The sequence below is a fragment of the Heterodontus francisci genome, chromosome 9, assembly GCF_036365525.1.
Source record: "Heterodontus francisci isolate sHetFra1 chromosome 9, sHetFra1.hap1, whole genome shotgun sequence".
Classification (NCBI taxonomy): Eukaryota; Metazoa; Chordata; class Chondrichthyes; order Heterodontiformes; family Heterodontidae; genus Heterodontus; species Heterodontus francisci.
This window is the reverse complement of record NC_090379.1, coordinates 101,486,498-101,608,393: the sequence shown is the minus strand read 5'-3', so window position 1 is coordinate 101,608,393 and position 121,896 is coordinate 101,486,498. Positions and strand designations below refer to the sequence as shown.

General features: G+C 45.6%; 1 protein-coding gene across 4 annotated transcripts; it reads left to right on the top strand.

The window, feature by feature from the left end:
* The first annotated feature begins 9,197 nt into the window (after positions 1–9,197).
* On the top strand, positions 9,198–100,996 carry exd2 (exonuclease 3'-5' domain containing 2). 4 transcript variants are annotated; one of them, XM_068039598.1, is made up of 10 exons: positions 9,198–9,231; positions 17,844–18,344; positions 22,468–22,724; positions 44,023–44,149; positions 55,218–55,546; positions 77,117–77,223; positions 79,906–80,041; positions 86,113–86,469; positions 90,701–90,928; positions 100,464–100,996. In XM_068039598.1, exons 2-9 carry the CDS (start codon positions 18,000–18,002, stop codon positions 90,915–90,917), a joined length of 1,875 nt encoding a protein of 624 aa, XP_067895699.1. In that variant the 5' UTR covers positions 9,198–9,231; positions 17,844–17,999; the 3' UTR covers positions 90,918–90,928; positions 100,464–100,996. The 4 variants fall into 4 exon arrangements, with proteins under 4 accessions (XP_067895699.1, XP_067895701.1, XP_067895702.1 ...); XM_068039599.1 differs by lacking the exon at positions 9,198–9,231 and adding an exon at positions 17,144–17,164; XM_068039600.1 differs by lacking the exon at positions 100,464–100,996 and having other exon boundaries at positions 90,701–91,291.
* Positions 100,997–121,896: the final 20,900 nt, after the last annotated feature.

The window sequence follows — 121,896 nt, the reverse complement described above, 5'->3', positions numbered from 1 at the left end:
GCGCATGATGCCGGCGGCCAGGCGACGAGGAGCGGGATCAGGGGCCTGATCCGCATTGGGCGCATCGGCCCCGGGGCCATCGGCAAGTGAAAAATTCCGGCCCAGAGCTCCAAGCCAAGGGGTGTGTAATACCCTTAGGGTGGCGGTGAAAAACAGTGAAGGAGGTGCACCCATTGACTGGACCTTTTTCATTAAGCCAGTCCTTTTTGAATGCTCTGGATTTGAAGCTGTGGACATCTTCTGTCTGCAGGATGTCCCCAGCAGCAGCTTCATTGACATCACTTTTAAGAACTTGGTGGGATGCAAGAAATTCCTGAAGGTCTTCAAGGAGGGAGGAAACCAGGCTCTGCTGTCAATCCTCAGGGTGGAGCCACTGTTTACGCTGCCATTGCAACAGAAGCAGGTTAAGGCCATCCATCTCTACAACCCCCATATTCCTGTTGTGGATGTGCTCACTTTCCTCGCCAGGTACGTCCAGATGACCGGGGACAGCACCGAGGACAAGGACCCGTTCGGGATTTGGACTAGAAAAAAGTAGGTCAAGGTGACCTTGATGGTGGATGCCAGCAGAGCCATCCTTCACCCTCCCTCCAGTTTCTCCATTGGGGGAAGTTGGGGCTACTTGGTCTAAGTAGGGCAGCCCAGAGTTTGTCGCATCTGCAAGAAATCTGGCCATGTGGCAGTCAACTGCAGCACAGTTGTCTGCAAGCAGGAAGGCACCAGACAAAGCACTGCAAGCAGAGTAAGTGCTGAAACTTGTGTGGTGGGGCACTCCACCTCTACAAGACCTGCCCACAATGCTGCCTCAGTTACACACAGGTGGTGAAAACCAAGGAGAGGCACAAGGAAGGAGTGGCGAAAATGGCAGCTGCAAAGGAGACTGGCACTCCTTTCCCCACCAAGACTTCCAGTGAGGAAAACCTGACAAAGAAGGACAAGGAGAAGATTAAAGAGTGTGCTGCAGCAAGCTGCCAAACACCTACCCTCTGCCTGGAGCCCCCTCCTCAGCAGACAGAATCAATGGAAGAAGAGCCAGCAGAGGGGCAACCAGGAGAGTGGCAAGTGGTCAAGAGGAAAGCCACAAAGAAGGCCCAAAAAAAGGGAACAGGCCACCACCCAAACCAGTGGTAAGAAGAGATTAACGTCTGAAACGGACTACAGCGGCTGCTCCTCATCAGATGAGGAAGGGCAGGAAAGATAACACCACCAAAAGAAGTGGCAGAATGCAAAGGAGCTGGAGGAGACGGCCCCCAAGCTCCGAAAAACTGGATGCAGCGATGGGCCCAGCAAATCCCAGCCCCAAAGCGCCAATCACAGCAAGACACCCAGCACACCCCAGCTCCGGGAAGCTGGAAGCAGCAATGTCCTCAATGAGGAACAGAGGGGAAAGACAACACCAGACAAGGACAGTCCAAACCTCCCTGCTTACACGAAACCCCTCACCATGTCACCCAGCCGAACAACCCTCCATGGGTGATCAGGATGGTTTTCTCAGCCCAACAACAGTGCAATAGTTTGTGAATACTATGGATACACAGGAACATACCCAAGTCTGGGACTAGCACAGACACCTGGGTGGTAAGCAACTTACAGTTTTAATGGGTCTAAAGATAGTCTCCATTAACATTCATAGTATTGTCCACTACGTGATGTGTTTTGATTTGGGATATCTCGCCAAGGCTGACCTGCTGTTTCTGCAGGAGTGTGGAATACTGCACCTCAGAACATAGAGGAAATGGTCGTGATGGTGGTCCCACAGGCCATTGATTTGGTCAGGGTGAAATGATTTCCGTTCCTCTGGCCTGGGTATTCTGCTGCAGGGAGGCAACTTCACCATCTCCGAAGTTAAGGAGGTGGTGGGCAGTCACCTCCTTATAGTGGATGCAATGTACAAAAACGCTCCGCTCCGGTTAATCAACTTGTACGTCCCAGCTCTAACAGCAAACAGCTGACTGTCCTTCAGCAGCTTCCACTGCTACTGGCGACGTCCAGGCCAGTCATTCTAGGCGGTGACTTCAACTGCATCATCAAACCGCTAACTCTGGATGATCTGGTAGTGATGACAGCCAACTGGATGCCATGTCCAGACTCCTGATGGTAACGGTAAAAAAACGTTAAGCTTCATAACGTCTTTAGCAACCCTGCAGACGGAGCGCAGTGTAGATACACCTGGTTCAGACCAGACTGGTCTGTCCGTTCCAGGATAGACTTCCTGTTTGCGTCCCAAGCACTCATGGTCAGATCCACCGATGACAAGCCAGTGTTCTTCTCTGACCACTGCCTCCTACTGGCCAATTGTCAATAACAGGATGATCAGAGGGTTGGCAGTGGGACCTGGAAGCTGAACGTGAAACTGCTGACCCCAGAGAACATTGAGGAACTCAAAGGGATTACAAAGGTTGGAGAACTGTGAAACCCATCTTTGAGTCTCCAGTGCACTGGTGGGAGGTGATCACGGCGAACATCAAGAGGTTCTTCATTTTCAAAGGTGTTCAGAAGGTGAGAGAGAGACAGAGGGAAATGTCTCGACTCCAGAAAAGAATGCAAAATCTGCTCCAGCTGCAGTTGATGGGGGTCGGGATCAAGGAGAATCTCCAAAAGGTGAAGAGCCAGCAGGCCTTGCTCTTTGCCACGGAGGCCTCCAAGATCATCTTCCAGTCCAGAGTCCGCTCCATTGAGCAGGAGCAGACGTGCTCGCGTTTCTTCTTCCAAAAGGTACAGAGAGAGAGCTCTGTGATCAGAGACTGAAGAGGACGGCTCGGTAACATCTTCGCAGCCTGACTTACTAAGGATCAGCAAATCCTTTTATGCCAGTCTGTACAACATGTAGCCCACAGACAGCACAACCTCTCAGTTCCTCCTGTCCTCTTTCACAGAGGTCTTAGATGACAGTACATGGGAAGGTCTGGACAAACCGCTGACTCTGGACGAGCTGACAAAGGCCATCAGGTCCTTCAAGACGAGTAAAACTCCCGGAAGCGACGGCTTACCAGTTGAGTTGTATTCAGCCCTGTGGGACTGGGTCGGCCCAGACCTGCTGGAAGTATATGAGAGTATGCTCCTGTGCGGCAGCATGTCAGGATCCATGAGCAAAGGCATCATCACCCTCATTTACAAGTGGAAGGGGAGAGGGAGGAAATTAGAACTTGGCATCCCATTTCACTGCTCAACGTGGACTACTAATTCTGTCTGAGGTCAATCGGGTCAATTCTGCATGGAGTGGTGATTCACCCAATCAGACCTGCACTGTACCTGGCAGGAAAATCTCTGATAGCCTCACACTACTCCGGGATACAATCGCCTATGTACAGGACAGCAGTGTGGACACCTGCTGCATCAGCTTGGACCAGGAGAAGACATTTGACAGAATATTGCACACAAACATGATGGACATGCTCTCCAAAATGGGGTCTGCTGAGGGAATCCACAGTAGGATCCAACTGCTCTACACAAACATCAGTAGCACAGTTTTAATCAATAGGTGGGAATCGGAAAGTTTTCCAATCAAATCTGGAGTCAGACAGGGTTGTCATCTCTCCTCTGTCTTGCTCGCCTGCTGTATCAAACCTTTTGCCGAGTTCATCAGGAAGGATGTGGGCATATGAAGGGTGATAATCCCAGGCAGCGGAGGCATACAGGTCAAAGCCTCCCTGCACATGGACAACGTTGCCTTATTCTACACGGATCCGCTGTCGGATCGCAGACTGATGAGCATCTGCAACCAGTTCGAATAGGCCTTGGGAGTCAAAATAAATTGCAACAGCGAGGCCATGTTCTTTGGGAACTGGGCCATCCAATCCTTTCTCCCCTTCACCATCAGGTCAGACTACCTGAAGGTGCTGGGAATATGGTTCGGAGTGGCTGGGGCATGCGCCAGAAACTGGAAGAAGTGAGTAGCCATGGTGAAACAGGAACTGAGCATGTGGGAGCCACGCTCCCTCTCCATTGCAGGTAAGAACCTGATTATCAGGTGCGATGCGCTCTCGGTGTTGCTGTACCTAACGCAGGTCTAGCTAATATTCCACTCCTGCGCCATGGCGGTCACCGGAGTCATCTTCCACTTTATCTGGAGATCAAAAATGGACCGTGTCTGCAGGGACACGATGTTCAAACCTCTGAATAAAGCAGGAAAAAATATAACCAATGTCACCCTCATCCTGATGGACATCTTTATCTGTAGCTGCATCAAGCTGTGTGTAGACCCCCTGTACGCAAATAACAAGTGTCACTACGTGCTGACGTTCTATCTGTCCCCGGTGTTACGAAGGATGGGTCTGGTCACGTTGCCGTGGATGCTCCATTCAGTTGAACCGTGTAGTACCATCTGTCCCTTGTGGAAATGTTTGTGTAGAGAAACACCTTTGACCAAAGTCCATCAGGCAGTGGTCTGCACGGAATGTCCTCGAGGTACTGCTGGAAAAGGAGACGATGGATCCTGTCGGATGGTTCCCTGAGCAGAGTGTCAAAGTCATTTGGCAGAATGCCTCATCGCCAGAACTTTCACACAAGCACCAAGACATAGCTTTCTGGTGGCGAGAAGGGCCCTCCCCGTCAGATCATTCCTGCATGCCTGGAGTCTCACCGCCTCCGCACACTGCCCTCAAGGCAGCTGCAGTGAGGAAGAGACCGTCTCCCACCTCCTTCTGGAATGTGCCTTTGCAAAGCAGGTCTGGAAAGAGTTGCAATGGTTTTTGTAAAAGTTCATCACAAGCAGCTCAGTAACACAGGACTCTACGCTGATGGGCTGGTCCCAGGGATGCACACCGAGATAAACAGCAACTGCTGCCGGAGGACGACCAACTTGGTGAAACTTGCTGCTCCTCAAGTGCAAAGAGCTGTCGATGACTGAGTACTTCAGACTGGCACATTCCAAGGTCCTGGACTAGGTGCTGAGGGACGCACTAAAGCTTAACACAGCCGCCGCAAAGGCTCAATGGGGAAAGGCCACTATATAAGGTCCTCCATAGTATACTGAGGGGCTGGAACCCGTGAAAAACCTGTTGGTCTGTATACAAATTTTATGAATAAAGTATATTTTTGGGAAGAAAGGTTTCCTCCTCTGGGATTACTGTCTAAGGTTGGACACCTGCCGGAATCGCCCTCCCGGGTCAAGCCCCCCCCACTTCCTGGTTCAATGTCTGGGGTAGATACCCCCTCCCCGGATCACTGTCTGGGGTAGAGTTCCCCCCTCCCCGGATCATGTCTGGGATAGAGTTCCCCCCTCCCCGGATCACTGTCTGGGGTAGAGATCCCCCCTCCTCAGATCACTGTCTGGGGTAGATTCCCCCCTCCCCGGATCACTGTCTGGGGTAGAGTTGCCCCCTCCCTGGATCACTGTCTGGGGTAGATTCCCCCCTGCCCGGATCACTGTCTGGGGTAGAGTTCCCCCCTCCCCGGATCACTGTCTCGGGTAGAGATCCCCCCTCCCCGGATCACTGTCTGGGGTAGAGTTCCCCCCTTCCCGGATCACTGTCTGGGGTAGAGTTCCCCCCTCTCCGGATCACTGTCTCGGGTAGAGTTCCCCCCTCCCCGGATCACTGTCTGGGGTAGAGCTCCCCGCCTCCCCGGATCACTCTCTCGGGTAGAGTTCCCCCCTCCCCGGATCACTGTCTGGGGTAGAGTTCCCCCCCTCCCCGGATCACTGTCTCGGGTAGAGATCCCCCCTCCCCGGATCACTGTCTGGGGTAGAGTTCCCCCCCTCCCCGGATCACTGTCTCGGGTAGAGTTCCCCCCTCCCCGGATCACTGTCTCGGGTAGAGTTCCGCCCTCCCCGGATCACTGTCTCGGGTAGAGTTCCCCCCTCCCTGGATCACTGTCTCGGGTAGAGATCCCCCCTCCCCGGATCACTCTCTAGGGTAGAGTTCCCCCCTCCCTGGATCACTGTCTGGGGTAGAGGTCCCCCCTCCCCGGATCACTCTCTCGGGTAGAGTTCCCCCCTCCCTGGATCACTGTCTGGGGTAGAGTTCCCCCTTCCCCGGATCACTCTCTCGGGTAGAGTTCCCCCCTCCCCGGATCACTGTCTCGGGTAGAGTTCCCCCCTCCCCGGATCACTCTCTCGGGTAGAGTTCCCCCCTCCCCGGATCACTGTCTCGGGTAGAGTTCCCCCCCCTCCCCGGATCACTGTCTCGGGTAGAGTTCCCCCCTCCCCGGATCACTGTCTGGGGTAGAGTTCCCCCCTCCCCGGATCACTCTCTCGGGTAGAGTTCCCCCCTCCCCGGATCACTCTCTCGGGTAGAGTTCCCCCCTCCCCGGATCACTCTCTCGGGTAGAGTTCCCCCCTCCCCGGATCACTGTCTGGGGTAGAGTTCCCCCCTCCCCGGATCACTGTCTCGGGTAGAGTTCCCCCCTCCCCGGATCACTGTCTGGGGTAGAGTTCCCCCCCTCCCCGGATCACTGTCTCGGGTAGAGTTCCCCCCTCCCCGGATCACTCCCTCGGGTAGAGTTCCCCCCTCCCCGGATCACTCTCTCGGGTAGAGTTCCCCCCTCCCCGGATCACTCTCTCGGGTAGAGTTCCCCCCTCCCCGGATCACTCTCTCGGGTAGAGTTCCCCCCTCCCTGGATCACTGTCTGGGGTAGAGTTCCCCCCTCCCCGGATCACTGTCTGGGGTAGAGTTCCCCCCCTCCCCGGATCACTGTCTCGGGTAGAGTTCCCCCCTCCCCGGATCACTGTCTCGGGTAGAGTTCCCCCCTCCCCGGATCACTGTCTGGGGTAGAGTTCCCCCCTTCCCGGATCACTGTCTGGGGTAGAGTTCCCCCCTTCCCGGATCACTGTCTGGGGTAGAGTTCCCCCCTCTCCGGATCACTGTCTCGGGTAGAGTTCCCCCCTCCCCGGATCACTGTCTGGGGTAGAGCTCCCCGCCTCCCCGGATCACTCTCTCGGGTAGAGTTCCCCCCTCCCCAGATCACTGTCTGGGGTAGAGTTCCCCCCCTCCCCGGATCACTGTCTCGGGTAGAGATCCCCCCTCCCCGGATCACTGTCTGGGGTAGAGTTCCCCCCCTCCCCGGATCACTGTCTCGGGTAGAGTTCCCCCCTCCCCGGATCACTGTCTCGGGTAGAGTTCCGCCCTCCCCGGATCACTGTCTCGGGTAGAGTTCCCCCCTCCCTGGATCACTGTCTCGGGTAGAGATCCCCCCTCCCCGGATCACTCTCTCGGGTAGAGTTCCCCCCTCCCTGGATCACTGTCTGGGGTAGAGGTCCCCCCTCCCCGGATCACTCTCTCGGGTAGAGTTCCCCCCTCCCTGGATCACTGTCTGGGGTAGAGTTCCCCCCTCCCCGGATCACTCTCTCGGGTAGAGTTCCCCCCTCCCCGGATCACTGTCTCGGGTAGAGTTCCCCCCTCCCCGGATCACTCTCTCGGGTAGAGTTCCCCCCTCCCCGGATCACTGTCTCGGGTAGAGTTCCCCCCCCTCCCCGGATCACTGTCTCGGGTAGAGTTCCCCCCTCCCCGGATCACTGTCTGGGGTAGAGTTCCCCCCTCCCCGGATCACTCTCTCGGGTAGAGTTCCCCCCTCCCCGTATCACTCTCTCGGGTAGAGTTCCCCCTCCCCGGATCACTCTCTCGGGTAGAGTTCCCCCCTCCCCGGATCACTGTCTGGGGTAGAGATCCCCCCTCCCCGGATCACTGTCTCGGGTAGAGTTCCCCCCTCCCCGGATCACTGTCTGGGGTAGAGTTCCCCCCCTCCCCGGATCACTGTCTCGGGTAGAGTTCCCCCCTCCCCGGATCACTCTCTCGGGTAGAGTTCCCCCCTCCCCGGATCACTCTCTCGGGTAGAGTTCCCCCCTCCCCGGATCACTCTCTCGGGTAGAGTTCCCCCCTCCCCGGATCACTCTCTCGGGTAGAGTTCCCCCCTCCCTGGATCACTGTCTGGGGTAGAGTTCCCCCCTCCCTGGATCACTGTCTGGGGTAGAGTTCCCCCCTCCCCGGATCACTGTCTGGGGTAGAGTTCCCCCCTCCCTGGATCACTGTCTGGGGTAGAGTTCCCCCCTCCCTGGATCACTGTCTGGGGTAGAGTTCCCCCCTCCCCGGATCACTGTCTCGGGTAGAGTTCCCCCCTCCCCGGATCACTGTCTGGGGTAGAGTTCCCCCCTCCCTGGATCACTGTCTGGGGTAGAGTTCCCCCCTCCCTGGATCACTGTCTGGGGTAGAGTTCCCCCCTCCCTGGATCACTGTCTGGGGTAGAGTTCCCCCCTCCCCGGATCACTGTCTGGGGTAGAGTTCCCCCCTCCCCGGATCACTGTCTGGGGTAGAGTTCCCCCCTCCCCGGATCACTCTCTCGGGTAGAGTTCCCCCCTCCCCGGATCACTCTCTCGGGTAGAGTTCCCCCCTCCCCGGATCACTGTCTGGGGTAGAGTTCCCCCCTCCCCGGATCACTGTCTCGGGTAGAGTTCCCCCCTCCCCGGATCACTGTCTGGGGTAGAGTTCCCCCCTCCCCGGATCACTGTCTGGGGTAGAGTTCCCCCCTCCCCGGATCACTCTCTCGGGTAGAGTTCCCCCCTCCCCGGATCACTGTCTGGGGTAGAGTTCCCCCCTCCCCGGATCACTGTCTGGGGTAGAGTTCCCCCCTCCCCGGATCACTGTCTGGGGTAGAGTTCCCCCCTCCCCGGATCACTGTCTGGGGTAGAGTTCCCCCCTCCCCGGATCACTGTCTGGGGTAGAGTTCCCCCCTCCCTGGATCACTGTCTGGGGTAGAGTTCCCCCCTCCCCGGATCACTCTCTCGGGTAGAGTTCCCCCCTCCCCGGATCACTGTCTGGGGTAGAGTTCCCCCCTCCCCGGATCACTGTCTGGGGTAGAGTTCCCCCCTCCCCGGATCACTGTCTGGGGTAGAGTTCCCCCCTCCCCGGATCACTGTCTGGGGTAGAGTTCCCCCCTTCCCCGGCCACAAGTCCGGCGCCGGGAAATGTCTCCTGCTAAAAAGTATTTGCAAACCGCTGTAAAAGGAAAAACAAAGAAAAATAATTAGAGAATGAAGCAGAACGGGGGAAAAATACAGTAAAAGAAAACAGTAAAATATTTGCACAATACAAATCAGCCAACTCGAACAGCAGAATAAGGACCGGGCACCTGAGGTGCGCTTGCAGGTGCAGTGCAGCAGCCTGGAGGACCGAACGCAGCTGGGAGGACTGAGTGGAAAGCTGGGAGGACTGAGTGGAAAGCTGGGAGGACAGGGCCCATCCTTCCACCCAATGCTGTGTCTTTGTTCAGCAGCAGCAGCAGAGCAGTGACGGACAGGTAATGGGAGAGAGAGAGAGAGATAAATAAATAAATAGAGGGAGAGAAAAGAAAGAAAGTGAGTGTGATGGGGAGAGATAGACTGGAGAGAGTGAGGGGGAGAGAGAGAAGGGAGGGAGAAAGAAAGAAAGATGGAGAGAGAGAGAGATAGATAGGGAGAGTGTAGGAGAGAGAGCGGTAGGGAAGGATAGATAGTGTGGGAGAGAAAAGGATAGAGAGAGGGAGGATAAATAGAAAGAATATATTTAGAGAGATGGAGAGAAAGGATATATTGAGAGAAGGATAGATAGAGAGTGGATGAAAGAAGGATAGATGGAGATGCATAGATAGAGAGAGAAAGTATGGGAGACTGGAGGATAGATGGAAAGGAGAGGGAATGGGAGAGAGTGAAGGAGGAAGGGAGGGTGGGCAGGTATGAATGTGTGTGAGAGGAGGAGGGATCGATAGAGAGGGAGGCAGCATATTCTAGATCATGTTCCTTTACTCGAAGCCCCAGTGGTAGGGGACTGGCTCTCTTTAACCCCAAGGGCTTGGCTGGAGACATGCACTGTGCAAGGACATGTGGCTTTGGATTGCAGAAGAGCTCTCCTGAAAGCCCTTTCATTACCACCTATTTGCTCGCATTTATGTGAATGGTGCTGAATAGTGTAATTCGTTATCATTTTATCAGGTTAAATTTGTGTGAAAAGGAAAATGAATATAGCAACCAGTGTGAAAGTGATGCACAGTTCAGAAAGAGATGAAAGGATAGTTGATCTTTTTAAAAGCTGCAGTTCTAAGGAACACATCTTTGTGGTGTTAAATGACTTTTGAGTAAAAATTGAGGACTTCACATCTTAATAGTTGAGAGGGCACTACACTGTGTGACCCTCGATCCTTCAGTAGGTCACGACACTGTGTGACCCTCGATCCTTCAGTACTGTCACGACACTGTGTGATCCTCCATCCTTCAGTACTGTCACGACACTGTGTGACCCTCGGTCCTTCAGTACTGTCACTATACTATGTAACCCTCCGTCCTTCAGTACTGTCACGACACTGTGTGATCCTCTATCCTTCAGTACTGTCACGACACTGTGTGATCCTCTATCCTTCAGTACTGTCACGACACTGTGTGACCCTCGGTCCTTCAGTACTGTCACTACACTATGTAACCCTCCGTCCTTCAGTACTGTCACGACACTGTGTGATCCTCTATCCTTCAGTACTGTCACGACACTGTGTGATCCTCTATCCTTCAGTACTGTCACGACACTGTGTGATCCTCTATCCTTCAGTACTGTCACGACACTGTGTGACCCTCGGTCCTTCAGTACTGTCATGACACTGTGATCCTCCGTCCTTCAGTACTGTCACTACACTCTGTAACCCTCCGTCCTTCAGTACCGTCACGACACTGTGTGACCCTCGGTCCTTCAGTACCGTCACGACACTGTGTGACCCTCGGTCCTTCAGTACTGTCACTACACTGTGTGACCCTCGGTCCTTCAGTACCGTCACGACACTGTGTGACCCTCGGTCCTTCAGTACCGTCACGACACTGTGTGACCCTCGGTCCTTCAGTACCGTCACGACACTGTGTGACCCTCGGTCCTTCAGTACCGTCACGACACTGTGTGACCCTCGGTCCTTCAGTACTGTCACTACACTCTGTAACCCTCCGTCCTTCAGTACCGTCACGACACTGTGTGACCCTTTGTCCTTCAGTACCGTCACGGCACTGTGTGACCCTCGGTCCTTCAGTACCGTCACGACACTGTGTGACAATCGGTCCTTCAGTACCGTCACGACACTGTGTGACCCTCGGTCCTTCAATACTGTCACTACACTGTGTGACCCTCGGTCCTTCAATACTGTCACTACACTGTGTGACCCTCCATCCTTCAGTACTGTCACTACACTGTGTGACCCTCCATCCTTCAGTACTGTCACTACACTGTGTGACCCTCCATCCTTCAGTACTGTCACTACACTGTGTAACCCTCCATTCTTAAGTAATGTCACTACACTGTGTGACCCTCCATTCTTCAGTACTGTCACTACACTGTGTGACCCTCCATCCTTCAGTACTGTCACTACACTGTGTGACCCTCCATCCTTCAGTACTGTCACTACACTGTGTGACCCTCCATCCTTCAGTACTGTCACTACACTGTGTGACCCTCCATCCTTCAGTACTGTCACTACACTGTGTAACCCTCCATTCTTAAGTAATGTCACTACACTGTGTGACCCTCCATTCTTCAGTACTGTCACTACACTGTGTGACCCTCCATCCTTCAGTACTGTCACTACACTGTGTGACCCTCCATCCTTCAGTACTGTCACGACACTGTGTGATCCTCTATCCTTCAGTACTGTCACGACACTGTGTGACCCTCGGTCCTTCAGTACCGTCACTACACTGTGTGACCCTCGGTCCTTCAATACTGTCACTACACTGTGTGACCCTCGGTCCTTCAATACTGTCACTACACTGTGTGACCCTCCATCCTTCAGTACTGTCACTACACTGTGTGACCCTCCATCCTTCAGTACTGTCACTACACTGTGTGACCCTCCATCCTTCAGTACTGTCACTACACTGTGTAACCCTCCATTCTTAAGTAATGTCACTACACTGTGTGACCCTCCATTCTTCAGTACTGTCACTACACTGTGTGACCCTCCATCCTTCAGTACTGTCACTACACTGTGTGACCCTCCATCCTTCAGTACTGTCACGACACTGTGTGATCCTCTATCCTTCAGTACTGTCACTACACTGTGTGACCCTCCGTCCTTCAGTACTGTCACGACACTGTGTGATCCTCTATCCTTCAGTACTGTCACGACACTGTGTGATCCTCTATCCTTCAGTACTGTCACGACACTGTGTGATCCTCTATCCTTCAGTACTGTCACGACACTGTGTGATCCTCTATCCTTCAGTACTGTCATGACACTGTGTGATCCTCCGTCCTTCAGTACTGTCACTACACTCTGTAACCCTCCGTCCTTCAGTACCGTCACGACACTGTGTGACCCTCTATCCTTCAGTACTGTCACTACACTGTGTGACCCTTTGTCCTTCAGTACCGTCACGACACTGTGTGACCCTCGGTCCTTCAGTACCGTCACGACACTGTGTGACCCTCGGTCCTTCAGTACCGTCACGACACTGTGTGACCCTCGGTCCTTCAGTACCGTCACGACACTGTGTGACCCTCGGTCCTTCAGTACTGTCATGACACTGTGTGATCCTCCGTCCTTCAGTACTGTCACTACACTCTGTAACCCTCCGTCCTTCAGTACCGTCACGACACTGTGTGACCCTTTGTCCTTCAGTACCGTCACGGCACTGTGTGACCCTCGGTCCTTCAGTACCGTCACGACACTGTGTGACCCTCGGTCCTTCAGTACCGTCACGACACTGTGTGACCCTCGGTCCTTCAGTACCGTCACTACACTGTGTGACCCTCGGTCCTTCAATACTGTCACTACACTGTGTGACCCTCGGTCCTTCAATACTGTCACTACACTGTGTGACCCTCCATCCTTCAGTACTGTCACTACACTGTGTGACCCTCCATCCTTCAGTACTGTCACTACACTGTGTGACCCTCCATCCTTCAGTACTGTCACTACACTGTGTAACCCTCCATTCTTAAGTAATGTCACTACACTGTGTGACCCTCCATTCTTCAGTACTGTCACTACACTGTGTGACCCTCCATCCTTTAAAACTGTCACTGCACTGTGTGACGCTCCATCCTTCAGTACTGTCACTCCACTGTGTGACCCTCCATCCTTCAGTACTGTCACTCCACTGTGTGACCCTCCATCCTTCAGTACTGTCACTCCACTGTGTGACTCTCCATTCTTCAGTACTGTCACTCCACTGTGTGACTCTCCATTCTTCAGTACTGTCACTACTCTGTGTGACCCTCCATTCTTCAGTACTGTCACTCTACTGTGTGACCCTCCATCCTTCAGCACTGTCACTACTCTGTGTGACCCTCCATTCTTCAGTACTGTCACTCCACTGTGTGACCCTCCATCCTTCAGCACTGTCACTACTCTGTGTGACCCTCCATTCTTCAGTACTGTCACTCTACTGTGTGACCCTCCATTCTTCAGTACTGTCACTCCACTGTGTGACTCTCCATTCTTCAGTACTGTCACCACACTGTGTGACGCTCCATCCTTCAGTACTGTCACTACACTGTGTGATGCTCCATCCTTCAGTACTGTCACTACACTGTGTGATGCTCCATCCTTCACAGTCAGTTTCCTCTGTGACCCTTCATTCTTCACAGTCAGTATCCTATGTGACCCTTCATTCTTCACAGTCAGTTTCCTATGTGACCCTTCATTCTTCACAGTCAGTATCCTATGTGACCCTTCATTCTTCACAGTCAGTATCCTATGTGACCCTTCATTCTTCACAGTCAGTTTCCTCTGTGACCCTTCATTCTTCACAGTCAGTATCCTATGTGACCCTTCATTCTTCACAGTCAGTATCCTATGTGACCCCCCCATTCTTCGCAGTCAGTTTCCTCTGTGACCCTTCATTCTTCACAGTCAGTATCCTATGTGACCCCCCCATTCTTCGCAGTCAGTTTCCTATGTGACCCTTCATTCTTCACAGTCAGTATCCTATGTGACCCCCCCATTCTTCGCAGTCAGTTTCCTATGTGACCCTTCATTCTTCACAGTCAGTATCCTATGTGACCCCCCCATTCTTCGCAGTCAGTTTCCTATGTGACCCTTCATTCTTCACAGTCAGTATCCTATGTGACCCCCCCATTCTTCGCAGTCAGTTTCCTCTGTGACCCTTCATTCTTCACAGTCAGTATCCTATGTGACCCCCCCCATTCTTCGCAGTCAGTTTCCTGTGTGACCCTCTATTCTTCACAGTCAGTATCCTCTGTGACCCTTCATTCTTCACAGTCAGTATCCTATGTGACCCCCCATTCTTCGCAGTCAGTTTCCTCTGTGACCCTTCATTCTTCACAGTCAGTATCCTATGTGACCCCCCCCATTCTTCGCAGTCAGTTTCCTGTGTGACCCTCTATTCTTCACAGTCCGTATCCTGTGTGACCCTCCATTCTTCCCTGTCAGTATGCTGTGTGACCCTCCATTCTTCACTGTCGGTATCCTGTGTGACCCTCCATTCTTCCCTGTCAGTATCCTCTGTGACCCTTCATTCTTCACAGTCCGTATCCTGTGTGACCCTCCATTCTTCCCTGTCAGTATGCTGTGTGACCCTCCATTCTTCACTGTCGGTATCCTGTGTGACCCTCCATTCTTCCCTGTCAGTATCCTATGTGACCCTCCATTCTTCACTGTCGGTATCCTGTGTGACCCTCCATTCTTCACACAGTCAGTATCCTGTGTGACCCTCCATTCTTCACTGTCGGTATCCTGTGTGACCCTTCATTCTTCACAGTCTGTATCCTGTGTGACCCTCCATTCTTCCCTGTCAGTATCCTATGTGACCCTCCATTCTTCACACAGTCAGTATCCTGTGTGACCCTCCATTCTTCACTGTCGGTATCCTGTGTGACCCTCCATTCTTCACTGTCGGTATCCTGTGTGACCCTTCATTCTTCACAGTCCGTATCCTGTGTGACCCTCCATTCTTCCCTGTCAGTATCCTATGTGACCCTCCATTCTTCACACAGTCAGTATCCTGTGTGACCCTCCATTCTTCACTGTCAGTATCCTGTGTGACCCTCCATTCTTCACAGTCCGTATCCTGTGTGACCCTCCATTCTTCACACAGTCAGTATCCTGTGTGACCCTCCATTCTTCACTGTCAGTATCCTGTGTGACCCTCCATTCTTCACAGTCAGTATCCTGTGTGACCCTCCATTCTTCACAGTCAGTATCCTGTGTGACCCTCCATTCTTCACTGTCGGTATCCTGTGTGACCCTCCATTCTTCACAGTCAGTATCCTGTGTGACCCTTCATTCTTCACAGTCAGTATGCTGTGTGACCCTCCATTCTTCACAGTCAGTATCCTGTGTGACCCTCCATTCTTCACTGTCGGTATCCTGTGTGACCCTCCATTCTTCACAGTCAGTATCCTGTGTGACTATCCATTCTTCACAGTCAGTATCCTGTGTGACTATCCATTCTTCACAGTCAGTATCCTGTGTGACCCTCCATTCTTCACTGTTGGTATCCTGTGTGACCCTCCATTCTTCACAGTCAGTATCCTATGTGACCCTCCATTCTTCACACAGTCAGTATCCTGTGTGACCCTCCATTCTTCACTGTTGGTATCCTGTGTGACTATCCATTCTTCACAGTCAGTATCCTGTGTGACCCTCCATTCTTCACTGTTGGTATCCTGTGTGACTATCCATTCTTCACAGTCAGTATCCTATGTGACCCTCCATTCTTCACACAGTCAGTATCCTGTGTGACCCTCCATTCTTCACTGTTGGTATCCTGTGTGACTATCCATTCTTCACAGTCAGTATCCTGTGTGACCCTCCATTCTTCACTGTTGGTATCCTGTGTGACTATCCATTCTTCACAGTCAGTATCCTGTGTGACCCTCCATTCTTCACTGTTGGTATCCTGTGTGACTATCCATTCTTCACAGTCAGTATCCTGTGTGACCCTCCATTCTTCACTGTTGGTATCCTGTGTGACTATCCATTCTTCACAGTCAGTATCCTGTGTGACCCTCCATTCTTCACAGTCAGTATGCCGTGTGACCCTCCATTCTTCACACAGTCAGTATGCTGTGTGACCTTCCATTCTTCACACAGTCAGTATGCTGTGTGACCTTCCATTCTTCACACAGTCAGTATGCTGTGTGACCTTCCATTCTTCACACAGTCAGTATGCTGTGTGACCTTCCATTCTTCACACAGTCAGTATGCTGTGTGACCTTCCATTCTTCACACAGTCAGTATGCTGTGTGACCTTCCATTCTTCACACAGTCAGTATGCTGTGTGACCTTCCATTCTTCACACAGTCAGTATGCTGTGTGACCTTCCATTCTTCACACAGTCAGTATGCTGTGTGACCTTCCATTCTTCACACAGTCAGTATGCTGTGTGACCTTCCATTCTTCACACAGTCAGTATGCTGTGTGACCTTCCATTCTTCACACAGTCAGTATGCTGTGTGACCTTCCATTCTTCACTGTCGGTATCCTGTGTGACCCTCCATTCTTCACAGTCAGTATCCTGTGTGACCTTCCATTCTTCACACAGTCAGTATGCTGTGTGACCTTCCATTCTTCACACAGTCAGTATGCTGTGTGACCTTCCATTCTTCACTGTCGGTATCCTGTGTGACCCTCCATTCTTCACAGTCAGTATGCTGTGTGACCCTCCATTCTTCACAGTCAGTATGCTGTGTGACCCTCCATTCTTCACACAGTCAGTATGCTGTGTGACCCTCCATTCTTCACACAGTCAGTATCCTGTGTGACTCTCCATTCTTTAGCACAGTCATTATACTGTGACCATCTATCCTTCACTGTTTATGCTTTCGAAAATTGTTAAGTTCAGTGTTTTCATGTAGTTCATTGGGTATGAAGTTCCCCTTCATCCAGTGTCTGAACAGGTCTGTATATCTTTTAGTAGAATGCCAAATTCAATCCTTCCGGATTGCGTCTCTGCCAGTGACAGAGCTGTAACTTTAGTGGTGTGCAGCTCCAAATGCGATCTCCATACACAGCCTGCATTTGGAAGGGCACAGTCTGTATTTGGATTGCTGGATGCTTTTTTCAGTTTAGGTGGGCATTGAATGATTTTTTTTTCCTGTAGTATTTATTGAACAGAGCTGGTGTCAGAGAGCTGTTTCTGGCACTGAATGTTGGAGTATGAGAGATTGGCATCCACGACTGAATGGGTGCCAGCCTTTGCTGGCATGATGCAAGCTCAGAAGATCAACTGGGCTACCACTACCTAAAGCAGTGTCTAAAGGTTCGAACATAGGCTAAAATGATGGATTACCATGGGAGAGGAAACCAACTGTTTTCACAAAGACGTCTCCAATCTTTTACATCAGGGATAATTACTCTTACTTAAAGTCCCTCACTTTCAGCTGTGGTCTCCAGGCTGCGCTTCCATCTTCCACTCTACATAAACCTGAGCTCCTCCAAAACTCTGGTGCCCATATCCTAACTTGCACGAAGTCCCATTCACCCATAACACTTCTGCACGCTGACCTCCTTTCGCTCCCAGTCTGGCAGCACCTCAGATTTAACATTCTCATGTTCAGATCCCTCCATTGACTTGCCCTTCCCTATCTCGAACCTCCTACAAGCCTCCACAACTCTCTAGGCATCCCCAACCTCTTTTCCCCCACTGTGGTGGCCATGCCTTCAGCCATCTCGTCTGTACGCTCTGGAATTCCTTCTCTAAACCTCCCTGCCTTTTCACCTCCCTCTGCCCCTTTAAGATGCATCTTAAAACCTACCTCTTTGAGCCAGCTTTTACTCACCTCTCATAATATCCCCTTATGCAGGATTAGTCTCAAATAGTGTCTCATGATGCTCCTGTGAAACACTTTGAAATGTTTTACTGTAAAGACGCTAAAAAAAGCAAGTTGTTTTTGTAGTACTCAAAAAAAAAACTAAAATTATTATTTTTATCTTTTTAGTTTATTATAATCGTGTTCTTTGGAAGAATATAATTCGGGCAGCTTGGTCTTGGAGCTCCAAATTAGGGCATTGTTTTGTAGGAAGCTGCATTTTGACACTTCGTCCCGGCAAGTAATGAATGGACTAAATCTGATAGTCAACAAGACGGGTGAACCATGTCCCGGCCACAGGCTCTAGCGGTGACAGCGGCCACATTACTGGGTACGGCCGTGGGCTGCCTGTACTTGTGGAAGGCCTTTAAAAGTCCCAAATGGAAGAAGGCTCCAGCCAGCCAGAATGGAGAGGCTGTGAAGAGACGAGAGAGCCCCTCACAGAATGACAGAGAGGAATCCCGCCAACTGAACAGCATAGCGGATTTTGTCAATCCCAATCCACTGGTGGGGAAGATACTGACGGCAGTTGCATTCATAGTGGAATCAGAGGCTGAGTGGGAGCAAACGTGGCCACTGCTGAAGGCGGAATTGGACCATTACCCACTTATAGGAATTGACTGTGAGTGGGTGAGTGTCGTTGATGATGTTTGTGTCACTTTCTGCTGCTCTGTGCTTTTCCGTGTGGGGTGGAAAACAAATTAGCTGCACTGTTACCAATCCTGAAGGTGGCGGAGTTGAACAATTATATATCCAGCTTCCTCACACTGTCATTCAATAACCCTTCCACCAGCACCCTGTGTTACTGACTGTATCTCTACTGATGTTAATCCAGCTTCCTCACACTGTCACTCAATAACCCTTCCACCAGCACCCTGTGTTACTGACTGTATCTCTATAGATGTTAATCCAGTTCCCTCACACTGTCAATCAATAACCCTTCCACCAGCACCCTGTGTTACTGACTGTATCTCTACTGATGTTAATCCAGCTCCCTCACACTGTCATTCAATAACCCTTCCACCAGCACCCTGTGTTACTGACTGTATCTCTACTGATGTTAATCCAGCTTCCTCACACTGTCACTCAATAACCCCTCCCCCAGCACCCTGTGTTACTGACTGTATCTCTACTGATGTTAATCCAGCTTCCTCACACTGTCACTCAATAACCCCTCCCCCAGCACCCTGTGTTACTGACTGTATCTCTACTGATAATCCAGCTTCCTCACACTGTCACTCAATAACCCCTCCCCCAGCACCCTGTGTTACTGACTGTATCTCTACTGATAATCCAGCTTCCTCACACTGTCACTCAATAACCCCTTCATCAGCGCCCTGTGTTACTGACTGTATCTCTACTGATAATCCAGCTTCCTCACACTGTCACTCAATAACCCCTTGATCAGCGCCCTGTGTTACTGACTGTATCTCTACTGATGTTAATCCAGCTCCCTCACACTGACACTCGGTAACCCCTCCACCACCACTCTGTGTCACTGACTGTATCTCCACTGATATTAATGCAAGTCCCTTATTTCCGAAAGAAGCATTTGCATTCATGTAGCGCTTTTCACAACATCAGGATGATCCGAAGTGCTGCACAACCAATGAAGTGCTTTTTTTGAAATACAGTCACTGTTGTAAGAAGCTCCCACAAACAGCAATGTGATAATGAGCAGATAAACTGTGTTTTCTTTTGTGATGTTGATTGAGCAATAAATATTGGCAAGGAGGCCAGGGAAAATTCCCCCAACTGTTCTTCAGAATAGTGCCACTGGATCTTTTATGTCCATCTGAGAGCAGGCTGAGCTTTGGTTTAACGTCTCATTCAAAAGATATCAGTTCAGCACTGCATTGGGATGTCAACCTAGATTTTTGTACTCGTGTCTCTGGAGTGAGTCTTGAACCCACAACGTTCTAACTCTGAGATGAGAGTGCTGCCCACTGACCAGGCTCAATAATTGTTCATGGTCAGTTAGTTTGAACACCTATAAAAATATTGTGAAAAATCAACAGAAATGGACAGAAAAGCAGGTTAATTTAAACTCTTAGGAACTGAATTTCCCAGAACATTCTATTTAAGGCCCTTGGGTCTGATGTTAGTGAATTGCTGACTGTGGTACTTAAGGTTTATCATGGATGCAAATGTGCTGATTTGCCATGCTGCTTATCCGACATCCAGTACTGAATGAGCAGAAATATCCTTCAGCCAGCAATTGGGAAGACCAGAGACATTGTTTTCTCTGTAATCTCTGTTTCCTAGCCCCTGTCTCCATCCCTCTCCTTGGCCAGTATCTGAGGCTGAACAAGATTGTTTTTGCAGCCTTGGCATCCTATTTGTCCCTGTGCTGAGTTTCCATAGAATTACACAGATTGTACAGCACAGAAACAGACCATTTGGCCCAATTGGTCTATGCCAGTGTTTATGCTCCACATGAGCTTCCTCCCACCTTCCTTCATTCAACCTTCTATTCCTTTTTCCCTTATGTGCTTACCTAGCTTCGCCTCAAAGGCAGCCATACTATTCGCTTCAACTACTCCATGTGGTAAATCCCATGTTATCTCCATAATGTTCCATGTGGTGGGTCCCAATCTTGGAAGGCCCTGTGATGAAGTGAGATTGTCCCTCAGCAGCGAGGGGGAGGCTCAACTGCAAGTCACACCAGCCTACAGCTGTTCATCTGTAAGCCTGAAGCATCTACAGCACCCAAGAGCTAGCATTTACTGAATACAAGAGGTTGGGGGAGGATAACCTGGACTGTGAGCACATTATTTCAGGCATTGCCTTTAGGACCAGTAACATTCACAATAATTAGAGTGAGCAGCTAGAAAACATGGGGCAAAAGACAATTGTCTTAATAATCCCTTATTTTCAAAAATTATTCACCCGACCCTGTATCCGCTCCATCATCAACACCACCTACTTCCACCTCTGTAACATCACCTGCCTCTGCTCATCTGCCAGACAATCCCTTATCCATGCCTTTGTTACCTCTAGAGTCGAATATTCCAGTGCTTATAGAATCATAGAATGGTTACAGCACAAAAGGAGGCCATTTGGCTCATCATGTCCGTGCCTTCCCTTTTCCCCATAGCCCTGCACGTTTTTTCTCTTAGATAATCATCCAATTGTCTTTTGGAAGCCACAATTGAATTTGCATCCACCGCACTCTCAGGCAATGCATTCCAGATTCTAACCACTTGCTGCATAAAAAAGATTTCCTCATGTCAACATAGAGCATAGAAAAATAGGAGTAGGAGTTGGCCATTCGGCCCTTCGAGCCTGCTCCACCATTCAATATGATCATGGCTGTTCATCCAAACTCAGTAACCTGTTCCCGCTTTCTCCCCATATCCCTTGATCCCGTTAACCCTAAGAACTACATCTAACTCTTTCTTGAATATATTTAATGATTTGGCCTCAACTGCTTTCCGTGGTAGAGAATTCCACAGGTTCACCACTCTCTGGGTGAAGAAATCCCTCCTCATCTCAGTCCTAAATGACTTACCCCTTATCCTTAGACTGTGACCCCTGGTCCTGGACTCCCCCCTCCATCGGGAACATCCTTCCTGCATCTAGTCTGTCCAGTCCTGTTAGAATTTTGTAGGTTTCTATGATATCCCCTCTCATTCTCCTAAACTCTAGTGAATACAAGCCTCATCGACCCAATCTCTCTTCATACATCAGTTCTGCCATCCCAGGAATCAGTCTGGTGAGCCTTCGCTGTACTTCCTCCATAGCAAGAACATCCTTCCTCAGATAAGGAGACCAAAACTGCACACAATACTCCAGATGTAAAAGCAAAATACTGCAGATGCTGGAAATCTGAAATAAAAACAAGAAATGCTGGAACCACTCAGCAGGTCTGTCAGCATCTGTGGAAAGAGAAGCAGAGTTAACGTTTTGGGTCGGTTCCGAAGAAGGGCCACAGATGCTGCCAGACCTGCTGAGTGGTTCCAGCATTTCTTGTGTTTATACTCCAGATGTGTTGCTTTTGGTTCTTTTGCCATTCATCTTAAATTGGTGTCCTCTGGCTCTCGATCCTTCTGCCAATGGAAACAGTTTCTCTCTACCTGTCTTGGTCAGCCTCTCACCTACCACCCTCTGTAAACTTCAGTTCAGTCAAAGCTCTGCTGCCCGTATGCTAACTTGCACCAAGTCCTGTTCGCCCATCGACTCTATGTTCGCTGACCTACACTGGCTCCTGGTCTACCAACACCTCGATCTTAAAATTCTCATCCTCTTGGTCAAAACCCTTCATGCCCTTGCCCATCCCTCTCTGTAACCTCCTCCTGTCCTGCAACCTTCTGGATTCTCAGCTCTCCTGCAATTCTGGCCTCTTGCGCATCTTCGCTTTTCTGCACTCCACTATTGGTGGCCGTGCTGTCAGATGCCTGGGCCTTGAGCACTGGAATGGCCTCCTTAAAACCTACCTCTTTGATAAAACTTTTAGTCTCATGTGACCTGGCGTCAAAGTTTGTTTGATAATGTGCCCGTCAAGTGCATTGCGACATCTTGCTACATTAAAGGCACTGTATAAATGCAAGTTGTCGTGATAAGTTGGCCATATGAAGCATTCCATGATGAACGTTAAGGCATCTTATACATTAGAAAGAGTTGAAGCGCAGGCTGGGTTTAGCTGACTTTTTAAAAACTGTATATTTTCCTCTGGAACTTTTAAACTTTTAGTTTAATCTTGGAAATGTTTACATTTTTTTTTCTGTTTCTCTGTCTCTAAATTATTTTCCAGATTTCTGTAAAGGGAAAGCCAAACCCCGTGTCCCTCCTTCAGATTGCCTCTTACAGCGGTCTCTGCCTTCTCGTCCGCATGCCCCAGATGACCAGGGATGGCCGGTTGTTGCCAAAGACTTTACTCGACCTGCTGGGGAACAGTAGTGTTCTAAAAGTTGGTGTTGATGCTTTCGAGGATGGCTGCAAGTTATTCCGAGATTACTGCGTCACGGTCAGCGGCTGCGTGGATGTGAGATACTTGGTCATGCGCCAGAGGTTGGTGATGGGTTTCGTTAGAAGGATAGATTGCAAAGACGAGGGTTTTGTTCGGCTGAGTGTAGAAAATTAAGGAGTGATGTAATTGAGTTGTTTAAGTTGATTAATGGTCTTGGGTAGGGTAGATAGACACTATTTCCAGAACAAGGGGGCAAAACCTTAAAATTAGGTCGTTCAGGGGTGATGTAAGGAAACGCTTCTTCACACAAAATAGAAATCTGGAACTCTCCCCAAAAAGCTGTTGGGGCTGGGTGTCAACTGAAATTTTCAAAACTGGGATTGATAGACTTTTGTTAGGCAAGAGTATCAAGGCTTACAGAGCCAAGGCAGATAGATAGAATTAAGATACAGATAAGCCATAATCTGTTTGAATGGTGAAACAGACGCAAGTGGCTGAATAACCTCCTTCTGTTCCATTTGTTTTCTGTTGAATTGTTGGCTTTTCTCTCCCTCTTTCTGAGGTTCTGTGTGCCTATTGTCATCCTAGTGTAGGGTTTTTAACTATTTTAAGGTAGTCTGGAGAAGAGAATCAACCGAAGCTTAAACTTTTCTAACAATTGATTTTATTGACATTAAAACAAATGTTTTACAGACAGTGATGCTTAATCTTGGTCAGTAATACAATACTAAACTAAATGGTCAAGTTCTTCTGCTTCAGGAGACTGGGAGGTTAACTCTCTGACGTCCTCTTCGGTCTCTGCTCCTGGTCTGCCTCTTCCTTTCATTGGAAAATTACTCTTTGTTCTGTTAAGCTGCTGGCAAAATCTGCCGCCAGTAATTTTCCTTTCTGGCTAATGCAAAAGCAGTTTGCTAAAGCGAATGACAATTTCCCACGGGTCTTTCAAGGCCTAGCCAGGCAGCTGTCTTTTCTTTCACTTCGTCCTTATCTCTACAAAAGTACACCAAGTCTCAGTTAGCCTACAACTGTCTAAAGCAATGATACCTTTCAAACTTGGTCCAAGCTTTCCAGCCTGCAGTGTTCGACAGTCAAATTTATTCTGTTGACACTTAACTAAATTCTGCTCTTTTTGCAACTAAGCCAGGGTTTCTAGCCCATCCTCTAAGTTTTCCTTAAAATTGGTATCAAAAAGCCATGTTCAAAAATCCAAAATCCTTCAATAGAGCTCCTAAGCATTGGCTGCTAACTTTTCCTCTGATTTCCCTTCCTCAGTAATGAGACCCAGTGCTTTCTATGACAACACAGCTACAGTCAACATCTTGTGGTGGTATAATGTTGGGGGTAGCTGGGGTGGTGTTCAGATTTGAAGTGGTCACTTTTGAGCATTGAGTGCCAGTTTTTATTGATTGCTTTTCTGTTTTTGAAGCTGCTTTACTCATCTCAGCTCTGTAATCAAACTCTGTGTAGTTAGATGATTTTGCACTTTCTTTGCCCCCTACAAGTCACGGCGCTTTATTCTTGCTATTTGTCCAGGGGCAGGCTGTCTGTTTCCTGAGTTCAAATGGGCGTGTCGCTACCCTGCTGTTCATCAAATAGTGCCATGGGATCTTTATGCCCACCTGAGAGGGTAGATGAGGCCTCGATTTAAAGGCTCGTCTGAAAAACGCACTTCCGACAGTGCAGCACTCCCCTCAGTACTGCACTGGGAGTGTCAGCCTAGCTGATGTGCTCAAGTCGTTTTTTTTTGTTATTGTATCTGATTTAGGAAAGATATGTTGCACACAAATTTTAATATACTTGCACAAGCTGATTGTCTTTCACTTAAATATATACATAAAAACAAATGGCCGCCAGATTTATTAGAGTCTTATCCAGAGTTGATTTTGTAAGTGCTGCTAATCTTTGCAACACCTGGGCGTTGAAAGGATTCAAGGATGTTCCCTTCCATTGCACAATGGGATTATAAAACCCTAAACATATACCTCAAAAAGAAATACAGCTAACTAAACATTTTATTCTTGTCAATACAATTGTAATTTATATAGAATTACAATTCATAGAATTTACAGCACAAAAGCAGACCGTTCTGCCAAGCAGTGTTTATGCTCCACATGAGCCTCCTCCCATCCTACTTCACCTAACCCTATCAGCATATCCTTCTAATCCTTTCTCCTCCATGCACTTATCCAGCTTCCCCCTAAATCTTTTTGCAACCACTCCATGTGGTAGCAAGTTCCACATTCTAACCATTCTCTGAATAAAGAGGTCTTTCTTGAATTACTTATTAGGTTTATTAGTGACAAGTTTAGATTTATGGCCTCCAGTTTTGGTCTGCCTTACAAGTGGAAACATCTTCTCTACATCCTACACTATTGAGTCTCTTCAGAATTTTAAAGACCTCTGTCTGGTCACCCCACAGCCTTTTCAAGTTATCTCCGTCTCCTTGGGCCAGACATGCCCAGTGCTGAGAGGGCTGGTCGTCAGCTTAATTCCACACAGCCAGTATCCCTGTAATCAGTCGTCCACATGACATTTATCCCTCTCATTTGTGCACTGATTCTCTCTTCCTATCCCAGCCTTACCATTAGCAGGGTTTGATTGGTACCTCATCAGTTGGCAAGTCTCAGACTAGCGATTGAGTGGCCTTGGCATTGAACTCGCTCGGTCTCAACCTCCCCTGGTTCTGACTGTTGGAACTCAGCTGCTTGGTATGACTTCACACCCCATGATTTATTGAAGTTTAACGTACTGAAATGCTTACATGAAATATTATTTTTTTTTTATTCATTCATGGGATGTGGGCGTCGCTGGCCAGGCCAGCATTTATTGCCCATCCCTAATTGCCCTTGAGAAGATGGTGGTGAGCTGCCTTCTTGAACCGCTGCAGTCCATTTGGGGTAGGTAGACCCACAGTGCTGTTAGGAAGGGAGTTCTAGATATTTGACCCAGCGACAATGAAGGAACGGCGATATACTTCCAAGTCAGGATGGTGTGTGACTTGGAGGGGAACTTGCAGGTGGTGGTGTTCCCATGTATTTGCTGCCCTTGTCCTTCTTGTTGGTAGAGGTCGTGGGTTTGGAAGGTGCTGTCTAAGGAGCCTTGGTGCTTTGCTGCAGTGCATCTTATAGATGGTACACACTGCTGCCACTGTGCGTCGGTGGTGGAGGGAGTGAATGTTTGTAGATGGGGTGCCAATCAAGCAGGCTGTTTTGTCTTGGATGGTGTTGAGCTTCTTGAGTGTTGTTGGAGCTGCACCCATCCAGGCAAGTGGAGAGTATTCCATCACACTCCTGACTTGTGCCTTGCAGATGATGGACAGGCTTTGGGGAGTCAGGAGGTGAATTACTCGCCCCAGGATTCCTAGCCTCTGACCTGCTGTTGTAGCCACGGTATTTATATGGCTACTCCAGTTCAGTTTCTGGTCAATGGTAGCCCCTAGGATGTTGATAGTGGAGGATTCAGCGATGGTAATGCCGTTGAATGTCAAGGGGAGATGGTTAGATTCTCTCTTGTTGGAGATGGTCATTGCCTGGCACTAGTGTGGCGCGAATGTTACTTGCCATTTATCAGCCCAAGCCTGGATATTGTCCAGGTCTTGCTGCATTTCTATACGGACTGCTTCAGTATCTGAGGAGTCACGAATGCTGCTGAACATTGTGCAATCATCAGTGAACATCCCCACTTCTGACCTTATGATTGAAGGAAGGTCATTGATGAAGCAGCTGAAGATGGTTGGGCCTAGGACACTACCCTGAGGAACTCCTGCAGTGATGGCCTGGAGCTCAGATGATGGTCAACATCTACAGCTTATTATGTTAATTGGACAGTGGAAATTGATGATACAACATGGGATTTATTGTGAATGTAATTTTTTTTAAAATCCTTTCATGGGATGTGGGTGGCACTGGCAAGGCCAGCATTTGCTGCCCATCCCTATTTGTCTTTGACAACTGAGTGGCTTGCGAGGTCATTTCAGAGGGCAGTTAAGAGTCAACCACATTGCTGTGGGTCTGGGGTCATATGTAGGCCAGACCAGCTAAGAACAGCAGATTTCCTTCCCTAAAAGACATTAGTGAACCAGATGGGTTTTAATAACAAGTGATAGTTTCACGATTAGCTTTCAATTCCAGATTTTTATTAATTAATTGAATTTAAATTCTGTCAGCTGCCGTGATGGGATTTTGAACCCGTGTCCCCAGGGCATTAGCCTAGGCCTCTGGGTTACTATTTCAGTGACATTGCTACTATGCCACCTTCTCCCCTGTAATATTAATGCGACGGCAGCATTCCCTCAGCCTATGGGAAATCTCAGCGTCTCAAGCAGTGTTTTTATTCTTGAGATGAAATCCAAATTACGCAGTGAGAAGTAAATAATTTGATTCATCATAGTCCTATCATTGTATAGTTGCATCATTATACAGAAAAGCTTGTTTTACAGACTGTGATTTGCAAGTCTTTGCTGATTGTTCAACCCAATAGTTAGTTACTTCCAATGCTTGGAGCAGTGGCAGTTGCTTTCACCTCTGAGTCAGAAGGTCATGAGTCCACTCCAGAGGCTTGAGTACATAATCCAGGCTGACATTCTAGTGCAGAACTAAGGGAGTCCCGTCTTCCGATGGAATGTTAAACTGAAGCCTCATCTGCCCTCTCAGTGGATGTAAAAGATCCCATGGCATTATTTCGGAGAAGGACAGGGGAGTTATCCCCAGTGTCCTGCCCAATATTTATCCCTCAACCAACATCACTGAAATGTATTATCTGGCCATTATGACATTGCTGTTTGTAGTACCTTGCTGTGTGCAAATTGACTGCTGCGTTTCCAACAATGCAAGAGTGACGACACTTCAAAGTACTTTATAGGCTGCAAAGTGCCTTGGGATGTCCTGAGATCATGAAAGGCATGCTATTAGTTCACATCTTTCCTTTGTTTCAGCAATTCCAGTCAATGTCTAGCTTGGGGGAGACTTTCAAGAATGTTGAATGTGGAGTAAAGGGATGCAGGTCTTTGTCAGTGATTCTCCCAACAATAAACTTCTGATTTCATTTGTACCACTTATGGGTAGCTGTCAAGTGACAGAATGCTCCATGACTCATATTGTTATTTGATTTGTTCTGGGGGTATGGATGACATTGGCAAAGCCATACTTATTGCCCTGAGGACACTGAGATTCAGCCATGCTGTATGGGACTGTTGTCACATTTAAGCCATATCAGGTAAGGGACGAGGGTTCGTTCCTTTCCTGAAGGACATTAGTGAGCATGTTGGTTTTTTAATGACAATTTGGCAACTTTCATGGTGATTTTGGTCAGTTTATGTTGCTAGTTCCTCTTAATATCTCTTTTGGCTCAGCATCCTTTTTTTTGATTATGCCTCTGAGAGGGGCCTTGGGATGTTTTTCTACATTAAAGGCACATTATAAGGGCAAGTTCTTGTCCACAAATTACCAGATTTATTGAATTCATCAATCTTGCAGTTTGCCATGGTGGGATTTGAACACTTGACCTTTCGGTTGTGACTCCAGTACCATAATTACTAAAGTAACCCGTGGAGCAAATGTCGGCTTAACGTCATCAACTTGCATTTATATAGTGCCTTTAATGTAGTAAAACATCCTGAGGTGCTTCACAGGTGCATTATCAGACAAGATTTGACACTGAGCCACATGAGATGTTAGTACAGGTGACCAAAAGCTTAGTCAAGGAGCAACAGGAAGAAGGAGAGAGAGGTGGAGAGATTTAGGGAGGCAATTCCAGAACTTGGGGCCCAGGCGTCTGAAGGAACAGCTGGCAATTGGGGAGCAAAGGAAATTGGTGACACGCAAGAGGCAGAATTGGAGGCGTGCAGACATCTTGAAGAATTAGAGGACTGCTTCAATAGCTGTATAATAAATTCATCATCTGTTTTCATGGGCCTAGATCATGTATATCAATTTTCTAGCAAGGACCATCGGATCCTGATGATGAATAGATTCCTACTGATTTTATTCCACTTCCACTGCCCAAACTGCCTCTCACCCCACACCAAATGTGAGACAGGCCAATTGTGGCTCAGAGGGCACATCTGAGATAAGCTACCAAAACACAGGCACTGACTGAGGGTTTTCCTAATCTGCCTGGCTCGGCATCTTGCTTTTCAGGTGCATTTACCCATTGAATCACTTTGGTTCATTCTTGGCATTCTTGCCTTGATACCATGCAGTCAGTTGCAGTGGTTAGACTGTCACGCTGTCAGACGTACTGCTAAATGTATATGGTTTTGACCGAAGGTGTCAGCCATGCTCAGTGGTAGTGCTCTTGCCTGTGAGTCAGAAGATCATGGGTTTAAATTGCACTCCAGAGACTTGGGGATAAAATCCCAGTGCTAAGGGAGGTGCCATATTTCAGGTGAGACGATAAACTGAGACCCGTCTGCTGTCTCGGGTAAATGTAAAAAAAAAATCCCATAGGGCTTTCGAAGAAGTACAGGGAAGTTCTCCTCATTGCCCTGGCCAATATTTATCCCTTAACCAACATCATTACAACAGATAATTTGACCCTTATTGCAATGTTGTTTGTGGGATCTTTTGCAAGTTATCTGCCAAGTTTCAATCACTGCAGAGCGCTTTCGGATGTCCTGAAGTCGTGAAGGGTGCGGTAAACTGCAAGTCTTCCTTTTAAATGCTCTGCCATCAGGATGACTTCCTCTTTCTCTGTTCCACGAAACATGTTGAGCCCATTCTGTATGTTTGCACATTGAGTCCATTTCCAGGACTACTGCCTACATTGGTGAAGCAAAAATCTCGTCACAAGGTCTCACATGCCTGGAGAGTAACCAGCCTCCCTGCACTCAGTAGCTTCCAGTGGGCCGACACAAAATCAGATGCAGATCTAAATCTAAAAACTGCAGTGATGCAGAGATTATCTTGAAATCACATTCCTAACAAATCATCGCAGCAGTTCTTCTGCCTGATGGAGATGACAGAAAATCGCTGTAATGGCTACTGTTCAACTAGAGTTATAGACCCAGTAGACTCTCAATATCGTGTATGTTCTCCCATATTAAATCACTATATAATCCTTCTCTCTAAGCTGCTGAGTACAGTAAGACTAGTTGATGCATTCGGAGCGTGCCTTCAGAGATTTGTTTTCTAAAGGATGCAGGAATTTTTTATTTATTTACTCATGGGATGTGGGTTCACTGGCTAGGCCAGCATTTATTGCTCATCCCTAATTGCCCTTGAGAAGGTGGTGGTGAGCTGCCTTCTTGAACCGCTGCAGTCCACGTGAGGTAGGTACACCCACAGTACTGTTAGGAAGGGAGTTCCAGAATTTTGACCCAGTGACAGTGAAGGAACGGCGATATAGTTCAAAGTCAGGATGGTGTGTGACTTGGAGGGGAACTTGCAGGTGGTGGTGTTCCCATGCATTTGCTGCCCTTGTCCTTCTAGTTGGTAGAGGTCGCAGGTTTGAAAGGTGCTGTTGAAGAAGCCTTGGTGCATTACTGCAGTGCATCTTGTAGATGGTACACACTGCTGCCACGATGGTGGAGGGAGTGAATGCTTGTGGATGGGGTGCAAATCAAGTGGGCTGCTTTGTCCTGGATGGTGTCGAGCTTCTTGAGTGTTGTTGGAGTTGCACCCATCGAGGCAATTGGAGAGTATTCCATCACACTCCTGACTTGTGCCTTGTAGATGGTGGACAGGCTATGGGGAGTCAGGAGGTGAGTTACTCGCCACAGGATTCCTAGCCTGTGACCTGCTCTTGTAGCCACGGTATTTATATGGCTACTTCAGTTCAGTTTCTGGTCCCCTAGGATGTTGATAGTGAGGGATTCAACGATGGTAATGCCATTGAATGTCAAAAGGAGATGGTTAGATTCTCTCTTGTTGGAGATGGTCAATGCCTGGTACTTGTCTGGCACGAATTTTACTTGCCACTTATCAGCCCAAGCCTGGATATTGTGCAGGTCTTGCTGCATTTCTGCACGGACTGCTTCAGTATCTGAGAAGTCACGATGATGCTGAACATTGTGCAATCATCAGCGAACATCCCCACTTCTGACCTTATGATTGAAGGAAGGTCAAAGATGAAGCAGCTGATGGTTGGGCCTAGGACACTACCCTGAGGAGCTCCTGCAGTGATGTCCTGGAGCTCAGATGATTGACCTCCAACAACCACAATCATCTTCCTTTGCGCTAGGTATGACTCCAACCAATGGAGAGTTTTCCCCCTGATTCCCATTGACTTCAGTTTTAGAGTCATAGAGTTATACAGCACAGAAATAGGTCCTTCGGCCCAAAGCATCTGCGCTGACTATCAAGCACCCATCCAATCTAATCCCATTTTCCCGCACTTGGCCCGTAGCCTTGTATGCTATGGCGCTGTCAAGTGCTCATCTAAATACTTCTTAAATGTTGTAAGGGTTCCTGCCTCTACCACCCCTTCAGACAGTGTGTTCCAGGTTCCAACCACCCTCTGGGTGAAAAATCTTTTCCCCAACTCCCCTCTAAACCACCTGCCCCTTACCTTAACTCTATGCCCCCTGGTTATTGACCCCTCCGCTAAGGGAAAAGGTTTTTCCTATCTATCCTATCAGTGCCCCATATAATTTTGTATACCTCAATCAGGTCCCCCCTCAGCCTTCTCTGCTCCAAAGAAAACAACCCCAGCCTATCCAATCTCTCTTCATAGCTGAAATGCTCCAGCCCAGGCAACATCCTGGTGAATCTCCTCTGCACCCTCTCCAGTGCAATTACATCCTTCCTATAGTGCAGTGACCAGAACAGTACTCCAGATGTGGCCTAACCAGCATTTTATACAGCTCCATCATAACCTCCCTGCTCTTATATTCTATGCCTCAGCTAATAAAGTATCTCATATGCCTTCCTAACCACCTTATCTACCTGTGCTGCTGCCTTCAGTGATCTATGGACATGTACACCAAGGTCCCTCTGACCCTCTGTACTTCTTTGGGTCCTACCATCCATTGTATATTCCCTTGCCTTGTTAGTCCTCCCAAAGTGCATCACCTCACACTTCTCAGGATTAAATTCCATTTGCCATTTCTCCGCCCATCTTACCAGCCCAACTATGTCATCCTGTAATCTAAGGCTTTCCTCCTCACTATTTACCACACCACCAATTTGCGAACTTACTGATCATACCTCCTATATTCCCGTCTAAATCATTAATGTACACTACAAACAGTAAGGGTCCCAGCACCGATCCCTGCGGTACACCACTGGTCTCAGGCCTCCATTAACAAAAACAGCCCTTGACCATCACCCTCTGCCTCCTGCCACTAAGCCAATTTTGGATCCTATTTGCCAAATTGCCCTGGATCCCATGGACTGTTACCTTCTTAACCAATCTCCCATTCGGGACCTTATCAAAAGCCTTATTGAAGTCCATGTAGACTACATCAACTGCTTTACCCTCATCTAAACATCAAGTCACCTCCTTGAAAAATTCAATCAAATTTGTTAGACATGATCTCCCCCTGACAAAGCCATGCTGACTATCCCTGATTAATCCCTGCCTGTCCAAGTGGAGATTAGTCCTGTCTCTCAGAATTTTTAAAAATTATTTCTCTACCACTGACGTTAGACTCACAGGCCTCGAATTTCCTGGTTTATCCCTGCTGCCCTTATTGAATAAGGGTATCACATTCACTGTTCTCCAGTCCTCTGGTACCTCTCAAGTGGCCAGAGTGGATTTGAAAATTTGTGTCAGGGCCCCCGCTATCTCCTCCCTTGCCTCACACAGCAGCCTGGGATACATCTCATCCGAGCCTGGGGATTTATATACCTTTAAGCCCGCAAAAACAGGGCTCCTTGATGCCATACTCAGTCAAATGCTGCCTTGGTGTCAAGGGCAGGCACTCTGACCACGCTTCTTGAGTTCAGCTCTTTTGACCATCTTTGAACCAAGGCCGTAACGAGGTCAGGAGCTGAGTGGCTGTGGCGGAACCCAAACTGAGCGTCACTGAGCAGGTTATTGCGAAGCAAGTGCCGCTTGATGGCCCTGTTGATGACACCTTACAACACTTCACTGATGATTGAGAGTAGACTGATGGGGTGGTAATTGGCCGGGTTGGACTTGTCCTGCTTTTTGTGTACAGGACATAAGTGGGCAATTTTCCACGTTGCTGGATAGATGCAAGTGTTGTAGTTGTACTGGAACAGCTTGGCTAGGGGTGCGGCAAGTTCTGGAGCACAGGTCTTCAGTACTATTGCCGGAATATTGTCCGGGCTCATAGCCTTTACAGTATCCAGTGCCTTCAGTCGTTTCTCGATATCACGCGGAGTGAATTGAATTGGCTGAAGTCTGGCATCAGTGATGCTGGGGACTTCAGGAGGAGGCCGAGATGGATCATCAACTCGGAACTTCTAGCTGAAGATTGTTGCAAATGCTTCAGCCTTATCTTTCGCACTGATGTGCTGGGCTCCCCCATCATTGAGGTTGGGGATATATGTGGAGCCACCTCCTCTAGTTAGTTGTTTAATAAAAGACTTGCAGGTTGATAGGTAAATTGGCCATTATAAATTGCCCCTAGTATAGGTAGGTGGTAGGGAAATATAGGGACAGGTGGGGATGTGGTAGGAATATGGAATTAGTGTAGGATTAGTGTCAATGGGTGGTTGATGGTCGGCACAGACTCGGTGGGCCGAAGGGCCTGTTTCAGTGCTGTATCTCGAAACTAAACTAAACATTCACGACTGGATGTGGCAGGACTGCAGAGCTTAGATCTGATCCGTTGGTAATGGGATTGCTTAGCTCTGTCTGTCACGTGCTGCTTACGTAGTTTGGCATGCAAGTAGTCCTGTGTTGTCGCTTCACCAGGTTGACACCTCATTTTGAGGTATGCTTGGTGCTGTTCCTGGCATGCTCTCCTGCACTCTTCATTGAACTAGTGTTGGTCTCCTGGCTTGATGGTAATGATAGAGTGGGGGATATGCTGGGCCATGAGGCTAAAGATTGTGGTTGAGTACAATTCTGCTGTTGCTGATGGCCCACAGCGCCTCATGGATGCCTAGTTTTGCATTGCTAGATCTGTTCGAAATCTGTCCCATTTAGCACGGTGGTAGTGCCACGCATCAAGATGGAGGGTATCCTCAATGTGAAGGCGGGACTTTGTCTCCACGAGGACTGTGCGGTGGTCACTCCTACCAATACTGTCATGAACAGATGCATCTGCGGCAGGCAGATTGGTGAGGACGAGGTCAAGTATGTTTTCTCTCATGTTGGTTCCCTCACCACCTGCCGCATAGCCAGTTTAGCAGCTATGTCCTTTCGGACTCTGCCAACTCGGTCAGTAGAGGCGCTATGAGCCACTCATCGTGATGGACATGAAGTCCTGAACCCAGAGTACATTCTGCGCCCTTGCCACCCTCAGTGCTTCCTCCAAGTGGTGTTCAACATGGAGGAGTACTGAGTCATCAGCTGAGGGAGGGCAGTAGGTGTTAATCAACAGGAGGTTTTCTTGCCGATGTTTGACCTGATGCCACGAGACTTCATGGGGTCCGGAGTCGATGTTGAACGTTGATTCTATGCAGTGATGCTCTCACAAATGCTGTTAACTTGCTAATACTAGGTGTCAGCTGTGGCTGAGTGGTAGCATTTCCACATCTGAGTCAGAAGGACATGGGTTCAAGTTCTAGTGCAGAGCTTGAGCACATAATCCAGGCTGACACCAGTGCAGTACTGAAAGAGTACTGTACTGTTGGTGGGGCCATCTTTTGGATAAGACTTTAAAATGAGGTGCTGTCTTCCCTCTCAGATGAATGTAAAAGAACCCATGGGACAATTTGAAGAGGAGCAGGGAATTTATCCCTGGCGTCCCAGTTAATACTTATCCCTCAATCAACATTGCAAAAAACAGATTATCTTGTAATTGTTACATTGCTGTTTGTGGGAGCTTGTTGTGTGGAAATTGGTTGTGGCATTACACCAGCAACTACACTTGAAAAGCACTTCATGGCGTGTAAAGGGTTTTGAGATGTTTGGAGATTGTGAAAGGTGCTATAAAATGCAGGTCTTTCTTTACATGCGTGGGCTATCCATTTGAAGAACTTACTTCAGGAATCACATTTTCTTGTCCTTTTAGTATCTAATTTGCAGACTAATAATTTAGTGAACAGTTAATTATTCATAGGAGGGCTTACGGTGACCGAAGCAGGGAATACGATTACTACTGCGAAGGGAGTAAAAAAGAAAAAAAAAGATTTTCATTCATATAGAGCCTTTCATGAGTTCAGGACTCCCAAAGGGCTTTACAGCTGATGGAAGTGCTTTGAAGTGTAGTCATGTTGTAATGTAGGATATGCAGCAGCCAGTTAGTGCAGAGCAAGGCCCCACAAACAACACTTTATGACTAGGTCATCTGTTTTAGTGATGTTGATTGAGGGATAAATATTGGCCAGGACACCAAGGAGAACTCCCATGCTCTTCTTCAAAATAGTGCCATGGAATCTTTTATGCTCCCCTGAGAGGGCAGTTGAGGCCCCATTTTAACATCTCATCTGAATGACAGCACCTCCCTCAGTACTGCTCTGAAATATCAATCCAGATTATGCATTCAAGTTTCTGGAGTGGGACTTGAACATACAACCATCTTACACAGGTGAGAGTTCCAACACTGAACTGATATTCAAGTAGGGGATTATTGTCCACCTTGATCATTTGACCTAATTGTTTGGGTGTTAATACCGGCCATTCCTTCACCCCTTTGCCTGTCACATGCTAGGTGATCCTGTTGTTCAGGAGACTGAAAAGTCACAAAGCCCAAACATGCCTAAGTTTCAGCAAAGCAATGATAAGCTAATCGGGTGATGAAAAGACTGATGGACAATGGGTAGCAAACAATTCACCATGGCAAAGATGCAGAAAATCACATAGTGCTGAGACAGAGTGGACCCACTGGCCTGAAGTTTACTGGCTTCAAATTTAATCCCCTCTGAAGTTCATGTGATGTGATCATCCTATAAGGGGACAGTTAGCTCATTTGGCTGGATGGCAAGAGTGTGCTGCAGAATAACGCCAACAACACAAGCTTAATGCTCATACTGGCTGAGGTAGTTCTTCGGGCCTGTCTCCTCGCCTTGTCCCATGGTGATACCATGAGATAAGCCATGATTAACAACCTTTGGACAATGAGGACACAACATAGTGTCAAAGATCATATACTTTGTTCCCCTACTTGCCTTGTTTGATGGGGAATGAAGGAACTTGGCCAGTCAGTACAGCTGTACACAGTGTCCTGGAATGGCTGGAGTGATTCCTGTTTTTCATATTACTTCTCTCCTTATCCAATCACTAACCACCAATAAATGCAAATATGTCTTTTGATATGGCTACATATCAACATGCTGCATATTGGCATGTGTCAAAATTTGCAGCTTTAAGATAATCTTACCTTGTACTTGGTGCAAAAAGTACATGAATGTTGGGTGAAGTTCCCTCAATTTCCTGCCTATAAACATTCCCAAGACAGACACAAAATGGGATGGATGCATGGTGGCTCTGAACTGAATTTTATGGCCCCCCCCCCCCCCCCAAAGAGCAGGAAGATAGCGGGAGCTGGGGGGGGGTGTAAAATGGAGCAGGAGGCTCGGGGATGGCCCTTCCTGACCCGCTCCTGCCTCCGTCGTCATTTTACGCAGGGCAGCGGCAGAGAAAAACGGCCCACCCGCCCCAGGCCACTCCGCCTGCTGCCACGGGGATTTTACCCTTGGCCGGTTGGGGGGCCCAGGCCCGAGAAAAGCCGGCTGACAAAAGCAGGTGGCTTTCTGACAGCCTTGTGGGGGGTGGGGGTGAGGCCCTCATGATCAGGCATGCTGTGCCTGATGGAGGGCCGCCCCCGATGCCCCAACCGCACCCAACATGCTCCCCGTCCCCCCAATCGACCACCCTTGACGCGCCAGGGCCCGACCGATCATCCCCAGCGTGGCCTCAAAAACTTACCTTTGTTTCGGGGCTGTCCTTCATCTTCCTTCCGATGGGTGGGCGTAGCCCCAGCCATGGCCACCGCTCCCAGTGGCGCAGCTGGGACTAAGAGCTGCCGGCCCGCTGATTGGCTGGCAGCTCCGTTAGGCGTGACTTCCTGCTTCAGTGAGGTGGAAGTCCCGCCTCAGACCAATTAAAGGCCTGGGGCCATAAAACTGACGTCCAAATCCCAGACCAGGTGGAGGCGTGTTCACCACATGAGCCCATGGGATCCAGGGCAATTTAGCAAATTGGATCCAAAATTGGCTTAGTGGCAGGAGGCAGAGGGTGATGGTCTAGGGTTGTCTTTGTGAGAGGAAGCCTGTGACCAGTGGTGTACCACAGGAATCGGTGCTGAGACCCTTGCTGTTGTAGTGTACTTTAATGATTTAGATGTGAATATAGGAGACATGATCAGTAAGTTCGCAGATGACGTGAAAATTGTTGGTGTCGTAAATAGTGAGGAGGAAAGCCTTAGATTACAGGATGATATAGATGGGCTGGTAAGATGGACGGAGCAGTAGCAAATGGAATTTATTCCTGAGAAGTGTGAGGTGATGCATTTGGGAGGACTAACAAGGCAAAGGAATATACAATGGATGGTAGAACCCTAGGAAGTACAGAGGGACCATGGTGTACTTGTCCATAGATCACTGAAGGCAGCTGCACAGGTAGATAAGGTGGTTAGGAAGGCATACGGGATACTTGCCATTACTAACCGAGGCATAGAATAGAAGAGCAAGGAGGTTATGATGGAGCTGTATAAAATGCTAGTTCGGCCTCAGCTGGAGTACTGTGTACCACACTATAGGAAGGATGTGATTGCACTGGAGAGGGTGCAGAGGAGATTCACCAGGATGTTGCCTGGGCTGGAGCATTTCAGCTGTGAAGAGAGACTGGATAGGCTAGGGTTGTTTTCCTTAGAGCAGAGAAGGCTGAGGGGGGACCTGATTGAGGTATACAAAATTATGAGGGTCATTGCTAGGATAGATAGGAAGAAACTTTTTCCCTTACCAGAGGGGTCAGTAACCAGGGGGCATAGAGTTAAGATAAGGGGCAGGAGGTTTAGAGGGGATTTGAGGAAAAATATTTTCACCCAGAGGGTGGTTGGAACCTGGAACACACTGCCTGAAGTGGTGGTAGAGGCAGGACCCCTCACAACATTAAAGGAGTATTTAGATGAGCACTTGAAACACCATAACATACAAGGCTACGGGCCAAATGCTGGAAAATTGGATTAGAATAGATAGGTGCTTGATGGCCGGCACAGACACAATGGGCCAAAGGGCCTGTTTCTGTGCTGTACAATTCGATGACTTTTCAGTCAGTGGACAGCTCCCATCCCCTGAGGGTAAAATTGAGCCCTCCATCTCTACTATTCCTCCATAATGTGCCTTAACAGATTCATGGAGTGCCTCTTACTCTTAATAGTAATTTGCATTTTTAGGGAGCTTCCCTTTTTCTATGCTCCCTTTCTATCTGTTTTGCCTCAACGAAACTTTTACTTTCAAACTTAAACCTGCTTTTTCTTTAAATATATTAAATGAAAATAAGGAAAGAAACATCCTGTTTGCCTTTTTTCTTTCTCTTGCTCTCTCTCCTCCCACGCCTCCGTGTTCGAAATTGTAGAAACCATTAGAAATGATCTTTTCTGTTAACAGTGCATGAATAAGCTCAAGCTTTAACCTTTTTTTGAAAATGTAATTAATATTAAATGAGGAAAATCTCTTTCCCTCGGTTTACTACACTTCTCATAGAACACAAAAGAAAAGCTACAACAGATGTATCATCAGAAATCATTTATTTTTCTGTCTCTGACACAAGTGCAGCCCCATCTTGAAAAAAATCTATAAATTTTAGCTTTTGACATTTGTCTGTTTGGTTTTCAAAATTATTTGAATAAAATCTACTGGGCAGAAATTACCAAGAATTTGAGAGAAACATATTTCAGTCGAGCTAACTGAATGATACTGATGCACGTGAGACATTTGGTACACTACATGCTCAGGCTGCACCAATCCAAATGGACCTCACAGAGTTGAGCTCTGGACAGAAGTATCAAATTCAAACCCAAGCTTTTGGGAGAGGGTGAAGCTTCCAAGTGAAAACTTGAATGAAGGCGTTAAAAGATGCAAAAGACAATTCAATGGATACATTTAACCAATGTATTTTTCTTTAAATTTTGTGTACTTTTGGACATGAACAGTGTCAGTTACTGAAGAGAGAAAAATCATTAGAAAAATAGTCAAGAAAACATTTTGTGCTTTGTTGCACAGTCGCAAGGTGATATTACTGGACACTGAAAATAATGGACTGATTAGACAGCGTCACCATGGATTTATGAAGGGGAAATCATGTTTGACAAACTTGTTAGAGTTTTTTGAGGATGTTACTAGCAGAGCGGATAAGGGGGAACCAGTGAATGTGGTGTATTTTGGATTTCAGAAGGCTTTTGATAAAGTCCCACATAGGTTACTAAGCAAAATTAAAGCACATGGGATTGGGGGTAATATACTAGCATGGTTTGAGGATTGGGCAAGAGAGTAGGAATAAATGGGTCATTCTCAGGTTGGCAGGCTGTGACCAGTGCTTAGGCCCCAGCTGTTCACAATCTATATCAATGATTTGGATGTGAGGACCAATTGTAATATTTCCAAGTTTGCGGATGACACAAAACTTGGTGGGAATGAGAGTTGTGAGGAGGTTGCAAAGAGGCTTCAAGGGGATTTGGATAGGCTGAGTGAGAACATGGCAGTTGGAATATAATGTGGATAAGTGTAAGGTTATCCACTTTGGTAGGAGGAACGGAGGTGCAGATTATTTCTTAAATGGTGAGAGATTGAAAAGTGTTGATGTCCAAAGGGACCCGGGTGTCCTTGTTCATAAGTCACTGAAAGCTAGCATTCAGGTGCAGCAAGCAATTAGGAAGGCAAATGGTATGTTAGCCTTCATCGCAAGAGGGTTTGAGTACAGGAACAAAGAAGTCTTGCTTCAATTGTATAGAGCATTGGTGTGGCCGCACCTTGAATATCGTGTGCAGTTCTGGTCCCCTTGCCTGAGGAAGGATATACTTGCTACTAAGGGAGTGCAGCAGAGGTTCACCAGACTGATTCCTGGGATGGTGGGATTTTCCTTTGAGGAGAGATTGAGGAGATTGGGCCTGTATTTTCTGGAGTTTAGAAGAATGAGAGGTGATCTTGCAGAAACTTACAAAATTCTGAAAAGGATAAACAGGGTAGATGCAGAAAGGATGTTTCCCCTGGCTGTGCAGTCTGGGGGAACACAATGTCAGAATAAAGGGAAAGCCATGTAAGACTGAAATGAGGAGGAACTTCTTCACTCAGAGGTTGTTGAATTTTTGGAATTCTCTGCCCCAGAGGGTGGTTGAAGCTCGGTCACTGAGTATGTTCAAGACAGAGATTGATAGATTACTAGTTGCTAATGTCAAGGGATATGGGGATGGTGCAGCAATATAGCATTGAGGTAGACGATCAGCCATGATCTAGAATGGTGGAGCAGGCTTGAAGGGCTGAATGACCTACTGTTCCTATGTTCCTACACTTCTGCCATAAAATAGCAACTATTATGCGTCACACAATGTGACACCTTTAATGTTGAAAATACCTGTTAGAGAATCACCACCTAAAGAAGTAGGAGGTCCTATAGGTGCTAACAATAAGTTTTCAATGAACTTGTGTTTCTGTGTGCTGAAGTTATATGAGATTGGAGTGAATAAGGTTTGTTTTGCTTGAATGGGAGTGAATTAGGACAAGTTTTGAGTCCGTTGGAATTCTGTTCATTGAGTGAATGGGAAAAGTGTTGGTTCCATTGGACTTCGCAGGGTTTTGGGAACCAGGAGTAAAAATAAAGTGCACAAAGAATTGAGAGGGACAGCTAGCACTGTAGTAAGAAATGGTAAGGTATTAGCTGGGGTCAAAAAGGTCTGAATTATGTTTACAGTGCATGTGTGTGAACACAGAGAATGTGGTAAATAAGGTTGGTGAGCTTCAGGTGCAGGTAGCCACGTGGGAGTATGATGTTGTGACGATAACGGAGACCTGGCTCAAACTGGGTATTAAATATTCTTGGATACAACGTGTTCAGGAAAGATAGGAAAGGGAAGAAAGGAGGAGGTGTGGCAGTATTAACTAAGGATAATATTACAGTGCTGTACAGAGACAATGTCCTAGAGGGGTCAACGATGGAATCTATTTGGTTAGAGCTAAGCAAAAATAGAGGTACCATTACACTACTGGGTGTATTCTATGGGCCTCCAACCAGTGGGAAAGATATAGAGGAACAAATTTGCAAGGAAATTACAGAGAGGTGCAAAACTATAGCATAGTTATATTGGACTTTAGTTATCTTAATATAGACTGAAATAGTAATAGCGTAAAGGGCAGAGAAGGGGAAAGAGTTTCTAAAGTCTGTTCAGGGGAATTTTCTACATCAGTATGTTTCCAGTCCAACGAGGAAGGGGGCATTGTTGGATCTGGTTCTAAGAAATGAGGTGGGACAAGTGGATCAAGTGTCAGAAGGAGAGCATTTAGGGGACAGTGATCATAAGGTTTAATATCATAAGGTTTAGGTTAGCTATGGAAAAGGACAAAGAGCAATCCAGAGTAATATAATTAATTGGGGGAGGCCCAATTTCAGGAGGATGGGAACAGATCTGGCCCAGGAAAATTGAAATCAATTTGAAATGATGGCAAAAATGTAATTGAACAATGGGCTGCCTTTAAAGAGGAGATAGTTCGGGTGCAGTCGGGGCAGGACAAACAAAGCCACAGCTCCCTGGGTGATAAGAGTTAGAGAATACGATGAAGTAAAAAAAAAAGGGTGCATATACAGATGTCAGGTTGATAATACAAGTGAAAACCAGGCTGATTATGGAGAGTTCAGAGGGGAAGTGAAAAAAAATAAGAGCAGCAAAGAGAGAGTTTGAGAAGAGCCTGGCAGCCAACATAAAAGGGAATCCAAAAGTCTTCTAAAGGGTGGTAAAGGGAGACATAGAGCCAATTAGGGACCAAAAAGGGGATTTACGCATGGAGGCAAAGGGCATGGCTGAGGTACTGAATGAGTACTTTGCATCTGTCTTTACCAAGGAAAAAGATGCTGCCAAAGTCGTGGTGAAAGAGGAGGTAGTTGTGACACTGGATGGGGTAAAAATTAATAAAGCAGAGGTATTAGATAGGCTAGCTGTACGTAAAGTTGATAAGTCACCAGGACTGAATCAGATGCATCCGAGGATGCTGAGGGAAGTCGGGGTGGAAATTGTGGAGGCATTGGCCAGAATTTTCCAATCCTCCTTTGTTTAAAAAATGGTGTTAGGATAAACCCAGCAACTACAGGACAGTCAGTTTTTAACCTCATGGTGGGAAAACTTTAAGGAATGATAATTTGGGACAAAATTAACAGTCGCTTGGACAAAAGCTCATTAATTAAGGAAAGCCAGCACAGACTTGTCAAAGGTAAAGTGTGTTTAACTAATTTGATTGAGTTTTGCAATGAAGTAACAGAGATGGTTGATGAGGGTACTGCAGTTGACTTCCAAAAGGCGTTTGATAAAGTGCCACATAACAGGTTTGTCATCAAAATTGAAGTCCATGGAAGAAAAAGGACAGTGGCAGCATGGATACAAAGTTGGCTGAATAACAGGAGACAGAGAGTAGTGATGAATGGTTGTTTTTCTGACTGGAGGAAGGTATATAGTGGGGTTCCCCGGGGTTGGTATTGGGATCACTGCTTTTTTTGATCTATATTAATGACCTAGACTTGGGTGTGCAGGGTGCAATTTCAAAATTTGCGGATGACACAAAATTGGAAGAATTGTGAACTCTGAGAAGGATAGTGATGAACTTCAAGAGGACATCGACAGGCTGATGGAATGGCTGGACATATGGCAGATGAAATTTAATGTAGAGCAGTGTGAAGTGATTCATTTTGGTAGGAGGAACAAGGAAAGACAATCTAAAATAAAGGATGCAATTCTAAAGGGGGTGCAGGAGTAGGGGGACCTGGGCATATATGTGCACAAATTGTTGAAGGTGGCAGGGCAGGTTGAGAAAGTGGTTAATAAAGGCATATAGGATCCAGGGCTTTATGAATAGAGGCATAGAGTACAGAAGCAACAAAGTTATGGTGAACCATTATGAAACACTGGTTCAGCTTCAACTGGAGTATTGTGTCCAGTTCTGGACACCACACTTTAGAAGGGTTTGATGGCATTGGAAAGAGTGCAGAAAAGATTTATGAGAATGGTTCCAGGGATAGATTGGCAAAGCTGGGGTTGTCCTCTTTAAAGAAGAGAAAGTTTAGAGGAGATTTGATAGAAGTGTTCAAAATCATGAGGAGTCCAAACAGAAAAGTTAGAGAGAAATTGTTCCCATTGGCGGAAGGGTCGAGAACCAGAGGACACCGATCTGTGATTAGCAAAAGAAGCAATGGCAATATGAGAAAAAGCATTTTATGCAGCGAGTGGTTAGGATCTGGAATGCACTGCCTGAGTGTGTGATGGAGGCAGATTCAATCATAGCTTTCAAAAGAGAATTGGATAATTAGCTAAGAAGAAAAGAAATTGCAGTGCTAAGGGAAAAGGGCAGGTGAGTGGGACTAGCTGAGTAGCTCTTAGAAAGTTGGCATGGACAAGACGGGCCAGTTGGCCTCCTTCAGTGCTGTAACCATGCTATGATTCTACGATTGGAATTCTATTCAATGGTAGTGACTGGGACAAGTGTTGCTTCCATTGGAATTTTATTCAATAGGAGTAAATGGGAAAAGTGTTGGCTCTGTTGGAATTCTGTTCAATAGGAGTGAATGGGACAGGTGTTGATTCTATTGGAATTTTATTCAATGGGAGTGAATGGGAAAGGTATTGCTTCCATTGGAATTTTATTCAATAGGAGTAAATGGGAAAAGTGTTGGCTCTGTTGGAATTCTATTCAATAGGAGTGAATGGGACAGGTGTTGATTCTATTGGAATTCTATTCAATGGGAGTGAATGGGAAAGGTATTGCTTCCATTGGAATTTTATTCAGTTGGAGTGAATGGGAAAAGTGTTGCTTCCATTGGAATTTTATTCAATAGTGGGAAAAGTGTTGGGTCTGTTGGAATTTATTCAGTAGGAGTGAATGGAAAAAGTGTTGCTTCCATAATTCTATGCAGTTGAATGACTAGCATTTGAACTATTATGGTTTCAATGTAATTGAAAGGGTGTGGTGTATTGGAATTTTTAAGCAATGCAGAGTTATTTGACTTACTTTGATCTTGAATCCAACTACGATTGTTCAAATGTATTGCTTCAGATTTCAGTCTGAACTTATTACTGTACTTTTTTAAAGGATCCAGAATACTCTGCAGTAATCTATTGGACAGCGTTTTCTCACAGCCTGTTTAGTGCATGTTTTTGTGACTTTCTGCCTTTTGTTTTTATTGCAGGAAGAATAATTTTACCTGTTCCCTCAGCCTGAAGTCCTTGGCTCAAGACATCTTAAATTTTACCCTCGACAAGTCCCTCCACTTGCGATGTAGCAATTGGGAGGCAGACAAACTCACTAATGAGCAGGTACTCTTGTTAATGTAATGTCTGTCAATTTATTTGAAATATTGCAAGCATATTATTCTATGTAATTTCTTTGAGAAGTTAAGTCACTTCCTTCACATTCCACTTCATCTGGGATTCTGGAAAAGGCCCTAATGACTCCTTCAGGCTTAGTGGTGATTGCCAATCACAAATTCCATTCCCCTAACATCATTCATCATGGTCCCTGCCTCAGCCCATGTGCTCCCGAAACCCTCATTCGTGCATTTGCTACCACCAGACTTGACTGTTCCAATACTGTGCTGGGCTGGTCTCCTATCTTCCACCCTGTCTAAACTTCAGCTCATCTAAAATTCTGTTGCCTGTATCCTAACTCTCACTTGCTCACCCATCACCCCTGTGCTTGCAGACCTACATTGGCTCCTGTTCTGGCAATGTCTGGATTTTAAAATCTCATCCTTGTGTTTCAACTCCTCCAAAGCCTTATCCCTCACTATCTCTGTAACCTTCTCCAGCCCTACAAACCTCGGAGAATTCTGCATTCCTCCAACTCTGGCCTCTTGTGCATCCCCAACTTCCTGTGCACCCCGACTTATTTCACTCCACCTTCGGCAGCTGTGCCTTCGGCTGCCCAAGCTCTAAACTCTGCAATACCCTTCCTAAACATCTTCACCTCTCTACCCTTTTCTCCTCCTTTAAGACACTCCGTAAAACCCCTCATCACATGTCCTACGCAAGAACACAAGAAATAAGAGCTGAAGTAGACCATATGGCCCATCGAGCCTGCTCCGCCATTCAAAACGATCCTGGCTGATCTTAGGATTCAATTCCACTTTTCCACCAGCTTGTCATACCCTTGATTCCCTGAGAGACCAAAAATCTGTCTGTCCCAACCTTAAATGTATTCAACGTTGTAGCATCCACAACCCTCTGAGTAGACAATTCCAAAGATTCACAACCCTTTGAGTGAAGTAATTTCTCTTCATCTCAGTCCTAAATGATCAGCCCCTTATCATGAGACTGTGCCCCCGTATTTTAGATTCCCTGACCAACGGAAATAATTTCTCAGTGTCTACCCTATCCAGGCCCTTTACAATCTTATATACTTCAATGAGATCACCTCTCATTCTTCTAAACTCCAGAGAATACAGGCCCAATTTACTTAGTCTCACATCCTAGGAGAACCCCCTCATCCCAGGGACCAATCTAGTGAACCTTTGCTGGACTCCCTCCAATGCAAGTTTATCCTTTCTTAAATGTGGAGACCAAACTGCACATAGTATTCCAGATGTGGTGTCACCAAAACCCTGTACAATTGTAGCAATACTCCCTTATTCCTGTACTCTGTTCCCTTGCCAACATGCAATTTGCCTTCCTAATTGCTTGTTGTACCTGCGTTTTAACTTTCTGCATTCCTTGTACAAGCACACCCAAGTGTCTTTGAACATCGACACTTAGAAGTTGCACACCTTTTAAAAAAAAAATTCTGCTTTTCTATTCTTATGACCAAAGTGCATAATTTCACACTTCCCTACATTATACTCCATCTGCCATCTTGTTGCCCACTCACTTAACCTGTCTCTATCTTTTTGCAGCCTCTCTGTGTCCTCCCCACAGCTTACCTTTCCACCTCCCTTCGTATCATCAGCGAATTTCAATATGTTACTCCCTGTCTCTTCATCTAAGTCATTGATATAGATTGTAAACAGCTGAGGCCCCAGCACTGATTCTTGCGGCACTCCACTATTTACTGCCTGCCAATTTGAAAATGCCCTGTTTGTGTCCACTCATTGTTAGTGTCTAATAAGTTCTGTTAATGTATGTTAAATACCTAGTAGTTGAAGGTAATTGGGTGAACAGGTTAGGTGTTGATTAGTTAATTGTACTCAGATGTGTGTATATATAAAGAGCCAGCCAGCACTGGCTGGGTGTTGTTCAAAGTGGAGGAGTAAGCTGTGGCAAGCAATAAACAGTCTCCACCAAAGCATCCTAGTCTCAGTGTCTTCTACCAGTTACATCCTCAAAAAGCTCTTATAAATTTGTCAAACAGGATTTTCCTTTCGTGAAACCACACTGACTTGTTCTAATCATACTGTGCTAAATAAGTGCATTGTTAAGTCTTCCTTAATAATAGATTCCAGCATTTTCCCAATGACTGATGTTAGGCTAACTGGCCTGTAGTTCCCTGTTTTCTCTCACACTGCATTTCAAGAAAGGAGGGAAACATTTACCAACTTCCAATCTGATGGGACCATTCCCGAATCTAAGGAATTTTGGAAAATCATAGCCAGCACATCCACTATATCTGCAGCAGTCTCTTTTAGAATCCGAGGATGTGGGCCATCAGGTCCTGGAGATTTATCATATTTTTGTCCCGTAAATTTCTCTAATACTTTTTCTCTGCTGATATGAATTTCCTTAACATCCTCGCTCTTTTTAGCCCCTAGGTTACTGCCTATTTCTGGTATGGAAATTGTGTCGTCTTCTGTGAAAACAGACGCAAAATATTTGTTCAATGTCTCTGCCGTTTCCTCATTCCCAAGGGACCAACGTTTACTTTAGCTACTCTCTTCCTTTTGATGTACCTATTGTTGCCTTCTTTACCTGTCAAATATTTGGTCTAATCACACTCCAGTGAAGCGTCTTAGGATGTTTTACTATGTTAAAGGCGCTATATAAAAGTAAGTAGCTGCTGTGTTCAGGGGTACAGTGTTATTTTGGTACTGCAATAATGCCAAGGTTTGTTCGAATTTTTTTTTAAATTGAGTATCAAGTCAGGTTTCCTTGTCGAGCATGCACTTAATTAACGAATCCATTTTAATGTCACTAAGATTTCAGTGAAGTGCAGTAGCGGATGGGGAGTATTTGTATAATGGCCACTTTTAATTTAAAAAAGCTTGCATTTTTGTGATGACTTTCACAATCTCAGAACATCCCAAAGCGTTTTACAGCCAACAAGGACTCTGTAATCACTGTTGTAATGGAGGAAATGTGGCAGCCAATTTGTGCACAGCAAGCTCCCACAGACAGCTATGGGTAATGACCAGATAATCTGTTTTAGTAACGTTGTTTGAGGGATGAATAGTGAGCTGGACAATGAGGAGAACTCTGGTTTAGCGTTTCATTGGAAAGACAGCACTTCTGATAGTGCAGCACTCCCTCAAGTGCATTGAAGTGTCAGCCTAGATTTTGTGCTCAAGTACTTGGACTGGGACTTGAACCCTCAAAGGCGAGAGTGCTACTACTGTGCCAGGGCTAAATGAAGAGAGGCAAGCTCAGCACTGTGGTTCATGACCTATGTCAAAATGACAAACTCTCCCATTACCGCTAGTATCAGAGGCAGTGGAGACTTTATGGGTACAATTAAGAAATGAAAATAGGTTTAAGACTGTAGTGGGAATAGTGTATGCTGTGCAGTAGCAAAATGTTGGGGGCAAGAACTCTACTCGCCAAAAAAAGCCATGGACTACTTAAGAGGTAAGGGGGAACATAAAACTGAAATAAAAGGCATATAAGAATGCACAAAGTAGCACAGATCCTGCTGAATGGGAGAGATATAAAGAACAACAAAGGGTGACAAAACAGATAGAGCTACAAAAGGAATATGAAAAGAAACTTGCAAGGAATAGCAAAATCAACACAAAAAACTTTTACAATTATATTAGGAGAAAAGGTGGTTGAGAGCAACGTGGGCTCCTTAAAAACAGGTGTCATAAATGAAAATAAGGAAATGAGCAATCACACTGCTGGGAGTGTACTATAGACCCCCAAACAGTCAGAAGGAGATAGAAGAGCAGATATGTAGGCAAATCTCTCAGAAGTACAAGAACAATAGGGCAGTAATAGTCGGGGATTTTACTACCCCAATATTAACTGGGATAATTTTAGTGTGAAAGGAATTGAGGGAACAGAATTCTTGAGGTGCATTCAGGAGAACCTTTTTGGCCAGTATATAGCAAGTCCAACAAGAGAGGCCGCAGTTTTAGACAATGAAGATGGGCAGGTGGAAGGAATGGGAGAGCATTTTGGTGATAATGATCATAATTCAGTCAGTTTTAACATAATTATGGAAAAAGACAGAGATAGAACAGGAGTTAGAGTTCTCAATTGGGGAAAGGCCAATTTTACTAAGCTGAGGAGTGATTTAGCGAAAGTGGACTGGAAACAGCTGCTTGAAGGTAAATCAGTGTCAGAGCATTAGGAGGCATTCAAAGGGGAGATTTAGGGGGTTCAGAGTAAACATGTTTCCACAAACAAAAAGGTTGGGACAGTCACATATAGAGCCCCATGGATGTCAAGGAGCTTACAGGGTAAGAGAAGGGAGAAAAGGAAAGCTTATGTCTGACACCGAGAACGCAATACTACAGAAAGCTGAAAGGAGCATCGAAAGTGGAGGGGTGAAATCAAAAAGGAAATTAGAAAAGCTAATAAGAGAGGACATGAAAGAATATTGGCAAGCAAAATCAAGGTGAACCCAAAGATGTTTTAGCAATACATTAAGAGTAAGAGGATAACTAAGGAAAGAGTAGGGCCCATAAAAGACCAAAAAGGTAACCGATGTGCATGCGGAAGATGATGGTATTGTTTTTAATGAATACCTTGCATCTGTCTTCACAAAAGAGAGGGACGATGCAGATATTGTAGTTAAGGAAGAGGGGTGTGAAGTATTGGATGTGATAAACATACGGAGAGAGGAAGTATTAATGGGATTAGCATCCTTGAAAGTTGATAAATCACCAGAGCCGGATGAAATGTACCCCAAGCTGTTAAAAGATGCAAAAGAGGAAATAGCAGAAGGTCTGACCATCATTTTCTAGTCCTCACTGGATACCGGTATGGTGCCGGAGGATTGGAGGACTGCTAACATTGTACCTCTGTTTAAAAAGGGAGTGAGGGAGAGACTGAATAATTACAGATCAGTCAGTCTAACCTCAGCAGTGGGAAAATTATTGGAATCAATTCTGAGAGACAAAATAAACTGTCACTTAGAAAGGCACAAATTAATCAAGGATAGTCAGCATGGATTTGTTAAGGGAAGATCTTAGCTGACCAACTTTGATCGAATTTTTTGATTAAGTATCAAGGAGGATAGATGAGGGTAGTGCAGTTGATGTGGTTTGCATGGATTTTAGCAAAGCTTCTGACAAGGTCCCACATGGCAGACTGGTTAACAAAGATAAAGCCCATGGGATCCAGGGAAATGTTTCAAGGTGGATACAACATTGGTTCAGTGGCAGGAAACAAAGGGTAATTGTTGACAGGTGTTTTTGCGACTGTTTCCAGTGGCGTTCTGCAAGGCTCAGTCCTGGGTCCCCTGTTTTTTGTGGTGTATATTAATGATTTGAATATAATTGTAGGGGGCATGATCAAGACGTTTGCAAATGACACAAAGATTGGCTCTGTGGTAGATAGCGAGGAGGATAGCTGTAGGCTGCAGGAAGATATTGATGTTCTGGTCAGGTGGACAGAAAAGTGGCAAATGGAATTCAACCTGGAGAAAAGTTGAGGGGATGCATTTGGGGAGGTCAAACAAAGCAAACAAATACACAATTAATGGGAAAATACTGAGAGGGGTAGAGGAAGTGAGGGACCTTGGCGTGGATGTCCACAGATCCCTGAAGGTAACAGGACAGATCAATAAGGTGGTTAAGAAGGCATATGGAATCTGGAACTGTATAAATCATTGGTTAGGCCACAACTTGAGTACTGTGTGCAGTTCTGGTCACCTCCTTACAGAAAGGGCGTACTTGCACTAGAGAGGGTACAGAGGAAATTTATGAGGATGTTGCCAGGACTGGAAAAATGCAACTATGAGGAAAGATTGGATAGGCACAGGAAAACTGCACATATCACTGCTCTTCAAGAAAGATGAGAAAGGGAAGCAATGGAATTATAAACTGGTTAGCCTAACGTCTGTTGTTGGGAAATTATGAGTGTCTATAGTTAAGGATGGAGTGACTGAACACCTTGAAAAGTTTCAACTGATCAGAGACAGCCAGCATGGATTTATAAAGGATACGTCAGGCCTGATTGAATTGTTTGAAGAGGTGACTAAAGTGGTGGACAGGGGAATGGCTACAGATGTTGTTTATATGGACTTCCAGAAGACATTTGATAAAATCCCTCAATAAGAGACTGTTAACTAAATTTGAAACTCATGGCATCGAGAGAAAATTATTGACCTTGTTAGGACATTGGCTGAGTGGCAAGAAATAGACAGTAGGGATAATGGACAGGTACTCTAATTGGCAAAATGTGACTAGTGGCACCCCACATGGATCTGTGCTGGGTCCTTAACTATTCACTATTTATTAACGACTTAGGTGATGGAATAGAAAGCCACATATCCAAGTTTGCCAATGACACAAAGATTGGTGGCATTGTAAGCAGTGAGGATGAAAACATAAAATTATAACAATATTAATAGACCAGCAGAAACCCACAAAACCTGTGCGATCAAATTACTGGTTATTCTTTCACCAAAGGCTTTAGCAGAATCGTAACTTCTCATTCTGGAGAAAACTACATAAAGCTGTCCGTGTGTAAAAACAGGCCTAGGAATAGAAATACAAGTTTTGTCAAGTCATAAAATATGGAAGAATAATTGGGAAATGTTTTCTCCTGATTTGAAAAGGCAGGTTTACATCTGCTGGGCACAATATTATTTGAGAAATGAACACTCAATTTCTTCGAAATCTGCCTGTTCTAATTTCAGCATCTATCATCGAAGAAGACAGCTTCCTCACTACCAATCTTCCATTACAAAGTCCCTGTTTAGGATTCATGTTTCATAGCAACATTATAACTGTTCTTTCCTTGAGTCTAAGCTTGTGGATGGCACGCCCATTGGAGTTAGACTGTGAAGAAACTCTGGAGGGTATAAACTATCATCATCATCTTCTATAGTATCAGCAGTGATGTATTCTTTTAATTCACCAGACATATTTTTAAAAACATTTTCATTCAAATCTAGTAAATTTTAATTTTTAGCACAAGGAATAGCTTTCAAATCATAAGTTGTATCAAATAATTGTCCCCACCATTTTGCCACACTGAACCAATTCCACCATCTCATCCACTTCTTCCATGCCATCTCCTCCCATCCTTCCCATGCTATCCCCATCCCATTCCTCCCATGCCATCCCCATCCCGTTTTTGCCATCGCCATCCCTCCCATCAATCCCATTCCATCCCTCACGGAAACAATCTTTCCAGACAGGGTAATTTTGTTGTTGGGCTCCCTTTACCTTCTGCTGCTTTTGTTCCCTACAAACGCGCCCCCCCTCCCCCCGCAATCCCGCCACTGCCACTAAACATTGGCATTCGCACATGCATTACACACTGCAGTCCTCTGTGCACCCCACGTGTCTCCGCCTGCGCCAGGCACCGCACGCCAAGTAATCCCACCAACATCCATTAAACTGACCAATCAAAACGGTCTGGACAGACAAAAACTAAGTAGTAGTATTAAAGATTTAGTGAATGTGACACAGACTTAAAAGGCTATGGCGGATAGCTGGTTTAGCCATCTGCCGCCAGATCTGGATGAACCACATAAAGCACTATCAGGTGCTGCTCTCATCTGCTAAAACTGCTCACTATTCTAGGGTCATCCTGGAATGCAAAGATACTTCTTTTCTCCACTGCAAATCATCATCTTAAACCCCTCTCCCCGCCCCTTCTGCCCTTACCTCCAACAATAAGTGCGAGGAGGATGGACGTCTTTGTCACTAAGAAGAAACCATCGGATCACCTGCCTGTGCCTTGTCTATCTCCTCTACTGGCCCAACGGGCCAAAACCCCCATAAAGTTTCCTCCTGCCCTCACCCTGAACTTGCTCTTATTATCCCTTTTATCTCCCTTCCTACCTTCTATGAGCTCATCTTGTCCACCTCCTGCTTCCTCGACCCTATTCCCATTGAACTGCTGGCCATCCAATTTCCCCTTCTGGTCCTCATGTTAGCTGATATTGTTAATGGCTCTCTCTCTTCAGGTACTGTCCCTCCCTCCTTTAAATCTGCATCAGCATCCACTGCTCAAAAAAAACAGCCTGAGTCCCCACTGTCCTTGCAAACTATTGCCCATCCCCAACCTCCCTTTCCTCTCCACAATCAATAAACCTGTTGTCGCCTCCCAATCCATGCCCATCTTTCCCGGAGCTCCGTGTTTAAATCCAATCAGGTTTCTGCCTTCACCACAGTACCAAAACGGCACAAATTATGTCCCGATGTGGAAAACTTTACCTCCTCGTCCTTCTTGACTGGTCTGCACCTGTGATAGGATTGACCACACCGTTGTCCTCCAATGCCTCTCCACTGGTATTCAGCTGGGTGGGAGTGCTCACACTTGGTTCCATCTTATCTATCTAATCGTAGCCAGATATCACCTGCATTGGCACCTCTTCCCACTCACGCACTGTCTCTGCTGTCCATCAAGGATCTATCCTTGGTCCCCTCCAATTTCTCATCCATATGCTGCCCCTCAGCGATATCATCCAAAACATTAGTTTTTACACGTATGCTGATGACACTCAACTCTACCTCACCACCACCTCTCTCAACTTCTCCACTGTTGCTAAATTATCAGACTGCTTATCTGACATCCAGTACTGGATGAGAAGAAATTTCCCCCATTTAAGCATTGAGAAGGCTGAGGACATTATTTTTGGTCCCTGCTCCAAACTCCATTCCCTAGCTGCCAACACCATCCCTCTCCCTGGCAACAGTCTGAACCTAAATTGGTGTGTTTGCAATCTTGATGTCATATTTGACCTCAAGTTGAGCTCCGATGCCATCACTAAGACTGCCCTATTTCCATTTCCCTGACATTGCCTGACTTTGCCCCTGTCTCAGGTCATCTGCTGCTGAAACCCTCATTCATTGTTGCCTCTATGCCTCTCTATTCTAACACACTCCTGGCTGGTCGCCTACATTTTACCCTCCATAAACTTGATGTCATCCAAAACTCCATTGCCTGTATCTTAACTCACACAAAGTACCATTCACCCATCATCTCTGTGCTCGTTGACCTACATTGGCTCCTGGCCAAGCAATGTCTTTTCGTTCGTTCTTGGGTTGTGAGGATCGTTGGTAAGACCAGCATTTATTGCCCATCCCTAATTGCCCTTGAGAAGGTGGTGGTGAGCTGCTTTGTTGAACCGCTGCAGTCCATGTGGTGTAGATACACCCACAGTGCTGTTAGGAGGAGAGTTCCAGAATTTTGACCCAGTGACAGTGAAGGAACGGTGATATAGTTCCAAGTTAGGATGGTGTGTGACTTGGAGAGGAACTTGCAGGTGGTGGTGTTGCTGCCTGTCTATTGCCCTTGTCCTTCTAGGTGGTAGAGGTCGTGGGTTTGGAAGGTGCTGTAGAGGGATTTTAAAATTCTCATCTCTGTTTTCAAATCCCTCCATGGTCTTGCTCCTCCCTATCTGTGTAATCTCCTTCAGCTCCACAGCCCTTCGAGATATCTGCGCTCATCTAATTTAGCCTCTTGAGCATCCCCGATTTTAATCGCTCCACTATCACTGGTCATACCTTCAGATTCAGCCCTAAGCTCTGGAATTCTCTCCCTTTATCTGTTCACCTCTGTATCTCACTTGCCTGCTTTAAGACACTCCTTAAAAGGCTGCGTTTGCTGACAACGCTACCACTAGGTGCCGCTGCAGTGGCATATGCGCAAATGCAGCATGTGCCACTAAAACATCACAGTCTGCAACAGTGAGGAGGAAGCGGAGCGGAGCGGCCGGAAAGTGCATCCGCACAGGCCGGCCAGGCGCGTTGCCCAAAGATGCACACGTCAAACGATGACGTCATCGGCGCATGCACTAACCAGTCCTGGCAAGTTGGAACGTGGCGCATGCGCAGAGAGCAGGAGCCCATCTGCGCATGTGCAAACCTTGGCGCAGACTGATGATGTCAGTAGCCGGCTGCGTTGGCAGGAATCACTTTGTTTCATTATAGGCAAGTGTGAGGTCATCCACTTTGGGCCTAAAAAGGATAGATCAGAGTACTTTTTAAATGGTGAAAGCTCAAAATAGTGGTGGTCCAAAGAAACTTTGGGACCCATTTACATAGATCGCTAAAATATCATGGACAGGTCTGAAAAATAACTAGAGAGGCTAATTGAATGTTGGCCTTTATATCTTGAGCACGATGTGGGTTTCCGCTGGGTGCTCCGGTTTCCTCCCACAGCCAAAGACTTGCAGGTTGATAGGAGAATTGGCCATTGTAGAATTGCCCCTAGTGTAGGTAGGTGGTAGGAGAATTAAAGGAAGGTGGGGATGTAGTAGGGGATATGGGATTAATGTAGGATTAATATAAATGGGTGGTTGATGGTCGGCACAGACTTGGTGGGCCGAAGAGCCTGTTTCAGTGCTCTATCTCTCATATAATGGATTAGAAGTCATGCGACAGCTATACATAGCCCTGGTTAGACCACACCTGGAGCACTATGTTCAGCTCTGGACACCACACCTTAGCAAGGATAAATTGACCTTGGAGGGACTGCAGCAGAGATTCACTAGAATGCTACCTGGACTCCAAGGGTTAAATTACGAGGAGAGAGATTAAACAAACTAGGGTCCCATTCCTTGGAATTTGAAGATTAAGAGGTGATTTGATTTAAGTATTTAAGCTATATGGAAAACCGATTGGGTCGATAGAGAGCAACTATTTCATCTGTTTGGGAAGTTTAGGACTAGGCTACATAGTCTAAAAATTAGAGTCAGACCTTTCAGGTGTGAAGTTAGGAAATATTTTTACACATAAAGGGTGGTATAAATTTGGAATTCTCTTCTGCAAACAGCAGTTAATGCTGGGTCAATTAATTTGAAATCTGAGATTGAAAAGTTTCTGTTAACCAAAGGTGTGAAGGAATATGGGGCAAAGGTAGGTTATGGAGTTAGGTCACAGAACAGCCATAATCTAACTGAATGGCTGAACAGGACCGAGGGGCTAAATGTTCCTGTGTTCCTAGTATTTCATCAACTGTTGCATGCAGTAAATGTGTTCAGATATGCTGAAATATCTTTGCAGGTTTTAGGCAATGTTTTAAGTCTGCATCTTACTTTTACTCTGTTTTGTGCTGTCAGGTAACGTATGCTGCACAAGATGCCCAGGTGTCTGTGGCTCTGTTCTTTCACCTGCTGGGATTCAGTTCTGCACCAGTTGAAAACAGTATCTTGTCTGAATGTGAGTCCAGCTGGAGGCAGATGCTGGCAAGGTGCCAAGGCCTTGTAGATATACCATTTAAGGGGAAAACGGGAGGTAACAGAGGGGAAGATGGATTGGGAGAGACGAGCTCTCAGCAGAGAAGGCGAAACAAGAAGCTTGGAGTCAACCAGAAATCTCCAACAGACCTGAACACCACAGACCCGAGGAAAGTTCAGCACAAACCCCTGGGGGTGGGATATTCTGCCAGGTAAAAAGGCTACAGTTTGTTTGCTAATTTCTAACTGTATTCTGTGTTATGACCAAGTGGTGTGACATGGATGGTTCCCAGTGTTCAACTCCCCACCGGACCGCAGCAAGTGTATTTGTGTTAGAGTTCAGCCCTTTGGTGGTTTATTTCTCAAATAAACAGACAGTGACAGGTTTTCTTGTAGGTTTTAAACAACAGAAAGTCAAATGTTTATTGATCAATACGCCTTATCCCGAACTTGTCGAAACCGCATCCACTCACGCGTTTGCTTGTTCGCACATGCACAAACAAGAAGAGACAGATGGAGAAGAGAAAAAGGAAGGTGACTTTTAGTGGAGAGAAGGTTACGATAAACCTACTGAATTCTCTTGGAAATCAAGTTCTCGGATGCAGGCCTGAGATGATTGTAGATTTCTCTCTTGATTGAAGGTTCCGTTGAAGACTGTGGGTTACCTCTGACCCTCACTGCTGTATAATGTAGAAGTAGGATTCTGCAGCAGGGCACGTGCTTTCTGGCATGGCTGGAACACAAGTTGTTAGGCTGTTACTTCTTTTCCTCTCTTTCTCTGTCTGTCTTTTTTTTAGCTAAAGCTGTTATCTCTCACTGCCTGTTAGGCGATGCTGTGGTCTCTTCCTCATGGTGATTGCACAATGGCCCAAGATGTGGCTACTTCACCCCTTTCTTTCAGAAGACGGCATTCAATTCTGGAATGTTTTAGGATAAGTGCAGGATAGGTTCAGTTGGCACCTTTTAGCTTTGAAGATTTGCCCTTTGTCTTTGTCAGACAGTTGTGAATACACAAAAAGCCAATCCCTTTTTCTTCGGTGGCCATTTTGGCCTGTTGTTTACTTTTTAAAATAAAGGTTTTTTTAAAAAACAGTCATTTTTTCCATAACTCTTCAGAGTTAGTTCATGTTTGTTGTATCATCACACTTCCAGCGTGCCAATACCGGGTTGTTTGTTAGAATTGTCTTCAGCATTTTGAATGCGAGCTGGCATGGCTCTGACCACACCACTTTTGCAATTTTCTTTCATAGGTCGGTCAGGGGAGCAGCTAAGGTGTTGAAATTGGGAACAAATTTGCAATAGAACTCGCACATTCCTAGGAACCACATGATTTCCTTCTTGGTTGTTGGATTGGGAAATCTATCAGGGCCTGCATGTTTGCTGTCCTTGGCAACAACTCTACCTTGGCCCACGATGCGGCCTAAATAGGTGACTTTGGTTTTGGTGAATTTGCTTTTTGCCAGGTTGGCCACGAGGTGACCGTTCTGTAGGCTTTTGAAGAGTGCCTGTAATTGATTTAAATGGCCTTCCCAGGTGTTGCTGAAAACTAGCAGGTCGCCAAGGCAAACGACAGTTATTTAGACCAGCTATCACTTGACTCATGGCCCTCCTGCCTTGGGCGCTGTGGCATTGGAAGGATGAATGAGAATGGACAGAGACTGCTGGAGTTGTGTACCTATCACAACCTCTGCAACGCGTTCTTTCATACTGAACCCTGTCACCAGGTTTCATGGAGACACCCACGATCATGTCATTGGCACCAGCTGGACCTTATTGTTACAAGACGAGTCTCTTTAAACAGTGTCCAAATCACACACAGCTTCCACAGTGTGGACTGCAACACCGACCACTCCCTGGTGTGCAGCAAAGTTAGACTCAAACCAAAAAAGCTACATCACTCCAAGCAGAAGGACCGCCCGCGCATCAACACTAACAGAATTTCTCATCCACAGCTGTTGCATAAGTTTCTAAATTCACTTGAAAAAGCCCTTCCTGCACTCCTGCAGAGGATGCAGAGACCAATTGGGCCACATCAGAGACGCCATCTATGACTCAGCAGTGACCACCTTTGGCAAACGTGAGACGTGAAAAGCAGAATGCAGACTGGTTTCAGTCTCACTTTGAAGAGCTGGAACCTGTCATAGCCGCTAAGCGCATTGCACTGTTGAACTACAAGAAAGCCCCCAGCGAGTTAACATCCGTAGCACTTAAAGCAGCCAGAAGCGCTGCACAAAGAACAGCCAGGCGCTATGCAAGTGACTACTGGCAACACCTATGCAGTTGCATTCAGCTGGCCTCCGACACCGGAAACATCAGAGGAATGTATGATGGCATTAAGAGAGCTTTTGGGCCAACCATCAAGAAGATCGCCCCCCTCAAGTCTAAATCCGGGGACACGATCACTGACCAATGCTAGCAAATGGACCGCTGGGTGGAGCACTACCAAGAACAGTACTACAGGGAAAATGTTGTCACTGATACCGCCCTCTGATGCAGTCCAGTCTCTGCCAGTCATGGATGAGCTGGACAAACAGCCAACAAAATCAGAACTCAGTGATGCCATTGATTCTCCAGCCAGTGGAAAAGCCCCTGGGAAGGACAGCATTACCCCTGAAATAATCAAGAGTGCCAAGCCAGCTATACTCTCAGCACTCCAAGAACTGCTTTGCCTGTGCTGGGATGAGGGAGCAGTACCACAGGACATGTGCAATGCCAATATCATCACCCTCTATAAGAACAAAGGTGACTGCGGTGACTGCAACAACTACCGTGGAATCTCCCTGCTCAGCATAGTGGAGAAAATCTTCGCTCGAGTTGTTTTAAACAGACTCCAGAAGCTGGCTGAGCGTTTCTACCCTGAGGCACAGTGTGGCTTTTGAGCAGAGAGATCCACCGTTGACATTTTCCTCCCTTCACCAGCTACAGGAGAAATGCCGCATACAACAGATGCCCCTCTACGTTACTTTCACAGATCTCACCAAAGCCTTTGACCTCGTCAGCAGTACGTGGTCTCTTCAGACTACTAGCAAAGATCGGATGTCCATCAAAGCTACTAAGTATCATCACCTCAGTCCATGACAATATGAAAGGCACAATTCAGCGTAGTGGTGCCTCATCAGACCCCTTTCCTATCCTGAGTGGTGTGAAACAGGGCTGTGTTCTCGCACCCACACTGTTTGGGATCTTCTTCTCACTGCTGCTCTCACATGTGTTCAAGTCTTCAGAAGAAGGAATTTTCCTCCACGCAAGATCAGATGGCAGGTTGTTCAACCTTGCCCGTCTAAGAGCGAAGTCCAAAGTACGGAAAGTCCTCATCAGGGAACTCCTCTTTGCTGACGATGCTGCATTAACATCTCACACAGAAGAGTGTCTGCAGAGACTCATCGACAGGGTTGCGGCTGCCTGCAACGAATTTGGCCGAACCATCAGCCTCAAGAAAATGAACATCATGGGACAGGATGTCAGAAATGCTAAATCCATCAATAACGGCAACCACGCTCTGGAAGTGGTTCAAGAGTTCACCTACCTAGGCTCAACTGTCACCTGTCTCTAGGTGCAGAAATCAGCAAGCTCATGGGAAAGACGTCCGCTGCTCTGTCCAGACTGGCCAAGAGAGTGTGGGAAAATGGTGCACTGACACGGAACACAAAAGTCCGAGTGTATCAAGCTTGTGTCCTCAGTACCTTGCTCTACGGCAGCGAGGCCTGGACAGCGAATGTCAGCCAAGAGCTACGTCTCAACTCATTCCATTTTCGCTGCCTCTGGAGAATCCTTGGCATCAGGTGGCAGGATCGTATCTCCAACGCAGAAGTCCTCGAGGCGGCCAACATCCCCAGCATATACACCCTACTGAGCCAGTGGCGCTTGAGATGGCTTGACCATGTGAGCCGCATGGAAGATGGCAGGATCCCCAAGGACGCATTGTACAGCGAGCTCGTCACTGGTATCAGACCCACTGGCCGTCCGTGTCTCCGCTTTAAAGACGTCTGCAAAGACCACATGAAGTCCTGTGACATTGACCACAAGTCGTGGGAGTCAGTTGCCAGTGATCGCCAGAGCTGGCGGGCAGCCATAAAGGCGAGGCTAAAGAGTGGCGAGTCAAAGCGACTTCGCAGTAGGCAGGAAAAAGGACAGAAGCACAAGGAGAGAGCCAACTGTGTAACAGCCCCGACAACCAATTTTATCTACAACGCCTGTGGAAGAGTCTGTCACTCTAGAATTGGCCTTTATAGCCACTCCAGGCGCTGCTTCAGAAACCACTGACAACCTCTAGGTGCTTACCCATTGTCTCTCGAGACAGGGAGGCCAAAGAAAAGAATCAATACAGAGCCAGGTTGAACCATCAGGTTTGGGAACTAATATTATAGGAGAGCTCCAGCTACTCTGACTGGGTTCGATTAAATTATTTTCCAGCATGTACTGGATTTCCTAGCAGACCTGAGCTAGCTTATTTGGGTTCAATCTATAGGGGGGTCTCTTTTATTGGTGGGGTGCTTCTCCCTCCACATAGTGTACTGTTAAAGGTGTGCAACTGGTTTGTCCCTGTAGACTTCCTTGAACTCTTTTAATAATGTGATTAGGTCCTGTCTCTGTTCAGAGAGATATTCTAGCATTGTGTCTAATCCCTTTAAAATTTTGGTGTTTTCCAATTTGGCGGTAGGGTGTTCAATTTTAGAGTTTTCAGGGTTCTTGTCCTTCTCCAGTTTGTCCTCACTGCTGCTTTCTTCCTCTATCACTTTTACTGTCTGGCACGCACTTACTGATCTGTCTAGTTCCCGACTGTAGTATCTATTCAGCCTGTTGACATGACACAGTCTTTGTTTTTCCCTTCTGTCGGGCAGTATTTGGGTAGTTTACCTCATTCACCTTTTCCCCTACACAATATGGGCCACTAAATCTGGCCTTTACAGGTTCGCCCTGCAGGGGTAACAGCACCAGAACCTGGTACCCTGGTTTAAACTCTCAGACTCCAGCTTTCTTATCTGTCTGCCATTTCATTTTTTTGCTGAGGGGTTTTGAGGTGTTCCTTTGCTACTGCACAGACCTGGGAAAGTCTCTCCTGGAAGGTGGTTGCACAATTTAGTATTGAGATTTCTTCCTTTGATCTAGGAACTTTTCCTTGATCAATTTTAGGGGGTCTCTCACCTCTCAACAATTCGAAGGGATTCATTGGGGGAATCCCTGGTAGAAAAGAGCAGGAAATTCTCCTTTGTTCCAGTCGTAGGGGTATTCACTGAAATACATTCAGAGCATAGTTTTTCGGGTCTGATGGTACTGTTCCAGAGCTCCTTGTGATGGGGGTTATATGCTGAAGATTTCCGCTGGTCAATACCGAGGCTTTGTATGATCTCCTTGAACATTCGGCACATGAAATTGTTTCCCTGATTGGATTGTATTTCTCTGGGGAGTTCATATCTGGTGAAGAACTGGATTAACCCCTTGACTAGTCTTTGGTAGTAATTTTCCTCAAGGGTATAGTTTCTGGGAATCTGGTGGCCATATCCATGATAGTTAACAGCTACCGATGACCTGTCTTGGTTTTGGGAGAGGTCCCATGCTATCGATTGAACTCTACTGAAAGGTTCTTTGAAAGCAGGAATGGGGATCAGTGGCACAGGTTTACCGATAGGTTGCGGTTTCCCAATAATCTGGCAGAATTTAACCACATCCTTGTGGAGTTGTGGCCAGTAAAAGTGTTGGCTAATTCAGGCTTGGGTCTTTCGGATACCCATATGCCCAGCCATAGGGATTTCAGGGGCAATTCGCAGAATCTCCCTCCGATATTTAGGGGGGGCCACAATTTGGTGAACGACTGTCCACTCCCCCTCTGCAGGTCACTTTGGGAGTCTCTATTTGCTCATTAAAATTTCATTTTTAAAATAGTAACACTCAGGCATCTTCTCTGCGTCTGCCTCGGAATAAGCTGTCTGTACTATCTATTTTAAACCAGGGTCTGGTTTTTGGGATTCAGTTATGGAGGATCTGTCATATACTTCCACTAAGTCACCGACAAAAAGTTTCAGCCAGCCAGACCTCTGAGTCATCAGGCTGATTTTCTGGTTCAGCTGTCTCTGTGGGAGCTTGCCTGGTCATGGTCCTTGTTACTGCACAAGCAGGAAAGATTCCAGAGACTTCCTCCTGTATCTGCTTTGTCTCTTTGTCCTCATTTGGCTGGTCTAATATCAATGGGGCTGCGAGCACCTTACCTCCAGCCAAATCATTGCTGAGTAGCAAGTCTATGCTGGCCACGGGTAGACGAGGGACAATTCCTACAGTAACTGGCCCAAAAGCCCAGTCGCACTACTTGTGGCCCCGATACAGACGTACAGACCTGTATCCTCCTTCAATTACTTTTACTAGAACCTTTGTTTTTAGCGAGCGGTCTGGTGGGAAGGTCATTCGTTTACCCAGCATAAGGGATTGAATGGCCCTGGTATTTCAAAACAGGACAATGGAGTTACTCCCCTCACCAGAGGGGTATGGAGAAACCATTCCTTTTAAAACAAAATCCTGATAGCCCCAAATCTCTCGTTTGGCAGTGCAGACCCTGGCTTCGAGCCCCCAATTTGTTACGACCATGTGGTGTGATGTGGGTGGTTCCCACTATTCTACCTCCCACCTGACGACAGCAAAGTGCATTTGTATTCAAGTTTAGCCCATTGGTGTTTTATTTGTCAAATAAACAGACAACGACAGGTTTTCTTGTAGGTTTTATAAAACAGAAAGCCAATTGTTTATTGATCAATATGCCTTATCCTGAAATTGTTGCAATTGCATCCACTCACACGTTCACTCGCACACACAAAGAAGAGACAGATAGGGAAGGGAAAAAGGAAGGTGACCTTTAGAGGCGGGGGGGTAGGGGGTGGGTGGGGAGGTTACGATCAGCCTGTTCAATTCTCTTGGAAATCAAGTTCTCGATGGATGCAGGCCTGAGATGATTGTAGATTTCTCTCTTGATTGAAGGTTCCATTGAAGACGGTGGATTACGTCTAGCTGTCGCTGCAGTGTAATATAGATGTAGGATTCTGCGGCAGGGCATGTGCTTTCTGGCATGGCTAGAACACAAGCTGTTAGGATGTTGCTTTGTTTCCTCTCTCCCTCTAGCTGTCTTTTTTTAAGGTAAAGCTGTTATCTTTCACCTCCTGTTAGGAGACGCTGTGGTCTCTTCCCCATGGTGATCGCACAATAGCCCAGGATGTGGCTACTTCACAGCTTTGTTTCAGAAGAAGACACTCAGTTCTGGAATTTTTTAGGATAGGTGTAGGATGGGTTCAGTTGACATCTCTTAGCTTTGAAGATTTGTCCTTTGTCAGACAGTTATGAATACACAAAAGGCCAATCCCTTTTTCTTTGGTCATTTTGGACCATTGCTCACTTTTTAAAATAAAGGTTCATTTGTAAAAACAAAGCCATTTTTTCATAATTCTTCAGAGTTAGTCCATGATTGTTGTATCATCAGACTTCCAGTGTGCATGACATCTGTCTGAACTTTCTAATACATCTACACATGGGGCTTTCCCTGCCTGATTTAAAATGACCAGGCCTCGTTAGTGCTGTAGTGCGATAGCTAACTGCAATGGAGTGGTAAGGTCCCTGTTCCCTGCTTGTTCCTGTGATTCTATATGTGCCTGTGCTTTGTGAGGGGGACTAAGGTAGGTGGCAGTTGCATTCCGACAGGGAAAGGAGCTGGAAAATTGATGTTTGTCCTTTTTTCTGCTCCCTCCATACAAAATTTTGACTCTTTTTTTCCCCCCCCACCCCACCCCCCCATTTCATAGATTCTCACTCTTGCTGCAGTATGTTGTCCTGGCTGCTCTGTTAACTCATTCAAGTTATCGTACTTTGCGTGTGAGCCTTGTGAACGCCGGTAACCTTAGGTTGCTCTAGGACTTGGCTGACTGAATGTTGTGCGCACCTGGCCCCCCCTAGTCTTGCCCTACTGCTCCATTATTTGCCACAGATGCACTCTGAGATGATCTGGAAGCCCAACATGGATATCTTCAAGGTTGCCTAGCAGGGAAGGCGATCCTGTGTGTGGATCTCCAGGACGGCAACAAACGCATTCTTCAACAAAATAAATGAAAGAAGTTTCAGACTGGGTATGATTTTATCAATTAGAAATGAGGAGTGCTTTCCACAGAAAATATTGGATTTTCCTTTCTCCCTCCCAGATTAAGTGAAGGAACCATCTTTGCACACTTGTCCTTCACCTCCTGTCCCTTATCCTCGATTAGTCTGTACATTATACAGCAGAGACGTGTGGTACTGCTGACCTGTGATGTGTAATGGTGGCAGGTATGACGAACAGTGGGTGGCACAGTGGCGCAGTGGTTAGCACCGCAGCCTCACAGCTCCAGGGACCCGGGTTCGATTCTGGGTACTGCCTGTGCGGAGCTTGCAAGTTCTCCCTGTGTCTGCATGGGTTTTCGCCGGGTGCTCCGGTTTCCTCCCACATCCAAAAGATTTGCAGGTGATAGGTAAATTGGCTGTTGTAAATTGCCCCTAGTGTTGGGAGGTGATAGGGAATATAGGATTACTGTAGGGTTAGTATAAATGGGTGGTTGTTGGTCGGCACAGACTCGGTGGGCCGAAGGGCCTGTTTCAGTGCTGTATCTCTAAATAAAAAACTAAATAAGTAAACTCGTCCTGCTCCCACTCTCGAACAGTGAGCGCGTTCCATGAAATCATTGAAGCCAAGTGATTCTTTCTGCTGAGTAAGAGTTTACTGTGATATTGAAATTTATAGTATTAAATTGCGTTGCCACAGTTTGAGCATAGAATAGTCAGAGAATTTAGCCTGCTGCCACAACACCAATATAAAGAAGCTCCAGACTTCTTGTGTGTATTTAATTAACATTTTGAAAAATGTAGCCAGAGCTACAACTTGAAAAGTGCGACAAGTTAATCTTACTATATTGTCCGAAAGACTTATGGCGGCTGGTTCCACTGCAAGTTGGCTTAAACTCCAAACAGTACTCAAGATGCATTCAATTGATTTTTTTTCCGAGAAAGAAAAATTGTTTTTTATCGTACTCTTTCTCCCAACCCTCCAACACTATCAGCCCCAATATCCCCCCATATCATCTAATTCCGTAGGCACAGGGCACCTTCTGATATCTGCTGCGAAGTAGCCAATCTCTATTTGCGAGCCTCAGCAATGAGTGGGCTTTTGCAGCTACTCCCAATACTGTCCTCTCATACACTTTGAACAGGGTTCTTGAATGAAAAGAAAGAACCAGCATTTATGTAGCCCCTTTCACAACCTCAGGACGTCTCAAAACACTTCACCACAACCAGTAAATACTTTTGACAGTTATAATGTCGAAAATGTGCACAATAGATGCCACAGCAAGATCCCACAAATAATGACAACAACTATATTTGTATAGTGCCTTTAGCATAATAAAACGTCCCAAGGCGCTTCACAGGAGCATTATAAAATAAAATATGATTCTGAGCCACAAAAGGAGATATTAGGTCAGATGGCCAAAAAAGGTAGGTTTTAGGGAGTGTCTTAAAGGAAGAAAGCGCGATGGAGAGGTGTACAGAGGGAACTCCAGAGCTTCGGGCCAAGGCAACTAAAGGTGTGGCCTAAAGGCCTGCTCGGTTCTGCAAAAAAAATCCGACCCGAGCCCGACAACCACATCCGACCTGAGCCCGAGCCGGCCCGAGTCCTTCCATTTTTTCGCATGCCCGACCCAACCATCAGTTAACTTATCTTCTGTTTTTCACTTTGTTGCTTATCTGCACAAGCTTAAAATAAATAATAAAAGCATCTTTCTAGTCCAAAAATTAAATTAACATTGGAGCCACTTACCTGTGATAGAGCATGTCCGACCGGGCCCAACCCCGAATGTCGGACCCGGAAGAGCAACCCGACCCAACCTGAACCTGAGACACATCATCGGGTCCTGTCGGGTAGCCGGCCTTTAGTGTGGCCATCAGTGGAGTGGTTAAAATAGGGGATGTACAAGAGGTCAGAATTAGAGGAGCGCAGATATCTCAGAGGGTTGTGGTGCTGGAGGAGATTAGAGATAGGGAGGGGTGAGGCCATGGAGGGATTTGTAAACAAGGATGAGGATTTTAAAATCAAGATCTTGCTTGACCAGGAGCCAATGTAGGTCAGCGAGCACAAGGGTGTTATGGGAATGGGTTATTAGAATAGTCAGGTCTAGAGATAACAAAGGCTTGAATGAAGGTTTCAGCAGTAGTTGAGCTGAGACAAGCAAAGTTGGGCGACCTTACAGAGGTGGAAATAGGCTGTTTTAGTGATGGCTGAAATATGAGGTTGGAAGCTCATCTTGGGGTCAAATGTGACACCAAGGTTGTGAACAGACTGGCTTAATCTCAGATTGTTGCCAGGGAGAGGAGTGGAATTGGTAGCTAGGGAATGGAGTTTGGAGTGGGGACTGAAAACAATGGCTTCAGTCTTCCCAATATTTAATTGGAGGAAATGTTTGCTCATCCAGTACTGGATAACGGATAAGCAGTCTGATAATTTCCCAATAATAGCGATGAGGTAATGAACCAGATAATTATTTTCTTTCCATTAAAAACTACCTCTTGATGCATGGTAATACGGGGAGACGGTGGCACAGTGGTGATGTCACTGGACTAGCAATCCTGAGGGCCAGGCTAATGCTCTGGGGACACGGGTTCAAATTCCACCATGGCAGCTGGTGGAATTTAAATTTAATAAATCTGGAATTTAAAAAAAAAGCTAGACTCAGTAATGGTGACCATGAAACCGTTGTCGGTTGTCATAAAAATCCATCTCGTTCACTAGTGTCCTTCAGGGAAGAAAATATGCTGTCCTTACCTGGTCCGGCCTACATGTGACTCCAGACCCACAGCAATGTGGTTGACTCTTAAATGCCCTCTGAAATGGCCTAGCAAGCCACTCAGTTGTATCAAACCACTACAGAAAAGTCTAAAAGGAATGAAACCAGACGACCACCCGGCATCGACCTAGGCAGTGGCAACGACAACGGCAAGTTCAGCCCTGTCGACCCTGCAAAGTCCTTTGTACTGACAGCTGGAGGCTTGTGCCCAAATAGGGAGAGCTGTCTCACAGACTAGTCAAGCAACAGCCTGACATAGTCATACTCTCAGAATCGTACCTCACAGATAATGTTCCACCAACAGGACAGACTCACTGGAGGTGGCGGCACAGTGGTATACAGTCAGGAGGGAGTAGCCCTGGAAGTCCTCAACATTGACTCTGGATCCCATGAAGTTTCATGGTATCAGGTCATGTACACTGCTGATTACCATCTACACCCCCCTCCCTCGGCTGATGAATCAGTGCTCCTCCATGTTGAACACCACTTGGAAGAAGCACTGAGGGTGGCAAGGGCACAGAATGTCCATCACCAAGAGTGGCTCACTGACTGAGCTGGCCATGTCCTAAAGGACATAGCTGCTAGACTGGGTCTGTGGCAGGTGGTGAGGGAGCCAACAAGAGGAAAAAACCTACTTGACCTCATCTTCACCAATCTGTCTGTTGCAGATGCATCTGTCCATGACAGTATTGGTAGGAGTGACCACCACACAGTCCTTGTGAAGACAAAGTCCCATATTCACATTGAGGATCCCCTCCATCATGTTGTGCGGCACTACCACCATGCCAAATGGGCTAGTTTTCAAATAGATCTAGCAAATCAAAACTGGAGATCCATGAGGTGCTGTGGGCCATCAGCAGCAGCAGAGTTGTATTCAACCCCAGTCTGTAACCTGATGGCTCGCATATCCCTCTCTCTCCCATTACCATGAAGCTGGGGGACCATCCGTGGTTCAGATCTAAACTCTACAGTCCTGCCACATTCAGTCATGAATGGTGGTGGACAATTAAAAGATTAGCAGGAGAAGGAAGCCCCAAAAATATCCCCAACCTCAACGATGGGGGAGACCAGCACATCAGTGCAAAAGAAAAGGCTGAAGCATTTGCAACTATCTTCAGCCAGAAGTGCCGAGTGGATGATCCATCTCAGCCTCCTCCTGAGGTCCTCAGCGTCTCAGATGCCAGTCTTCAGCCAATTCATTCACTCCCTGTGATATCAAGAAACAGCTGATGGCACCGGATACTGCAAAGGCTATGGGCCCTGATAACATTCTGGCAATAGTAACAAAGAACAAAGAAAATCACAGCACAGGAACAGGCCCTTCGGCCCGCCAAGCCTACGCCGATCCAAATCCTCTATCTAAACCTGTCGCCTATTTTCTAAGGGTCTGTATCTCTTTACTTCCTGCCCATTCATGTATCTGTCTAGATACATCTTAAAAGACGCTATCGTGCCCGCGTCTACCACCTCCGCTGGAAACGCGTTCCAGGCACCCACCACCCTCTGCGTAAAGAACTTTCCATGCATATCCCCCCTAAACTTTTCCCCTTTCACTTTGAACTCGTGTCCCCTAGTAATTGAATCCCCCACTGGGAAAAAGCTTCTTGCTATCCACCCTGTCTATACCTCTCATGATTTCAATCAGGTCCCCCCTCAACCTCCGTCTTTCTAATGAAAATAATCCTAATCTACTCAACCTCTCTTCATAGCTAGCGCCCTCCATACCAGGCAACATCCTGGTGAACCTCCTCTGCACCCTCTCCAAAGCATCCACATCCTTTTGGTAATGTGGCGACCAGAACTGCACGCAGTATTCCAAATGTGGCTGAACCAAAATCCTATACAACTGTAACATGACCTGCCAATTCTTGTACTCAATACCCCGTCCGATGAAGGAAAGCATGCCGTATGCCTTCTTGACCACTCTATTGACCTGCGTTGCCACCTTCAGGGAACAATGGACCTGAACACCCAAATCTCTCTGTACATCAATTTTCCCCAGGACTTTTCCATTTACTGTATAGTTCACTCTTGAATTAGATCTTCCAAAATGCATCACCTCGCATTTGCCCTGATTGAACTCCATCTGCCATTTCTCTGCCCAACTCTCCAGTCTATCTATATTCTGCTGTATTCTCTGACAGTCCCCTTCGCTATCTGCTACTCCACCAATCCACCAGTGTCGTCTGCAAACTTGCTAATCAGACCACCTATACTTTCCTCCAAATCATTTATGTATATCACAAACAACAGTGGTCCCTGCACGGATCCCTGTGGAACTGGTCACACGTCTCCATTTTGAGAAACTCCCTTCCACTGCTACTCTCTGTCTCCTGTTGCCCAGCCAGTTCTTTATCCATCTAGCTAGTACACCTTGGACCCCATGCGCCTTCACTTTCTCCATCAGCCTACCATGGGGAACCTTATCAAACGCCTTACTGAAGTCCATGTATACGACATCTACAGCCCTTCCCTCATCAACCAACTTTGTCACTTCCTCAAAGAATTCTATTAAGTTGGTAAGACATGACCTTCCCTGCACAAAACCATGTTGCCTATCACTGATGAGCCCATTTTCTTCCAGATGGGAATAGATCCTATCCCTCAGTATCTTCTCCAGAAGCTTCCCTACCACTGACGTCAGGCTCACCGGTCTATAATTACCTGGATTATCCCTGCTACCCTTCTTAAACAAGGGGACAACATTAGCAATTCTCCAGTCCTCCGGGACCTCACCCGTGTTTAAGGAAGTTGCAAAGATATCTGTTAAGGACCCAACTATTTCCTCTCTCGCTTCCCACAGTAACCTGGGATAGATCCCATCCGGACCTGGGGACTTGTCCACCTTAATGCCTTTTAGAATACCCAACACTTCCTCCCTCCTTATGCCGACTTGACCTAGAGTAATCAAGCATCTGTCCCTAACCTCAACATCCGTCATGTCCCTCTCCTCAGTGAATACCGATGCAAAGTACTCATTTAGAATCTCACCCATTTTCTCTGACTCCACGCATAACTTTCCTCCTTTGTCCTTGAGTGGGCCAAACCTTTCTCTAGTTACCCTCTTGCTCCTTATATATGAATAAAAGGCTTTGGGATTTTCCTTAACCCTGTTTGCTAAGGATATTTCATGACCCCTTTTAGCCCTCTTAATTCCTCGTTTCGGATTGCGCCTACAATCCCGGTATTCTTTCAAAGCTTCGTCTTTCTTCAGCCGCCTAGACCTTATGTATGCTTCCTTTTTCCTCTTAGCTAGTCTCCAGAACTGGCTGCGCCCCTAGCCAAGGTGTTCCACTACAGCTACAACAGTGGCATCTACCTGACAATGTGAAAAAATTGGCCAGGTATGTCCTGTACACAAAAAGCAGGACAAGTCCAACCCGGCCAATTACCGCCCCATCAGTCTACTCTTAATCATCAGCCAAGTGATGGAAGGTGTCATCGGCAGTGCTATCAGTGACAAGTGCCACTTACTCAGCAATCGCCTGCTCACTGATTCTCAGTTTGGATTCTGCCAGGGCCTCTCAGCTCCTGACTTCATTACAGCCTTGGTCCAAACATGGACAAAAGAGCTGAACTCCAGAGATGTGGTGAGAGTGACTGCCCTTGACGTGAAGGCAGCATTTGACTGAGTATGGCATCAAGGAGCCCAAGAAACACTTGAGTCTGGGAGGCGGGGAAACTCTGCCCCGTTTGGAGTTATACCTAGCACAAAGGAAAGTGGTTGTGGTTTAGTTTTAGTTTTTAGTTTTAGAGATAAAGCACTGAAACAGTCACTTCGGCCCACCGAGTCTGTGCCGACCATCAACCACCCATTTTCCTAATCCTACATTAATTCCATATTCCTACCACATCCCCACCTGTCCCTATATTTCCCTACCACCTACCTATACTAGGGGCAATTGCCAATGGCCAATTTGCCTATCAACCTGCAAGTCTTGGCATGTGGGAGGAAACCGGAGCACCCGGAGGAAACCCACGCAGACACAGGGAGAACTTGCAAACTCCACACAGGCAGTACCCAGAATTGAATTCCGGTCACTGGAGCTGTGAGGCTGCGGTGCTAACCACTGCGCCACTGTGCCGCCTGTTGAAGGTCAATCATCTCAGTCCCAGGACCTCACTGCAGGGGTTCATCAGGGTATTGTCCGAGGTCCAACCATCTTCAGCTGCTTGATCGATGACCTTCCATCCATCATAAGGTCAGAAGTGGGGATGTTCGCTGATGATTGCACAATGTTTAGCACCATTCGCGACTCCTCAGATATTGAAGCATTCCGTGTCCATATGCAGCAAGATCTGGACAAAATTCAGGCTTGGGCTGATAAGTGGCAAGTTACATTCATGTCACACGAGTGCTAGACAATGATCATCTGCAACAAGAGAGAACCCAATGTCTCCCCTTTACATTCAATTGCAATGCAATCACTGAATCCCCTGCTATCAAAATCCTGTGGGTTACCATTGCCCAGAAATTGAACTGGACTAGCCATATAAATACTGTGGCTACAAGATCAGGTCAGAGGCTTGGAAATTCTGCAATGTTTAATTCCTCTCTTGACTCCCCAATGCCTGTCCACCATCTATAAGGCACAAGTCAGGTGTAATGGAATACTGTCCACTTGCCTGGATGAGTGCAGCTACAACAACACTCAAGAAGCTCAACACCATCCAGGACAAAGCAGCCCACTTGTTTGGCACCCCATTCGCCACCTTCGGCATTCAGTTCCTCTACCACCGATGCACATTGGCAACAGTGTGACTGATCTACAAGATGCACTGCAGCAACGCACCAGGTGCTCATTAACTGTTCCAAAAAAACTACTTTGTTATTCTTCCTTCATGTGTTGTAATTTTTTTGGAATTCTCAGTATCATCTTAATGGCAGGCAATAGACTTGGTATTTCTTTAATAGATATTTCAATGACTTGTTTAACTATGGTGGCTATTATAGAGGCTACAGGATGGGAGGGTAACTAGTCTGAACTAGAATCTGGGCCCAAACTAGTCAAAATCGTGAGGTGATAGCCAAAGTTCTAATTTTTGGATTCCGTACACCATCAACATTCTATGTTAGCAATCTGTCGAGGTTGTAATTATGCTGAAGTTTTTACTTCAGTACCTTTCAAACCCACGACCTCTGCCACCTAGAAGGACAAGGGCAGCAGATGCATGGGAACACAACCACCTGTAAGTTCCCCTCCAAGTCACACACCATTCTGACTTGGAACTATATTGCTGTTCCTTCACTGTCGCTGGGTGAAAATCCTGGCACTCCCTTTGTAACAGCACTGTGGGTGTACCTACACCACATAGATTGCAGTGGTTCAAGAAGGTGGCTCACCAACACTTTTTCTAGGGCAGTTAGGGATGGGCAATAAATGCTGGCATAGCCAACGGCACCCACTTCCTATGAATGAATTTTTAAGAAGAATTGGCTCAGTTTTATACAGGTCAAAGTGTGTTTATCACCAAAAATAGCCCTTTTTAATAAGGGTGTTCAGTTCTCCACCTCTGTGTAACCTTAAAAAGAACATAGAAACATAGAAAATAGGAGCAGGAGTAGGCCATTTGGCTAAAAGAAAACCTGATTTAAAATCACTGAAACTGACTTGAAAAGGCTGTACTGAACCAGTTAATATTTTCTTTGGTGTGCACCAGACAATTTCTTAGTAAATTTAATATCTTTTAATATGAAAATTTTTTGCTTGTGGACCTACAAAAATGAGGATAATTTCAAGAGCCTTCTCTAACCAGCACAATCAGTTGAATCTCGCAATTTTGACTTGGGGACATGATCAGTTTTGTTGGCGGGGCCTGATAGAGATGAATTGAATCTTAAACCCTTGTAAAACAAGAACATAACGATTTTTGGTGTAACTCACATAAGGTTTTAATTCCTTGACGTTTTGCGCTGGTTTGGTAGATTCCAGCCAGATTGCTTTGGAATCTGGGCACAAAACTAGTGGAAATAAGCAGAAGCTACCCCCTCAACAGATCTTTAGCAGTACTGGGGAGGGTAAATGGTGTTGTTACACTCACATAAAGTACAACGATTGAAAATACAAGAACTCAACCTGAAGAGTTATAAAGATGGACTTTTCTTTCAAAGAAAAGTGGACAGTGTGCTTCAAAATGGCCACCGAAGGTCAAAAGACCTGGCCTTGTATATTCAAACTATCTGGCAAGGACAGAAGGATACATTCCAAGCTAAGAGGTGTCAGTTACACCCATCCTGAACCCATAAGAGACATTTTTGAATTGAATGTGTTCTTCTGAAACAAAGAAGGTGCGAAGTAGCTACTTTCTGGGCCATTGTCGGTCACCACAGGGTGGAAGATGTAAAAGACTTTTTAAGCTCAAGAGGTAGCTCTCTGGAGAGAGAGACAGACCCAGGAAAAAGCATCTCCAAAGCCTGTCCAGCTGAGAGTTGGGAGAAAATCCATCAAAGCTGCAAGGAAAGTGCCCTGCTGTGAATTCTACATTTTACCTTGTGCAACAGAGAACTGGAAGTGATCTCCTGTCTTCAAACTGATCTTTCAACCAACAGAGAAATTTACAAATGCCCCAGGCCTGCAACTTAAGAGAAATCCACCACTGAGAAAATTCAACACATTTACCGTGAACCCTGAAAGCCCACCTCACTTCAAACCACTTACCTCTTTTCCTCTCTATCTGTCGTGTGTGTGTGTGTGTGTGTGTATGCACGCACGCGCGCGCGAGTGAAAGTTTGAGTGGATGAGGTTGCGACAATTTCAGGGTGAGGCATATTGCTCCATAAATAATTAACCTTCTGTTTTCAACCTACAAGAAAACTTGTCACTGTCTTTTTATTTGACAAATAAAATGCAGAGGTGTTAAATCAAAATAACAAACACTTGCTGTGGTCAGGTGGGAGTTGAAAAGTGGGAACCACCCACACCCCTCAACACGTGGCCTTAACAGTGGTTAGCTGCACTTGGGGACATTCCTGGCCTTTCATATCACTGGTGCAATTTTGGGCTATGGCAACATTGGGAAATGGCCTTGGGTGGCAGAACTGCAGTGGCACTAGTGGAATTTGACAGACTGTGTGCATCTGTCTTTCTCTCTCTTTATATCTCTCAACTGTAAGGAAATATATGTTATCAACATATCCCACGTGTTAGAGTCATAGAACTTTAAAAATTCAATTTGCTGTTTTATTTGGTGAATTTCAAAGAGGAAAGACGCTGTATGGCCCCCCTTCTGTCTGCCAGGTATCAAAATGTTTACATTTTCTAACTGTAAATGTAACTCAGTCGATAATCAGGTGGAGAACATTTGAGGCTGTTTGTTTCAAATTCAGCTAATTTTTTTTTAAGTTGATGAGTCAATGGAGAAATAAAGATTGAACTGCAGGAAAAAAAATTTAAATTGATGAGTCACAGAGGAGGAAATTTAAGTTGATGAGGCACAGAAGTTAAAATGGATGAGGCACGAAGGAGAAAATGTAAGTTGATGAGGCACAGAGGGGAAAATTAACTTGATAAGTCACAGGAGAAATTAAAATTGAGGTCTAGAGGAAATTTAAAATTGAGCTAAAGCAAAAATGGGACAGGAGACCAATGTATAATGACTTTATAGCCAATTCTGAATCAATCTTCAACAGAGCTGAGATTCCAGGCATTGATTATTTCCCTAGAATGAAGTATTTCTGGTAACATCTTTCTCTATCTCCCTTCCCCCTTCCCCTCGCCCCAAACCAGCAAAATGGTTTTTCCCCATCGAGAATAAATTGAGCTTCCTTCCTGGGCTTTTCTTCATTTGTCTTTTAGAATTCTCATCTTTGTTCTCAAATCCTTCCATGATTTCACCCCTTTAAAATCTACCTTTTTGACCAAGCTTTTGGGTATCTGCCTTACTAGCTGTGGCTCAGTGTCAAATTTTGTTTGATAATGTTCCTGTGAAGTGCCTTGGGGTGTTTTACTGCGGTAAAAATGCTATATAAATGCAAGTTGTTATTGTTTTTCAGAGGCTTCTTACCCAGAATCTTAATTATTTTCTGTACCTGGATTCCTCTCCAGAATCCCACTTATGCCATTTCTGAAGTGTAGTAGACACAATATTTTGTGTGCTCCCAATACTGCTTCGTGGAATATTGATGCCATTTCACCAACTTGCTTCTGACTATTCATCCCAATATATTTTGCTTTCACAATAACTGTCCTTAAATTACGTTTTTATGACAACTGCAATGGAAAAAATTGTCTGTCTCTTAGCTTAATGCAGTTTCTAAATTGTGCAACCAACAGTTTGTTTGTTTACTCTTGTATTCTCACACAACGTCACTGTTTTAAAAAGAAACACTTGGCTGAATTTTTGCCACAGAGGCGGGAACAGGAGCCATGTTTGGTTTAGGGTCAGAAACCTGCCTGTGGTGGGAAACTGATTAAAGTTAAGATTTTCGCATGGGTAAGCCCTTAATTGGTATGGAGATGGGTTTCCAGTCCACTTAGAGCCAGTGAGGGCAGGAATGGAGCTGGGTCAGTTGAAGTCATTTATTGACATCCCAAGGCAGCCGTCACTGAGGCTGCTGGTTGTGCTGAGGGAGAAATCTGCTGATTGTGCCAAAGCCTTCTACAGCATCAGAGGGAAGCGAGATGTCACAGGAGAGCCAGAGGCCTGGCACCTGGGGCAGGGCTACCCTTGCTTTATCGATGCCAACTTGGATCTAATGCTGGAGTTTGTGAGGGAGAGGAAGAGGGTCCTCTTCCTCGAGGGTGGCAAGAGGAGGCCACCTCATCATGCAGAAAGGGCACCTCTCTGTTCAGTATTATCCCCCTCTTCTCACCTCCTGTTCCTCCCCGGATGAACTGTCTCGTTCCAGGGCCTTACCATCTCAAGGTTCACGCCTCTGTGGAGGGCCGTGTTATGGAGGACAGAGCAGATGGCCACAAAATGGCCGAGACCGTTGCAGGAGGGTACCACCCAACTGGACCAGGCACCAGAACTGCATCTTCAGAAGTCTGATGGCCTGCTCAATGGTTGACCCACTGAGCAGGTGGCATTGGTGACATCACCTCCGTGAGTAGCCATGTCTTCAAGGGATATCACTTGTTCCCTAGGATCCATCCATGCATCTTGGGGGTTAGAGTGTAGATCTGAGGCAGCCTGGACTGCCAGAGGTTGAAGGAGTCATGGCAGCTGCCAGGAGAGCGAGCACACACATGGAGGAAGCTCTTGTGGACGCAGACCAGTTGGACGTTGAGGGAAGCCCTTCCCGTTGATGAATCAGGCTGGCCGGTCGCTGGGTGCTTTGATGGCCACATGGGTGCAATTGATGATGCCCTGCACCTGGGGGAATCCAGCGATGGCAGCAAAACCCAATGCCCTCTGTCCCTGCGAGGCCGTGTCTGTCGTTAAATGAATGTACTGTCCAGCCCTATAGCAAAGAGAGCATCAGCATCATCTCCAGGTAGCTCCGTCTTCGGCGGTCAATCCTGTGTTGAGGGTTTGGCCTCCGTTGCCTTCCTGCCCTTCTTTCCTTTCCCATGCCCTCTTGATGCCCAGGATTCCGCCTTTTCTGCAGAGGGTGTTGTCCCTCATTGCCACTGGGCCAAAAATCTGACAGTCATGCCCCCATTGCCATCTGCTGCCATCCTTCTGGACAGGTGACCGCCCAATTGTGATTGGCAGCTTTATCCCCTGCTCTTCTGTCCCTGCAATGCCAGGGGTGTGCTGACCCGGTTCAGTTCCCAAACTCTCAGTGTTCACTCCCCCTGCCACCTGGGCCATCTCAAGGGTTCTTCTTTACCAAATACCGAATCCCCCCTTTGTCCTGCTGACCCTCTTATGGGTGCCAGGGTGATGTCCTGGGGCAGTCTTGACTGGCTGCCCCCTCTGAATCTGCCTCCCCTCAGCTGATCAGAAACTGACAGCTTCTGAAACCCGTTAACCCCTTTAAATATCCCACCTTTCCCCTTCAACCAGCTCTTAATGAGCTTTTTTACTAAAATAATTGGCCTCATTAGGGAGGAGGGTGGGATTCCTGTCCCATCCTCCACCCTGACCTGGTGAACATCACCGGTGTCGGGAATGTCGTCCTGAAACATTTAACGTCCTGACATGATGTCTGTGCCAGCATTTCTGCCCCCCTGACTTTGTGGGGGGGGCCTGAAAATTCAGACCTCAGTATATGTTTTACCCGAATAAAGATTTTTAATTGTGTTCTTTAGCCTCTATTCAAATAATTATTTCTTAAAAAAAAAAATTTGAGCAGAAGTTGCTGGAGTATTTCATCGGTATAGCTGATGGAATAGTACTGATGCATCCTGGGAAATTAGGTGCACCACACATGCTCAGACTGCACAATCCAAATGCAGCTCGCTGAGTCTAGGTCTGGGCAAAATAGTCAAGTCTAAACCCAGGCTATTAGCCAAGGCTGAGGCCTTTGGGTAAACATTTAATGGGGATTAAATACACAAAAGGCAGCTTAATTATTGTGAAATGTGGATTTTATTTAATTTAAACTCTTAAATTTGAACATAAAATTTAGGGAGGGAAAATGGCAGGTGAAAAATGTTTTCAGACAGCAATTTGTAGGAACCCAGTGGCCAGCCTCCATGTTTATTATATTGGCAAAACCCACCATAAATCTGGACAGAGGAGTTCATAAGGGGAAAATATGACACACAAAGTGTGACAAAAATGTGGCATTGAGAAATCAAGTCGTGCACACAGGAAGTGAGTGCAGACGTAACATTTTTACTAACTTACAAATAAACAGATGAACTGGCTGTATGGTATAGACACCTTTGGATTTTTTTGTTCAGGTCACCTGTTAGAACATAAACCTCTGTTGGTGCATGGAGCTGTACCATTGATGGCAGTTGATCTTTCAGGCTCTGTGCAGTGTAAGAAGCGGGTTCTAATTATTACTTCAAGTGAAATGAATGCTGTTTATGTCACTGTTTGCAGGAAATCACCACTCTATGACAACTGCTTCCTCCATGCTCCGGACGGGCAGCCCCTGTGCACCTGCGACAGGAAGAAGGCTCAATGGTACATAGACAAGGGTATTGGGGGTAGGTTTGTCTCCACTTTGGGAGAAAGAGAGACTTGTCTTTTCTGAGAGAGTGAATTATGCTGTCACTGCCCAGAGTAATGAGTCGCAGAAGAAAAATGAAAATGGTCGTGGGGACCAGTGAGAAATGACTTGATGGTCAGTAGTTGCATGGGACATTCTGAATCGAACTTAGACTGATTAACATTGTCCTATCGATTCTTCCCCAACAGTTGTCATACATGAGTTTTTTTGACATCTTTTGTTGTAAGATCTTTCTCAGGTTTCACTTCATTTAATGATTGGCCCTTCCTGTTTTCATGTATGTTCATTTGTAACATTGTGAATTTCTGAGGGAAGCACAGGTCATTGTCATATGTTTAAATATGTACTTCTGTTTCCAATATACTCGTTCTTACTCTTCCTCTCCCTTGGTTCACTTCCCTTTTCTTCCCCTTCCTTTTATCTCATCTTATGCATGTCTCTTTATCCTTCCTTCCTTGCTCCCCCATTACCTTTCTTTATATTTTCTCCTCCTCCCTATCCCTTCTTTTCCTTCTTTCCCCTTCTCTTCTTTTCCACATTTTCTCCATACTTCTTTTTTCCTTACTCATGCCTCCTCTACCCCTCCTCCTCAGTTCGCCCAACCTTCCTATCCCCTCTGTTCACCATCTCTCTTTCCCCCTCTGTGCCCCTACCCCTCTTTCTCCCATGTTCCCAGCCCCTCAATTCTCTGTTCCCTGCCCATCTTCCACCTCCATTCCCCAAACTTCGTTTCCCTATCTGTTTTCAAATTTCCATTCCCCGCCCCTTTTCCCCCTCTGTTCCCCATCCCCCTTTCTCCCTCTGTTCCCTGTCTCCCTTGCCCCCTCTGTTCTCCATTCCACCTTTTCCCTAATCTGTTCCCCGTACACTCTCCCCCCCCCCCCCCTTTCCCCCCTTTGTTCCCCGTCCACCCTTTTCCTCCCTCCGTTCCCTGTCCACCCTTTTCCTCCCTCCGTTCCCTGTCCACCCTTTTCCTCCCTCCGTTCCCTGTCCACCCTTTTCCTCCCTCCGTTCCCTGTCCACCCTTTTCCTCCCTCCGTTCCCCGTCCACCCTTTTCCCCTCTTTGTTCCCCGTCCACCCTTTTCCTCCCTCCGTTCCCCGTCCACCCTTTTCCTCCCTCCGTTCCCCGTCCACCCTTTTCCTCCCTCCGTTCCCCGTCCACCCTTTTCCTCCCTCCGTTCCCTGTCCACCCTTTTCCTCCCTCCGTTCCCTGTCCACCCTTTTCCTCTCTCCGTTCCCTGTCCACCCTTTGTTCCCCGTCCACCCTTTTTCCCCCTTTGTTCCCCGTCCACCCTTTTCCTCCCTCCGTTCCCCGTCCACCCTTTTCCTCCCTCCGTTCCCCGTCCACCCTTTTCCTCCCTCCGTTCCCCGTCCACCCTTTTCCTCCCTCCGTTCCCCGTCCACCCTTTTCCTCCCTCCGTTCCCCGTCCACCCTTTTCCTCCCTCCGTTCCCCGTCCACCCTTTTCCTCCCTCCGTTCCCCGTCCACCCTTTTCCTCCCTCCGTTCCCCGTCCACCCTTTTCCTCCCTCCGTTCCCCGTCCACCCTTTTCCTCCCTCCGTTCCCCGTCCACCCTTTTCCTCCCTCCGTTCCCCGTCCACCCTTTTCCTCCCTCCGTTCCCCGTCCACCCTTTTCCTCCCTCCGTTCCCCGTCCACCCTTTTCCTCCCTCCGTTCCCCGTCCACCCTTTTCCTCCCTCCGTTCCCCGTCCACCCTTTTCCTCCCTCCGTTCCCCGTCCACCCTTTTCCTCCCTCCGTTCCCTGTCCACCCTTTTCCTCCCTCCGTTCCCTGTCCACCCTTTTCCTCCCTCCGTTCCCTGTCCACTCTTTTCCTCCCTCCGTTCCCTGTCCACCCTTTTCCCCCCTTTGTTCCCCGTCCACCCTTTTTCCCCCTTTGTTCCCCGTCCACCCTTTTCCTCCCTCCGTTCCCTGTCCACCCTTTTCCTCCCTCCGTTCCCTGTCCACCCTTTTCCTCCCTCCGTTCCCTGTCCACCCTTTTCCTCCCTCCGTTCCCTGTCCACCCTTTTCCTCCCTCCGTTCCCTGTCCACCCTTTTCCTCCCTCCGTTCCCTGTCCACCCTTTTCCTCCCTCCGTTCCCTGTCCACCCTTTTCCTCCCTCCGTTCCCTGTCCACCCTTTTCCTCCTTCCGTTCCCTGTCCACCCTTTTCCTCCCTCCGTTCCCTGTCCACCCTTTTCCTCCCTCCGTTCCCCGTCCACCCTTTTCCTCCCTCCGTTCCCTGTCCACCCTTTTCCTCCTTCCGTTCCCTGTCCACCCTTTTCCTCCCTCCGTTCCCTGTCCACCCTTTCCCCCACTCTTCCCATCCTCCCCATTTCCTCCTCCATTCCGCAACTTTTTTTCCCCCAACCTTACTTCTCCCCCTCCGTATTCTCCTATCCTTCCTTTTCCCATTCCTTTCCTTCTCCTCTTCCTTCCCCTGTTTCCGAACCCTGGACCCAGTAACGATATTAAAATTATATGATTTTCATGAATGTTGATTCATGCATGTTCTTAAAAGAATCTAGTTAGAAACTTCTTGGAGCTAAATACGCTGCACGTTATCGACTGGTAATTGCTGAGAAGGGTATGTGATCTGTTTTTGTTCCTCAAGTCTAAAATTACTGCATCTTGAATCTGAACAGGCATCTGTTGTTCTTTTAGAGCTCATCAGTGAGGACCCATTTGTTGTGAAGTTGAAATTTGAACCATCAGGAAGACCCGAGTCTCAGCAAGACTATTACCTGATAACCAAGGAGAACTTGTGTGTCGTATGTGGCAAGACAGAGTCTTACATCAGGTGTGCTGTTGAGTGCAGGGATCAACATTGCTTTTACTCGGCCCGCGTGGCTAACACTGATGCTTTCTGTATGCGTATGCTTCCATCTGAATTATTTGTCGAAGAGCATATTGTGATATTTTGTCTGGTCTGATCTGATTGAGTAATGCTTGTTATGAATTAGACTGTGCATTTCCCTCAGCTTTTCGCAGCTTGAGCACTTTCACATCAGCCTCCAGACTGGTCTGAAGTATCGGAACATTGACATAAGTGCATTGAAGTGCTGAACCACAGCAACTTGCATTTATATAGTGCCTTCAATGTAGTAAAAAGTGAAAATAAGGCACTTTACAGCAGCATTATCGAGCAAAATTTAACAATGAGTCACGTGAAGAGACATTAGGGCAGTTGACCAAAAGCTTGGTTGAAGAAGTAGTTTTTAAGGAGATATAAGAGGAGAGAGGAGACGGGGTTTGGGAAGTGAGTTCCAGAGCTTAGGGCCTAGGCAGCTGAAGGCATGGCTGTCGATGACCGACCCAGCTCACCTTGTTTACCAGATCAACCCAGGTGCCCCCAGCATCAGGGCCACAACAATGCAGACTGGTAGGCTTATATATGGGAATGGTAGCATAGTGGTTATGTGCTGGACTAGTAATCCAGTGAACTGGGCTAATAATCTGGAGACATGAGTTCAAATCCCACCATGGCAGATGTGAATTTGAATTCAGTTAATTAAATAAATCTGAAACAAAAGGCTAGTATCAATAAGGTTACAATGATGCTGTTAGATCGTCATAAAAACCCAACTTGGATCACTAATGGCCTTTCTGCAAATCTGTTTTCCTTACCTGTCTGACTTGTATGTGAATTCAGACTTACAAGACCAGACCTCACCACTCTACCTGTTGTAGATGCATCTGTCCGTGACAATATGTGTAGGAGTGACCACCTGGTGAAGCTACAAAAGACGACTACATATGAAAAGAAAAACAAAGGCTTGCATTTATATAGCGCCTTTCACAACAGGTTGTCCTAAAGCGTTTTACAGCCAATGAAGTACTTTTGAAGTGTAGTCACTGTTGTAATGTAGAAAATGTGGCAGTCAGTTTGCACGCTTCAGGCTCCCACAAACTTAGATCCCACAATGATCAGATAATCTGTTTTTGTGATGTTGATTGAGCGAGAAATATTGGCCAGGACACTGAGATAACTCCTCTGATCCTCTTTGAAATGGTGATGTGGGATCTTTTACATTCACCTGAGAGGGTAGACAGGGCCACGGTTTAACTTCTCATCTGAAAGACGGCACCTCCGATATATGCTAAGCAACATGCTATAAACAGAGCGAAGCGATCCCACTACTAACCAACCAGATCAAAGCTCTCTGTAGTTCTGCCACATCCAGTTATGATGGATGGTAGAGAACTAAAGAGCTAATGGGAGGAGGAGATTCCACGAACATCCCCATCTTCAGGCAGAAGGGCCAAGTGGATGTTCCATCTTGACCTCCTCCACAGGTTCCCAACGTCATATGTGCCAGTCTTCAAGCTATTTAATTCACTCCATGTGATATCAAGAGATGGCTGAGCCTGCTGTATACAGAAAAGTCTCTGAGCCTTGACAAATCTCAGCTGCAGTACTGAAGTGCCCCAGAACTAGCCATGCCCCTAGCAGTGTTGTTACAAGTACAACTACAAGACTGGCATCTTACCGACAATGTGGAAAATTGCCCAGGTATGTGCTTTACACAAAAAGGAGGACAAATCCAATTCAGCTGATTGCTGATGATTGAGAGTGGATGGGGCAGTAAAGTGATGGAAGGTGTCGTTGAAAGTACTATGAAGTAGCAATTACTAACCAATAACCTGCTCACAAATGTTAGTTTGGGTTCCACCAGAACCTCTCGGCTCCATTACACATTACAGCCTTGGTCCAAACATGGGTAAAAGAGCTGAATTCCAGTAGTGAAGTGAGAATGGCCAATGGGGATCAGGGAAAACTCTTCACTGGTTGGAGTCATACCTAGCAGAAAGGAAGATGGTTGTGGTTGTTGGAGGTCAATCACCTCAGCTGCAGGACAACATTGCAGGAGTTTCTCAGGGCAGTGTCCTAGACCCAGCCATCTTCAGCTGCTCCATCAGTGACCTTCCCTCCATCATAAAATCAGAAGTGGGATGTTTGCAGTGTTCAATTTCATTCATAATTTCTCAGATAATGAATGCAGCAAAACCTGGTCAACAGTCATATTTGGATTGAGAAGTGAGAAGTAATATTCTCACCAAACAAGTGCCAGGCAATGACCATCTCCAACAAGAGTCTAACCATTTTCCCTTGATACTCAGTGGCATTACCATAATCAAATTCCCCACCATCAGCATCTTGGGGGTTACCATTGACCAGAAACCTAACTCTACCAGCCACATAAATATTGTGGCTGCAATAGCAGGTCAGAGGCTGGGTACTTTGCAGCGAGTAACTCATTTCCTTACTCCCCAAAGCCTTTCCACCGCCCACAAAGCACAAGTTAGGAGTGTCATGGAATACTCACAGCTCCCATAACACTCAAGAAGTTCAACACCATCCAGGACAACCTGCTTGATTGGCACTCCATCCATCCATCCACTGTGGGCGGCACAGTGGCGCAGTGGTTAGCACCGCAGCCTCACAGCTCCAGCAACCCGGGTTCAATTCTGGGTACTGCCTGTGTGGAGTTTGCAAGTTCTCCCTGTGTCTAAGTGGGTTTCCTCCGGGTGCTCCGGTTTCCTCCCACATGCCAAAGGTTGATAGGTAAATTGGCCATTAGAAATTGCCCCTAGTGTAGGTGGTAGGGAAAATATAGGGACAGGTGGGGATGTAGTAGGAATATGGAATTGGTGTAGAATTCGTATAAATGGGTGGTTGATGGTTGGCACAGACTCGGTGGGCCGAAGGGCCTGTTTCAGTAATGTATCTCTAAACTAATCACATTAAACATTCACTCCCTCCATCATCAGCACAATGTGACTGCAATTTGTACCAGCTGTAAGATGGACTGCAGAAACTCTTCAAGGCTCCTTCAACAGTACTTTTCAAACCCGCAGCCTCTACCACCTACAAGGACAAGGGCAACAGGCGCATGGGAACACCACCATCTCCAAGTTACACAACATAGTCACTTCAAAATATATCACCATTCCTTCATCGTCACTGGGTCAAAATCCTGGAACTCCCTACTTAACAGCGCCATAGGACTACATTCAGCACACATACTGCAGCCATTCAAGAAGGCAAACTTCTCAAAAGCATTTGGGAATAGGCAATAAATGCTGAATCTGCCAGAGATGCCACAACTCATGAATGAATACATTTTTAAAAATTTGGTCCCGTTAACTGCATGGATCATGCACTCTGAAGAGTCAACAGCACTATATTACAAAATTAGTTGTAATAGAGAAAGAGTTGGTACACTGATAAGATCCTGGGGTTTAAATTTGATTTGTGCTGTTTGAAGTGTTTGTTCCCACATAAGTGAGCAGAGCTTTTCCAAGGCACGCATGGACCACTCACTGTAATGTATCCCATCTGGAGTCAAAATAGATGTCACTAGGGTTATTTTTAAACATTTGGTGGCATCACAACCAGGCTGAATCATGTCCTCACTTGATGCACTTGAGTTTTTGTTTTTTTTAAAACTCGCCCAGGGTTCATGAGAACAATATACAGGCCACATAATTTGGTTGCTTGGAGCCCGTTTTTCTGGTGCTGCAGGTGCTGTTTCAGTAGAAAATTGCTGTCCAAGCCATGTGCACGCTTCTGGTGTAGGTCGTGCCAGGTGCTATTTTGGCTAGGTCATTACTGCGGGCGCTGGGAAGCTGTGGCACAAGTAGGCAGATTGGGACGTCGCTCAGTATGTAACACAAATTTGATGCCAGTGTTACCATTTTGGAGCACAACGCTGCAGCTTATTGACCTGTCTGATCTTCACACAGCTGAACATGCATTCAGCAGCAGGAAGAGCCCCCATGAGCACTATTGAAAGGTATCATTAGCTAATTCCAGATTATTTGCTGATTGAGTTCTGCTGGCTCTTGGTGAATTTGTAGAGGGGTTTGGTGGATAGTTCCCTTATTTGAAGTTGTTGAAGTTTCCAGGGAGTGGTGTGGCAGATGCTGAAGGGCTGTTTGCTTACTTCAAGGCTTCTGCTTTGACCAACTGCTCCCAAACATGGGTGCAGCAGTTTGTGTCATGACAGGGAGAATGAGAAGAGGTGACACAGGGGAGGACAAGCTGCTGGAGGGTTGGGGCAGTGGGGGAGTGGTAGAAGAATGGCTCTCAGCAGGAGGCCATATTCATCCAGGGTCTTCAGGAAGTAATTCCCCTACCTCCACCTCAGCGAGGAACAATGTGTTCAACATCTCTGCTTCACAAAGGAGGTGCTTGCTGAAATCAGCCCCCTGTTGCAGGCAGGGTGAGGATGATATTGTCAGTGGCTGTGAAGGTGATTGTAGCCATGCATTTTTATGAGTCTAGTTCCTTCCAAGCTGGAGTAAGCGATATTGCAACAATCTCCCATCACACTCCTGATTTGTGCCTTGTATATGGTGGAAAGGCTTTGGGGAGTGAGGAAGTGAGTTACTTGTCACAGAATTCCCAGTCTTTGAAGTGCTCATGTAGCCACAGTAAGCAAAAACTTAGTCAAAAAGCTAGGGTTTTAAAGAATTGTCTTAAAGGAGGAGAGGGAGGGAGTCGGAGAGGTTCCATCGCTGAGGACCTTGGCAACTGAAGGCCTGCCTGCCATTGGTGGGTGAGATGGTAATTGCGAATACACAAGAGGCCAGTACAGAGTACAAAGATCTCGGAGAGTTGTAGACCTAGAGGAGATAGGGCAGGGCGAAACAAGCATGAAATTTTTTTTAAATTGAGGCATAGCCTGACTGGGATCTAATTGTTTTTTATTTTATAATGGATGTGAGCGTCACTGGCAAGGCCAGAATTTGTTGCCCATCCTTAATTGCCCTTGAGAAGATGGTGCTGAGTTGCCTTCTTGAACCACTGCAGTCCATGTGGGGTAGCTGGACCCACAGCGCTGCTGGAAAGGAAGTTCCAGGATTTTGACCCAGCGTCAGTGAAGGAACATCAATATAGACCAGGTTAGGATGGTGTGTGACTTGGGAACACCACCATCTGCAATTTCCCCTTCATGTATCTGCTTCCCTTGTCCTTCTAGGTGGTAGTGGTCGCGAGTTTGGAAGATGCTGTCAAAGCAGGTTTGGCAAGTTGCTGTAGCACATCTTGTATATGGTACATATCGCTGCCACTGTGGTGGAGGGAGTGAATGTTTAAGCTGGTGGATGGGGTGCCGATCAAGTGGGCTGTTTTGTCCTGGATGGTGTCGAGCTTCTAGAAATGTTGTGGGAGCTGCACTCATCCAGGCAAGTGGAGAGCCTTCCATCACACTCCTGACTTGTGACTTATAGATGGTGACCAGGCTTTGGGGAGTCAGGAGGTGAGTTACTCGCCACAGAATTCCCAGCCTCTGACCTGATCTTGTAGCCACAGTATTTATGTGGCTGGTCCAGTTCAGTCTCTGGTCAATGGTAACCCCCGGGATATTGATGGTGGGGGATTCAGCAATGGTAATCCCAGTGAATGTCAAGGGGAGATGGTTAGATTCTCTCTTGTTTGAGATAGTCATTGCCTGGCACTTGTGTGGTGCGAATGTAACTTACCATTTATCAGCCCAAGCCTGAATGTTGTCCAGGTTTTGCTGCATGTGGATACGGACTGCTTCAGTATCTGAGGAGTTGCGAATGGTTCTGAACATTGTACAATCATCAGCGAACATCCCCACTTCTGACCTTACGATGGAGGGAGGGTCATTGATAAAACAGCTGAAGATGGTTGGACCGAGGACACTACAGATCTACGAGCACAGAGATGATGGGTACACAAATTATGCAAAATTAATCTCAGTTACTTGAGGTGTGATTGATGGGGGAATTACCCAATCATCCTCATTCTGGCCAAGATTGTAGGGTCATGTTATGCAACCGTTATAATACCTTTTCTCTGAGTTTTAGATAAAATAGTTCTGACGATTTGTGTTTCTTTAGGAAGAACATTGTTCCCCATGAATACCGAAGACACTTCCCGGTTCAAATGAAAGACCACAATTCTCACGACGTTCTGCTCCTATGTACCGCCTGCCATGCCGCCTCGAACTATTACGATAATGTCCTGAAGCAGCAGCTGGCTGTGGAGTTCAATGCGCCAATCGGGTGCGAGGAAAGTGTCCGTCTGCTTGAGGACCCTGTTCGCAGACAGGTGCGTTCTGGAGCGCGGGCCTTGCTGCGCGCTGACAGCCTTCCTGAAGTTCGGAGAGAAGAGCTGCAGGGCATTCTGAAGGCCTTCTATGGCGTGGAGACGCTGACTAGAGAGATGCTCGAAGAAGGAGCAGGGCTGGAAACCCGGTGAGAAGATTCTTGATTCCAAATGTACAATTACAACAACAGCTTGCATTTATATTGTGCCTTAAATGTAGTAACAACATCCCAAGGTGCTTCATAGGAGCCTTAGCAAACAAACAAAGTTTGACACCGAGCCACAAAAGGGGACATTGGGACTGGTGATCAAAAGATTAGTCTAAGAGATAGATTTTAAAGAGCGAATTAAAGCAGGAGAGGGAGAGATCGAGAAGTTTAGGGAGGGAATCCCAGAGCTTAGACAGCTGAAGGCATGGCTACCATTGGTGAGATGATGGAAACTGGAGATTTGCAAGAGTCTAGATTGGATGAAAGCAGGGGATTTTTAAGCTGGAGGTGGTTACAAGAGATACAAAGGGGTGAGACCACGGAGGGATTTGAATACGAGGGTGAGAATTTTAAAAATTGAGACATTGTCAGACTGGGAGTCAATGTAGGTCAGCGAGCACGGGGGTCATGGATGAACAGGACTTGGTGCAACTAAGGATTAAACTTTTCAGTTGCCTGCTTCCCCTCATGGAGCCTTGATCAGCTGGAGCACACAGTGGGAAATTGCGCTACAATTCTATGAAAAGAAAGCCCCACGCTATAATTGGACACAAGCAATCCATTTTGACTCCCATCTTCTTCTTCCTTGGCCTTCTTATCTCGAGAGACAATGGGTAAGCGCCTGGAGGTGGTCAGTGGTGTGTGGAGCAGCGCCTGGAGTGGCTATAAAGGCCAATTCTAGAGTGACAGGCTCTTCCACAGGTGCTGCAGAAAAATTTGTTTGTCGGGGCTGTTACACAGTTGGCTCTCCCCTTGCGCTTTTGTCTTTTTTCCTGCCAACTGCTAAGTCTCTTCGACTCGCCACACTTTGGCCCCGCCTTTATGGCTGCCCGCCAGCTCTGGCGAACGCTGGTAACTGTCACAGGACTTCATGTCGCGTTTGCAGACGTCTTTAAAGCGGAGACATGGACGGCCGGTGGGTCTGATACCAGTGGCGAGCTCGCTGTACAATGTGTCTTTGGGGATCCTGCCATCTTCCATGCGGCTCACATGGCCAAGCCATCTCAAGCGCCACTGACTCAGTAGTGTGTATAAGCTGGGGATGTTGGCCGCCTCGAGGACTTCTGTGTTGGAGATACGGTCCTGCCACCTGATGCCAAGTATTCTCCAGAGGCAGCGAAGATGGAATGAATTGAGACGTCGCTCTTGGCTGACATACGTTGTCCAGGCCTCGCTGCCATAGAGCAAGGTACTGAGGACACAGGCTTGATACACTCGAACTTTTGTGTTCCGTGTCAGTGCGCCATTTTCCCACACTCTCTTGGCCAGTCTGGACATAGCAGTGGAAGTCTTTCCCATGTGCTTGTTGATTTCTGCATCTAGAGACAGGTTACTGGTGATAGTTGAGCCTAGGTAGGTGAACTCTTAAACCACTTCCAGAGCGTGGTTGCCAATATTGATGATTGGAGCATTTCTGACGTCCTGCCCCATGATGTTCGTTTTCTTGAGGCTGATGGTTAGGCCAAATTCATTGCAGGCAGCCGCGAACCTGTCGATGAGACTCTGCAGGCACTCTTCAGTGTGAGATGTTAAAGCAGCATCGTCAGCCAAGAGGAGTTCCCTGATGAGGACTTTCTGTACTTTGGACTTCGCTCTTAGATGGGCAAGGTTGAACAACCTGCCCCCTGATCTTGTGTGGAGGAAAATTCCTTCTTCAGAAGACTTGAACGCGTGTGAAAGCAGCAGGGAGAAGAAAATCCCAAAAAGTGTAGGTGCGAGAACACAGCCCTGTTTCATGCCACTCAGGATAGGAAAGGGGTCTGATGAGGAGCCGCCATGTTGAATTGTGCCTTTCATATTGTCATGGAATGAGGTGATGACACTTAGTAGCTTTGGTGGACATTCAATCTTTTCTAGTAGTCTGAAGAGACCACGTCTGCTGACGAGGTCAAAGGCTTTGGTGAGATCAATGAAAGCAATGTAGAGGGGCATCTGTTGTTCGCGGCATTTCTCCTGTATCTGACGAAGGGAGAACAGCATGTCAACGGTCGATCTCTCTGCACGAAAGCCACACTGTGCCTCAGGGTCGACGCGCTCGGTGACCCATACTCACTGTTAAAGGGAGTCCATTTTCTTTATGTACACTGAGATATAAGGCATCAGTTAAGATGACTATCAAATTTGAGGAGTCTGGTATTGGACTTCGAGTCAATCCTTTTATATTTACCTTGAATTTTGGTAAAGCATCACCTACCTATTTCTGCGCGTTGTTGTTGCACATTGATATACTGTGGTGCCTTCATTTTCCAGTAGGCTGATAGGAATCCACTTCAGAAATATCAGTGATATATTCCTCCTCTTTATATTAGGAAAAAATCTTCAGTTTACGCATGGAAGAATTTTCATTTTTATGGCACCTTTAAGGCCTCAGGATGTCCCAAAGTGCTTTTTAACAGACAAAGTGTGTTTGAAGTATAGTTACTGTTCTAATGCAGGGAAATTTGGCACCCAATTTGCACATACCAAGGTCCCACAAACAGCAAAGCGATAATCACCAGATAACCTGTTTTAGTTGTGTTGCTTCGGGGATGAATATTGACCAGGACGCAGGGTAAATACCCCTGTTCTTTGAATAGTACCATAGAATCATTTACTTTCACCCCAGAGGGCAGACGGGGCCTTTTTTGAATGTCTCATCGGGAAGATGGCACTTCTGACAGTCCAGCATTCCCTCAGTCCTATGCTAGATTGTTAGCCTAGGTCATATGTTCAGGTTGCTGAGTGGGACTTGAACCCACGACCTTCTGACTCCAGGGCGAGAGTGCACTGCTGAGCCAAACCGTCTGTGCTGTGTAAATGTAATGTGCTTTGAGATGGTAATTTTTGGCTCAATCCTATAATAGGAGATATTATTTAATAGAGATGAGGGAATTAATTGTGTGGAGAGACTAGAGAAATTGAGATTTTTCTCCTTAGAACAGAGAAGGTTAAGGGGCGATTTAATAGAGTTGCTCAAAATTATGAGAGGTTTTAGAGAGAGACAGCACTGAAACAGGCCCTTCGGCCCACCAAATCTGTGCCAACCAACAACCACCCATTTATACTAATCCTGCATTAATCCCATATTCCCTATCACATCCCCACCATTCTCCTACCACCTACCTATACTAGGGGCAATTTACCATGGCCAATTTACCTATCAACCTGCAAGTCTTTGGCTGTGGGAGGAAACCGGAGCACCCGGCAGAAACCCACACAGTCACAGGGAGAACTTGCAAACTCTGCACAGGCAGTACCCAGAACCGAACCCGGGTCACTGGAGCTGTGAGGCTGCGGTGCTAACCACTGCACCATTCTGATAGAGAAAACAAGGAGAAACTATTTCAATTGGCAGGAGAGTCAGTAACCTGAGGACATACATTTAGATAATTGGAAAAAATGCTAGGGGAAAGGTGAGGATAATATTTTTCACTCAATCAGTTGTTGTGATCTGTAATTCACTGCCTGAAAGGATGGTGGAAGTAGATTCAGGAGTAACTTTCAAAAGTGTGTGTGTGTAATATACGTACACTTAAAAAGGAACAAAACTGCAGGGCAATTGGGAAAGAACAGGGGAGCGAGACTAATTGGTAGCTCTTTCAAGAGTCGGCATGGGAACAATTTGCTAAATGACCACCTCCTGTGCTGTGTGATTCTACGATTTCCCCTTTCCCAGGATGGAGACTGATTTCTATAGATGGTGACCTGCGTGCATGGCAGGCAGGACAAAGATAATTTTCCACAGATCTTCAGTTCTGAGTGGCCGAAGGCTTGTTGGTCTTACTAAGGCCACAGAGTGATTGGTGTGGGAAATGGAAATGCTGGGTTGTTTCAAGGTTTGACACTAAAGCACGTTGTTGGAGGCACTGCAGAGGAAGCTTAATGTTGTCACTGGGCCTCGATTATAAAGTTTTGCCTTCCCTAAATGAAATATCGCTGTGCTTTAAATTCATAATTAAAATTACAAAGAATGTACATCAAACAAACAGACCATTTGACCCAACAGGTATGTACTAGTGTTTATGCTGCATCATCAAACTCTATCAGCATTACCTTGCATTTCTTGCTCCCTCATATACTTATCTAGCTTCCACATTCTAATATAAATTATGGTCGAATATGAAATTTGATATATGGATAAAACGACCCTGCATATCACGCAATTCTTTAATCTACTCTTTCCCTCCCTCAGGATATTCAACGAGAACTATGTTCCTCATGGTCTGAAGGTGACGCAGTCCTGTGCTGTTGGTGGGCTCCGAGCCCTAATGTCTTTGGAGAAACGCTGGCGACAGCACTTCCTGGACTACATGAGGCCCCGGCACCTTCCGCCCCTGTGGTCTGTGGTTCACAATCACAGCAAGCTCGTCCGCAAGTATGGGGAGGACTTAAAGATTGAGTTGACGTGAAATAAGATGGTGTATGTGACTCAATTTTCCGTTTTTTTGTTTTTTGCAATTGCTTCTCAAAACTGAATAACGATCATTGCTGATGCATGAGATCACATGCATCAATCTGCTTGTAAAGTACTAGGGAGGTCGGCAAGCTTCATTTATTTAATTTATGAAGGTGGGGGAGTGGTACTGAAATGCTGAACAGATCTATAAAACACTAAGGCTGGTCTCTGACCTGTTATCAAACAGATTCAGTAACAGATTTCAGAGGCCTGCTTTGCAAATATAACAAACATCGTACAAAGTCACCCAACGTACATTTTTAAATTAGGATTTTACTAAAAACCTGATTTTTCATTTTTAAATAAAAACAAAATCTTTGTACTGCACACGTAGAGAGTCTTCTGCATGGAAGAGGCATCAATTCGCAATGGTGGATAGTCTGCATTGTGGATGGAGTGGTTTCTGTCATGATCAAATCACTTGAATTCTGCAGGTTAGTCATTGTAGGTGGGTTTTGAGTATTGAATAATTGGCCTAAAACCTGCCAGAACATTAAAAGACATTTTAGATTTTATACAGTTTCACAGTCAATTCCTAACAGTTGCCAGAGAACTGAGGGCTTTCCATGTATCTGGTGCTTTCAGGATAAAAACTGTCCAGTGTGGTCAAGTTTTTTTTTCTTCTTGATTCATTCATGGGATGTGGGCGTCGCTGGCCAGGCCAGCATTTATTGCCCATCCCTAATTGCCCTTGAGAAGGTGGTGGTGACCTGCCTTCTTGAACCGCTGCAGTCCATTTGGGGTAGGTATACCCACAGTGCTGTTAGGAAGGGAGTTCCAGGATTTTGACCCCAGCAACAGTGAAGGAACGGCGATATAGTTCCAAGTCAGGATGATGTGTGACTTGGAGGGGAACTTGCAGGTGGTGGTGTTCCCATGTGTTTGCTGCCCTTGTCCTTCTAGTTGGTGGAAGTCGTGGGTTTGGAAGGTGCTATCTAAGGAGCCTTGGTGCATTGCTGCAGTGCATCTTGTAGACGGTACACACTGCTGTCACTGTGCGTCGGTGGTGGAGGGAGTGAATGTTTGTAGATGGGGTGCCAATCAAGCAGGCTGCTTTGTCCTGCATAGTGTCGAGCTTCTTCAGTGTTGTTGGAGCTGCACCCATCCAGGCAAGTGGAGAGTGTTCCATCACACTCCTGACTATGCCTTGTAGATGGTGGACAGGCTTTGGGGAGTCAGGAGGTGAGTTACTCGCCTCAGGATTCCTAGCCTGTGACCTGCTCTTGTAGCCACAGTATTTATATGGCTACTTCAGTTCAGTTTCTGGTCAATGGTAGCCCCTAGGATGTTGATAGTGGGGGATTCAGCGATGGTAATGCCGTTGAATGTCAAGGGGAGATGGTTAGATTCTCTCTTGTTGGAGGTGGTCATTGCCTGGCACTTGTGTGGCGCGAATGTTACTTGCCACTTATCAGCCCAAGCCTGGATATTGTCCAGGTCTTGCTGCATTTCTACATGGACTGCTTCAGTATCTGAGGAGTCACGTATGGTGCTGAACATTGTGCAATCATCAGCGAACATCCCCACTTCTGACCTTATGATTGAAGGAAGGTCATTGATGAAGCAGCTGAAGATGGTTGGGCCGAGGCCAGTACCCTGAGGAACTCTGAAGTGTCAGAAAGTGAAAGTTCCTTTGTAATAACATCACTTTCAGCTTGCACAGTTCCGTGGGCCCAATTTGAGTCGGGCGCTTTCACAGAAAACGGAGTCTTCATCAAGACGTTGCAGTTGTCCACCCCTAGATACAACAGATACATGGAAAGCCCTCAGTTCTCTGGAGACTGTTAGGAATTGACGGTGAAACTGTATAAAATCTAAAATGTCTTTTACTGTTCTGGCAAGTTTTAGGCCAATTATTCAATACTCAAAACCCACCTACAATGGTCAACCTGCAGAATTCCAGGTGATTTGTTCACGACAGAAACCACTCCATCCACAGTGCAGACTATCCACCGTTGCCATGTCTCAGGTTAACACTGACTAAATTTGATGCATGTACTTTACTGCTTCTCTGCCTCTGTTCCAAACTCTACGATCTGAAAGGCATCATGCTTGAGCCCTCAATAAACATGTGGTTTACAATTACAAAACAATAGTTTCATGCCTGGATTTTTTTTCAAACTGCCTGCATCCAGCACCAAATTCATCCCATGAGCAGATGGTCTCATGAGCCACTCACTCACAGGCTTTTGTTTCTGTAGTTGTTCTCACTCACTTTGAAACAACATCGTCAAACAACAGCTTCTGCCTTTAACGTAGTAAACATCCCAAGGCACCTCACAGGAGCATTATCAAACAAAATTTGACACGGAACCACATAAGGAGATATTAGGACAGGTGACCAAAAGCTTAGTCAAAGAGATAAATTTTAAAGAGTGTCTTAAAGGAGGAGAGAGAGGGAGGGAATTCCAGAGCTTTGTGCCTAGGAAACTGAAGGTAAGGCTGGAGCAATGAAAATTGGAGATGCACGAATGGCCAGGGTGATGGTTGCAGAGATCTCTGAGGGTTGCTGGGCTGCAGGAGGTTACAGAGATGGGGAGATTTGGAAAACCCGCTCCATTATACAGTCATTAAGAGACAGTCTGATAAATCACATGACGTGAGATCCAAACTGTTCTCCACCACCAGGCAAGCAATCATTCTATCAGTTTACTTTCATTGTCAATTGATAGTGCTCTTGCCTCTGAATCAGCAGGTTCAAGCACAAAATGCAGCTGACATTTCAATGCACCAGTGAGGGACCTTTGCACTTTCAGAGTTGCTGTCTTTTTGGATGATACGTTAAACTAATCAGATGAGCTGAAACAGGGTGGAAGTCGGGCAGTGTTACAGAGGTGGAAATAGGCGGTCTGAGTGATGGCATGAGTATGAGGTCGGAAGCTCATCCCCGGGTCAAATGTGACACCAAGGTTGTGAACAGACTGGCTTAATCTCAGACTGTTGCCAGAGAGAAGGATGGAGTCAGTAGCTAGGGAATGGAATTTGGAGTGGGGACCAAAAACAATGGCTTCAGTCTTCCCAATATTTAATTGCAGGAAATTTCTGCTCATCCAATACTGGATGTCGGATAAGCAGTCTTATAATTTCGCAACAGAGGAGGAGATGAGAGAGGTGGTGGTGAGGTAGAGCTGAGTGTTATCAGCATACATGTGAAAACTCTAGGTGTGCTTTCGGATGATGTCACTGAGGGGCAGCAAGTAGATGAAAAATAAGAGGGGACCAAGGATAGATCCTTGGGGGACACCAGAGGTCACGGTGTGGGAGCAGGAAGAGAAGCCATTGTAAGTGATTGTCTGGCTATGATTAGATAGATGAGAATGGAACCAGGGTGAGAGCAGTCTCACCCAGCTGGATGACCGTGGAGAGGCATTGGAGGAGGATGGTATGGTTAACCGTGTCACAGGCTGTCACAGGTCGAGAGGAAGAGAAGGGAAAGTTTACCTTTGCCACAGTCACATAGGATGTCATTTGTGACTTTGATAAGAACTGTTTTGGTACTGTGGCAGGGGGAAACTTGATTGGAGGGATTCAAATATGGAGTTCTGGGAACGATAGGAACATATTTGGGAGGTGATGTGTTCGAGGATTGAAGAGGAAAGGGAAGTTGGAGATGGGACCTTAGTTAGAAAGGATGATGGGGTCAAGGGTTGGCCTTTTGAGTAGAGGGGTGATGATGGCAGATTTAAAGGAGAGAGGGACAGCACCTGAAGAGAGAGAGCCATTTAGACTATTGGCTAACATGGGGACCAGGAGGAAATGATGTGATCAGCAGTTTAGTGGAAATAGGTTTGAGGGAACAGGAGGTTGGTCTCATGGACAAGATGAGCTCAGAGAGGGCATGAGGGGAAATAGGTGAGAAACTAGATAAAGATAAAGAGTTCAGGGCCACGGCAGGGGGGAGCATTATAGGAAGTTTGGCGAGGTGGACAAGTGGAAGGGAAGGACGCGGCGGAGGCAGCTGATCGGATGGTCTTGATCTTAGTGACAAAGAAGTCCATGAGCTCCTCGCACTTGTTGGAGATGAGGGGAGAGGGGTTTAAGAAGACGGTTTGTAGTAGAATAAAGAAGCCAGAGGTTATCTTTGCATTCCAAGATGATCTTGGAATAGAGAACAGTTTTAGCAGATGGCAGCACAGTGGCGCAGTGGTTAGCACCGCAGCCTCACAGCTCCAGCGACCCGGGTTCAATTCTGGGTACTGCCTGTGTGGAGTTTGCAAGTTCTCCCTGTGTCTGCGTGGGTTTCCTCCGGGTGCTCCGGTTTCCTCCCACATGCCAAAGACTTGCAGGTTGATAGGTAATTTGGCCATTATAAATTGCCCCTAGTATAGGTAGGTGGTAGGGAAATATAGGGACAGGTGGGGATGTGGTAGGAATATGGAATTAGTGTAGGATTAGTATAAATGGGTGGTTGATGGTCGGCACAGACTCGGTGGGCTGAAGGGCCTGTTTCAATGCTGTATCTCTAAATAAAAAAAATAAAATAAAAAATAAATAAATAAAAGATGAGAGCAGGACCTGATAGTATTTTATGTGGTCCAGCCAGATCTGGCAGTGGATGGCTAAACCAATTGTCAGCAATATCCATTCAAGTCTGCGACCCTTGGAATTAAAGGAATGGAGATGAGGACCATACTGGGTGAACGGTCAGTGTGAAAGAGATTCAACTTTTTATTGGGAATAGGGCATCAAAGGTGGAAGTGAGGGTGCAGATGAGCAAATCAATAACTGCGGAAATGTTATGGTGAACACAGGACCAAAGGCTAAATAGTTAAGGTTTTGAAAGTCCAGTTTTAAGTGAGTAGGGGTTAGTTTTTTTCCCACGAAACCAAAAAGGTCAAACCATCACCTCAGTCTGCTCTAAGTGTCAGCCTTGGATCAGTGATAACACTCCTACCAGGTTAGAAGGTCATGGTTCAGCCCCTATTCCAGAGACTTGGGCACATAATCTAGGAGAGGGGTTTGCAAGCTGCAGCTCCGGAGCCTCACGCAGCTCTTTAACATCTCATTTGCAGCTCCCAACCTTTTCCATTGGATCGCATTAACATAACAAAAGCCTTTAAAAAAAGTCAAGCAAAGTAAGAACCATGTTTTTATTGTGGGGATAGAAGGCAAATGATTATAATGAAAAACGTCATCAGGCTCTAAATGTTTTATTATTCTTTCATGGGGTGTGGGTGTCACTGGTAAGGTGAGCATGTGTTGCCCATCCCTAATTGCCCTTGACAACTGAGTGGCTTGCTAGGTCATTTCAGAGGGCATTTAAGAGTCAACCACATTGCTGTGCGTCTGGAGTTACATGTAGGCCAGACCAGGTAAGGATGGCAGATTCCCTTCCCTGGAGGACATTAGCGAACCAGATGGGTTTTTACAACAGTTGTTTCATGGTCACCAATACAAAGGGTAGCTTTTTTGTCCATTGACATTACTACTACGTCACCACCTCCCCCACCTGTTCAAGTGGTATAGCTATACCATGGTTATGGATAATGTCTTTGATTCAAGGACCAGGTTTTATGGTTGCGCCCATTAATGTTTCTAATATAGCTAAGATTATAAATTATTCTGAATGTACGATTAGAATGTATTTTTTATCATGACAATCAATAACTGAAAACATTGTCTTCATTCTGTGCATCTTAAATTAAAGTTAGTTGTAAAGATGACTTTGTTGACAAAACTATAGTCAAAAAGGTCAAAAGCAATTCAGTTATGTCTATTTTAATTTTATTTTTTTCTGTTGATACATAAATTCAATACATGTATTTATAATATATGCAAATATGCATTCTGCTGGAGACTCTTGTCAATTTGCCAAGTGTTTGGTTTAGAATGCTGAATTTTCATCTTGTGACTCCCGATAGTTCTTATTTTAAGCAATTTTTTTTTAAAAGGCTCTTCAAATAAAAAAGGTTGCTGACCCCTGACCTAGGATGATACTGAGGGAGGGCTGCACTGTTATTGCTGAAACATTAAACCAAGGTCCAATCAGCCCTCTGAGGTGAAAGTAAACTAATATTTTCAAGAAGAACATGAAAGTTTTCCCCAGTGCCCTGGCCAATATTTATCCCTCAACCAGCATTGCTTAAAAACAATCAGATGATCTGGTCATTTATCACATTGTTCTTTGTGGGAGCTTGCTGTGCACAAATTGGCTGCTGCATTTGCTACATTACAACAGTAGCTACACTTCAAAAGTACTTGATTGGCTGTGGAGTGCTTTGAGATGCCCTGAGGGGGTGGTGAAAGGTTCCATGGAAATGCGGAATCTTTCTTTTCACTTATTTCCAATTGTTTTACTTAGTACACAGAGTTAAAATGAGTAGAGTAGCTCCTAATCAAGTGTCAAATTGGTTTGGTGTTAGCACTTTTACCTTAAACCAAGTGGTGAAGTTGGCTCAGTAGCAGTGTTTGCATTAGGTTAGGGATTAAGTCCTATTACAAGTTTTGAGCAGAAACCAGTACAGAGGGAGTGCAGCACTGTTGGAGGTGCAGTCCTTCAGATCAGATACTACATGAGGCCCCATCCACCTGTTCCGATCCCATGAACTTAACGAAGAAGAGCAGGGAGGTTTTCCTGTGTTCTGGCCAACGTTTATCCTCAAATCAACATCATCAAAGCAGAAAGTAGTTATTCATCTGTTTTGGAATCTTGGGCACAGACTGACTGCCACATTGTGTACAAAAATAAAAGTAAGTGCACTTCGGAAAGTAATTCATTGGCAGTGGGGAATCCTGAGGATATGAAAGGCACCACATAAATGCACATTTGTTTCTTGTTCTTTCTTTCTAATCTTATGTATTCATTACATGCAAGTATGTCTGTAGGTAAACAATCTACAGCTGAAGAGCAATATTTCTGTTCAACCAGGTCACTTCTAACGTTATCAGCAATGTGACTAGGTAAAGTCGATTTATCTTCTCCATTATCATGATTACTATTGATCTTTTTTGTAAAGAAAACCTCTGAACAAGGAGTTTGCTTATCACTGAATGCAGCTACTGTCCTAATTTTAACCTGCCCATCCTGTCAACAACTCTTCTGTGGGTGATTATCAATTCTGCTTTAGCTGCCAGGTTTGCATTTTCAAAGAGGAAATACAGTTTGTCCTTCGAGCAGAGAATATAATGTGCTTTGAAATGCTGAATTTTAGCTCAATTGTTTAACAGCTGACATTATTTATCAGGGATTATCAAAGAGAATTCAGTTAAGTGGAGAGACTAGAGAATCTGGGATTGTTGTCCTGAGAGCAGAGAAGGTTAAGAGGGCATTTAATATTGGTGTTCAAAATTATGTAGGGTTTTAACATAGTAAATATGGAGAAACTGTTTATATTGGCAGGAGAGTCAGTAACCACAGGACACAGATATACAATAATTAGCAAAAAAAATCAGGGAGAGATGAGAATTTCTTTTAGTCGGTGAGTTGTTATGTGTTGAACACTGCCTGAAAGAGTGGTGGAGGCAGATTCAATGGTAACTTCCTAAAGTGAATTGCATAAATAGTCGAAAAGGAAATAATTGGCACAGCTATGGAGAAAGAACACAGGGGAGTGGGACCAATCGGATAGCTCTTTCACAAGCAAGCTTTTGATTCCATGGTTGTAGCTAATTCAGGAACTCTTTATAATGTCAGGTTGGTCTTTACAAGCAATTGAACTTGGATCTTGTCATTGTTTATTCCAGATATGACTCTATCGTGTATCATTCCACACAGCAAAGCACTGATAAAATTTATTGAACTGTCATAGTTCAGCCACAAACATGGCCAGGCAGAACTCCTCAGCTCCCTTCAAAATCATGCCAGAGGATCTTTTACTTCCACCTGAGAGGGCAGATGGAACCTTAATTTAACCTCTCATCTGAAAGACAACATCGCCGTCAGTGCAGAACTCCCTTAGTACTGTACTGGGAGAGTCAGTCTGGATTATGTGCGCCAGTCTCTGGAGGGGGATTTGAGCCCAAACCTTCTGACTCAGAGGTGAATGAATAGGGCCCTACCAAATTCACATTAAAAGTGCGCCACGGATGGTGAAATCTCAGGTTCTCTGAAATCAGCCATTTTGTGAATTTTGAGCATTTTAATGATTGACACAAAGCTCAACTCGCAGATTGGTAGATGAGGGAGGGCTTCCAGTACAGTTTTGAGAGAAGAATTTTTAGTATTTGCAGACGTGAGAATGCCAGAATGAGCAAATCATTACTGTAGCATATCGAGTGAAAGAATTTGGATGCCAAGTTCTGCATCTGATAGTGGAATACTGTTTTGTACAAGCTGGAATGTTTTGTTGGATCACACATGACAGGCAACAGCTCAGAACCACCTAGTGTCTGATAGCCATCGCAGCTGAAAGAGAGCATCCAACACTGCACTGCTGGGAAACGAACAAGCAAAAAAAAAAGCAACGATTTCACCTCCACAGTTGGAGAAAGAACAGGACACAGAGCTCAGAAAATCATCAGTTGATTACAATGGAACTTGTGAATGCTTTTGCAAGCACCAATAAACCATTGGAAAAACTTAATCATCCAAAGCTACAGGTATTCATTCAACGTAATGTGCAAAATGGTGGTTGCCTGCCTAGTGCAAATAAGCTACAACAGGGTTACCTACCAAAGGTTTTTTCTACACATTGTGAGGAGATGGAGTCTCATTAACGCATGTCAGTCTTTTGCAATTATTTGTAATATGTTCACCGATGAGCAAGACAACTATGCACTGCATGTTTTGTTTGATTTTATGTCTGGTAAGGCTGAAGATATACAGTCGGGAAAGCTAACAACTGTGTTCGCAGACTGCGTCCACATAGAAGCTGTTAATTATACCACAGTTTCCCAAGTGATAATCAAAACCATTACAAAATACGGTGCAGATTTCAATGAAGTGTCTGCTTTCATTAGTGACAATGCAACTTACATAACAAAATCTTTCAAATCAGTGCTCCAAGGTGTAATGTCTAATGCTGTTCATAATACATGTAATGCACATATAATTTCTCTTGTCAGTGAGCTGTGGAAAAGCGAGTTTGGTAAAGTCGACAAACTAGCCAGATACATTAAAAAGATTTGCCCTAGCTGCAAGCTTTGATACAGGCAACATATTGTAAATGTGGTTGAAATGGGTGACAAAAGGGAACAAAACATCGCCCTTCCTCCAGAGCTAGTAATTACATGTTGGAACTCTTGGTTTTGGGCAGAACAATATCAGGCAGCTCACCTGAAATACTACTCAGACTTTGTTTCAGAAGAGCTCACATTGACATCAAAACCACAGGTTTTTACAGACATTATAATCCTTCTAAATGACGCTTAGCTTAATGAGGAGGTTCAGTTTGTTGCCAAGAATGCTACACGAGTAGTGGATTTAATCACTTGGTTTGAATCTCTACACGTCACAATTCACAAAGCTTACAATAAGGTAATAGATGTACTGTTCTGGGCTGAAGCTCAGTCAAACGAACAACACTCTGATGACACTGAATTAAATGTTTGTGCTCAACAGGTGTTTTCTTGCATGGCAAAGACGCTCAAACAATATTACTGCTAAGGGGAAGAGTCAAACGGTGAAGATAAAGCAACTCAGAGATTTCAACAACCTCCTGTGGCATTTCTGAAAGCGGTGTGTATCTTTGACCCTGCACAAATGCACCTGTTGATGGTGTATTTGAACTCGTTTGATGCAATTCCTGACTGACAAGAACTGTAGGCTGGAGATTTCTGCTTATAAAAGCTTTGCAAAAGAAGCAGATTGTACTTTGCCTTTGCTGCAGTCTCGGAACTCCGTGGAATGCAGAATTGCCCAACTTGCAAGGCAAGCAGGCTATTGTCTGACAATTCCAACAAACTCTTTACGCGGAGAGAGCTGTGTCTAAACACAGACTGGTGTTCACAGTGAAGAGACAGGGAATGAGAAAAGAGACAGCTGTAGGTTGCTCCATGCTCACATTCAACCACTAACTTCAGTGAGTAAAGAATATGACCTCTTTATAGTCAACTTTTACAATAGTTTTTAAATATACAATAAATGCCATTTGAAACCAGAAGCTGCCCTTGTCTTTTTTTTCTGTTTTAAATAGAACATTTTCGTGCTATGTTGTGACACTGTGAAATTTGCAATTTAATTTATTTACGTGAAATCGTGAAATTCACAATTCTTAAAATGCTGTGACCGTGAAATTCATAAAAATTTGACTGTGAATTTGATAGGGCCCTACAAATGAGGCGAGGGTAACACCCTAAGCCCAATATTAATAGTTTGCTTCCATAAAATATTAGCCCGAAAGATAACTTACCATAATAGTAAAACAAATCTTCATTCAGTGTTGTTACACAACCACTTCCCAACAATCCACTACATCTTCTCCCTGAGGTGCTCCAATAAAAACCTCATAGTAGGACACACATTGATAGGCTATATGCTGCCTGCCTATAGACAGTGTTTCCTGTAATGTAGAAATGCAAACTTCTATAGAAGTTGCACCATACAAGGAGGCCATTCAGTCTTTGCTTCAAATAGTATCTTTCTCTGCTTCAAATATTTATCCACTTTTCTTCTGAAAATAAATTTCTCTCTCCTCATTCTCTTATTGACTATTTTAAGTTGATGACTCACCCCCACCTCCCTGCCCCGGCCCTCACTTAATTCCTCGCTAGTGGAAATAGTTTTGACCTATTCATTCACTTTATCGAAAACCATTATCTTTTTTTAAAAATCTCTATTAATTCTCTTATCCACCTCTGCTGCAGTAAAAATATTCCCAGTATCTCAAGTCTTTCCTTATAATTGCAGTCCATGTGTGGCCAATGGTTTCATTTTGGGGGAAGAGGCTATTTGGGAGTGAATTTCTATGGGAAGGGCAGTGATTGGTGTATGGTAGGAGCAGTGTTTACCGCCTATAGAGGACTGATAGGCAGTATGAATTGAAACGGTTCCATATTGCTAAGCTGACATTTTTAGTTTAATTTGTTTTTACTGCCTTAGCAGAGGTAAGTAAGTGTTCTGTTATCACACTATAAATCCCATATGTCTGTGAAAGCAGGATCCCAAGGGATCTTCACAGTTCTGCAGAAAAATGACTGAAGTTTTACCTTTTTCTAAACTGTCTATTTTTCACTTCTTCCGCAGATGGTTTACAAGGGCCAGCTTGATTTCGGTGACCTATGTTATAGTATAGCGATAAAGACTAACTTGCATTTATACAGGGTCTTTCACTTCCTCAGGACATCCCAAAGTGCTTTACAACCAATGAAGTACTTCAGAAGTGTAGCCTCTGTTGTAATGCAGGAAACATGCCAGACAAATTAGGTATAGCAAGCTCCCACAAACAACAATGCGATAATGATCAGAAAATTTATTTTTAGTGATGTTTTTGAGGGATAAATATTGACCAGGACACCAGAGAGAAATTCCCCCACTCTTCTTAGAAATAGTGCCATGGATTTTGTCATAAAGACCCCACCTGCCACAAATGAGGCATATTAATTTTGCCATATGAAACATTAATTTTAAACTGTTGCTGGGCTGAAAAGATAACTTGTTTAAAGAGATCACAGCAGTGGCTAGAAAAATTTGCATTTTAAGAGACAGTTACTTGGAGGAGACAATGGAACTGCTCCCTGATCCAATTAACCCAAATGGGTTTTGATCGGCAGACCTTGAATGTGTAACAAGCCAGCATTCCATCCCCCGCCCCCCCCCCCCCCCGCCACTGTGGGTGTCTGCTAAGATGGAGAATCCACAAAAAAACGCAGGAGAGTTTGTTGAAAAAAAACCCAGTCACGTGATCAACCTGCTGGCCCAGGGTTTTTGAATTGTGTTCACAGAACAGTTTGAATAGAGACTGCTATTTGAAGACAAAAGAGAAGGAAGGTCTCTCCCGATCTCTCTCTCTCTGACGGATTTCCAGATTCACTGAAGCCATTTAAACCTCAAGGGAGAAGACTCCTGCATCGAAATAAGTTTGAATGCGTGCACTGGGCAGCAAGATCTAACTGCGAACAAAGACTCTACATCAAACTCAAAAAACAGTAAATGAACTCCAGCTATTGTTTCAAACTTTTCCCCTTTATTCTTTCTTCTCTTCCGTCTTTATCTGGTTGTGTGTTTATCGCGTATGCATGCTAGCGTGGTCGCATATTTTTAGTAGTTTTAACTGAATTTGAGTTTTAAGGTTAATAATCTTACACCTTTCCTGTTTAAATCTAACAAAACCTGTCTGGTTGATTTCTTTGCCATTACAATTGGAGAGCAGTGAATAAGAGTTCACTGAGGGGAAGCTAAAAACACGGTGTTTTAAAAATTAAACCGTGTTACGGTCAAACCAGGAGAAGGCTGAGAGGGAACCCCTAGACCCCTTTCCCACCTGGCTATAAATTTTTTACATTCACCTGAGAGGACAGACAGGGCCTCGGTTTAACGTCGTAACCAATAGGCTGATTTATATGATGATTTTTATCCTGTACCCTTGGTCTGTTTGAAAGTAGTTGTTATGCCTTATTGTATAGCCTTAAATGTACCAACCTATGTGCAAGTATTGCTGTATGCATTGACTTTTATTCATGTAAAGCAGACCAGGCATTTAAAATTATGTGTTCTGCTGAATGACCCTCCAGCTAGCCCTGGACCTGTCTGTTTCTCCCTTCCTCTTGCTGTATTATAGGTAAGATTAGTGCTGGTAAAAGTACAGGTCCCAGAATGAATTGTACTATATTAAAAATGATGGGAGAGATCAGACATCCCACTTCCAGATTAACATACAATCTTAAACACAGAAGGGACAAAGTCTATGGTAGCCTACTGCAGTGGTTCTCAACCTTTTTACTTCTGAGGCCCGCTCCTGTTGTTATAAAAAAATCCACAGATGCCACCCCTCCACTTAACACAAGTATTTTTTCTGTATAAAAATTATACCATATATGCTTATCTATACTGCACTCTGTTCTCTCAACATTGTGATCAAACCTGCTGATAAGGGTGGTGCTGTTATAGTCTGGCGTACCAACCTCCACCCTGCAGAGGCTGAGCACCAACTCTCAGACACTTCTTCCTACCTCCCCCTGGACCATGATCCCACCAATGAACATCAAGCCACTGTCTCCAGGACTGTCACTGACCTCATCTCTCTGGAGATCTTCCCTCCACAGTTTCCCACCTCATAGTCCCGCAACCCTGGATAGCCCGTTTCTATCTCCTTCCCAAAATCCACAAACAAACTACCAGATAGACCCATTGTTTCAGCCTGTTCTTGCCCCACTGAACTTATTTCTTCCTATCTTGACTCTATTTTTTCTCCTCTGGTCCAGTCTCTTCCCATCTACATCCGTGACTCTTCTGATGCCCTACATCATTTCGACAATTTCCAGTTTCTTGGCCCTAGCCACCTCCTCTTCACTATGGACATCCAATCTCTCTACATCTCCATCCCCCACCTGGATGGTTTGAGGGCTCTCCGCTTCTTCCTGGAACAGAGGCCCAACCAGTCCCCATCCACCATCACCTTCCTCCGCCTGGCTGAACTTGTTCACACATTGAACAACTTCTCGTTAACTCTACTCACTTTCTTCAAATAAAAGGTGTTGCTATGGGTACCCGCATGGGTCCTAGTTATGCCTGTCTTTTTGTAGGGTATGCTGAATATTCCTTGTTCCAGTCCTACTCAGGCCTCCTCCCTCAACTCTTTTTCCGGTACATTGATGACTGTATTGGTGCCGTTTCCTGCTCCTGTCCTGAACCGGAAAACATTATCAACTTTGCTTCCAATTCCCACCCTTCTCTCACCTTCACATGGTCCATCTCTGACACTTCCCTTCCCTTCCTCGACTTCTCTGTCTCCATCTCTGGGGATAGGCAGTCTACTAATATCCATTATAAGCCCACCGACTCCCACAGCTACCTCAACTACACTTCTTCACACCCTGCCTCCTGTAAAGACTCCATTTCATTCTCCCAGTTTTTCCATCTCTGACACATCTTATGATGCAATCTTTGACATCAGTGCTTCTGATATGTCCTTCTTTTTCCTCAACCGAGGATTCCCTCCCACTGTGGTTGACAGGGCCCTCAACCGTGTCGGACCCATTTCCTGCACTTCTGCCCTCACACCTTCCCCTCCCTCCCTTAGCGGCGACAGGGTTCCCCTTGTCCTTACTTTCCACCCCTCCGGCCTCCACATCCAAAGGATCATCCTCCACCATTTCCACCACCTCCAGCATGATGCCAGTACCAAACACATCTTCCCCTCCCCTGTCAGCATTCCAAAGGGATTGTTCCCTCCGCAACACCCTGATCCACTCCTCCATCACCCCCGACACTTCGTCTCCTTCCCATGGCACCTTCCCATGCAATTGCAGGAAGTGTAATACCTGCCCTTTTGGCTCCTCTCTGCTCACCATCCAAGGCCCCAAACACTCCTTTCAGGTAAAGCAGAAATTTACTTGTACTTCTTTTAATTTAGTATACTGTATTCGCTGCTCACAATGCAGTTTCCTCTACGTTGGGGAGACCAAACGCAGATTGGGGTAACCGTTTTGCGGAACACCTCCGCTCAGTCCAAAAGCATGACCCCGAGCTTCCGGTTGATTGCCATTTTAATTCACCATCCTCTCCAATGTCAACATTTCTGTTCTTGGCCTGCTGCAGTGTTCCAGTGAACCTCAACACAAGCTCGAGGAACAGCACCTCATCTTCAGATTAGGCACTCTACAGCCCTCTGGACTCAATATTGATTTCAATAGTTTCAGAGCTTGACTGCCTTTTTTATTTTATTTTATTTCATTCTATTTTATTTTATATATTTTTTAACCAAGTGCCTGCCTTAAACTTGTAACTTGTTTTTCATGTTTTTGCTTTTGGACAGCGCTGTTCATTATAGTGCCATTAACACTCTCTGGACAATGTTCTTTCTTTTAATACAACTATTAGCTCCCTTTGCTTTTGTTCCATGGTATCTCTGTCATTTAATCTCTCTTGCCCTCTGCCTTATCACACTCCATCCCTTTTGTTCTTCCTCCCCCGTCCCACTTTTTACTTGCTCAAAGCCTATTACATTTCTAACCTTTGCCAGTTCTGATGAAAGGTCACAAACCTGAAAGGTTAACTCTGTTTCTCCACAGATGCTGCCAGACCTGCGGAGTATTTCCAGCACTTTCTGTGCTTATTTCAAATTTCCAACGTCCGTCGTATTTTGCTTTTATATATGTTTTGCTTACTTAATGTGAGACTTGTTGCTGATGCTGAGCAACAATTCTGTCAAAATGTGGAGCATTTTTGACAAGCATATGTGCATGTCATGCTCAATGTAATGTAGTGTAATAGTGACTTCACCTTTAAGAATCCATACCTTTAAGAGACCAAGCCACTGGTGCAACTGATGACATCATTAGACATCTGTATAAGGAGTCAGCATTTTGAGAAATACATTGAACACATGGCTTGCAGAGAGAGCGTGCACACCAGTGTGGAGAAGACCTGGACCTAAGATCATGTAATGTAAATAAGTAAGATAATAAATAGTGTTTGGGTTGAATCTGACTATAATGCCTACGGTTCTCATTTAATGAAGACTTAAGAATGCAGCACAACACTACAGTCAATGTTCATCCTGGCTCGGTACTTTGTTATATTTATGCCATTGGTAAAAATCCAGATTTGTGTGTATAGATTATACTAAATGGGCCCAACACTTTCAGTGCTGCAGAAGAAGCAGTGCTGTATTCAGTTGCACCATAGCCAACATGATTCTGCTTCATGTGATATCTGCATATATGCACTTTCCAGCAGGGGTCACCAGATGGCGATCAGGAGTGGGAATCCTTGGAATTTTAACTTATCCTTCCAATAGATGTTGGAGGTACTCTTAATGCCGTTCGACTCAGGACAGCTAACTGAACACAGCCCAGGAATTGAAACGGAATACTCCTGTATTACATTGGATTAGTGCACTTGCTCAGCGATTCATCAGTGGAGCCCCATGCATTCGCTGTATATCTACATATATTACACAACATACATTGCCAATGTTGGCATCTTGGGCATCTCTTACAACAGGATATACTACAAAGCATTACTTTGGTTAGACTGTTGCAACATATCCGCTTCGATTTTTGTCACTAAAATTATGTAAAAATATATCTAACCTACAGACACACACAACTGTCTGTGAAAGCAAATTAATTCAAAGCCATTTGTATAGATTCCCCATCAAACAAGTAGCTCCTATGTTATATCTGGCATTGCTTGTACCATTAGTTATGTTCTGTCTTTGTTCCCCCTACATATATTTTATATGTAGTTAACTGTGTTAAATGGAGATGCCTCAAAACAAATACTCTCATGTGAGTGCAAGACAATGAAAGAGAAAACGGAACGAGAGAAAGGAAATGAAAGGGGAGATTGTTTAATCTGGGAAAAGAACAAGTGATTGAATTGAAAAGATATGTATAACAGGAGACAGACTTTTGGGTGATACGAGCTAAAATCTATTGACGGGTAAAAGATGGGCATTTGTTTGGCTTGATCCATGTGTTGGGCTTTATTGGGCAAAAGTCAATTCTTTTTAGGGGGCGGCACAGTGGCGCAGTGGTTAGTGCCACAGCCTCACAGCTCCAACAACCCAGGTTCGGTTCTAGGTACTGCCTGTGCAGTTTGCAAGCTCTCCCTGTGACCGTGTGGGTTTCTGCCGGGTGCTCTGGTTTCCTCCCACTGCCAAAGACTTGCAGGTTGCTAAGTAAATTGGCCATTGTAAATTGCCCCTAGCATTGTCACCTTGCACAGCCTGAGGATGTCCAAAAACACTTTACACCCAATGAAGTATTTTGAAAGCGCAGTCATTGTTGTAGGAAAAGCGGTAGCCAATTTATATAGAGCAATCTCTCACAAACAACGAGGGTTGGCTTTGTAGTTTGGGCCTTTATACAATGTGGCATCTGGGAACATAATCTACATACAAAGGAGGAACAACAAAAGCATTCTTAAGTGTCTTTAAGGAAATTAATGACAAAACCTTACCCCTCGATTAGATTCCAGTCTATAACTCGCTCCTGGGTATTCAGTATTCTGTTATTCCAGATCCGACCTACCTGAACCTTTTCATTCAGCTCCAACTTTGTAAATCACTAGATACCCACGCAGTTCTCTTTTTACTGAAGTAAAGAAGCAGTGTTGTAGGTTTTTTTTGGACAGACTTCACATTGTGGTCACTATTCACTCTTCACTTCTGTCTTTCACTAAGCATCAGTGGAACCATGTTAGAAATGAGCTTGCCATCGTTCCTTGGAACCAGACTAAGGAAGGAAGCAGAATGCAACTCAGCTACTATCCAACTGTCTGCTTCATGATCCAACTCTTGCATCTCAGCAGGACAGAGTTTTACATGTCTCTCGTGTAAAGAGTAAAACACCTGCTAACACTTGTTTTCTTTTAAACCTTTTCTATCAGTGTTCTTTGTCATCTTACTTTTGCTGAAGCCACTTTTGGAGTGTTTTGTGCTTGTGTAATTTTCTGCTCCACTCCACTCCACTCGGCCAAGGATATAAAAACCATATTTTGTTTGCGTCTGCTACTCATGGACAGTGAAACATATCCCACAGCAGGTTGTGTTTCTGGTCTGACGTTTATGATTTTGCTGATTTATTTTTTTTGCAGGCTTGCATTCTGCGCTCTGCTTTAGTGCCTTGGAATTAATACATTTGTCTTCATTTGCCTTGATTCCTTCCTGCAGTTAATGCTAGCTGGGAACTGATGGAAAAGGAAAGCAACAATAATAAAATGCAGAACCAGTCTTTTTCCACAGGTTCCTAAAGCAGAGGGTACCGAACTCAGCTGAACCTATTGTTACATGCTCATGATCAATTGCGGTTTACATTGGAAAACGGTAATCGGAAACATGCAATTTAACGTGGGTAAGCGTACTGTGCCCCAGCTGCAGCAATTTTTCCTTGCATCACTGGGATATGCACTGGAATTCCTAGGGAATGTCCACTATATGTCCCTGATCCTTCCAGTAGGCGGAAAAACACTATTATTCAAGCTAAAACTACAAATCAATTTATGATAAGAAATTCACACAGAAGCAGAGTAATATCACACAATTTATTCCTTGGGTAGAAAATAATGAGGTATTCTGGAATCTCAGGGCTGCTATTTAGTAGTGATCTTTTACATTAGTTCACATCTTTATGCCCATGGCTTTATTTTGCTATCGTGATCTGGAAATATGGTTGTACTGGGTAAATCGAAGTATGAAGTTCTAGTGATCAATATCATAGAATCTTATAGCACAGAAGGAGGCTATCATCATGCTGTGCTGGCTCTTTGAAAAAGCTATCCAATTATTTCCATCCCCCCCCCCCCCCCCCCCCACCTCTTTCCTCATGGCCCTGCAACTTTTTCCTTTTGAAGTATTTATCTAATTCCCTTTTGAACGGTTGTCATTGAATCTGCTTTTACCACCCTTTCAGGCAGTGCATTCCAGATCAGAACAACTGGCTGAGTAAAAAATATTTCTTCTCATCTCTCTTCTGGTTCTTTTTGCCAATTGCCTTAAATCTGTGTCTTCTGCTACCGACCCTCCTGACAGTGGAAAGAAACCATTGCCCCTTATCTATTTTGCCAATACCCTTCATCATTTTGAACACTTCTATTAAATCTCCCCTTAACCTTCTCTGCTCTAAGGAAAATAATTCCAGGTTCTTTATTTTCTCCACAATACACTTCCACAATAGTCTTCGAGACCAGTTCATAACAGGTAAGTGTCGAAGGAAATCGCAAATCATTCTCAACAAAATGGTAATTAATACTTCCATTGGATAGGACATGGAGAACAGCTCTCTATTTCTGGAGAGTGTTTACTAAGTCAACCTTGGGGCAAAGCCTATAAAATTTTACATCTGACTTTACACCCCATTTTGTGTCTCAACTCTCACATGCCTCCCAATATTTCACAAGCAAGAGAAAGGCAATTTCCATACCTTCAGGATGTCCCAAAGCATCTGACAGCCAATTAAGTACTTTTGGACTGTAGTCACCATTGTAATGAAGGAAACACAGCCACTAATTTGTGCACAACAAACTGCAATTTGATATTAACCAGATAATCTTTTAAGTTGTGTTGAGGGATAAATATAGACCAGGACAACGAGGTAAACTCACCTGTCCTTTTTCAAAATAGCGCATGGGATCTTTTACATCCAAAAAGAAGGGATTGGGGTTTAACGTCTCATCTGAAAGATGGCATCTCTGACAATGCAGCACTCCATCAGTAAAACACTGAAATGTCGTCCTAGATTTTGCGCTCAATTGTCTGGAGTGGAGGTTGAACTCACAACCTTCGAACATAGAGGTGAGATATAAAGCTTAATTACTTACTGAGTCTATTTAGCAGCTGTGTTTCATACATCACACAGTAATTCTATTTCAAAAGTATTTAATTGGCTGTAAAGTGCTTTGGGATGTCTTGAGAGTGTGAAAGGTGCGATATAAATGGTTTCTGTTGCTTTTCTGATAAGGCAATTGCACAAGACCTGTGGTAAAAGCCGGTCTGAGATAAAATTGTGATGTACAAATGTTTAAATTTGTGAAGCATATTAAGCAAATTAGGTATCATGGATTTAGATACTATTTTGCCATCCTCTTCAGTCCCTGTAATATATCAAATGGTTTTGTGTATCTAGTCAGGCCAAGACAATTAATTTTGTGAGCCTGTCAGTTTTGGAAGGATTATGAAAAATATTTATGAAAATGATGACTCATATTAAGCAGTAACTGGGAACACTGGCTCCAAGCGCTGTGTTAATTATTCCCTACTTATAAATCATGTATGCTCCAAATGAATGAGTGTCATTTATTTAAAGAGGCTCTTGTCTCGGTGCAGGAAGCATTTGTCAAACCTTCCGCTGCTTGCTGAGGGGAAGAACCATGTGTCAGTTTCATCATGTTGTCAATACAATTAATGGGCTGAAGTGTCTCAAGGCAACTTTCAGCCCAGCACCACACATTTGTGAATAACTCGGCTCTTTTAAAAGCAGAAGTATAGCTTGGTGGAATGGGTTAGACTGACCTTTCAACTCTGGGATCTAGGTCTGAATCCACCACTGACTGACAGAATGAAAGCCTCCTCATGTTTGTTTCCTTTAGGAATTTTTATGAAATGAGTTTGGACAGTCTCAACCCAGTTTCTAGTTGTCACAGAGCGACACACACAAAGCTTCCCCAATGCAGCACACATTTGCACTGATTGGCCAGTTGTCAGTCTCATTCAGAGGAGTCACTGTGATGTCTGGATTAGGACATGGAAAATGTCACACTGATATCAATGGTTGGTCTTCTTCCAAGGTCAGGCTTAAAGCATCCCATGTGGGTATATCAGAGGAGGCATTACCCTGCAAATTACTGGGAGTACTTGATGCAGGCAATGGGTGCCCAAGATTTTTATATATACATATATGTGCATGTGCCAGCTGTGGCTCAGTGGGTAGAGCTCTCACTTCTGAGTTCGAAGAATGTGGAGTCATGTTCCACTACAGAAACATAAGCACAAAATCTAGGGTGACACTTCAGTGCAGTACTGAGGGCGTGCTGCACTTTCAGGTGAGATGTTAAGGTCAGGTCCCATCTGTCCTCTCAGATGGATGTAAAAGATCCCTTTTCACTATCTGAGGAGGAGCAGGAGAGTTCTCCCTGGTATCCCAGCCAATATTTATCTCCCAACCAACATGCCTATAAAGCAGTTTATCTGGCCATTATCGCATTGCTGTTTGTGGGACCTTGCTTTGCACATATTGGCTGCTGCGTTTCATTCCTTACAACAGCGATAACACTTCAAATGGACTTCATTTGCTGTAAAGCACTTTGGGATGTCCTGAGATCATGAAAAATGCTTCTGAAATGCAAATCCTTCTTTTTTCTTTATTGGACCTTAATGACCTTAATGTAGTATATTGTCTCTGTCACTATAAAACTGTCATAGCATCCAACTTGTGGTTAACATCACAGAAGGTTTGTTAACTTATTTTTTAAAAAGGTAGGACTAACAACAATTTGCTGTTATTTCCATACCTGAACAGCTGAAAGTAGCCGAAACACTGAGCTTGTGTGAGTGGCTTTAATATATGCACAACTAGAATGCTGCAAATGTCAAAGCTTTCAAGTTATTGACTGGCTTGTATTGCCCAGTGTGCAGGTGGGGAACCAGTACTTGTAGCATGTTACATGATCTTGTTTCTCTCTGCATCCTCTTGAGTATTAAAATCAGGACTTATCCCGCAGTTTCCTGCTCGAAGTCAAGGGCCAAGATTTCGAGCGGGGTAACACATGGTGAGCGCTGTGAATTAACTAATGAGCATAGAGAAAGATACAGAGTGAACAATGGAGAAGGAATTGGGGTGAGTTAGATACAGAATGAGAAATAAAGAGAAGAAGCAAAAGATTTAATTAAGAGACAGGGAAAAGCCAGCAATGTAAAGAAAGAAAAAAATTAACAAAACCTCCAGGAACAATGTACTGCCTGCAGGAGTGAGACTCCACAGTTTCACTTGTTCCCTTTCTAGATCTTCAAGGTTGATTTTCATGTCAGGATCATAATTCACCCCATGAACAGGGTCCTTACAGTATGAATTAGCAGACCCAAATTTCTGGGGTTGAGCTTCATTCATATGTACCATGCAAATCCAGCAATTTCCTGACACTCAGGGGAACGGCAGACTCCAGTTTTTGTGCGGCTAACGGTGGAGCAGCATAAATTGTCCAGCAATTTGTGACGAATTGCAACTCACCGTGTATCCCTTCCTAGCCACATATTGCTGGTTTTCTTACACATATAACAGCAGCATGCGCTTTAAACTCGCCAATATTTACCCAGCCAATTCTGGGCTATTATTTATCAGAAACATGAAAACCTTGGAATTCTTTCTTTCGCTCAGAGTTCCCTTCTTCTGGTTTTTGAAACCAAAAGGTACACTCTAGTGATTACTTCCCAATTTGCATCATCTTGTACTGTCAGCTTGGCTCAGTTGGAATCTTGACCTCTGAGTCAAAACGTTTGTGGGTTCACACTCAACTTCAAGACGGAAGCATATAATTCAGACTGGCATGCCACTGCAATAACTGAGGGAGTGCTGCACTGTCGAAGGTGCCGTCTTTCAGATAGGATGTTAAACTGAGGCCCCATCTGTCCTCTCAGATTGACATAAATGATCCCATGGCACTATTCAGAGAACAGTAGGGGCAATCTACCCAGTATCCTGTCCAATATTTATCCCTCACCGACATCAGTAACATCAGAGGGGAGCAAAGAGGAGCTCTGATGGTGAGACACAGAGCACCAACAGAGGGCGCTGTAATGCTGCTCAGTGTATTAACTGGTCAGTGATACTGACTTTAATACTGAAGGAAAATACTGTGGATGCTGGAAGTATGAAATAAAACTGAAAATGCTGGGAATACTCAACAGGACAGGTCTGATTCATTTTAAATAAAGACTTAAACAGGTCCTTGAGAACCCACCTTGCCTTGAGCTCGCCAGAGCACTGGGGCTGGGTCCTAATTTCAATATGTAAAAAGGTATTTACTACATTCTTGCAACACCATGCAGCTCATGTCCTTCATCATTGCTGGGCCAAAACCCCGAAATTACCTAGCTGACAGCATTGTGGGAGCAGCACAAGGACTGCAGCGGTTCAAGAAGAAGGCTCACCATCACCTTCTCAAGGGCAACTAGGGATGGGCAATAAATGTTAAAGTTGCTGGTGCCGCCCATATCCTAAACATGAATGAAAAAATGTGCATCCCCAGCAATAATAGAGGAAGGATTCAGTTCCATCTGTTACTGTGTTTCGTGTTTGTCTTCCTGTGAGCTCCTGTATTAATACGGTATATGTTGTATGATTGCCTTTAAGAGTGATATCCCTTCAAGATCTTAGTATGCTGAGTACCAGGACACAGTCAGTCTCACTCTGCTACTGTAACACTCAGAGGCAGATTCTGTAAATAGTTATCTCTGCTGTATAATAGTTCAGCTGTAATAAACCTGTTTGAGATCTTCAACCAACTGGACTCCACGCATCTCATTTATGCGTAAGCAGCATGTGACAGACAGAGCTAATCTCTGCAGTCCTGCCACATCCAGCCATGAATGGTGGTGGACAATTAAACAACTAACTGGAGGAGGTGGCTCCACAAATATCCCCATCCTCAATGACGGGGGAACCCAGCACATCAGTGCAAAAGATAAGGCCGAAGCATTTGCCACAATCTTCAGCCAGAAGTGCCGAGTTGATGATCCATCTCGGCCTCCTCCTGAAGTCCCCAGCATCACAGATGCCAGACTTCAGCCAATTCGATTCACTCCGTGTGATATCAAGAAACGACTGAAGGCACTAGATACTGCAAAAGCTATGGGCCCTGACAATATTCCGGCAATAGTACTGAAGACCTGTGCTCCAGAACTTGCCGCACCCCTAGCCAAGCTGTTCCAGTACAGCTACAACACTGGCATCTACCCTGCAATGTGGAAAATTGCCCAGTTATGTCCTGTACACAAAAAGCAGGACAAGTCCAACCCAGCCAATTACTGCCCCAACAGTCTACTCTCAATCATCAGTAAAGTGATGGAAGGTGTCACCAACAGTCCCATCAAGCAGCACTTGCTTAGCAATAACCTGCTCACTGATGCTCAGTTTGGGTTCCCCCTGGGCCACTCAGCTCCTGACCTCATTACAGCCTTGCTTCAAACATGGACAAAAGAGCTGAACTCAAGAGGTGAGGTGAGAGTGACTGCCCTTGACATCAAGGCAGCATTTGACCGAGTATGGCATCAAGGAGCCCTAACAAAACTGAAGTCAATGGGAATCAGGGGGAAAACCCTCCGCTGGCTGGAATCATACCTAACGCAAAGGAAGATGGTTGTGGTTGTTGGAGGTCAATCATCTGAGCTCCAGGACATCAGTGCAGGAGTTCCTCAGGGTAGTGTCCTAGGCCCAACCATTTTCAGCTGCTTCATCAATGACCTTCTTCAATTATAAGGTCAGAAGTGGGGATGCTTGCTGATGATTGCACAATGTTCAGCACCATTCGTGACTCCTCAGATACTGAAGCAGTCTGTGTAGAAATGCAGCAAGACCTGGACAATATCCAGGCTTGGGCTGATAAGTGGCAAGTAACATTTCCGCCACACAAGTGTCAGGCAATGACCATCTCCAACAAGAGAGAATCTAACCATCTCCCCTTGACATTCAATGGCATTACCATCGCTGAATCCTCCACTATTAACATCCTAGGGGCTACCATTGACCAGAAACTGAACTGGAGTAGCCATATAAATACCGTGGCTACAAGAGCAGGTCAGAGGCTAGGAATCCTGAGGCGAGTAACTCACCTCCTGATTCCCCAAAGCCTGTCCACCATCTACAAGGCACAAGTCAGGAGTGTGATGGAATACTCTCCACTTGCCTGGATGGGTGCAGCTCCAACAACACTCAAGAAGCTCGACACCATCCAGGACAAAGCAGCCCACTTGATTGGCACCCCATCCACAAACATTCACCCCCTCCACCACCGACGCACAATGGCAGCAGTGTGTACCATCTAAAAGAGGCACTGCAGCAATGCACCAAGACTCCTTAGACAGCACCTTCCAAACCTGTGACCTCTACCAACAAGAAGGACAAGGGCAGCAAATACATGGGAACACCACCACCTGCAAGTTCCCCTCCAAGTCACACACCATCCTGATTTGGAACTATATCGCCGTTCCTTCATTGTCGCTGGGTCAAAATTCTGGAGCTCCCTTCCAAACAGCACTGTGGGTATACTTACCCCAAATGGACTGCAGCGGTTCAAGAAGGCAGCTCACCACCACCTTCTCAAGGGCAATTAGGGATGGGCAATAAATGTTGGCCTGGCCAGTGATGCCCACATCCCATGAATGAATAAAAAAAAATGTTACATCAGACAACATAAAAGAACTCATTACATTGATCAAAACAAAAATAATTCACTTCCGTCTGATCTGGACACCTCCTTGTGTGCTTGATACATACACAGTAGATGCTGGGTGTTCACTCACTATGGCAACATCCAAACCCTTACATTAGAATTTACAGCACAGGGACAGACTATTCAGCCTGACCTGTCCATGTCATTGTTTATTCCACACAATCCTCCTCCCACCTTACTCCACTCCACCCTATCACCATATCCGATTATTCCTTGCTCCCTCATGCTGCCCCTTAAATGCATCTGTGCTATACAATCATAGAATGAAGCAGCACAGGAGGTGACCTTTTGGCCCATTGTACTTCTGCTGGCTCCAAGGTCGAGCTATCTGATTAATCCCACTCCCCTGCTCTTTCCCCTACCCTTGTCATTATTTTTCCCTTCAAGTAATTATCTAATTCTCTTACAAAACTTACTATTGGATCTGCTTTCACCACCCTTTCAGGAAGTGCATTCCAGATCACAACAACTCACTGTGTAAAAGAAATTGTCTCCTCATGTTGCCTCTGCTCCACAGCCCTGACGTCTATCCAGCTGTATTTGCCACATTCCTGGGTCATAACAACCCTTTCCACCTTGTCACATTTTCCATGCTTCCCTTGCCACTTTTCTACTCTGCTGTAAAAATGTGCACCTCCTGCGACTTGGCTATCAAATGGCCTGCCAGCCCTCACTGTTTCCGCTTGCATTTCAAGACTATACTCTGGGTTGAGTTGTCAGAGTGGACCACAGCAAGCAGTTGGCACTTTCAGGAGAGCTGAGGAAAACAGGAACAGGAGGAGGCTATTCAGCCCCTCGAACCTGTTCCACCACTCAGATAATGGCTGGTCTTTATCTTAATTCCATTTACTTGCATTGACTCCATAGCCCTTAATACCCTTACCCAACAAAAAAATACCAATCATAGTTTTGCAATTTTCAATTGACAGCCACCCCCCCACCACCCCAAACCTCACTGCCCCTGGCCCTAACAGCCTTTTGGGGGAGAGAGTTTCAGATCTCATCTTTCATGACCTCATGATTTTTGGATACTAATTACATCAAGGGATATGGGGATAGTGGGGGGAAATGGCATTGAGGTAGATGATCAGCCATGATCTGTTTGAATGGTGCAGCAGGCTCGACGGGCCGAATGGCCTACTCCTGCTCCTATTTCCTATGATCTATGAAATCCAAAGCAGTTAATTAAATTCCTTGGATATCTCTTCCCATCTATCAGGCTCTTGCCCTTTAATCTGTTATTTCCTAACTTCTTGAAACCTGCCCTTTATGTTTCTCTGAAACTAATGCTGAAAAAGCCTTAATTCTTTCTCTTCCCCTGTCTTCTCTGCATAGTGTGATTTAATTTCAAGCTTGAACTCCATTATCTTTCATGATGTATTCCTGACTCTTTGTTTTTCCTTTTGATTTGTTCAGCCCATCTGGCACTCAGTGCCATTCGTGGGCGGGTTTGTTTTATTTTTCAATGATTCTCAAAACTAAAGTTCATTGTTCACCATTGCCTCCCCTCTCATTCTCTGTGCTTTTAATTAATAAGGTGGTAAAATATTTTTGGTCTGCTTGTTAGCAGGGCGGCACATTGGCGCAGTGGTTAGCACCGCAGCCTCACAGCTCCAGGGGCCCAGGTTCGATTCCGGGTACTGCCTGTGTGGAGTTTGTAAGTTCTCCCTGTGTCTGCGTGGGTTTTCTCTGGGTGCTCCGGTTTCCTCCCACAAGCCAAAAAGACTTGCAGGTTGATAGGTAAATTGGCCATTATAAATTGTCACTAGTATAGGTAGGTGGTAGGGAAATATAGAGACAGGTGGGGATGTTTGGTAGGAATATGGGATTAGTGTAGGATTAGTATAAATGGGTGGTTGATGTTCGGCACAGACTCAGTGGGCCGAAGGGCCTGTTTCAGTGCTGTATCTCTAATCTAATCTGTACTGAAGAATTTTTCCTTACTCAAGTAATATTTCCAGTTACCCAACTCGATCAACACCATCTTGATGATTCCATTAAAACGGCTGAAAGACATGAATTTATATCTTGCCTTTCATGACCTCAAGGTGTCCCAAAACGCTTTACAGCCAATTAAGCACTTTTAAATTGTAGTCACTGCCGTAATGTAGGAAACATGGTAGCCAATTAAACACAACATGATCCCACAAAACAGTGAGCTAAGTAGTCAGATAATCTCTTTTAGTGATGTTAGTTGAGGGAAAATATTGATTAGGGCATTAGGAAAAATTCCGTGCTCTTCTTCAAAATAGTGCTGTGGTTTCATCTGAGAGAGCTGACAGGGCCTCAGTTTGACATCTCATTCAAAAGACAGCATCTCCAACAGTGCAGCACTCTTGCACAGGGGAATGTCAGCCTGGATTATGTGCTCAAGTGTCTGGAGTGGGACTTGAACCATGATCTTCTGACTCAGACACGTCTGCTATCACTGAGCAACATCTGATACCATTGGAATGCTAAGAGCATTTTTTTTAGTTACAATTTGACACTGCAGTTATGCTTTTTTCCCCCCAGGTCTGTCTGATCAACCTTCTAACAAGTTTCTACCTGTTTCTAGTTCTTTTCCAGTGAACCCCACCCATTTCTTTCCTCTTTATTTCCCTTTTAATTTTTAAAAATGTATTTAGAGTAATTCTTATTTAATCTGAGTTTGTTGGTCTGAGCTAAGTATTTGTCCCATTCACCCATCACCTCTGTGCTGACTGATCCACATTGGCTCCTGGTCCAGCAATTTATAGGATCATAAATCATAGGAAATAGGAGCAGGAATAGGCTACTTGGCCCACCGAGCCTGCTCCGTCATTCAAACAGATCATGGCTGATCACCCACCTCTATGTCATTTTTCCCCACTATCCCCATATCCCTTGATGTCATCAGTACCCAGAAATCCAACGATTTCTGTCTTGAACATACTCAATGATTGAGCTTCCACAGTCCTCTGGGGTAGAGAATTCCACAGATTCTCCACCCTCTGAGGAAAGAAATTCCTCCTCAGCTCAGTTTTAAATGGCTGACGCCTTATTCTGAGACTGTGTCCGTTGGTTCTAGATTCACCAGCCAGAGGAAACATCCTATCCACATCTACCCTGTCACACCCTGTAAGAATTTTGTAAGTTTCAATGAGATCACCTCTCATTCTTTGAAACTCTAGAGAATACAGGCCCAGTTTCTGCAATCTCTCCTCATAAGACAATCCTGCCATCCCAGGGATTAGTCTGATGAACCTCTGTTGCACTCCCTCTATGTCGAATATATCTTTCCTTAGATAAGAGGACAAAAACTGTACACAATACTCCAGGTGCAGTCTCACCAAGGCTCTATACAATTGAAGCAATACATCTTTACTCCTGTACTCAAATCCCTTTGCAATGAAGGCCAACATACCACTTGCCTTCTTAATTGCTTGCTGCACCAGCATGCTAGTTTTTAGTGACTCATGAACAAGGACACCCAGGTCCCTTTGGATATCAACACTTCCCAACCTCTCACCATTTAATAAATACTCTTTCTGTTTTTTCTATCAAAGTGGATCACTTCACACTTATTCACATGACATTCCATCTGCCATTTTCCTGCCCATTCACGTAGCCTGTTCAAATCCCCTTGAAGCCTCCTTGCATCCTCCTCACAACTTACATTCCCTCCTAGATTTGTGTCATCAGCAAATTTGGAAATATTACAATTGGTCCCCATATCCGAATCATGTACATAGATTGTAAACAGCTGTGGCCCCAGCACTGATCCTTGCGGTACCCCACTAGTAACAGCCTGATAGCCTGAGAATGACCCATTTATTCCTACTCTCTGCTTTCTGTTTGTTAACCAATTTTCAAACCATTCCAGTATATTATCCCCAATCCCATGTGCTATAATTTTGTTTACTGACCTCCTGTGTGGGAACTTATCAAAAGCTTTCTGAAAATCCAAATACACCACATCCACTGGTTCTACTTTATCTATGCTACAAGTAACATCCTCAAAAAATTCCAACAGGTTTGTCAAACATGCTTTCCCTTTCACAAATCCATGTTGACTCTGCCCAATCATATCATTATTTTCTAAGTGTAGTTATCTCATCCTTTATAATAGATTCTAACATTTTCCCTACTACTGACGTCAACGAACATGTCTGTAGTTCTCTGTTTTCTCTCTCGCTCCCTTCTTAAATGGTGGGGTTACATTTGCTACTTTCCAGTCTGCAGGAACCCTTCCAGAATCTGTAGAATTTTGAAAGATAACCACCAATGCATCCACTATGCATTCTTCAGATTTAAAGTTATTATACTTAAGTTCAAGTCCTTCCATGGCCTCACCTCTCCCCATCTCGGTAACTTTCTGTAACCTTTCAGCCCTCTGAGAACTCTGGTCTCTTATGCATCTTGGATTTCCTTTGCTCCACCATCAGTGGCCGTGCCTTCACCTGCCTAGACCCTAACTCTGGAATTCCCTCCCTAAACTATTTCTCTGTCTGTTTCCTCCTTTAAGTTGCTCCTTAAAAACCTATCTCTTTGATCGAGCTTTTGGTTACCTGTCCTGATATCTCTTTAAGTGGCTCAGTGTCAAACTGTGTCTGATTATGCTCCTGTGAAGTACCTTGGAGTGATTTATGGTGTCAAAGACACAGTATATATTCAAGTTGTTATTGTTGATGACTAGCATTATTCTTGCGAACTGTCTACCTGGGATCCAGTTACCTACCTGCCCTCATAGGATCAATGGATAGTGAGTGATAGAAGGAGCTCTGGCTAATTTACACCTCCCTCCCAACATTCTTCCGAATTGGTGACACTGAGGCCAACTGTAGCTCCCCAGCTGAGGTCGACTACTTCATTAGAATCTTCATCATCTGGCTCTCAAATAGCAAATCCTCTGCTTCGTTGGAGGCAGACCCTACCTCATAGTCTCCAGTTATGGAAGCTATACAGTACCAGGTAAAAATGAACTGCTGCCTCTTCTTGTGTACTGTACGTGTACAGGAGCTGACATAAGGATGCACATGGGTGGTTCAGTACCCGATGGGAACGATCTGGAACCTCCAAAGTCTTAAATAAAGGGGACAATCCAGACGGCAGCTACATAACATCCACATTGGATGCTTCTAAGATGGAGCAGCCAATTAAGTAAACCACACTGTGAAATACTTTGGAATTAAGATGAGCGAGGCCTCAGTGAATGGGGTAGAAGAACTCGCGTAAATATGAGCTGCCATACACTTGCTGAATATCAACCTGTATAGCTTGTTCCCTCAACTTACTTCAAATGCCAATAATGATTAGCTAACAGCCGTGATCTTTCCTGTCTGAATAGCTCTGGCCAGCTCTGTCCCCCTGAGTCAAGAACTGAGTGTCAGAAAATAGTAGAATATATGACAGTGGGAAGCAAAGCAGATCAGTTTGCAAGTTTATGGCATAGGGTCATGGATGGCTTACACTTGCATTACAGGGCTTGCGATACCTCGGACATCCTGATGAATGTAGGTTGCTGCTTACAGCCGCAGTAGCAATTGGGTGAAAATTGATTTTGCTCATGAGGAATGGCTGGCCAATCCAGCTAACTGTGGTCACGGTACAGTGCCCAGAACATCTCCGAAATAAATCTCAGACATTGTAGCTGAGCACTGAGGGGCTGAAAATAGGGTTGCCAACCCTTCAGGATTGAGCTGGGCTCTCCGGGAATTGAAGATTAATCTCCCGGACACTGCTATAAACAAATCTGGAGAAAAATCATTGGATCATAAAAAAAAGTGTTTTTAAAAAAATCTTTAAATGCTTTGCTTATTTATTATAATAAAATATTGGAGTTGAGAGAAGGGGCTTTTTGACTAAGTTGGGAATCATCCAGTCGTGTAATGAAGAGTCTGTTTATTTCTCAATTGCCGTTGAGAAGGCGGGCACTGTGATGGTTAGTTTGTTGGGCAACCAGTAGTAAATTGAGACAAGCCTCAAT

Excerpts from the sequence above, each read along its gene's own strand:
- exd2 (XM_068039598.1), top strand. The coding sequence starts at position 18,000 with ATGTCCCGGCCACAGGCTCTAGCGGTGACAGCGGCCACATTACTGGGT. Across the intron at positions 44,150-55,217 it reads ACAAACTCACTAATGAGCAG|GTAACGTATGCTGCACAAGA; the intron begins GTACTCTTGTTA and ends TTGTGCTGTCAG. Across the intron at positions 86,470-90,700 it reads GGAGCAGGGCTGGAAACCCG|GATATTCAACGAGAACTATG; the intron begins GTGAGAAGATTC and ends TCCCTCCCTCAG.